The 144179-nt window shown below is 38.5% G+C and overlaps 1 long non-coding RNA gene across 1 annotated transcript; it reads left to right on the forward strand.

Moving 5' to 3' along the window:
- Window positions 1–45928: 45928 nt before the first annotated feature.
- Window positions 45929–121185, forward strand: LOC128864905 (uncharacterized). The gene is made up of 3 exons (XR_008454719.1): window positions 45929–46719; window positions 58232–59425; window positions 121144–121185. It is a non-coding gene; the product is annotated as an uncharacterized LOC128864905 (long non-coding RNA).
- Window positions 121186–144179: the final 22994 nt, after the last annotated feature.

Here is a 144179-nt window from a genome sequence, read left to right on the forward strand (position 1 = left end):
TAAGGATACGTACCAAATTCGATAGGTTTTGTTAGCCTCAGAAGAGCTCTCGACCACCCCCGATCCATCCGTGGCCAGAAAGATTTCGCAAGTTTGCACGTTTGTGCACTAGCCCAACGATCGCTGATATGACTCGCAGCCCATCTTTTCAGAAGCAGACCACAGGGTCCCAAGGGAACCCGAAATCTCGCATTCTGCGATGAAACCGTCTCGGTTGACGATGTTATATAACCCCAAAAATTTAAATTTTTCAGATTACACTTGTCCGAAGGTTTTCGATACGCTAAGCCGGATCTGACGTCTAGGCATGTTATATCAGCAAGCGTAGCAAAGAATCGAATTCCAAGAAGCCTACAACTTAGTCTAGAGGGAGCAAGATAGTTAAGAAGGAGGTGCAGAGATGACTTGAAGCAATGCCAACTCTCACAGCATACCTCGCGGGCAATGTCCGGTGAAGGAACACACAAAATTCTAGAGCTGAGCCGATTTATACCTTAGAAACTCCCTCGGGCACCTTCAATCCACGCGTGGCCAGTAGAGTGTCGCGACCTTGCAAGTTTGTGTACTTACCCAGCATTCAGTGAGTTGATACGAGGCCCCCCTTTCTAGTAGAAGCAGACCACGTGTAATCAGTTCTCTCAATTCGCGGTAAACCACATCACAGGCCCCTTGTCTAGCTGGCTGTTCCGTCCTGCAGTTTTTTGCAAGGTCTGTGTAACCTGGTACTCATATATGTACGCCCAATATTGAAGTATTTAGATGTAATCTAAAAGAAAGTTTAAAATTTCTCGACTAGCTTCGGGCTCACCAAAAATGAGTCCACGGCCCCTGTAGCTGTTTGGCTGTCGGAGTAAATATTTACTTCTCTAAGAGCAGTGACACATGTAAGCAAAAAGATGCAAATGCTCTCTGATTGCGACTACCACCTATTAAAACACTCTACTGTTGCACGGTGGCCTGAATTTGGGGTTGATGTGAGACCGTCAGCAAAATACTCGTACACCAACTTTTCCGGCCAACTTGGAGACTTCCTTGTACAGACTCACCTAGCACTGTCTCCAAATTCTACATCCCCCTCTTCACTTCAGAGAATATGGACGGAGAATGTCCGAACCCAGCGAGGGTGTGCAATAATCAGTTACCACCGGGAGTTATTGAAATCTCCCTAGGATATTGGAGCGTCCGCAGCTTAGGTCCAACTGGCCTTAAAATCTGATTGTAACACGTGCAGCCGTTGTCTTGCTTGCAACGACCATGGGTACTGCTTTCTGCATTGCTTTAAGCGCAAAAGAAGGAGTGGTCGGAAGTAGCACATTTTTGGAATCCCTCCAGCTTCTTCAACGACGTTGTTCTCTCCAGGAACTATTACCAGACGAGGACTCCAATCGACTAAATTGTCTTTATAATGTCACAATATGGCAAGAATGTAACTCTAGACCAGGGGTCTCAGCTTTTGCCTATGACGCCTTTGAGTTATATAAGGCTACTCTTACGAATTCTCTCCTCAATATTCCAGGTTAGCGTTCTGTCAAAGATTAGTTTCAGATGCTTCCCCTTATCAAACACCAGCAGCGAGGTACACCCTGCTGTGGAATACTAAGCACGAAGTATTTTTATCTCCTCCTGAATAGGACGACTTTTGCTTTGAGAGGATTCACTGATAGGCCGCAGTTCGACTTATTTGCGTTGAAGTAATCGCACTTCAATTTATAAAGAGTATCCAAAAACTTTGCTTTAACAATAAGCATCATCTATGCAAGCAATCACCCCATCTCACCAGCTTTTACAGTAAGTTATTAACGTCGGCAAGTCAAAATAATGGTAAGAGAACACCGCCTTGCGGTGAGCCACTAGTCACCTGCTGACAGAGAGAGACGCCACTCCTCTCAACCATGCCTCTACTGTCCTAAGCATTCTGCGATAAAGTCGCTGAAAAGTCTGATAAAGTCGCTCTCAAGCCCCAGTTTATCCAAAGACATGGTGATTGCCGCCGGGAGGACATTAATGAAATTCCCTCAATGCCGAGAAAGTTGCCTACCGCGATCTCTTTTTGATATAGGGACTTCTTTCTATCTTTAAGAATCGTTTGCAGGGCAAATTCTACTGATCTGCCTTTACAGTAAGTGTGCTGGGTGAGCGACAAATGCTCCCGAGGAATTTCACTTCTTATGTACAAAGAAATCAGCGTTTAATAGGCCTTCGGCAAGCAGGATGAAAGACTGATTTGCTTGAAATCCTTAGGGGAGGCGGGTGAGTTCTTGCCTTCTGTGGTTCTATTAAAAATAAGAAGAAAATATACTAAATAGCTTAGGATGATTAACTATTTATGTGAATGGCCCCTATGCGCTGTATTCAACTCATGGCTGTACTTGATAGGTACTGAAAGCTTGCAAGCTGCTCTCGACACAGAAAAAATTGCCATGCCAAAGACCCTGGGAGGAAAGAAACAAAGTTTATTGGTACGTTGAGTTACAAGATTTAAATTTTTTTTCTGACGAAGACTGAGCCGAGCTAATGTTCGTACTTACTTATACATTCATAAATTATACATTTATAAGATAAACTTCTGAATTCGTCAATGCGGGAACGTCGACAAAAGTTAAAATTACAGATAATTGATTTTGTCAGCTATCAAAATTTTACACAACAATCAGATTACATACATACATACATACATACATACATTCACAAACGTATTTATACTAGTCATATTTGTAGTGATTAATAAATAAATAGTTGTCAATGAGAAAATGAAAATTGGAAAACCAATTAAATTGGCTCGTGTATTAATTTCTTACTATGGTTCATAGATATCTGATATGACAAAACTTGCTAGTATTTACTTAAAGTAGGAAATTACCTTTTCTAATATGACAATCCCAACAAGGCTCTACAGAAAATTCACGTCATCAAATAAAGTCGAAATACTCGAATAGCTGAAACCCTCCAAACATTGTATGTAAATACAAATTGAACGCGTGAAGTATCTTGATTTCATGCTGAAAAGAGTTCAAAGTTGAGCTTTTTAACATGTGCGGTGTGTTTACAAAAAAACTGAGATTTTGTTGGTGATATACATACGAAATAATCAACTTCGTTTTCGTTCGATCAACGACTGATTGGACGAGTGTGTGAATATGAGAGAAATTATCGTGCAGATTTCGGCTGCCAATAAAATTCTGTTAGTGATATACGAAAACAAATCAACACAACCTTCACTCAATGTAATGCTAAATATGGTACCTGTAGACAATGCAGGCAAAGCTGCAATCAGAATGAGAGGCTTAGACTAAAGCTTGACCTCAATTGCCGACACTCAAGCATCCTTAGGAACTTTGGCGATTGATCAATGCGCACCCCAGCCTAGTCCGAGCGGAACATTCTTTCAAGGGAAGAGTGGGCGGAGTGCAGTATTTAGTGGAAGGGCCTGGTGAATCTAATTACGGATTGCTCAAATTTCGATGGAAAGGTTGGAGGAGAAGTATTCTGCATAGTATTTGACCTTTAGAAGCACAGAATCTTCAGAATATCGTTCTCCGGCTCTTCTGCGAACAAAATTAGCTTTTTTTGTGACCGCTTCCAATCGGCATTCATCGCTGAAGATGATCTGTAAGAAGAAAAACACAACTACGAAAAAGTGTGAATATTCACATCTTCTTACTGCTATTTGGCAAAGGAAAAAAATGTGTCTTTTTTAAACTTACTTTCCGCGTCGAAGTCTCTGTGAAGTTGTGCCCAAAGTTTCTGCCGATTTCACATACGGAGTGTCAGTACTTGGCTTTTTTGTTGGTCGTCTGCAAAAAAGTCCATTTTCGTATAAGCGTCGTCGTAACGTTCTTTCCGATATACAGGGTTTGATTGAAAAGTAATGAGCCTTATTTTTTTAAGCAATTTTATTAAACCTTTTGCCTTAAACAACTAATATTCTTCAAAATAGGACCCTTGACCGTCTATACACCGCTGGTAGCGGTCCTTCACCTGCAGGAAACATTTTTTAAACTCATCCGCCGGAATCGCGTTCAATTCGGCTGTCACAGTTTTTTCGATTGCCTCGATGGAGTCGAAACGCCTCCCCTTCAGCTTTCTTTTCAGGCGCGGGAACAAGAAAAGGTCCGAAGGGACAGGTCTGGGCTGTAGGGAGGGTAGGGAAACACCGGAACCCCCATCTTGGCCAATGCAGAGGTGCAGAGGAAGGCGGTGTGCGCCGGCGCATTGTCGTAATGGAGGGTCCAATTGTTGACGAGGTCCTTGAACGACTTGTGCCACCGTTTTACCTTGGCACTGGACAGAGATTGGTCCCCGTAAGCCTCCTTGAGTAGCCCAATGGTTTCGGTACTCCTTTTGTTTAGCTTTACGCAAAATTTAATCGAGTAACGTTGCTCGCACGATCGCTGCATTTTCGTCACTGCAAAATCCCAACACATTTTTAAAACAGCTTTCACGCGCTGTTGCCAGCGAACTGCGACCGGTTTCTAGTGGAGGGGGAAGGTCCAACGATCATTTTCCCCCACCAGCCGACTCGGTTGATCGCTTGGCGGACGCTCCGCGCGGGAAGGCTCATTACTTTTCAATCAAACCCTGTATTAACTCCAAATTCCTGAACCTCTCTTAAAATCATCCGACTTGAAGCATTTCTGTTCCAGAGAACTGTTTGCACGATTTTGCGATCCTGCCTGGTTGAGGTGTTGCGTTCTCGGCGACAATTTTGGCAATTGTTTGAAGTTGCCGCTAAAACGTTGTTGGTATTTTTCAACTTGTTGGCAACATTTACCACAGATGCCTTGGATATTCCAACGGTTCTTGCTATGTCTGTATAGTTCAGGTTCTTGGCTTTCAAAAGAACTGAAATTTGTTGATTTTGCCTCGATGTCAAATCCGACTTTCGGCCCATTTTCTAAAAACACTGGTTTAATTGAAAAAAAAAGGATAATCCACTTGACAAATTGAAAAGATATGTATATTTTGTACTTTTTTATAATAAAATATTTTGTACTTACTGTTGTTATATTTTAGATATATGCATATTCACTATTCAATTCTTTCACTTTTCAGACGATCTCAATTAGTTGTTTTATGCTCCTCACACAAGATCGAATTAATTCGCACTGGCACTTGCAACTTAACTTTTCACTTATAAGAAAAAAAAAATGATCCTTTTCTAATTGTCGCAGGCCAATTGACCGGAAATTCTTAAAAACATCTAAGAACAGGTTAAAACCCCCTTAATACCCTGAGTATTTTACCTGATATTTGAAGTTTTCAGAAAAAATGCCATCGGTCATAATTCAACGGCCAAGTACTATATATGCAAATATATATGCAAAACGCCTAAATGTATACTAATCACCTATACCTAAGGAAATTCGAAAATTGTATAAGTAAATATACTTTCCCAGATTTTGCTAAATCTCACCAAATGGAAAGATCCGAAAGGATTTGAAAAATTTCGTATATACAAACATATGTTAATGTGCATATATTACCAACACACGTACGTAGTACATACATACATATATAATGTTGCGTTTGTACTCGAACTTTTCCACTTCTCTGCATACAAATATTCACACACACACTCACATACCAGCAGTTAGCTATCACACACAAACAAATTTTCTTGCTATTTCCTTAGCAATTCCGCGTTTGATTGATGTATGCAGCATAGAAATACACACACATACACACACCTTTACATACATACATTTCCCGTTACTACAACCTTTCCTTCTTTATTTTGAATGATAAATTGCAAAATAAATTTGAGTTTCACGCACTCGATGGCGCACTGGTGTTGTTTGTTGTAGCTCGTTTGAGTGCATTTTCGTGCGTTTGCTGTGCAAATCGATTGATAACAAATGCATGCGTGTTTGTGTGTTCGCACGTGTGTATGTGCAGCAGCGCGCAATTTTGCGTGTAAGGAAAAAGTAACGTAAAAAAAGTTTTAAGTGTGCGTATGTTTTTGTTATTTTTATTATTCATTTTCCTATTTGTTGTCATTGCTGCGGTTGTTGTTATTGTTACACGCACGCTTTTATTTTGATTGCATTGCATTCGGGTGTACGTATGTATGTGTGTATGTCGCCGCCCATACCAAACAAAACTTTGCATTCACATTCAACCACTTGCCAATCTCCGTCTCATCTCTCGCTCTCTATCCACCCGAACCCCATCGATTTTGTTACTTTTATGCTGCTTTCCAATGTCTGTTTCAGGGAAGATAATGGAAAATATTTAATGTAAACAAATTGCAAGGGAAAATGTTTGCTATTAGCATCTGCATATCATTTGGTTGCGAGAAAACTATCTATTAATGTAATGGAAAAAAGAAAGTGATTGAATGTATTTTTTTTTTTTAGATCAGGGTGGAGTGCATTGCTCTTTGATACATATTTCATTCAGCCTGTTATTTTGCAAGTATGTGTGGTAGAGAGAACCGCGTACAAAAAAAATCCATGTATAATCTATCAAACTGTCGAGACACCCGGGAATCTCTTTAAGGCAACTAATCTACTCACCCTCAGTGAGCCCGAAAAAATGGCAAACCTATCGATTCAAAATTAATTCGAACAAGTTTTAGTTGGCGATATCTAACCGACCTCAGTATTTAGGGGCTTCTAGCAAAGTGGAGGGAAGAAAAGTGACCTTGAAAGTTATGACTATGAGATCAGTATTTAGGGGCTTCTAGCAAAGTGGAGGGAAGAAAAGTGACCTTGAAAGTTATGACTATGAGATCAAAGTTTAAGAGACATCGTACGCCACTCCTTTCAAGAGTTTATATTCAATAATTGAGAGGAGGCAGAGAAAGATAGAAGTAGAGATAGAGTTAGAGATAGAGACAGAGATAGAGATAGAGATAGAGATAGAGATAGAGATAGAGATAGAGATAGAGATAGAGATAGAGATAGAGATAGAGATAGAGATAGAGATAGAGATAGACATAGAGATAGAGATAGAGATAGAGATAGAGATAGAGATAGAGATAGAGATAGAGATAGAGATAGAGATAGAGATAGAGATAGAGATAGAGATAGAGATAGAGATAGAGATAGAGATAGAGATAATAGAGAAATAGAGGTAGAGATAGAGATACAGATAGAGATAGAGTTCGAGATGGAGGTAGAGATAGAGATAGAAATAGAGGTAGAGAGAAATAGATAGAGAGTAAATGGAAATGCTTCAAAACACTACGTGATAGCACGGAGGGGACCCCTGGGGTAAAGCATACAAGGCAGTGATGAAAACGGTCAAAGGGTACCACAGCCAACATGCCCAATGCTCATGAAAGATGTAGTCAATACTCTATTCCCTGTTGAAAAGGAACTGGTGTGTGTAACCTATACCACTGGTGGGCACGAAAGTTTAGTAAGTCGCATTCAGGACAATAAAGCCTCGGGACTGGATGGAGTTCCCAACATTGTCCTTGAAGGCGTATTCTCCTACGATTGGAAAGGGCAGCGATTAGTGCTCTTGCTAAGGCAGGGAAAGCTACCAAAGCAACCTGCTTCGTATCTTCCACTATGTATGTTAAATAGAAATGGCAAAATGTTGAAGCAAATAGTGCGCAACAGAATACAGCACTTCTTGAAAAAGCCTGATAGGCTCCCTCCCAATCAGTTTGGTTTTCGAAAAGCGCGCTCGACAGTGGAGGTCATAAGCATGGTAATAAGCGATGGTAGCACTAGACATAAAAAATTCATTCAACTCTGCGAACTGGAGTCAGATAATGATCGTTCCGGCGTACTTACAGCGCCTTATTGGAGACTATTTAAACAAGAGACACACAGCTACAGATGCTGTATAATCTAAATAATATGAAAGGCAGGGAACCATCAGAGTGTGGCAGCAACGCTGGGATCTTTCTGAAAACGGTCGTCGGATGCACCAACCCCTTTGGGTCAGTCTGCCATGCCGAACCATAGAGTTCATCGCATGTGCTTTTCCGGTGTCTGTGTTTGGACTCGGAAAGAAAATACCTTTGCAGGGTTTTTGGCGGGCATCCCACAGAGGGGATCCCACAATGCAAATATGCGATAAACCTGGAAAATCGCGAGCACTAAGTGGTGTATCAGAGCGTATAATGAAAGTGCTGCGTGATGAAGAATGAATCCAAAAGGCGAATCTGCGCCATATACAGCTTGATCTCTACGCTGATAGAAATGCTGAGAAGTCTTTGCAAGACGAACACCAGGCAGATTCTCGTACTGACAGAGACTGACTGATTTGAGTTAACATACTCTAGAACGACCTCCCGATGTATTACTTAACAGTAAGGTTCCGAGAGGAGCAAACGTTCGTGGTACTGACAGCCAATTGGCTATAGGCTTTCGACGCTTTCCTCCTACTAAAAAAAAGAGATAGAGATAGGGATAGAGAAGGATATAGAGGTAGAGATAAAGATGGGGATAGAGGTAGAAAAGGATATGAAGATAGAGAGGGATAAATGGGACCCAATACAGAGAGATTGGAACGAATTTGGTAATCGATTTCAAAGTGGGATTTCCTGTTGAATGATCAAGGAGCGCAAATAGATAAAGACAGCGATGCAATAGAAAAAGTGTTACTGTCGGTTTAGCGGCAGAAAATATGGCTACAAAGAGCTTATAAAGTATTATCAAATCTAGCCCCAATCCTGTTGCAGTCCTCTGTAGGGGAAAAAATCCGTTAACTAATCAACCAACTTGGCTTGTTCGCGGCTGAGCAGCTATTACGTCTTTGGCAAATATGTATATGTAGCAAAAATATGCTTTACAAAATTTCAGCCCTAGAATAAAGTTCAGAGTTATATCCATGGACTTAATAACGTCGTCAGACGAGAAACTTTATCAGTGTTTATTGTTCCACTCTAACATCGAGGAGCATTAGCTTGGGAGAGTGTGAATTAATATGAAGAGTGAAACAGTTCAGAGAAATAAATCGTTCTTATTAAAAATATAACCAAAAGAGGTGATATTTGTATCTGTATTCTTTGGCGGTAGGATGCAAACCTCAAGCAGGACTTTAAATACACTGGGCTTTCTGAGTTCCACAATAATTACATTCCACAAAATACATATATGGATCAGAAAGCCCTATTTGGAGCCCTGTACTAACTTGTCTCTTGATTGAAATTTTTTACATTTTACAACAATATTTTCTTCTCTCCTCATATCCATACAAGTAACTACAAACGCCTATGACGCTTCATTACAAGACTTCTCTTCCAACGGTTGTTGATTATTTGAAATCATTGAGCATTCGGAGAAACAACAGCCTCCACAAATAGCAAATAACATCAATGAATTCGATGATAAGAGAACAAGGAAGGAGTGAATTGTTTGCAAAGTTTTGTTGTTTCTTCTGCTACGGGACCTACATGGGATGGAACCTATGATTGTAAGTAAATATACATACATATATTTACACTTGGGGGCTCTAATCTGCGGACGACAAAAAGCTTCTGCTGAAAAACTATTTTACATATTTTATGAAATTTTTTTAGCAAATTAAAATGTTTTATTATAAATTTTTTTTAATTTTTTTATATTTATTTTATTATGCCTATAAGTACACTTGTCCTCTTATTATCAAGTCATTCTATCTTTTTACAATATTCGCAATATTTTTCATGCTACATTTTTTTGTAATTTTTTTCGTACTTTTTTTAAGTAATTCAGGGTAACAAAAACCTGACAAAACAAAGTTCCCAACTTTATTTGAAAGTCACAAAAACTTAATAACTTTCAAAAGATTGTCGTAAAAATTTTGAAGTTTTTAATCAGAATATTCAAAAAATTCCTCAGAATGCAATTTTATAGTCCATTTAATTTTTGTATAACAATGTAACTGTTTGACGTAGTGTTTTTGGGCTAACAGAGTCCGTAGTTCCCCGGAAATGATGCAGGGAATGCTGTAACGGTGAACCATCGGCTTTTACGTTATTTCTATCGCAGCTCAAAGAGTAATTAGGTTAAAGAAGGTTGGCCTCTCAAGCCAATTTCTCAAGCGCCACGGTAACATTTTTAGGCAGTTAAATTAAATTAAATTTCTCTGAACTTCGTACTCTACCCGCAAGCTGGAGTTTGAGGGTCGTGCTAGAGCAATCTATACAGATAAGCAGGAATGGATCGAGGGGAAAACATGCAGCGAGGCTGGCACATCTGTCTTCGCTGACAGCGCCAAGATGGAATCGGGAGTCGGAGCAGGGGTTTTCTTTAAATCAATCCATTTTATCGGTCTCCTTTAAACTGCCGAATACTGCTAGTGTTCTTCAGGCAGAAGTCTTTGCGATCCTGCAGGCATGCAAAATGTTTAGGGAAAGTGGGAGCGAGGGAGATATAACATTTGCTCCGATAGTCAAGCCGCGATCAAGGCTCTGTCAACGCCATGGCGCAGAACTAAACTAGTAAGCTCCTGTAAGGAGTTGATCAAATCTCTTTGGTGCGCAGATAACATTTATCTGATCTGATATCCAGGACATGGGAACATGGAGGGAAATGAACTTGCTGATGAGATTGCCAGGAAGAGGACTGAATTGGTCTCCCTACCTGGTCATCGGCATCCCCCTCACTATGGTTTAAGTGGAGTTGCACTACTTATTTCTCAGGAATGTACAGAAAATGCGGAACGCAATTTATTCATGCGCTATTTCGACAACTCTTTGGCTCCAGTACAGTAGAAGGAGGACTCAGGAACTCTTGAGGACTCCATGTCATTCAATTTGAACAGCTCTGACTGGCTGTAGATATCCGCCTGTTGGAGGTCTCATAAAGTTTTCAAAACGGCACTTTGGTGCTATATGGGGAGTGCCAGAGTGCTACTTCAACCATTTCACTAACCTCATCTACCTATAACCCGAATTAAATGGCATGGACTTGGACTGAAAATTATGAAATATGCCAATAACGAGGTCGTGCGCGTTAAAAATTGTATACAAAGTTCTGCCAAAATTTCTGTTCTAATCATGTTAGAATATAAGGCAACGAAAACACAGGAAAGTAAGGACAAATATATTGCTGAGAGAAATATGTGTAACGCCAAAATAAGAAACGTTAAAGAATCACATTGGGAAAAATTTACGAAAAATATGGAGTATGATCTATATGAAGCTCAAAAAAAGATGTGGAGACTGCTACGTAACAGAAAAATGAAAATACAAGAAACAGTAAAAATTAATCCTATTAGCAATGGCGAGTGGACCAACTACTTTCATCAAATATATCACGAAGCACCTGGCGTGCATATAAGTATACCACAAACTACAAATGCGTCCCGTACAGAGGTTAATATAGATGAAGTTAATGATGCTATCATTAAGATAAAAAAGAGAAAGGCACTAGGTGAAGACCTTATAACAAATGAAATTCTTAAATGTGGCGGTAAAAAATTACACCAGCAAATAACAAATTTATTCAATATCGTAATTAAAACCGCTGAAATCCCGCAAGGGTGGAAAACCAGCATTACGATACCCATATTTAAAAAAGGTGACAAAAAAGATCCACAAAATTATCGAGGTATATCATTGCAAAAACTATTCTCAAAGACATTATTAGGCAAACTATACTCGTACTTGGACACACAGGAGGAACAACAAGGTTTTCGAGTAAATAGATCCACTGTAGATGCAATATACAATATATCATTCAACAGCCCAATACTCTTCAATACAATAATGGACCAAATAATAAAAGAAGTCAAGTCATTAGATGGGTATCGTAGAAGACAATTTGCAAAGATTACTAAATAAGTTTGTAGTTACAGCCAAACAGTTTAATATGGAGGTCTCCAAAAAAAAACAAAAAGTTTAGTAGTTGCCAAGAATGCAATCTGATGCAAACTTGAAATAGAAAGGTAAAGGCCACATGAATTGATTTGTTACTATTTAATTTTATTCGCCAAATTTTCGTCCATTTTTCTACTGCTTCTATAGCGATTTGAAGTTTAGTGGCAGCTACATACTTCGGCGGGTTTTCCTGTTGCGAGGATTGCTGTGTCGTCAGCAAAGGTGGCGATCATAGTGCTTGGAGGTATTGGTATATCTTTCGTATATATAAGGTAAAGAAGGGGTCCACGAATACTTCCTTGCGGCACGCCAGCGTTTACTTTCTGCAATTTGGAATACTCATTCCCTTGTTTTACGCGAAAATACCGTTCAGTTATATCCGATTTCATAAATGCACTGTATTGAAGTGGCAGGCATAAGTTCAATTTGTTGATAAGGCCTTCATGCCAAACCTTGTCAAATGCTTGCGCGACGTTCAGGAAGACTGCTGAGCATATGTTTTTCTCTTCGAACGATTTTTCTATTTCAGCTGTAATTCTGTGCACCTGATCTATGGTGGAGTGTTTACAGCGGAATCCAAACTGGTGTGAAGGTATCAGATTGCGAAATTCAATTATTGGTTTTAAGCGATTTAGAATGAGCTTTTCTAGTAGTTTTGAAATTTGTGCCACAAGGAGATTGGGCGGTATGAAGAAACAATATGCGGATCCTTTCCTGGTTTGGCAATCATAATCATCTCTGCAACTTTCCACAGGCTTGGAACATACTGGAGTCGGATCGACGAATTGAATAGATTGGCTAATTTTACTAGACTTTTGTTGGGTAGTTGCTTTAATACTTCCGTTGTGATTAAATCAAATCCAGGTGCCTTTTTGACTTTTAGTTGCTTGATTTCTCTTTTCAGTTCGCTCTCAGTTATATGTGGGATTAGAGTTGTTTCTTGATCTAAGGAGAGATATACCTAAGTCATCGGATTGGCTTTCGTTCGGTTGAAAGGTGTTGGATAGATGATTTGCAAATGTAATAGCTTTATCTTTATCACTTCTCGTCCAGGTGTAATTTGAATTTTTTACTGGCGGAAAGTGACAGTTTGGTCTTTTTAAATATTTTATGCATTTCCAAAGAGAGTAGTCATTTCTTTTATCAGCTGTCAACTCAAATAAATATCGACTCATTGACTCATTTTTTAAATTATTTATTTCTCGTCTTAGTTCCTGAGAAGCTTTGTTAAGAGTGGCCTTATCTTCAGGGAATCGTGTGTGTTGCCATTTTCGCCGGAGTTGTCTTTTCCTTGCTATGAGTTGCTTTATTTCTTTGGGATAGTTGGATCCGATTACTTTCTTTTTTAAAAAAGGTGTGCTACTCCACGCGGCTTGTTGGATATCTTGTGTAAACTTGAAAACTTCTACTTCTAGTTGTTCCTCTGTTGCGATCGAGAAATTATTGCATGTATTGCCTTGGATGACTTTTTTAAAGAATTTCCAATTTGTGTGTTTATTGTATAGAGTTGGTGGTTGGTCTTTTTCGACAATTGCTTCGCTGATTGTTAGATATATTGGGGAATGATCTGAGTTAAGATCAGTCCCCTCACTGATTTGAACATAGTTGTGTGATATTTTTTTTACTATGAAAAAGTCGATCAACGACTTGACTGCATTAGAAACGAGGTCATTCGTAACGAAACTGGCGTTAATGGCGTAGTGAAGTTTATAAGAACACGAAGACGAGCTTGGAATGAGAGCTAGTGACGACAGAATCATCCGAATAGCGAGGGACTATATACCATAAGGAAAGCGCGGACCAAAGATGGACTTCGACATCAGCGGAAGGACAGTAACATTTCGTCATTTTGATTTTTTAAAATACTTTGTAATTTATAACTATGTAATTCTGTGAAGAAAAACAGGTGAAAACCTATAATAAAAGAATAAGAAGAAGAATTAAAAAAAAAAATTCGTTCGAAGTGGTCACCGTTTGCTTTTACAAAAGCCTTCAAACGATTAAACCATTCAGCTGCACGCACGATTTCCATGGATATTGACGTCGCCTCCCCGATTGTTTGAGACTCTCAAAATTTCTGTGAGGTCTTCGACAGTCCAAGTTCTCCAATTGTGTGCATTGTAAAATTTGTTACAGAATTTATGGCAAGACTAAGTACAGCTCGAACTAAGCCAAAAAGTCGTAGAAAATTTTGATATGCGCATTCAGTGTTGTCAGGAAAATTGTGCTAGGCATTTAATGGTTGTTGTGTCTCATAAATACTGTATAAATGCAACAGTTGGTTGTTCTTCGTTTTATTAACAATACATAAAAACTTTGAAGGTAAATGGAAACTTTAAGAAATGGTTTTATACGACATCTACGTCACCTGAAAAGCACAAATAACTATGGTACAGTGTTCTACGTGCAGTTACAATGAGAAAAAATAATAAAAAAATCTTCTCCATAGACGAAGCATTTAGTTTAGCAAGGGACTGGGATTGCTGGACCTAAGAAAAGCAAGAATAGGTTAAATTCATACTTCTTAAGGATATAAGAACATTTTTGGTAAGGCAATAAATTTGTAGTCCTCCGGTATTATTTAGGGATAAAACGTATGCCTGCTAGACGCTATAACCCTTTAAGTGCAAACTTACCACTTGTCCGAATATTTTCGTCCCCAACTGTACATACCATCTCCATGTATAAATGTGGAAATGTGCACTTTGGACTAAATTCAATATTTCCTTTAACACTACGATTTTCTTATTCTTTTCTAAGGTACTGATTGCATTGTTGTATTTGTTAGCATAAAACAAAGCAACAAGCCCACCGCTATGCATGACTATTGCCACTTATTGTTGTTGTTATATATTATTAAAAGCCAATCAAATGTCACATGCACAACACCAATGCTGCTGACAGCTGCTCAAAACAACGGACGACAACAGACGGTCGGACAGACGGACAGAGCGTGCCGAAAGGAATAAGGACGAATAATCAAGGTGCCAAAATTGTATTAGACGCCCGTCTGCCCGCTCCGTACACTCCTTTGTGCCACACTCCTTACGTAGTTCACCTTTACTAGTTGGACGTCAGTGCGCCAAGTTCGTCAGCTTACACTCGTCAGCGCGGGTGCTGTTTGGCAAGCAAGCATTTCGGTGTGGTTGGTGTTGTTGTTGTTGCTACTATTGTTACACTGCCAAAGCTTAGTAGCATTGAATTTGTTGTTGGCTTTTGTTTTTCTCATACATTTTTTTCTTGCTGCTGCTGCTGTTGCTGTTGCTGCTACCAGAGGTGGAGCTGGAGCTGTAGCTGGCGCTGAAGCCGTTGTTAGCTTAGTGGCTGTAGTGCGTGCTTGAGTTTGATGACTGGCGTTGTTGTTTTTGTTGCACAGCGCATTCGCTGTTGCCCGGATTAGAGTGAATTGGATTTGTAGTGGCGCTTCAAGTGGGCCTGAAGTGTTGCTATTGCTGCTCTGCTGTGCAATAGCGTGAAGTGTTTGTTGTTGCTGTTGTTGTTGTTGTTGCTCTATAGCAATTGTGCGCTTTGTACACCTTGAATGCCACTATATGCATGTGCATATGTGTGTGTGTGTGCATACAGGTGCCAGTAAGTGGGTGTTTATTTACCTTTTGTCTATACACTCTTGCATGTATGCTGCCGCGTCGTGTGTGTGTACGTGTGTATGTGTGCGTGTTTGCCAATATTTAGTTCTTCACTGGACATGTGTTGTTATAGCTATTTTTACTCCCCCTCTTCATACTCTCGCTTCCTTCCTTTGTCAAAGCTTCTATTCTCATCCGTCTCCTCCCTCGCCCCTCAATTGTTATTATTTATTAATCGTTGGTTATATTTGTTGTGCCATTAAGCATATTGCACTTGACTGCTCTATGCAATTGTTGTTATTGTCATTTATTGTATTGTAGCTCATACTAAATTGTTTAAACGTTCATTTTTGTGCTTTTTCTCAATACTTAAATATCTTACAGTTGTGCTCACATAATTAAGTCACTGTACCTTTTTTCAATGCTCGCAAGATTCCTCATACCAAATTTTTTTTGTTAATTTTTTATAAAAAATTAGTTTATTGTATGGCAAAAGCGTTGGAAATCAAAGTTTCAAACCTTGTACGAAATTCTTCAAAATTTAAGCACATTCTTGGTAGTCTTTTATATAGAAGAAAATGCCCAACATCTAACGAAATTTTATTTTTTACATCAACGCGAATTTCGAGCTACATGAAATTTCCACTCTGCTATACTTAAATTATTAGGTGCGCAACTAAGTTCTCGCTGTTTTTTTGATGAGAATACAACTTTATTCTGAAAAAATGGTTACAAGTGAATCATTGAAAGTATTGCCCATATCTGGGTATCGCTTTTTCCAATCTTTCTGGTAGATCTCGTATACCGTCACGGTAAGACAGTTCATCTCTTGAGGCTATCCACGGATCAAGCCATTTTTGGATGTCTTCATATGAATGGAACTGCTGGTCAGCTAGACCATATGCCATCGATCGGAACAGGTGATAATCGGACGGCGCAATATTTGGAGAATATGGCGGGTGGGGTAGGATTTTCCATTTCAGTGTGCCCAGGTAGGTTTTAACGGGTTTGGCAACTTGAGGCCGAGCGTTGTCATGCTGTAGAATCATCGGGCAGTCCTCATGACTTTCTTTTCTTTAGATTGCTGTAATGAATTCATTTTTCATCACCCGTCACGATGCGATGAAGAAAACCCTTCTTTTTTGCCACAGTAGCAATTGTTCACGGGTGTAAAAACGACGTTCAACATCCATTGGTTTTAACTCCTAAGGAACCCAAGTCTCCTGTTTCTGAATCATTCCCAAAGCATGCAATCGCTTGAAAATGGATTGGCGAGTAACTCCTAGTACTGAAGCAAGCTCTTCTTGCGTTTGACACGGATCCTCATTGAGCAATGCCTCCAATTCAGCGTCTTTGAAGGTTTTTGGCCTTCCTTCACGCGGCCGGTCGTCAACATTAAAATCACCGACTTTGTAGCGACGGAACCAATCTCGGCATGTTGTTTCACTTAAAGCAGCATCTCTATAAACTTATTGTAGCTCTCGATGCGTCTCAGCCGCCGTTTTTTCGAATGAATGGCGATTATTCGGCACAAAATCATACATTTTCACAAAACCAAAAGCAAATGATAACAAAACAAAATCACTAAAAAAATTTATTTCACATTGCTCTGAGCTACTAGCAGTAACGAAACGTAGTGTGGAGCAGAGCAAAACAGTTGATGAATACATCAAGCCGTGCAAAATGCCCAAGAAATAAAAGTCAACACAAACAAAGTCTTTGGGAATTTAAAAAACCGCTTTCTGTATAAAGAGTTGCGAATATACCTTGACGTGTAACTCTGATTTACCCTCAAAGCTAACGCAGCTGTTTTAATTAAAGTTGAGTTACACCAGAAACTTTATCAGAATTGAGAAGAATCTCGAAAATACGGTTGATACCAAACCACATTTCTTGGCAAACCGAAGGATTCCGGAGAGTAGAAGAACACTAAGTGGTAAGTTTCTACCAAAACAATGTATCGTACAATCTTTTGCTATTTCGACAACTTCATAGAAAGGCAATACGCCGATCCGTTTCCGCAAAGTATAAACCCAGCAGCAGTTTCGCGGAACAAGGACAACCGAGAAAAGGTGGGTTTTATTGTAGTCTCACATTTCCCGGCTTTCAAGGCTGTGTGCCCATCTACAATAATAACCAAAATTAAAAAAAAAATACAACAAACCTCCAGAAAGAGTTTAGTATTGGGGTAGTTTTCAGTGTGAACTATCTTTGCAACAACAAAAAAATGGACTCAAAGTCTATAGCGATTCACCTGAGCCGAGGCAAATTTAAAATCAGTATTTTACGAATAGTGAATTGAACGAATTGGTATATGTAGATGCAAAAATGTGTATTAGAAGATTTGATTTTGATGCAAAGATTGGTGCTACTGTATGGTAGATTAAGATCAAGCGAATCCAACAGTTTTGTAATCTACCGGATTTTTCCCAAAAATATGTTAGAGAAATAAATACTATAAGCCGTATCAACATTTTCCATTACGCCAGAGAAAATTTTCTTCTACAGGGTCTTTCTAGTTCGAGTTTCTTTTTTATTAGTATTTTTTTCTGAGAGATGTAGCTGTTCAATGTGTCCTTTTTTAGTAGATGTTAACTGAAAATCTACGATTTACTTAAGTTTGTTCGAGAACAACTCGATTAATATGCAATTAAGATGGCTTATTGTTCTTAGACGAAGCTGATTTTCATTGAACGGATTAGTAAATGAGCTAAATGGTTCAATTTAGTCACCGGAAAAGCTTTGGCAATATGTTGAATAGCCTTTGCATTCCTTTTGTGTTTCTCGCTGGTACTCAGATGGTGGGATTTGTAATCTGGAGGTTTTGTAGTTGTGAAATTTTTCACCGAGAATGTAGCTATAAATGCGGTTAAAGTCAAAACGGATTGCGAAATGGAGATAAGTTAAGAACGTTTCTTTCGACCTATGGTTAATGGTATCGTTATTGACGATATGTGATCTCAGCAAGACCATGCCACAAGCGCCGCAGCTAAGTTAATGCAAAAGATATTTCTTAAAGCAAGGTTTCAAAAATATTCGGAATCATGCTGGTTGTTATTGATCGATCGTTTAACCCATTCAAGAGCTTTGGCTCTAAACTTCGCTAGCGTAGAATTTAGAGACGAAATAGTATAGTTTCTGTGTACAATAGATTTTTTATAAGGCTTATGACTTGTCAGCGCGATTCAAAATGTCATATGCAGTAGGGCGAATGAAAAATATCAATCCAGGACAATATTTAGAAGTTAGATTGAAATTACGTTCAAATATAACCGTTATGGACAACTGAAAAAGGAGTAGTCTCCCAACTTTCTTTTGGAAGTGATACCTACAAGATCGTCTGCTTCTAATCTATGCTTGTATGTATTTTTAAATACATCACGTAATTTCCAATTTTGCAATTTATACCTGAGATTCGTGTTCGAAGATACCCGAAACTTTTGGAAACCAATTTTAAGAGGGGTCGCTAAACTCAAATCTAATTATAATTTTAGCGGAAGTTGATTCAATTTCAATAATCCCTTTCCCCCTTATTGTATAAGTCATTTTGAGGTTTCTAATTAAAATCCAATGGCGGCCATCGTAGCCGGATGGGTTGGTACGTGACTACCATTCGGTATTCACAGAGAGGTCGCAGGTTCGAATCTCGGTGAAACACCAAAATCAAAAGAAAAAGAAAAACATTTTTCTAATAGCGTTCGCCCCTCGGCGGGCAATGGCAAACCTCCGAGTGTATTTCTGTCATGAAAAAGCTCCTCATAAAAAGATCTGCCGTTCGGAGTCGGCTTAAAACTGTAGGTCCCTCCATTTGTGGAACAACATCAAGACCGACACCACAAATAGGAGGAGGAGCTCGGCCAAACACCCAAAAAAGGTGTACGCGCCAATTATATAATATATATATAATAATAATCCAACAAAATAGCATATTTCAATCTAAAATAATAGGACTATGAATAAGTTCGTGCGGTTTTTTTCGAAATTTGAAACTTTATTGACGTAAAATGGTTACAAATTTAATATTCAAAATATTGTCCATCGCTTACTACTACTTTTTCCCATCTTTCTGGCAATTCACGGATTCCCTTTGTGAAAAATTCGGTCGGTTTTACCGCAATCCACGAATCGATCCATTTTTTGACTTCATCGTAATTACGGAAGTGCTGGTCAGCCAGGCCATGTTGCATCGATCGGAAGAGATAGTAATCGGATGGCGCAAGGTCTGGACTATACGGCGGGTGGGGTAGGACATCCCATTTGAGCGTTTCTAAGTATGTTTTGACCACTTGTGCAACATGTGGCCGAGCATTGTCATGTTGCAAAATAACTTTGTCGTGTCTATCGGCGTATTGCGGCCGTTTTTCTCGCAGTGCTCGGCTCAAACGCATCAATTGTCGTCGGTAGACATCCCCCGTAATCGTTTCATTCGGTTTCAGTAGCTCATAATACACAACACCCAGCTGGTCCCACCAGATACACAGCATAACCTTCAGGCCATGAATATTCTGCGCCGACGTCGATGTTGAAGCATGGCCAGGGTATCCATACGTTGCCCGACGTTTTGGATTGTCGTAATGGACCCACTTTTCATCGCCAGTCACAATTCGATGCAAAAAACCCTTTCTTTTGTGCCGTTGAAGCAGTTGTTCGCATGCCATAAAACGGCGTTCAACGTCTCTTGGCTTCAATTCATACGGCACCCAATGGCCTACCTTTCGGATCATTCCCATGACTTTTAAACGTTTGGAAATGGTTGATTGATCAACTCCCAAAGTTTTTGCAACCTCTTCTTGCGTTTGAGCCGGATCTTGATCGAGCAATTCCTCCAATTCGGTATCCATGAACTTTGGCGGCGCACCCTCGCGTTCTTCGTCTTCCAAGCCAAAATCACCACTTTTAAAGCGTGCAAACCACTTCTGGCACGTTCGCTCAGATAGAGCATGCTCACCATAAACTTCCACCAAGATACGATGACTTTCGGCTGCTTTTTTCTTCATATTAAAATAATGAAGAAGAATTCCCCGCAAAAACACATTATTTGGCACGAAATTCGACATTTTCAAGTGTGGTAAAAATATTGTTGTTTACGCTTCAAATAAAAAACTTATACTGACGTTTGTGCCTTACGACAGTAGCTCTCCAATGAATGTTTGGAAATGTGGATCGATGGAATAATAATCAAGTTACGCCATCTGTTGTAAAACCGCACGAACTTATAAATAGACCTATTATAAAACACACTTCCGTCTCTTTCTGCGCATATTTTAATAATTGGAAGTCGGGAAGTTATGAGAATCCCATTACGAAACTTCCAGGGATTACTGCGCATAGTCTCAGCTATTAACGAAAAAATAAGAAAAGAATTTGATTGATTTTGTTTGACAATGACAAAAAAATTATTTTTTCCTAAAAATATTTTAGCAAAAAAAAAAAACAAAAAAATAAAAAATTAAACAGAATTTTTTTTTTAAATATTTCCAAAAACAAACACTAATTTTTTTTAATTTTATCCTTAAATATAAAAAAAACACAAAAAAAATGTTCCAAAGTTTTTTAGTTTTTTTAGTTCTCTCAGACAAACAATGCTTTTAAAAAAAAGTTAGTTGCGCTAAAGTTTTCCTTAAAAATTAATTTTTTTTGTTTGAATTTTTTTTTTAATATTTAGCGAAAATAATTTTTTGGGAAAAGCAATTTTTTAGTAATTTATAAAAAACCACATCTCTCTGATTTGAAAGAATTTTTCACAAAAAGTTTGAAAGTGAAACATTTTAACTTTTTGACATTTTTATAAATTTCCTTTTTTTCCTTCAGACAAAAAATGATTTTTAAAAAAATTTGCGTTAAATTTTAAAATAAGTTAAAAAATAAGTTTTTTTGTTTAAATCTTTTTTTTTTTTGAAATTTTTAGGAAAAATATTTTTTTGGGAAAAATAATTTTTTAACATTCTCTGATTTCAAAAAATGTTCCACAAAGTGCTTGAAAGTTAACAGTTTTCCGCCTTATTTAACATTTTTATAAATCTCTTTTTTTAATTCTTTCAGACAAAAAATTCTTTTTAAAAGAATTTACGTTAAAATTTTACTTAAAACTAAAATTTCTTTTGTTTGATTTTTTTTCGTTTGAATTTTTAGGGATAAAAATTTTTTGGGGAAAAATAATTTTTTAGTAACTTTTAAAAAACTCTTCCCTCTGATTTCTCCAAAAAAACTATATTACTATACTATTTTTTTAGTGTATTTTTAAAAGACTAGTGTAAATGAAAAGACACAAGAAAAAAACATTCTAAATTTTTAACAAAAGAAAGTGCGTTAGCGTAGCACACATAACGGAAGTGAAACTTTCAAGGCAGACAAAGAAAGAGGGAGGGGCCCGAAAAAGAATGAGAGGGGGAGAGAGAAAGTAAATTCACAACATTTGCAGAGAATACAAATAGATAAAATTTACAAAAAACGGGGAAGGGTCGACCGGTGTAGGTAAACGCCTGACACAAACCGTGGCAACAACGCGTACTACTCCGAGCGTTTATCACCCGCACAAACGTAGCGATTCCAGGACCGCAGCAACGGCACAAATTAGCTCAAGCCAATACCAATAAATCCGACGCCGGAATAGATAGCACTTTATAGTAGCCATAAGCACTAGCCAGAAAACGGAAATAAACGCCAAAAAGTAGGCACCAAACAAAAAACGCCAAAAAAATTGGGACTAAAAAACCGCCCCAAACAGTAGACACCAAGGAAATATAGCACCAAAAAGTAGGCACCACAAATATATTTCCTACAAGTTTGCATCAACAAAGAAACGCCGAAAAGTAGGCAATGCTATTTCTCACTAGAAATTAGCAACCACAAGGAAAAACTCAGGAAACATAGTCTAAAGTGTATCTAAGATATATATAAGGTGTATCTCTCTCTCTCTCCTTTTCCTCTACGTTATATCTTTTTTCTCTCTCGCGGAACGAAAATGCCCAAAACGTTGCATGGCCTTGAAATTTTGCTCTCCATTCTCGCTCGTTCATGGACGCCTAAGAAGTTTCACTTCAAAAATTAAAAATTAAAGAAAAATTCCCTTATACTTTTTGCCCTAAAAGACAAAAATGTATACACAATTATTTATAAATTTGTTCGACCAGGCACGCCAATAGGTGCAGAATAATATTTTTAAATTTTTATTCAATATAAATTTTTTCCAAATTTTGCCAGTTCACTTTTAATTATATATATATATAATTGGCGCGTACACCCTTTTTGGGTGTTTGGCCGAGCTCCTCCTCCTATTTGTGGTGTGCGTCTTGATGTTGTTCCACAAATGGAGAAACCTACAGTTTCAAGCCGACTCCGAACGGCAGATCTTTTTATGAGGAGCTTTTTCATGGCAAAAATACAATCGGAGGTTTGCCATTGCCTGCCGAGGAGCGACCGCTATTAGAAAAATGTTTTTCTTAATTTTGGTGTTTCATCGAGATTCGAACCGACGTTCTCTCTGTGAATTGCGGATGGTAGTCACGCACCAACCCATTCGGTTACGGCGGCCGCCAATTATACTTAAGCTTAAAATAACCCGCATTCTCATATTGGCATTACACTCCGAGCAATGGTCCACGTCTTCTCTTCAAAACGCTTCACTCTTCTCGACAGCTCTATGTTGTGAAAGTCTCATTTTTCGTATATCATAAAAAAACACCTAACTTTCAAAAACACAAAAACAAAAATGCATAGTGAAAAACATTTTGATCCAATATCTGAAATAGTTGGTCCAAATATTTGAATCACTTGACATGGAATCGCCAATACATTTAATATAAATTAAAAAAAAATTACTTAAATTCGCACTTGAAAGCCCCTTGTTTCTCTTAACACCAACGCAGCACTTTACTTATACGTGCACTTTCAACTACATCTGTCCATTACATGGAACAATTTTTCAAAGTATTTACTTAAGAAAATCCAACAATTAATCCTACACCTGTCCACAAGCGGTGATGCCGGGGGTTGGCGGTTGGGTGTGGAAGCTTACAATCGATACGCGCGTAATGCCACTTAACCTGTCCATCAGCGCATAGCCATGCAATACGAGTACGCGGGTGGACGTGCAACATCTCAATGTCGCTATGATAGAAGCCGGTGGAAAGCATGTGGAGAAAAAAGCAAAACCAAAAAAACCAGCATAAAACTTAGTGCAGAGAAAAAGTTGTTAATGTGCACACAATCAGAACAAAATGAGTTTCGGCATTTCCGACATCAAACGCATTACAAAAGTATTATCGACATTTTTTTGACAGTTGGATTGGGATTTTCTATGTACAATAACTATCTACCTACCCGGTTACAAGCACACACACACACACACACACACACACACACACACACAAACATGCATGCATACATGCACGAATATGAGTAAGTAAGTGATTGGCAAGCACTGGATTATTGGAACAATAAGTGGCATGCAACAGCACGCAATTGCCAAACAGTGCAAGAGTACATGTGTGTATGTGTGCGTGTGTGTGTTGTTGAGGGTCTTGCTGAGCTGAAAATCCAATTCTTTGCGAAGTAATGCAATTTAAGCCGTTCTGAGTAAATACGATTTATTGACGAATTTTGAGTGATTTTTCCATTTTTTGTTTTTGCTTGCTTTTCTTTACTATTCCGGCTGGGTTTCTTTCTACGTTACTGTCTCGCTTTCCTTTATTTCTTACTTCACATATTTTCTTACTTTTCATTTTCCAATAGTTTTACGAACGTTCATGTCATAATTCGCTTTCATTGATTTCAACGCAAATGTCTTCATTCAATTGCTTTGCAACTCAAAATTCACCCGGAGTCCTTTCGCTTGCCTGCTTCCGGACATGTTGCATGGTCACTGAAGTACTTAAATGCATATACGTACCTACCTACGTATGTATGTGTATACACGCACAAGTTGCATGCCACAAGCGTTAGGCAGCTCGTAATGACAGCTCACTGATTTGTGCTGTTCGCCTTTAGAATGCAGCTGTCATATTTATGGATACCTGCCTAGCATATCAAGATTGGTTTTTTTGCTTTTTTAAGCAGGCATTGCAGCTAAAGTACCTACGCCGCACAATGGGAGAAGTCAAACGTCTGTTATTTTCAGCACTTAAACACTTTAGAATATTTCATTGTTCTTTGTTTTTTTTTTTTTCTTACGCTCTTTTTTTCATGTCCTTCACAGGTCATTTTGTGGCTGCCATAAAATTGACATTTCAATTTCTATGCTCGCTTAAGCGACAGCCGGACAAGGTTCTTAATACACCCAAAATCAATTTATAGTTTTGAAGTTTTCGGATTTCAGATTTCTTAGAGTGGGCGTTGATAAAGGTTTTTATTTTCCCCATTTGGGAGAACTCTTTCAGTACTTGACTGTGGCTTGTTTGATAACACTAGGCAACATGGATTTTCAACCCGCACAGCCACTATTTGTTTGCTTATGTAGAAAACTTTGAAACCACAAATATAAAAAAAAAAATATAAATTTTTTTAATCCAATTTTTTATTTTTTATTTCAATAGTAAAGTTCTTGTGGTGGAATTCTTTTTTTTTAGTTTTTTAATGTTTTAGCAGGTAGCTTGATACACATACAGGCATACATATACATTAGGGCGGGTCGATTTAAAAATCGCTCATTGCTCTGGGAAAATTATATTCTAGGGATGAAAATAAGAAACTTTGCCGAAGGAAATATCACAAAATATCAATATTTTTGGCCTTTACATGAGAAAAGAAACTAAAAAGTTCGACCCAAACTGGGTCGATTTTTTTAACTTGTTAAAAAACAAAAATATTTGTTTTTTAGTTTTGTTTAGAGACTTAAAACGAATTAATAAAAAGAACTCTTAAAACAAAAAAGTCTAATTTTGGAAATAATTAACACTTTTTCGGGAAACATTATCTAAAAAAATATGTCTTTTTCTAATTTTTTATTTAGTTTTTAAATTTTGTTTTAATAATGTTTCCTGAAAGAAGTTCTTATTTGTTTCTAAAATTAAATTCTTTCGTTTAGTTTACTTTTTTATTTTTTTTAACGTTTCCTGAAAAATTGTTATTTGTTTCTAAAACTAAACTATTTGCTTTAACATTTCTTTTAATAATTCTTTTGTAACTCCGTACTATTTTTCGTCGCACAAAATAAGTAATACAAGCACGTAGGTTTGGTTTGGCAGCCGCATCGTACGTAGAGACAACGATGCCACTTAGACCACGAAATGAGTCCGTTGTGAGCAACGTAGTACGTAGAAGCTCAAGGATTGTTTAAACTTTCTTCTCAAAAATTTATTTATGTTTTCTATAACAATTTCGCTGGGTTCTTAACACAAATAAATTTGTTCTTTAATTTTTTATTTTATAACATTTTTTTAATATTTTTTTTTAATACTTATTTTAAGGTCCAATTTTTTTCGGTCCGAAAAAGTACATAAAAAAGTTTGTTTACGCCTGAACTACTCCACACGCACATCAACAATTTAGCTGTATTGACAGAAGCTCGGCAACTTTTAAGACTTTTTTCTAGAAATATAGTAAGTATCTGACAAAACTCAACTTTTTTCTCAAGAAATTATTTTCGAAATATTAATTTTAATTAATTAATTAATAATTTCCTAATAACAACACTTTAAATTCAATGACAGAAATTATGCGATTTTTTTTAATTTTTCCGAAAAATTATTGTTTTTTAATTTTTTTTTTTAAATAATGTTCCTTAAAAGTTTATTCTTCTTTTCTAAAATCGAATTTTCTTGTTTGAAGATTTTTGGTTTTTATATAATGGTTCTCTAAATCTCTCAGGTTTTTTTGTTTAAAAAATACGTAGGTCATCTACTGAATTTTAGGAATTTTAAATTTTTTTTTCTTAAAAAATAATTTTCTACACAACTTCCTTTTTTAACAAAAATACATTTTTTGTTTAAAATTTGTTTTAATAATTTGTTTTTAAATTATTATTTTTTTCTTTTACTTTCAAGCATTTTTTTTTTTTGAAAAAGTACATCAAGAAGTTTTTTCATGGTTAACTACTTTCCTTCCACGTTAAAAATTAACTTTTTTTCAAGAAAATAGTTAAAACATTAGTTCAGGACCGCACCACTTTTTTATTAATTTTCTTTTCTTTTTTTGCTGAATAAATAAAATAAAATTTTTTTGCCTTGAAATTTCGATAACCGAAATTTGGCGATTTTTCAAACTCTCTTATAAAAATAATTTTTAAAAATTGGTTTTTTAGTAATATATTTTATATAAAAATATTTTTTGTGATAAAATGTTAATCTTAATCCTTCTAAAAATTATTTTCAAAAATTAGTTTTTTAATAGTAATTTTTTCCTTTTGTTCTAAAAAATAAATTTAAAAAATTTTGGTTCAGTAAAACATTTTTTTTTTAAATAGGAGTCACATTTATTTTTTTCCTTTTTTTCTGAATTTTTTTTTTATTTTTTTGTTTGAAAAAGTACGTAAAAAATTTTCTTTCATTTTCACTTTTTCTTATCATCAATTATTTAGACGCAATGACTGAAATTTAGCGGTTCTTCAAACTCTTTTCTAAAAATAATTTTTAAAAATCTGTTTTTAGTAATATAAATATTTTAAAATTTACTTTTTTGTGAATAAAACAATATTAAAAATTTTTTGTCTCAAAAAATACGTAAACAATTTTCTATCACTTTCCCTCTTTCCTAAATCAATGGTTGAAGCTTGATGAATTTTTTTAATTTTATAAATTTAATTAAAAGAATTTTTTAATACTAAATTTTCTAAAGAATTATTTTCTATTTAAAAAGAAGCATTTTTTTGTTTCAAAAATATACGACATTGTTTAGTTGAGAATGCGAAAAAGTTCGGCGATTTTAAAAATGTGTTTCCAAAAGAAAGATAGTTAAAAAAATAGTCATTAATTTTGAAATAATAGATTTGGTCGTCTCGAAAAATAGGTAAAAATTTCAAGACAACAAATATATATACAATATATATTTTTTTTTATAAGCAAAGCCTTCACATACCTAAATTTTGTATATGTATGTACAAATGCAGATTATAAAACCTCTCTAGAGAAAAGAAGTTAACAAGTAAAAATGTTGTTGATTGATTTTCTCGCTTTGTAAGTTGAACTACTATTAAGGTGTAGAGGCAGTTCGGGTACGTTGTTTTTTTTTTTATTTTGTTGCCTAGTGTTATCTGCTTGCCGTATGCTGTAGCTACATTCTTTCAAACATTTTTAAATTTCCCACAATTTGTCATGCACACCGCATGCCTGCGATCGGTTCACAGCGTGCGCTGTACTTTTGCCCATTTCCCATTTTCCAGTCTTACGTCTTAATTGAAAGCAAAGAAAATTTGCAATATCATTTTAAAAATAGTTACAACACCAAAATGCATACATACATACATCCATACATACATACATAAGTACATGTTTGCATTCAAGTATACCCATGGCTATGAATTTCGGCATTCTCTTTCTTACTGCAGCATGCAATCAGAATGCTCAGCCTCCCCTACCTACGTTTGGATTGTTTTTATTCTTTCCATCGCTGTGACTTTGTATATTTTAAATCGTTAGAAGGCCACACGAATTCCTTAGCAACGATTTGATGTATATTTTCTTAAAAATTTTCCCAATGACTTTGCAATATCTTTTATTTATTTTTGATTTTTTTAATTTTTAATTTTTCTTATTTTTATTTCATGTTGCAACACTTGAAACATTTTGAGTGTCAGATTGAATGTTTCGTGTAAAATACAAATTTTTCATGGCCTTTTTAATCTCAAATTCAGCTTTGCTTTTGTTTCGCATAGCACGAATTCCGGTTTTTATATCATATTTATGACTTTAAGTGGTCACATGCAATACTCTGTAAGGCACGTTTAAATAAGCACAAAATTTGTTAAGAAGATCGTGAAGAAGTATTGTTCACTTGTCTGTTAGTACTAAAATCTGTGGACGACTTCTGATTTACTATCGTCACCGCCAAAAAATTTTATATGTACAAAGCCGGCCAAGCTGCCACTCCAGACTCCATTACGACCGCAAACAACTGTCGCAGAACGCTTAGTCTGATGGCCGAGATACTCGTCTTTCAGCTGCTTCAAATGCCGAGGAGCAGGAACATAGCCAGTTTCAAGAAACATACCAGACTGCAAGAAAGGCTACTTCCGTACAATTTTCACGAACCTCGAAGGAATTAGACATGACTATCACTTTCAACTGCTTCAGTAGTAAGAAATTTTTTTACCAAAGATGCCGAAAGCGGGCAGGAGATGAGAATACTTTAGTAATGGTCCCCAGCATTGGCTGTAATACAGCCAAGCTCATTTGGTGGATTAAATATATTAGAATAAAATATAATGGCAAAATATAATCATCTTAGGCGAAAGGGAGCTACGTGTAGCTATAAGCCACTTTAGAGATACACTCAAGGCGACTAGAGATACACCACAATGGTCTTTGTAGGAGCTGCTATAACAAAGAAGGGGCAGTTAGTACTGCACTTTGTAGGTGAAAGCAAAGAGTCTTTGTGTATCGAGCTCTGAGAAGATTTTTCTTAAGGGAACTGAGAACTTCGTCGGAATTGAAAATGTGGTAGCTGCTCGGGTTCGCCGAATCCAGACTTTGATTTAACTATAACCTTAATCTTTCTCGACTTGGTTTTTCCAACCCAGTACAGCCCTTATTATTATTAGGCTACTGCGCGGTGCGACCAAAGTAGCCTAAGTAGCCCTATATTTTGAGAATGTTTTAAAATTGTAGCACATTCTGGGGTTTATTGTTCCATAGTTTATACATGGAGGTATAGTAGTACCACCAAAGTGCTGTAGCCGTTTTCTGCCTAGTGCAGTACTTTCACAAATAATGCATTCTGATCTTTCAGTGTCCATTTCACAGAATCGGCAGATGATGGTCTCAGAGAGCCCAATTTTGCTTAAGTGATATCTCAGGCTACAGTGGCCTATGAAGTAATCAGTTGAAAGTCTTAAGCCTACTCTGCTAAGTGAAAGTAATATAACTTATCAGAAAATCTGGCGTTAGGAATTGTTCCGCTTGTCGCTGACCGCTAGAGTTTTGCCAGTGTTCAACAAACTTCTTCACCTCTCACCTTCCGGCGAATTTTGTTGATGTGGCTCTTTGTAAGACCACAGAAAGTTTCAGGACCAATTAGGGGCATGTTTGTCCCTTTTTTTGCTAGTTGGTCAGCTATTTCGTTTCCCTCGTGTCCTTCGTGTCCAAGAGCCCATTAATATTTTGAAGTTGCCTATCATATTAAGAAGGTTTAGCCATTTTTTAGGTGATTGTAGTTGATAAAAGGGCTTTCAAAGCCGCCTGAATGTCTGAAGTATGTAAATGTGAATTCTGCTCATTTTTCTACGGAGATATTCCCTCACACATATCTCAATGGCTCGTTTTTCTACCTGGAAGATAGTTGGGTAGAAACCCATTGGAATCGATTAACTGAATTTGGGCCCATTGATTCCCGCCCCTGTTCTACCATCTATTAATTTCGATCCATCAGTGCACCATATTTGGGATCCGGGTTTGAAGGTGATATAATTATTTTCCCAGCTCCTGAAGATAAAGCTCCTGAAGATAATGGGTTTGGGAGTTAATGCATCCACCCTGTGAAGAATAGGAGTGTGTCGAAAGTCTTCTAAGATCTTTAGATGACCTCTTATATCTTCACTAGGTCGGAGTTGCTTTTTAGTCTTAAGGCGCTCAAACGTGCTTCTTTCTCAATTAATATGGGAAGCGCTGTATGCATATTACCACACCCAGTGCATGCCTTTTGTTTCATCCTCTCATAATCCAGCCTCTGTACTTCATTTCGCCGTACTACCTATGTCTTTATTGCTGAAACTGATACAGCTCATCATTCGACATCTGCAAAATACATCTTCACCAATGCGCTAATCACAAATCTTCTGCACTTTCCCTCTGTCGAACGCTGCAAGAACTGCTTTATCCGCAGATTTTATCGCCCAAGCTTCTGTGCCGCACCACAGAATGGGCATGGTGAAAAGTTTTTAAAATGTGGGGTTTCTTCGTTGAGCAGCCCAATTGCCTTTTCAGTCCAAAGTAGCACTTGTTGAGCGGCATTAATGGTGGACTTCGCTTTCGAGGCACGTCTTTTACTGATCCAAACTTCTAGCTGTCCATAGTGACGTTGTTACTAATCTAATTTAATCTGGTCTAAGCCCATGCTAAGCACGTATCGAGTTCCAACGTGCCAATGATAAAAGAAGCCACAAAACAACATGGCTTTCCCCCGATAGCAATGTCTGCAAGATGTCAGAGTAAAGAGAAGTGTTGATATTGGCTCAGACCACCAACTAGTTAACGCATCCATCAAACTAAAGGCCGCGTAAGCAAAAAGGATCGTAACCTTGTCAGAAACGCTTCAAAACTGTGCAGACTGCCTGTAGACAAGACACACGCAATTAGATAAATGGGCTCGCGCACGAAATCGACAAGCAGCTCAAGCCCAGAAAACTCGCATGATATAGGAAATAACAAGAAAAATGACGGGCGTAATCAGTGCGAAAGATGGAAGTCTATTAACAAATGACGATGAGCAATTGCAAATATGGAGAAAACACTTTGGTGAAATTCTTAATCAACAAAATGACTGGGATCTTTAAACCATAATTCCTCTTCGTCGGCGAACATATCTTCTTCCCCACCATCCAAACAGCAGATACTCGCTGCAATGAAAGCCCTCAAAAACAATAAGTATGACCGTCTACCAGCTGAAATTTTTAAAACTTGCCCATAACAGACTGCAAATCTTCTTCAGCCTACTTTCAATGCAATCTGGGACGAAGAAGAGCTCCCCGATGACTGGTTACAAGGTATATTAGTCGTCCTGCCGAAGAAAGATAACCTATGGTTCTGCAACAACTATGGAGGAATTATAATAAACTCGCAAAACCTCTTTTAGAACTTCCTTTGAGTGCGCGTATATTCTATTTTTACAGCTTTCATTACGAATAATTTGTTTTGCTCAAAATGAATGTTTTTCTCGAAATTTTCTTAAAACAAAAAAAAATTATATATAGATACATATATGAAAAATGTACTAATTTAAAAAAATTATCAAAAATTTAAAAAAAAATACATACATATAAAAACTGGCCGAAGACTCGATTAAGTTAAGCTGTGGTAATATGTGAGGAACAAAGTTGCAAAAGGTGTGGTGGTTATGTTAACAAGGCCGCTGCTGTATATTTAATTTTAATTTATATCAGTAATTATATCAATAATTTGTATACACAATAAATATATAGGCGTTAATACTCCCCTTAAGTGCAAACTACCTTGCTTTGGCGCCTTTGTGTATGCAACGAAAAAAATTCGAGAAGGACATTTTACTTCAAAATTCATTAATTTACACACATATAAGGCGCATATATAAGATTTTTGATGTCCTCATTCCAAATAATTGCTCCAAGTAAATGCTTTTCACGAAAATTTCTTAGAAAAAAAAAAAAATATAATATAAGAAATATACATTTTAAAAAAATTAGAAATATACAATAATATATACAAAAATTAAAAAAAAAATATATAAACATAAAAACTCTCCGAAAATTCCATTAAGTCAATTTTAAAAGAAAAAGTTAAAAAAATTGATGTGGTTCTATTAACATGGCCGCTGCTGTATATTTAATACGCATTTATTTCATTAATTATATCAATAATTTCTATACACAATAAATATATAGGCGTTCACACTCCCCTTAAGTGCAAAATACCTTGCTTGGGCGCCTTTGTGTATGCAATGGAAAACATTTGAAAGTGACATATTGCTTACATATTCATTAATTTACGCACTCGTTTCAAATTTTGCATAATACCTTATTGTTGTGAAGCAATTTTGTTTTCTATGCCACTTTCACTGCCATGCCTGCCATCCACATACCCCCGCCTGGTTCTAATAAATTTTTTATTATTATTGAACGATACAGTTCGAGGTGGTGGTGTGGAAGTCTCATTGACGTTTAACTAAAAGCACTTTACCTCCATAAGTGTCTCCATCTTAATCAATTCAAACTTTCAAAGGCAATATCCTCCAGTTCGTGCACTCCTATAGGCGACCTATTTGTTTGGCGACATCTTTCCACACCTCGGCCCCCCGTTGCTCCTTCCTTCCTCTATCCTTTTCTGAAGTATCTACACAAACACATACTCACATACTCACTGTCACATCGCTGCGCTCAGTGTCTTCATTTTCTTGTCTGCAAAGTTTCACGCATCAATACATTTATTATTCCTATTTTTCTCTTCATTTTCACCTTTTGTTTTTTTCTTCTGCCATTTTATGTTTCAAACTTTTTTGGTTTTTTTTTTCAATTTGTTCTGCATTTGTACATTTTCTTTGAATGCGTATCAATAATATGAAATTGTATTTTCTATTTTCACTTTATTCCATTTTTTGCAATATTTACTTTTTGTTGTTGTTGTAGTTGCCATCTTGCGTTATTTAATTTACGAAATGTTATGTGTTTGAAAAGTGCCAAAAAGGTGTGCGCAGCAAAACTCGATCGATTTCGTTTATTTCGCTCGTATGACTGTTGAAATACGCGCACGTTTGTGTTTGTGCGTGTGTGTGTGTGCTGGCGTGTGTTTGTGTGTCATGAATAATTTAGCACGCCAGACATGTAAAGGGATACTTTGCACTTAAGTTTGACTTTTTAGGTGGGAGATGCCTTGTTGGCGAAACTTTTGGAGAAGGGTTTCTGCACGAAAAAATTACCTGCTTTCATCTCTGCAGAATTTTTAAAGAACTTATAAATTTCTATCAGTGATACACAAAACAAAAAAAACGAATTTTTTACCTGCTTCAACTTTTGCTGGTATAGCAGTTTTATTGATATAGCCGAGATAATCCCATCAGAGTACTTAACCTAACTTAAAGTTACTTTGGGTTGTAGTGGTGGTCCACAAGGGCACACACTCACACTATTATCCCATTGTGATGCAGCGTGCAGAACAGGTTCTTATCTCTCCTAAAACCAATGTGAACTTTTCAAGTTTTTTAGAAGATCCGTGATCTCCACAGTGCTGGGATCTTTCAATTAGAAAAAAATTGTCTACCTACAGTGATGAATCTACGTCTGGATAGAGCAGGACAATGACACGACGATTTCACACCTCCGTCTTTACCTTTTCGTCATTTAGACAGCTTCCACAGAAATTACGTGTTCCCACGTCCATCCTATTAGGCAGTGCCCGGTTATAACGAAAATCGAGGTGCTAAAACATTACTTATTTTGGCTTAGTAGAGATTCTGTATGTTTGGCATTGGGAGTTAGCCACAATTGTTGGACTTTTCTGCAGGTGGTTTCACTAAGCCATCTTTCATTCACTACTCTTACAATTTTTCTAAAACTAAGTAGCCTACAAGTCTCTGAGAGCGTGCCTATGTCATTATCTGTGTATTCATCAGCCTCGTTAGTTCCTCGGCCCTGCAGCTACCCTCAATGTCACTATGGTCAGGAACCCATGTTATCCTTTCAGTGAAATCAGTCAGCCATCTCGTCAAAAGATCTAAGGCATTTCATGGCTACCTTAAAGGTTGTCGACTGCTTTGTGAAGCATTTTACTGCCTCCTGGATATCAATGAAAATGTAGTTATCATCTCCCGATAGCGCATTTCACCGTACCAGTGTCATGCCTTTCTTATTACTATCAATTCAGTTTGAGAGACACCGCAGTAGTCGGGGTGTCGAGAGTTAAAGGAGATCCCCAGATGTTCGGAATATATACCTCCGCCCACTCTACTCTCGACCTTTGAACAATCTGTGTATACATGGAGGGACTCGCCCTGTCTTATATTAACCCGTTCCTACTCTTCCCTCGAGAGTAGGAGGGCCATTGGAATGGCAAGTGTAGGCGTGAGCGCATAGCCGACCCGTCTGAGAAGCTCTTGCCTTCAAATCTGCCTTCTGGAATCAGACAGGTGGTAAGGTAATCAAGCAATATCCAGCAAGAATAACGAATGCCCTGTTGAAAGTCGGCCTACAGGGTTTGATTGAAAAGTAATGAGCCTTATTTTTTTTAAGCAGTTTTATTAAACCTTTTGGCTTATACAACTAATATTCTTCAAAATAGGACCCTTGAGCGTCAATACGCCGCTGGTAGCGGTCCTTCCACTGCAGGAAACATTTTTTAAACTCATCCGCCGGAATCGCGTTCAATTCGGCTGTCACAGTTTTTTCGATTGCCTCGATGGAGTCGAAACGCCTCCCCTTCAGCTTTCTTTTCAGGCGCGGGAACAAGAAGAAGTCCGAAGGGGACAGGTCTGGGCTGTAGGGAGGGTGGGGAAGCACCGGAACTCCCATCTTGGCCAATGCAGAGGTGCAGAGGAAGGCGGTGTGCGCCGGCGCATTGTCGTGATGAAGGGTCCAATTGTTGACGAGGTCGGGCCGAACCCGGGCGACGCGGTTTTTCAGCCGAAGGAGCACTTTTTTGTAAAATGCCGCGTTTACAGTGCTTCCTGGAGGTACAAATTCCTTGTGGACGATGCCTCGAGAGTCGAAAAAGATGATCAGCATGGTTTTGATCTTGGATTTCGACATGTGCGCCTTTTTGGGTCGTTGTCCTCCCGGCCTTCCTTGAACGACTTGTGCCACCGTTTTACTTGGGCACTGGACAGAGATTGGTCCCCGTAAGCTTCCTTGAGTAGCCCAATGGTTTCGGTGCTCGTTTTGTTTAGCTTTACGCAAAATTTGATCGAGTAACGTTGCTCCAACGAGCGCTGCATTTTCGCCACTGCAAAATCCTAACACACTTTTAAAACAGCTTTCACGCGCGGAGCGATGTTGACTACACCGCTGTTGTCAGCGAACTGGGACCGGTTTCTAGTGGAAGGGGAAGGTCCAACGATCATTTTCCCCCACCAGCCGATTCGGTTCATCTCTTGGCAGATGCTCCGCGCGGGAAAGCTCATTACTTTTCAATCAAACCCTATAAGTTTTGTGCTCTAAACACTTACTGCCTGCCGAGGGTAATGCAATAACTCCTGCATTAGAGATCTCTAGAAATTTCAAGACACCGCTTTGGAAGCCAGGTATTCCATGCATTGAACTTGACTCGATAATCTGGCGCACAGATGAGTCGAAGCTTGCGGTTGTGAAAACTTCAACGGGCGGCTTTTGGTGAGCTTTCAAATATCGATACCAATGGGAGGTTATTGGACAATCGTTCAACCAGAGATTCGTGGCATAGAAATTTGTAAGACAGAAAATGTGCGAAGAGGTACAACTTCAAAGCGCATCTGCATTTCGCCTAATAACCAGACGGTCTTATGTCTACTAGATTCTCATATAATAACATCTAAATTTGTTGAGGAATTCTTAATTGCCCTCAATACCTCGGGTGTAGAAAGTATACCGTCTTGCGTGGCTGGGTAGCAGGCTATGGAAGTCATGAAAACATTACCGGATTTTCTAACGAAATTAGGATCTACAACACGCAATTCCATGCACCAACAGCCTTTTGCGTTTTTACCAATGCTCACATAAAGTAAATTATCAACCATTGGGAAGACAAGGAATTCATGCAACACTAAATTGAAAGTCCATGACAGATGTAAGCAAAACTGTTCATCTTTCTTCTGCAATTGCATCCAGTAGGCTCCTTAACCTGGTAAACCCTTTAGTAGCATAAAGAGGGCAGCCAAGCGCTCTACTATCAGTCTCGCAGTACGAAATTTACTTATGAGATGGAAGGCATTTCACAGTCACCTTTTAAGTCAGTGACGGCTTTTTCATAGAATTAATGGCGGTGTGGCTGTGGAAATATAGATTTTCTAGCATGGAATCACAACCTATTAACTAGTGGCTGGACTTTTGAAATAGCCATCGGGTCAGTCTGAAAGGTGCTACAGTGAGTAAATAGGAGAAAACAATAAGGTATACCTAGGCATTTCGTACAAACACTGCCTCATTCTTACTATCGAGCTCCGACCCATCGTTCTTCTTAAACGCACACAATCTCTCCTTACTTGCAGCTTCTAAAAGAACTAGGGTAGACTGAAAATTGGTAGTCTGTTTCTATAGGGAGGTCATTAAATGCAATCACGACTGCTATATGGCCTTACTGCAAGAGTATATGCATGATTTTTCTGCTTTGCGAACCAGTCGGATCGGTATTATCCCTTCGGTACTTACTTCAGGTGATGCTCTAAGTTCTTCGGCATCCTTCTTGGAATCTCATACATCCTTCTATGAGCTTTTTACAACCTCCTTAATCATTATATGTTCTTCACTTTACAATAAAGACTACAAGATATATGGTAACTGGTGACTAGACAGAAGGTTTGATCAAACTTCGTTTGAAATGTTCTAGAACACATTCTAGAACTTTATATAAACCTAATAAAACGTTCTATAAATTTCAGACAATATTCTTGAAATCTTATAAGATATCGAATACCCAGTTCTAAGTAGGGAAAACAGACCGATACAGCGATTTTCTCTACCCCTTTATCCTCTAATCGATACTTTATCTTGACAGCAACTAAGTCTGGACAACATATCGCAAAAAAAGGAAAAATGCAATCGAACGCTTTTGGCATAATAATACATATACGCGGACGGATCTCTCTCTCTTCGCACAGTATCGGAAGATGTTGTATTAGTCCTCGCGGGAATGCTACCAGTTAAGCTGACTGTAGTCGAATTCGCGCAAATAAAAAAACATCGAGCGAATCCAGCACAGCTGACTAACCGATGGACTGAACGGGAGCGAAGCATCCACGCTTGGCAGGAGGAATGGAGGAACTCCAAGAACGGACGATGGACATATCGATTGATTCCGAATATCAACAGATGGATAAATCGAAAGCATGGACAGATAGATTTCTACCTGACCCAAGTACTTAGTGGGCATGGATGCTTCAAGGCTTATCTGCATAGATTTAAGCACGAAGATGACTCGTATTGCACCTTTTGCGACAGTCTAATTGAAGATGCAGAGCATGTTTTCTTTGTTTGCCCTCGTTTTGAACTACATAGAAAGAGAAGATTTGAGTGATAGGGTCGGGAAGCCAATAATGGTTAGTAGCCTAGTGGGTATTAGGCTTGACTCAGAAGAACATTGGTCCGCTGTCAGTAACATGACAAGAATAGTCATAATTTTACGTTATTCATTACCCATAAGCGAATCGAGAACAGTAATGAGCAGCTTTCCAAGATGTAGATATAGGCTTTTCCATACATAGACCGTACGGCCGTCAACGATTCTGGGCCTACACCAAGACCCAGGTGGGAAGCGTTTCCATATTTACGATCCGTCTCCGATTTGGTATTAGAGTATGATCTCCAGTGCGTCATATCAGAAGGTCTTGACCTTCGCTCAAGGTATGGATCATGGAAATGATCGCATGCGGTTCCCATGGAGGCCCATGAATCAGCATATTCACCCTCGCCAGTTTTTCAATTTTGTTCGTTTGCTGAATGACAAACTTACACCCTTCATTCTGCTGGCCCCGCATCCTCAGTTTCTGTTAGCCATTCGAGCGATTGAGAGTTTGAGTATTGTAACTTCAAAATACCGTGCTCAGCTCTCATTCGCTCGAATCTAGGTACATCTTTCGATTTCCATATAGTTTCCCGTAGTTGACTGTCGACAAAGTCTAGTTGTTCTTGGGGCATTTGGATCTGCCCATCGTCACAGATCTCCACCATCAAACCGCTTGTAGCTGCTGCAGTATATTTGTCTCCCAAAGAAGTTAGTGGGTCAGTCGAGTCCGTCTACACGGCACTCATCCTTCCGGATTTCTTGTTACTACTACCAGATACATGATTGCTGCAAGAGGCTCCTCCTTGGGATTAAGGTTTGTTGTCCTTCCTCCTTTTCTTCTTCCTTTTACCAACCCGTGCGTTCGCCGTCTTCTCATCTGTCAAGTTGACTAGATCCGATAGATCATCACGAAATCTGTTCCTCTTGACAGCTCCGGCTACAAGGGTGGACTAAAGCAGAAGAGTCCGTCTACACGGCACTCATTCTTCTGGATTTCTTGTTACTTGTTATCAGGTACTTGATTGCTGCAAGAGGCTCTTCCTGCAGTCACTGCAACTTGTTGTCCAAGGTTAATTACTTGGGATTCAGGTTTGTTGTCCTTCCTGCTTTTCTTCTTCCTTTCACCAACCGGTGCGCTCGCCGTCGTCTCATCTGTCAAGTTCCGATAGATCATCCGTTAGATCAGATGGATCATCACCAGATCTGTTCTTCTTCACAGCTTCGGCTGCAAGGGTGGACGAAAGCAGAAGGGCCGCAGCTCCAGTTTGAGTCGCAGTCGGGATAGCTTCGTTTGCTGCAGCCATAGCTCTCACTTCTCGCGCCGTGTTCGCGCTCCTCTGCCTTTGTCCCTTTCTCTGCCTTTTGGACAGATTTACTTCTATATTTGGTACCTGTTGCGCTGAGGCAGAGTAGCCAAGTGCTTTTTGAAAGAACCAAACAGGGACTTAGCGGCGCTTTCTAGACTAATACGTAAGCTGTCGGGGTGCGTTGAACTGAGTAAGGATAAAGTTCATACGCTTCCTCGTTGGGATATCTTAAGATTCATCGATGAATCCTAAAGATTCGCGAAAGAGTGAACTCAAACCAATCTTTCCATCTTACCATCCACACTATATCTATTCTGTCCCTGATATCTTCGTTAACCGTTAATTTTGCATATCCGAATTCATCAAGAATTGTTTGCTTCCTTTGGTCCATACAATTACCTAGTTAATTGACCGAGCTTCTTATCCAGTTTTTGGTAAGCGGCTTGATATTGCCCTAAAAGTGGAGAGGCTGCAAGTTTTATGCCAACTCTAAGCGGCAGATGATTTGTATGAGAGCCATTTTCAGGACAAAAATACGCTAAGAGGCTTACCATTTTGCCTACTGAACAGCGAACACTATTAAAAAAATCAGTTTCTGTAACTTCCACTTACATGCACCTAACCACCTGCTTTCTACCTGCAGCACCTTAAAGTCTATTAACATCAAATATGTTTTTTTTGTCTGTTCTTCAAATTCACGCTACAACTTTGTTGATAGAAGTGCAACAACCTCGACTGTGTCCATAGAATTTCTTGTTAGAAATATTCCAGTAAAAATATTTCGATGCATGCGAGTTCCGGCTCATTTGTGGTTAGTAACCTTACACCACATGTAAAATACTTCATAAACTGTCACAAAATGTATGAAATATTTTTGTGCATATTTCAAGTTTCTCTCCATTCTGCTTCTACGGATTCATGCACATTAACTTACAAACTTACAAACATACAGACATACATACATCAATGTGTATGCATTTGTAAATGTCCTTGCACATAAACTCATATGCCTGGATGACTTGAGTTCGTTCGTTTTTTGCACCTTTGCTGAAGTAATGCAACCAGCTGCATACTATGTACCTACACTCATACATGCATATACAATTTTGCCCAGGTTGACACCGAAGTATAAACGAGAGGGTGGCTACCAGGAGCTGCTTTTGGAAGTAAAAATAAGCTCATAAACTTTTCAACCTACCACTTCATGCGTAACCTAACTCCGTAATTACATTAACGCTTATCAACAGGCGGCATTGAAAATGAAAGAAGTGTGTAAGAGTGTAAAAGAAAGATAGATGGAGAGAAACAGAGAGAGAGAGAGAGAGAGAGAGAGTCGGAGAAATAACGAAATATTTATCTGCAGACCAGCAAGCTAAAAGTAGGTGAGTAAAACCAATTAAATGAAGCAAGCACTGAGAGAGAATCCACTTAGATTACAAGGATTCTCGTGTGGTTCACTGTTTCATGTTGCCATGTTCCGTTTAGTGAAGCAACAATTACCACTTTATCTTTTACGCTCGCTTGCTCTCTCTCTCATTCACTTACTCACTCACTTGCTTGTGTTTTTGTTTTGCTGCTGCTGCTGCTGGTGCTTAATGGCGCCTAACCTGTAATAAAGGTGAATGAAGTAAGCAACAGCGGCGCCGAAGTTGCCGAAGGATATGCTACGAAGTTGCTGTTGCCGCTGAGTATAATTTCCGTTATTTATTTTTGTTTTTGTTTCTTTTTGCTGAGCAACAAAGTTGCGCATTACTCCTTTTACACGGTGAGGGCGGCAAGTGAATGAGGGACAGCTACATAGCTCTCGAATACAGATGTGTGTGTGCAGGTAGGTGTGTATGTCGTTTGGTTAGCGGCAGGCACCTCCCGTTGTAAAGGTGAGAAAAAAGTAGCAAAATGTAATCAATAATTTTAAATATTTAATGTGTAGGTGAAACGAAACGAAAACTGAAATGTTTCTCTTCTTAGCTGCTCTACGGAAAAAAGTGGAATATTTTTTTTTGTTTTTGTGCTTTTTTCACGTAGAACTGACAGTGAAGTATGAAGTAGATTAAGGAAAATGAGATTTATATGGCGAACATATTTTTATGTGAAGTATGTGAGATATAAAAGTAAAGTGATTTTCTTGTTTAAAGTAATTTAGTAGGTTAGAGCTACTACGCTAAGGCGCGCATATGAAATTGAAAAAATAAGAAAAAAAAAAAATCAATAAAATAAAAGGTATTCGAAGGACGAAAGCTCTGGTTGGATTGAAATAATATTTAACTATTCAATTCCCAAGCTCAAATTAGTCAGAGAAAGTTTTTTCTTTAGGATAAATTCCTTTTATGAGTAAAGTTGAAGACAAAACTAGGAAATATAAGAAATAGAAATAAAAATAATAAATATAAACTAAATTTGAAAAAATTTAAACAAAAAAAATTGAAGAAATGAGATATAAAAATACGTAAAAAGTTAAAAAAAAATGTTAACAAAAATAATAAAAGAATTTTTTTTTTAAATAGCTAGTGTAAATTTGAAGGCAAACATTGAAAAAATAAAAAATGGTGAAAATACGGAATTAAGAAAATTTAAACTAAATTTGAAAAATTGAAAAAAAGGCTGAAAAAAGAAGATATACAAAGATTTAAAAATACGAAATAAAAAACAAATTAAACCAAAAAATTTAAAATACATTTTTTTTTCTTTTTAAACTAAATTCTGTAGGGAAATTTTTTATAAAATAGCTAGAGTAAATTTGAAGGCGAAATTTAAAATTTCAAAATAAAAACTGTTAAAAATACGAGATTAAAAAAAATTAACTAAGTTTTAAAAAAATCAAAATAGTTCAAACAATAAGAAATTAAAAAATGGAACAAATTCGAAATTAAAAAGGAAAATGTAAGCCAAAAAATTAAAAATACATTTTTTAAGGAAATTTTTTATAAAGTAGCTAGAGTCAATTTGGAGTCGAAAATTGAAACAATTCAAAATAAAAAATTTTTAAAAATACGAGATTAAAAAAAATTAACTAAATTTTAAAAAATTCAAAGTAATTGAAACAGTACGAAATTAAAAAATGGAAAAAATACGAAATTAAAAAGAAAAAATTTAAGCCTAAATACTTAAAATACATTTTTTTAAGGACATTTTTATAAAATAGCAAATTTGGAAGCCGAAATTGAAAACTAAGAAATAAAAATTGGAGAAAATTCGAAATTAAAAAAAAAATTTAAATAAACTTGAAAAAATAAAAAAAATATTGGGAGGTTGAATTAGTTTTAAAGGTGACACACAGATGGCGCTATTTATCACTTTATCGCGTTGGCAATACTGAATATATATTCTTGACAAAGCCTCATCCCTAGGCTTTGTTTATCAATATCTGTCATTTCGCTGAAGTATAAACAACGCAGTATTTTCGTGCTCCGAGTATGTCAACTTTCGTGCCGTCGAAACGCAATTTGCGGGAAGCTTTGCTTTTCTGCTTCAATTTGAAAAAAAATACAGCCCAAACCCGTGAAGTGCTGCAGGAGGCCTACCCAGACCATACTCCGTCGATTTCAACATGTGAGTACTGGTTTCGACGATTCAAAAGTGGTGATTTTCACACCGAAGACAAGGAGCGTCTTGGCCAGCCCAAAAAGTTCGAGGACGCGGAATCGGGGGAATTGGTAAACGAGGACTCGTGCCAAACCAAAGAAGAGCTTGCTGAATCATTGGGCGTTGATAAATCAACCGTTTGCAAGCGTCTAAAAGCGATGAGAATGATCCAAAAGCAAGGACATTGGGTCCCGTACGAGTTGAAGCTGCGCGACGTCGAACGGCGATTTTTTACGTGCGAATTGCTGATCGAGCGACAAAATCGGAAGGGTTTTTTGCATCGGGTGGTGACTGGCGACGAAAAATGGATCCACTACGATAACCCAAAACGCAAAAAAGCATGGGGTTTGCCCGGCCACGCATCAACGTCGACGGCCAAGCAGAATATTCACGGCAAGAAAATCATGCTCTGCATTTGGTGGGATCAGGTCGGCGTCGTATATTTTGAGCTGCTCCAACCGGGCGAAACAATCACGGGGGATCGTTACCGACTGCAATTGATGCGTTTAAGCCGGGCATTGAAAGAAAAACGGCCGGAAACGGTAAAAAGGCACGACAAAAATAATTAGTTATAGTAAATTTGATTGCAAAAATTTAAAAAATAAGAAATAAAAAATAGAAAAAGTAAAATATGAAGAAAATACGAAATTATGAAAAATTTTAACTAAATGTGGGTCTTTCCGATGAAGTTAAATATGGAGGAGTAATCTTGGATAAGAAGCTGACTTTGGAGACACACGCTTCACTGAAGGTGAATCGCGCATTGAGGATTTTTCAGCAATGCCGTAGAGCCTTTGGTAAAACCTGGGGTCTGAAACCTACTGTGGTCTTATGGATATACACGGCACTTATCAGACCAACCATCACTTACGCTTCTGTGGTATGGTGGCGACGCTGCAGAACTGCAAAGTGTTTTGTGACAAGTCCGAACAGAAAACCGTCAAAATTTCTACTAAAACTTAGAAGAAAAGACGTTCGGTTGATGGTTGGTATTATTACAGGACACAAACGATAGGATCAGCATATGACCACCACTGGTATCATTGAGGACCCAATGTGCCTGTCATGCTTGGAGGAGGCGGATAGCACTGAGCACTTTCTCTGTGAGTTCCTGCCTTTGCTAGAGCGCGACTACGAGTATTGGGCTCCGATGTCATGAGAATGAGTAATATTCGTTCTCTAAAACTGGAGGATATTTACAGATTTGCCAAAGAATCTGGAAAATTCTCACAGGACTAACTATCTCTGTCTCTGTCTTTATTCTTTCCTGTCTCTTTCTATGTTACTTTTCTCCTTCCCTCCTTGACTATCTACGCCCTTTCCAGAGCTTTAAATACAATGGGCTTTTTAGCCTGAGTGTTATAGGAGCCACCAAATCTCGTGGTGCTCCTTGGATCGACCTTTTCAAATTTCAATTTCAAAAAGCTAAATGTGAAAAAAATTTAAAAAATAAGAAATAAGAACATTTTTAAAAATACGTAACTAAACAAAACTTTAACTAAAAAATTTAAAATACATTTTCTTAATAGAATATTTTAAAATAGCAAAACAATCGCAAACAAAAAAAATATTTACTGTGTATTCACCTTTTTTTGAATAATTGCACTCTTTCAAAGAAATTTTGGGCACCACTTTTTTTGATTTAAATATCCATTGATTTTACCTTTTGTAGGCGAAATTAATAGCTATTTTTGTATTAAAAATTAGATGTTAGACCAAGTAACAATGCCTTTGTTACTCTGGAATCACTTTGAATAAAAAAATTTGTTTTTTTTCAATTCTCCGCACCTGTGGGCGATCCTGGAGTATTAATTGTAAATATGTTTTTTTTGTTTTTTGTGAATTGTCTTTTAAATTTCACAAAACAAAAAAAAAAACTTTAAGTAAAAATTGTGCATTGCAGAAAGAAAAAAAGCTATCTTCTTTAGATGCTATTGAGGAATAGATAGCGAAAAGGATACCACCACCGATTTGATACGAAATCATTCGCTGTACAGAATATCTGAATCAAAAACCTACAGTTTCAGGCACGTTTTACAAAAGAAAAATATATTTATACTACTTATATACCATAAATATATCTGAAGTGTGCTTTACATTTGTAAATTCACGCTTCTTTTTCATCATCTCCTTACAAACCTAAATATGTGCTTTCAAGCGGCAGCTTAACATTAGCAGTTATCTTATAAATAAAGATTATTTTCCCTGGTCTTAGATATTTTTACAGCTATTGATTTAACAGTGCGTTGTATTAGCCTTCCACCAAATAATTTCAGCATCAATGAAATATTCTGTTATTAAGCAGTGTCTCCTAACATACAAATGTTAGCGCACTTAACAGAAAAGTTTCAACAAATGAGCTACTGCTAATTTGAATGTTAAGTCACACAAATGTAACATTTACATAGCCACTGTTACTCAACAAATAGTGACTTAACAACATTCGCTGACTTAACAGTGCTGCACTCTCAATACGGCATATTTTATTACAACACTTAATGCTGACACACATATACTCGAACATGTCAGTGAGTAAGCGCTAACATAAAAACATGCACAGTTAAGCGAGCAGATAACACGTACAGCATTAACACTTTAACATTACTGCTTAACATTACTCAAATGTTTACTATTCAAACGAGAAATTAACTTTATTTCAATGTTATTTAATATACACCAAATTTTTTATGTTGTGCTCTCTGTAAAAAATTACAACAGAAAATTTTTCTTTCAAAGTACTTTACAGCGTTACATCGATGTTAATGTTCATGAACACTCTCTGATTACTAACAGTCATGCAAGAGTTGTTGCATAGATGAATTAATAATTCTCTTATACGTTTGCTTATCTATAAATTTTAAACGAAGGAATAAACCATTTCGTTAAGTGTATCTTTGAAATGTGTTTACGTTCTCACTGCCATTTTTCAAATTCTCTTTTTCACGTCTTCTCTCAGCTATGCAGCTAACATTGCTAGCTTACAATGTTTATCTACTATACTGGCTCCCTGCAAAACCACCCAAAACAGAGCGTTTTTTTTGGCTAGCAGCAGAGCACGAGAGCGATACAACGGTAAACACCTATTGCCTTGCTCAATGCAACAGTCGATAGAGTTGTTTTTTTATTGCGTGCTTTATATCACCTTTACGTGTTGGCATATGCGGATTCTTGCAAGAGTGTGGCTGCTGCTGCTGTGTATAGCAAAAATAAATACAACAATACGAGTATGCACTACGTGAGCAACATTTATAGTATTAATGATGTATTTTCAGTTGTTATTATGCTGTAGTGTTATTGCTTTCGGCAACAAGAATTAGCAACAGTAACGGCAGGTACCATTTTTCACCTGCTTCGCAATTCAAACACACTCTCTCTCTCTCTTTCTCTCTCTCTCTCACCCACATTCATACACACATTGCCATTACATGCTGGCATTACTTTTAATGTTTTGTGTTTGCGAATAAAAGTAAATGGCAAAAACAAATATTTGCGCTCGCAATTTTGTTTCGTTGAATTCGCTCAGCTAACGTTGTAATTTATAATAGCAATCTCCAATCACTCTACAACTACTACACCCCTTTAAATAAGCAATAGTTACATGGAGATTCATGCACAGGAGTACACATTGTGCCATTTTTTGGCGCTCGCCTTTGCCAAAAGTTCGTACAACGTTTGGTTGCGTTGGTCGTTGGTCGTTGCTCGTTTCACTGTTTCGTTGTTTCGATTACATGGGAGCACATCGTTTTTACAGTTATGCCGTGTGGCGCTTAAGTAGGCTTCGTTGCCTCCGTTTGTTGTTGTTGTTGCTCCAAGGAAACGGAAATTGCACGCCAAAAAAGCCAGTCGAAGCGAAACTCTTGACAAAGTTGAACGCGTTTGTGGCCCTCGCGTCGGAGTGCGTTTTGTCGTCGGTTGCGGTATATTTGCGTTTTTTAGTTATTTTCGGGTAGAAAAATCGCGTTCGTACGTTCGTTTGCCGCCTTCTACCGGTCCCATGATGGCTGTGTGCGTGTTCATACGTGTTTGTGTGTACGTAATGTATATGCGCCGCTCTGCGAGCGTCTAGACGCAACCCACGTAAATGGAAATTTTCGGCTGCTGTTAGAATATTTGTGAAATTTGCATAAAAATTGCGGTGCTGAAAGAAAAATATTGAATGAACCGAAATGTTACAAATTTAATTGTTGGCGGTATTAGAGGAATTCTTTAAAAGGTTGCTCCCACATTTGAGTGAAGCATTAAAAGTCTAAGCAAAAACAAAAAAACTAAAGCATACAGTTTAGTGTAATGAAAGTCGTGAATCATATTTGCTTATGTTTAAATGTGTAACTTATTTGTGTGCTTGTGAAAAAAAATCAATAAATGCGGAAAAGTTCTCTGGCAAATGGGCAAAACTTCTGAAATAAATTCATTAAGGGCAAGCGGTGCGAATAGTGAAAGTGACTCATTTTGGGGTAAGTTTTAAACAATTCTTACAAGGGGAGCAGGTTTTGGAAATTTTAGTTGATAAGCGAAAATACTAATTTCCTTTGATAAAAATGCCTAATAGAGTTAAATGAAATTTTTTTTATTTTATTTTTTTTGTCGGGACAACTAGCAAATACAGCACTCAGTCAGCATCAAGTCCATTGTTCTGCACTCGGGTTCCCTTTCCAATTTTCTTTCAAACTAACCGACCTCCAACGAAAATTTAAATTTATTAAATTATTTTTTTAAATTAAATTACGTAATAAGAAATAAATAATAATCGAAAAAATGTTTGGTTATTATTTTGAGATTTTACGAATATTGGCCCGATGGATAAAATATCCCATGATCTACTGACAGCGACTGATTACAACTTCTTCAGCAGATTTTAAATTTTTAATTTTCGTATTCAATAGAATTTACTTCATTTTCTTATTATGCTTCTTATGCTAGATACAAATAATTTCCAAAGGGTGATCAATTTAGAGGTATCAGATATAAAATTGAAATAAAACAACGAAAAATCAAATTGATTGGGCCATTTTTTATTATTCTTGTGTAGAAGCATTCACGAATAACGAATGAGGAACCCATTCTTAGGCAAATCAAGCGCAGAAAGTGGCGATGGATAGAGCACACACTGAGAAAAGCACTAGATAGCATCACGAGGATGGCACTGGACTGGAACCCGCAAGAGAGCAAAACTGGCGATCGGTCAAAGCTCTCTTGGCGAAGGGTGATGCTGCGCGAACTAGCAGATGCCGACATCCAATGGGACGGTGCAAAAACAACAGCACAGAACCATGTACGATGGAAGGGTCTTGTCGAGGACTCCCTCTCGGGAGGAGTGAACAAGGAAAAAAAGAAGCATTCACGACATTTATTTTTTAAAGATAATCCCATTCAAATGTTGGCCGCAATTGCGCCGTAATTCGGCCATCCGCAAACACCAATTTTGAATTACTCGCTGGAAGACTACGGTCAGTATCTCGAAAATAGCTTTAGTAATGTTGGCTGCCAACGCCTCTATCGCCTCTTTACATACCCCCACAAACAGAAGTCCCTAGGTGTGATATCAGACGCTCTTGGTGGCCAATCTACTGGTCCGAGATGCGAGGTAAATTCCTCACCGAAACGACGATGCAGTAAATACATTGTTTCGCGGGCTTTGTGGCAAGTAGCACCATATTGTTGGAACCAACAAATGTTTTAAAGATTACGGGCTTCAATTTCCGGCATCAAAAAGTCGTTTATCATGGCATCACAGCGTTCGCCCTTCACTCTTACATTGGCGCCAGACTCGTCTTTGAGGAAATATGGGCCGATGACTCCTGCGGCTCATAGTCCGCACCAAACCGTTATTTTCGTTGAGTTTAATGGCTGTTCTTGAATGTCCTCGGGTTGCTCTTCATCCCGAATATGGCAGTTTTGCTTCTTGACGTAATCATTAAGCCAAAAATGGACCTCATCGCCACACACCATAAGTTGGCCTGAGCGTCACAAGAACACTTTTCATAGAGCTTTGAGTTTCGTAGTACCATTTACCAAATTGTAACGTTATTGAGGCGTAAATCTCTCCATGAGTAAACTTAATCAATCCAAAAAGCTGCTCCAATCATCTAAAATTGTTCCTTAGACCGACAGACAACTCAGATAGATTCGCGCTATATATCATTTTTAATACACATGAATTTGTTCTTCAGCTCTGGAATCGTCTCGCGCTTATTGCCTTATCCCATATTTTCGACGTAGCTCCAGCGAAAGAATCTCCATAGTATCAAATCGCAAGATCTCGGCGTCCATTCGACCTCGTTGTTTCGGGGGTTAGTGCAACCTAAGAACTTCGTTCGGAATTTGACTATAGCTGCATGCGTTGTGTGGCAAGTGGCACCGTCCTGTTAAAGTCGCATGTTACCCAAATCCATACCATCTGATTTGGGTGATAAAACGTTTATTGTCCTGTCACTATAGCGTTCACCGTTCACCGTAACAGCGTGACCGGCATCATTCATCCTCAAGAAATACGGTTCGAGGACTACGCCAGCCCAAAATCCCTACCAAACAGTGACTCGTTGTGGTGGCGAATTTTTCTCTTGACTGAGATGTGGATTGTGAACTCCAAATTCAGCTGTTTTTTTTTTTAACGTATCTGCTATGGTTGAAATCTACTCCACGGTGGAATTACGCAATTCGCCAATTACACTTTTTCTTGAACGATCATCTTCATAAAACCTGTGGATGACATTTACGCGTTTTTCAATTGAGTATCGCCCCATGACTAAGTTTGCCAAAGCTTGGAGTACTTGCTGTCTGAAAAACTATAAAAAAAGTTAACATATCACAATGTCCATGATCTGTATCATCCCTTAAGCACCCCATATCCAAGATGCTTATTCCCTTTATGGCACTCGTGCGAGATGTTAAGTGATGCCAATGAAGAAAGAGTTTATCATATCAATGTTGCAGTCGTGACCTCTCTGTCTAAACTGTCCGTTCCTAATGTGTCTTTGGCTTTATCATCATCGTTTGGTTCTACAGCATCTTATGAGCTTTGGCCTGCTGAACAGTACGCCTCCATGCTGCTCGCAAGTTTCCATTTCCTTCCAGTTTTGCAATTTGAGTTGTTCCAGATCTTTCTTCACTTCATCCATCTCGATCTTGGTCTTCCTCTTGCTTTATTTGTGTTTGCATTAGCCTCCAGTATTTTCCTTTACGCACTTGAACTGTCCATTCTCATAACCTGGCCTAGACATCGTATTCGTTGCGCTTTAATGTAATGTACTACATTGTCGCCTTTAATTAGTTGCTCCAGTTCAAAATTCTGTAAAGGAGTTTTGATTTGAAAAGCTCTATTCGTTTTCCGATTTGGAAAATTCTATGCGTCGTGGTCTGAAAAGAGATACAGTGTGGTGTTACCAGAGGTTCAATTGTGGTAAAACGCTGAAAATAAACCCAGCAAACACTGCTTTCGCATTTTCACGGATGGTTCCAGGACCGAGCACGGTTTCGGCTCTGGTGTCTACGTGGAACCCAGCGGAACAAACTACACTTTGAGCTTGGAGTGTACACATCTGGGTTTCAAGCGGAGGTGTTTGCTGTTCAAGAAGTAATGAACTTAGTTGTGGGAAACAGGTGGAGAGGCAGATCTGTATTTGGCTGCAGCGATGGCAAAGCTGAGCTCATGAGCCTTAGATAGTCATCCAACCACTTCAAAAGTAGTTGGGTTTTGTAAATCCAGGCTGAGCTATGTCGGTAGACATAATATCCTGATGCTAACATGGGTCCCGGGATACGTGGGTGACGCGGGTAACGAGATCTCTGACTCCTTAGCTGGGATGGGTTACCAACTTTTTTGGCCCGGAGCTCGTTCTGATACTCACTTCTGCAGCCATAAAAGTCACTGTTAGTAAATAGGTTACTTCAACCCACAAGCGAGCTTGGCAGGCTGAGAGAGGCTGCAGATGGACTAAACAGATGTTACCTGTCATGTCCGATCGTCGCATTACCTGTACCAGATCCTCCTGTTATTAGAAGGGACTGTATACAGCTGGTTGCAGTGATGACGGGCCACTTTCTTTGGAAAAGGTGGGCATCTCAAACAGTGCTCTTTGCCCGGCATGCGGAGAGAAGAAGAAGAAGACGGCGGACCACTTTCTGTGCGTCTGCCGGGCCTGCGCTCCAATCAGGTTTGAGATCTTTGGCGCTGATGTTTTAAGAAGCAACCATCTTGGGTCCTTGGCATCACATGATTACTTCGATTTCTTCGGAGGTCGAGTAGATTTAAAGACAATTTGAAAGAGAACCCGAGTGTATTAAATTGGACTTAATGTTGTTTGAGTGCTGTATTTCCTAGTTGTCGCGACAAAAAAAGGGGAAACATATACGAGTATTTCGTGGCCACCCCTGCATTTTCTACCTCGAGTTCATCTCTCCATTTTTCCACCGTGTTGATGGCGTTAAGTCTTCTCGTCACTATTTTACTCATCTTAATTCCGGTAGTCTGCTACAAGAAATCATTATATGAAGAAGTTTATATTCTTATTCATTTCTACACGAGTATTTAAAATACGCTTCATCATTGGTAAGGTCTCCAACCTAAGTCCTTTCGGAAAACACTCTTGCTAAATATTTTTCTGCTTTTTCATATATCCCCAGATAGACTAAATAATTTGTTTCTTTCCTTATAGTGAGCTCCTTTCAATAGACCAGCAAAAACCTCTAAAAAATTTGCAGATCTGAAAAACCGCTCATATTCACATGCAGCTGCATACCGTAATCTGAAGCCATGGGCTTGGCATAGGCGTTTCTAGCAGCCTTGTGACGTTTTTTCATTTCCTTATGAGTGTGAGCACATTTTCTATTTATATACTTACGTAGTAAGTAAGTAAGTAGCTCCCCTCCTATGCACCAAAGGTGCCTCATCGAAACGTCTTCCTCTACTTTCTTCACTCACAACTCAAACTGTTGGCACACGAATCGCTTACTCCACATTAGCCGCCTGCTGCCACTCATTGCTTTTACATACATTTCTCTTTCTTATACTTTTTCGTATATGTTTCCATTCAACTTCTGCTTTTGGCTAATTTGGCTTTAGTCCTCCTGGCTGTCTACTTCTTCTCGTGGCTGCCGTCTGCGACTTGCCTCAGCAGTCATATTATTTCCGCCATCAGCCAAATGCCAAAAGCAACACTTCGTTTCCGCTTTCTGCTCTATTTTCTTGTCGCTTCTGTTTTTTTCTTTTGCTGCAAGGTAAAGTAAACGTTGCCAATATTATTATGGAGTTAGACATTTCATGCAACCCTGGGCTTTGTTTGCCAATTCTATTTGAAATCATATATGAATTCTCACTTTTATAGTCACAATCGTTTTGTAGAACAACATGAAGACGCACACCATGAATGAGTTGAGTCGCTCGGCCAAAAACATTTAAAAAAGGATGTACGTGCCAACTCGCAATGCTTTGGCCCATAAATTATCATATTTGCAACCATAAACCCCATTCCTCTAGTATTCTTCCTCCCGTTTTTCTGCCTGAATTTCCTTCCCTTATTTGCCCTTGATGCTTACCTCTGGCGTCTTCTCTTTTTCTCTCACCAAACTCACCTGTATTCCTCATAGTTCTGAAATTTCTCTAAAGTTTTCCTGCTAGTCCGTGCGATGCTACAAAATTTAGTACAAATATTAATGTTCACTTTCTCCACATCTCCCTCTTTGCTTGCCCATTGCTTTCACTGTTTTTCGTTAGCGCAATCGTTCGCGCATTTATTTTAATTCCCTTTCTTGTGCACTTGACCTACCCTCCTGTTAGCGTAGCTCATTGCTGGATTTTTTTGTTTTGTGTACAAATAGTTTGTTTTGACTATTGTCGCCGGTATTTAGACAGTGCGAATTCCATTGCATTTTCTTGCTCCTCTTCATCCTCTTCATCGTTGTTGTTATAACCAAATTTGCAGTGCTTAAGCGAGCTTAGCATAGGGCTGTAATTCTCAACCAGCTAATGAAAAAATTTATAGTCATAGAGAGTACTTGATTTAAAGGTGCTTTTATGGATCAATTTCTGGTGTATGTCCGATCAGCCTAAGCTTAAGCGTGTTTTGTTTTCAACAGTTGTCAGAACTCTAAGGCTATAGTCCGATGTAGAGACTAGAGCCATTGCATACCGCTTGTGGGTAATAAGGACAGACTATGCATTTTTGCATCCAGAGGAATGAAGCTTTAGCACTAAGCGTATCTGGTATTTATCGTACAGTCCAAATTTAGATGCTCGTCTAGAATTCTGTTGCGTTTTTTCATCACTTCAGGCTATTTTCGTGCTCAATTATGGGGAATCTGCAGCTATCAGTTGTGATAGCTCTTAGGTTCTCTTTGGATAAGCTCAAGCGTGCCTTAAGCTTCAATTGGGTAAAGTCGTAAAATGCTTGATTCTCTAGAATTGCGTTTTCGAGGCAAAAAATGAGAATGAGAGTCAATATTCAACATCGTTCCAAGACAGTATTGTTTATTTTCATCTACCTAAATAATATGTTGCTGCAAGTATGCGGAATTTTTCCACTCTCTTTCCATCTCAGGAAGGGATTCTCATTAAAAAACTTCCACGCTGCAGTTTATTTAGATGGCTCTAAAATTCATTGTGGTGTTGCCGAAGGTAAATATTGTGATGGATTTAGAATTGAAAAGTCTGTATGTCTTTCTAATGCCTGCAGTGGCTTCCAGACGGAAGTACTGGCGGTTGGGGTACTTTCTAGATTACTAATCGCAGATTTCTCTTTTAAAGTCAATATCGCTATTCTTTCGGATAACCAAGTTGCAATCCTGATACTGAATTCGGTACAATAACCTCAAAACTTGTGGCTCTAAGTAGGAATATCCTTACCACCTTTAGTGAAAACCAAAAAGTTACTTTATCCGGGACCCAGACTTCGAAAGGAAACGAAAAAGCAGTTAAACTGCAAGAGAATTCCTGCCATGAATAATATCCTTGCAGAATCGATATTACACGATTAGGTGTAGTCAAGAATGCCATTTCTTCAAAACACGTCCGAATTGGGAATTGTCGATGGAGAGATCAAAATGTTAAGGCCCATTTACAACCTCAAACAAACGTCAGATACGTTGATAACCATGAAACGACGAGGCGCCTGTGTACTCACGGCCGTCATAACTGGCCTTCGGTCTTTCGGGGAAAAAGCAGCCAAAATGGATCCTCACAATACACACAACCACAGTAGTAAACAACTGCAAAAAAAGAAAGGACAGAATGTCAATCTTGGCCAAACCACTGTTCGAGAGTCTTAAACAACTGTCTGGCTTAGATGCCAACAACCTAATAAGATTCCTGAACCGCACAGACTGGATATAACCGTTCAACAAGTCGGTAGTAAGGATGTGGCAACGAAATGGTGCGGAAGCGCTAGTTGGATTCTTCACGAATCACCAACCAATGTGGATTTGTGGAAAACACACAACACACGAGGCTTAGGCACAACTACATAATAAAAACAATTCTAAGCAATAGAATATGTTTGACACAGGGCAACAAAGACTGGACGAATCGTACGTAGCAAAGTCAAATGGACACTAATTCCAACAAGAACGCGAATCTGGACGGTTCTACTTGAGTCCATCCATCCAGAACCAATCCATTCAGACATTTTGTTTAGCTAAAAATTCGCATCTCTTGCTTAGATATGATGAGGGTAAAGAACTACTAAGCTTATCTTAAATCGAATTAATTTTTGTAATGATTATTTAAAAAACAATTCTTATTCGTTGTAAAACATAACTAGAGACGACATTTTGAACAAATGACTTGTGTGCCCGTTTTCTTGTAATATTGGTACTATTTTTTTCCTTTTAATTCTTTCCTTAATTTAAATAGAAAAAGGATCTGGCCATTGAAGCATACTTCACCGACCAGCAGCTGTTATTCAAATCATTGAGATGTCAGCCTGTTACGATATCAAGCAATTCATACCTTGCACCGCTGATTGCTTCTATACCGGACCGTTTTTCTTTGGAAGGAACAAGCATTTCAAAACATTTTGCAACCACAATACATATATAATATGTATAATTGGCGCTTTCACCTTTTTTGGTGGATGTTCGGATGAGCTCCTCCTGCTCTCTGGTTCATCTCGATGTTTTACACAAATTTAGGGACGTACAGTTTTATGCCGCCTCCGAAGTGAAAATGGAGACAGAAATACACTCGGAAGTTTGTTTGCCAAGGGGCGAGCGCTATTAATTAGAAAAAGCTTGATCTATCATTTGGTATTTGATGTCATTGACCTCGAATCTGTACTTCCGAATGATAGTCAAGCACTAACACTTTTGTATATGTACGTATGCTAGCACAAAAGAGAGCTTTATGAACAGTGAGATGCAATTCTCGAATGGAAAAAACCTTGGCATTAGGAAAATCTAGGTCAAGTGGACTCGAGATACAATTTAACTCAAAATAGAGGCAATGCTATAGTAGTTTGATGTTTAAGGAATAGTAAAATTTTAAAGTGATGTGAGCAACATTGAAGCCAATCTATTCAAGAACTTCGGGACAATCCACAGAATTACAACTAACTTCAAATACAAGCTTCAAGGACTGATGATGGGTACGCCTGTTGGCAAGGGACCACAATTTTATTTTCATGAAGGGTGGAAAATATTACCAATACCAATAATAGCAAATATTTCTATACCAAAAACTTCACCGAGCACTAAAGGGTACTATTTTCATAATAGACCAGCTCTGGTCGCAGTGTGTAATGGCCTTCTAATAATAATAGGGTACTATCAGAAAAAGCAGAGGTTGCAAAGCGAATCGATTAAAATGTCGTTGCATCCTTCCAATTCTATTTTAATGATAGCCATAAATTGGATTCCAATCCAAAGGCGCATGTTCGAGCTTCGAACGAACTAGGGAGTTATATAAAACTTCTCTGGTATAGGGATTTCTTAAAATCTCCCGCATTTTGCCTTAGAAATGCTAAATTAGCTTAAGCCTTCGGCAATATATTTCTAATATGGTTTACGAATGTAAAACCAGCATCAAATGACACGTTTGGTCAGAAAACATTTAACCTTAAAAGGAAAAACATTTGGTAACGTACAAGAGGAAGGAATAAAATTTAGAGCATTTAAGAAGACGACGTGAAAATATTTGTTTATAGGGAAAAAATAATTGCATTATTTTAGCGTAAATTTTAGCCGAAATGTTTTAAAACTGTTTTATGGTCGACCTGTAGCTCCTGGTAAAGCTTAATTTTGCTGAGCATACCAAGAAAAAATTTAACAAAAAATCTGAAGTGGATTATTTTTCAAAAATGAAAAGAAATTTTTTTCGCTAAGATTTTTAATACAGAAATACTGTTTTTTTTCTCAAAAAGTGTATATCTACAGAGACTTAACTCTCATGGTTGAAAGATTTTTTACTAGGATTGGCTGAAAACGAGCGGCGAGTTGAAAACAAATTATACGTAGCTTTTTTTTCTTGCGACTAAATGTATTTATATGTTTCGATGTGAGTTGGATATAATTTTTTTTTTATTATTATTATTTAGTTGTTTTTAATTAATTTTTTTAATAAACTTTTTTTTGAATAATTGTTTTTTATAATCTCTATATTTTTTACATTAATAATAATTTTTTTTACATAATAATACCTTTTTTTATAATACATTTTTTTTGTAATACAGTTTTGTTAAATAAATTTTTTTAATAAAGGTTTTTTTGAATAAATGTTTCTTTGAATAAATTTTGTTTTTAATAAAATTTTGTTTGAACAATTTGTTGTTAAATTGTTTTTAATAAATTGTTTTTCTTAATAAGTTCTTGTTTAATGGATTTTTTTCCTAAAAAGTTTTTTTTAACTGGTTTCGTGAAAAAATTTTTTTTAATAATTTTTTTTTTAAGATTTTTATAAGAATTTGTGTTCAATAAATGGTTTTCAATAATGCTTTTATATACATTTTTTTAAATAATTTTTTTAATAATTTGTTTTTAATACTTTTTTTTTTAAAGATTTTTATAAGAATTTTTATTTAATAAATGGTGTTTAAGAATGTTTTTTTAATACATTTTTTTTGAAATTTTTGTTCTGAATAAATGCTTTTTAAGAAAGAAGTTTTCTTCTTAGTAAGTTTGTTTTTAATGCATTTTTTTCTTAAAAAGTTGTTTTTAATTGGTTTTTTGAAAGTTTTTTTCTAATAATTTTTTTGTAAGATAGTTGTTTTTTGTTTAGTAACTGCTGTTCAAGAAAGTTTTTTTAATAAATTTGAAAAAAAAATTTTTTAAATAAAATTGTTTTTGAAAAAGTTTTTTTAATAAATGTTTTTTAACACAGTTGTTTTTAATAAATTCTTTTTCTTAACAATTTTTTATTAATAATATTTTTTAAGAATTGTTTTAAGCATTTTTTTTAATAATTTTTTTTAAGAATTTTTTTTGAAGATTTTTATACGAACTTTTATTTAATAAATGGTTTTCAAGAAAGATTTTTGAATACATTTCTTTGAAAATTTTTTTTGAATAAATGATTTTTCAGAAAGTTTTTTTTCTTCTCAAAAAGTTTGTTTTTAATGAATTTTTTTCCTAAAAAGTTTTTTTTAATTGGTTTAGTGAAAAATTTTTTTTTTTTAAGCTTTTTGGTAAGATTTTGTTTTAGGATTTTTTTGTTTAATAAATGGTGTCTTATTAAATTTTTTTTTTTTTAATTATTTTGTTTTGTAATAAAATGGTTTTTGAAAAAGTTTTTTTAATAAATGTTTTTTAAGAAAGTTGTTTTTAATAAATTCGTTTTCTTAACAAGTTTTTTTATAATGTATTTTAAGCATTTTTATAATCATATTTTTTTTAATAATTTGGTTTGAAGATTTGTATAAAAATTGTTATTTAATAAATGGTGCTCAAGAAAGTTTTTTCAAAATAAATTCTTTTTAAATAGTTTTTTTTAATACTTTTTGTTTATTAAGAAAGTTGTTTTCTTCTTAATATGTTTGTTTTTAATGAGTTTTTTCTTTAAAAGTTTTTTTTAATTAGTTTAGTAAATAATTTTTTTTTTTAATTTTTTAGGTCAGATCCTTTTTTTAGAATTTGTTGTTTAATAAATGATGTTGTTAAAATTTTTTTGTAATAATTTTTTATTTTAACAAAATGGTTTTAGAAAAAGTTTTTTCTATAAATGTTTTAAAAATATATTTTCTTAACAATTTTGTTTTAATAATTTTTTTTAAGAATTTTTTTTAAACATTTTTTGAATAAATGGTGTTTAACAATTTTTTTTGAATAATTTTTTTTAGTAATTTTCGTTTAGATAATTTTTTTTAAATAATGTTTTTTATTAATTTTTTTAATAAAGTTTTTTTCATAAATTTTTTTTTCTAAGAAAGTTTTTTTGCAACATTGAACGTAATTTTAATGCCTTTTTTATTCACATATTAAGTTAGGTATATTTATATAAGTATTTTGAGGCCCTATGTTCGACTAAGGACCCACGGGAAAATATACATAGTAGTTATATGTATGTATCTTTATGTGTGCACATTTTTTTCCGACTTTTTTTAAAAAGGTATTTTCAGAAATCCTATAAAATTAGACATTGTATATATATTTATATTTATGAGAGGATTTTACACAAAACCCCCGGAAGGAAAAAATCTGGTTGCGCGCCTGATTTCATCGACCTTTTTCACACAGAAAATCTCTGTAGCAAGGAAAATTATATTTTTTATTATATTTTTTATTGCGCTCAGCTGAGTTAAAGACAAATAAACAATAAAAAAAATAGTACACCACAGTTTTGGGATCTTTTTCACATAGTTTAATTACATTTAAGCGATTTAGGAGCTTACAAACATGCTGACGGGCAAAGGTGTCTCGAAGGATTGGAAGGGTTGAGTATCCGTGTTGTAAATTTCCTTTTTAAAGCAATTTAAGAATATCATAAATATTTAATAATTAAAACTCTTCTAATTAGCTCTCTTTCGTATTTTTAAATAATTGCAGGTAAGCCACAATCAACTTGAAAAACAAATACAAGCCGAGGCTAAACAGAATTGAGAAAAATGTTGATGAAAAAAACCTCAGCAAAGTAAGCAAATCAGCAGACGTTGCATTAGTATGCAAGGCATGTGGATAAACAAGAAAGTAACGGTACTTGTAATTGTGTTTAATTACGCACCACAAATACGGGATAACCGAAATAATATTTAAACAAGTCCGGAAAAACAAAAACAAAAAAAAAAACAAATACAGAAATAAAGAAAAAAGTTGCGATAAGCGAATTTTGAGAAATGCAAAGAAAATTATGGAAATTAGTGCGGAAAAATATGAAAAATTAAAAGCAAGCTGAGTCAATAGAGGAACCCACAGCGCATCAAACAACAGACGGGCAAAACTTCTCTTAAAATAAACACAAAAAATTTGCAAAGCGCGCGCCAACAATTAGTGGCGCATAAGAAAAACGACAAACAAAAATTATCATAACAGAGCGAGTGTGTGTGAGTGCGTGAGATAGAGAGAGAGAAATATTAAGGAAAAAACAGTAATAATAATAAGTTGATGAAATAAGGAGTAGCAAATTAAACATAAACCGCTTATGAAAATAACGAACTTCAGTGGTGGCCGGGAAGAATAAAAAAAGAGCAGAAGCGAAAGGCAAGCAAAGAAGGAAGTTGCGCCAAGAACCTGCCGCGCCAAACAAAAAAGAAGAAAAAAAAAATCGACCAAAGTAGCAAAGTGAAAAAATGTGCGCTACTGCGTGCGAAACTTTTCCCCATGGATCCGCCTAGTCAGCGGAAAAATAAAAATTTGTAAGAGAAAATCAATTCCATAAGCAACAATAGCAACAACACAAACACTACCGAAAAAATATTATCAATCCCAAAGCAAGCAAATAATAAAGATCCCAACCAAGAACAAAAACAAAGACAAGAAAAGCGAAAAACAAGACTAAAAAGAACAAAAAAAAAAAACAAATCACGCGAAAAACGCGCGAAAGAGGCTAAAGTGCGGCTACAAACTTGGCTAAGCTACTTGGCTAACTTGACGTCGGACGCGACTAATAGCAATGGTCGCGCAGCCAAACCGCCAACAACAAAGCAAATGGACAAAAATGATAATCGAAAACTAAGCAGTCACTTTTACGCGGCATCAACAACAAAAGCCAGTCAGCCGTCTATCGATTTTTGTGTGCGACAAGTAAGTACAACAAAAGCAAACAAACTTTTTCACAACAACAATTATTCGTATGCATGTATGTATGTATGTATGTATGTATGTGTGGGCAAACAACTGCCGCGTGTGTGTGAAAAAGTGAAAGGGGAAGAGCAAACAAAAGTTTGATGTGCTCATTATTATTAAGCTTTCCTTACAAAACCGGCAATAACAACAACGAAAGAAGGTAGTATAAAGTTTTCATATCTAAAGATGCTGAAAACATTGAAGATCAGTAAAAACCAGTGCAGTTTGAAATTGATGAAGAGCAAGCGACCAATGATGCATCAGCTGTTGGCGGAAAACTTGGCACGTCGCACATTAAAACTTTTATTGGAACAAATTGCATTTTTATAGAGCTTGCAGAGAAATTTCTAGCGCTGGCGATTATTGGATTTTTCATTTGAAATGGGTTTGAAAAGGAATGAAGTCAATTTTTTATGCCTAAGTGGGTGAGGATATTAGGAGTGGAGGAAAGTTTAAAATCATTTAACTTTTTCATATTTACTTCTTTTTGGAGATAAATAGTGCATCACTTTAATTTATCACTTCCATCTTGGGTTAAGCCGAATAGATCGGAGAGATGTACTCTTTATAAAGTCAAGAAACTTGAGCTACAATTTTACACGCAGAGAGCTCGATTAGAGATAGGGTACAAAGTAATTTTTTTTTTTTTAATCTTTTTTTATTTTAGTACATAAAATCTGACCATATACTTGCCCTCAGCATTTTTAATTCGCACCTCTACATTGTGTTTTTAGCTTTATTTTAAAAATAAATTGTGATCTGTATGCTTGAGATAGTTATCTTCCTCTACTTAATTGGCGCGATACGCGATTTTGGCCGAGTTTAACAAAGCGCGCCAGTCGTTACTTTCTCGTGCTAACCGGCGCCAATTGGACACACAAAGTGAAGCCAAGTCCTTCTCCATCTGACCTTTCGAACGCACTGGAGCCCTTTCTCTTCCTCTGCTACCACCAGCTGGTACCGCATCGAATACTTTTAAAGCCGGAGCATTTGTATCCATTCGGACAACATCTTTATTCGCTGCGCTATGTCTATGTCGTCGTAAAGCTCATACATCTCATCGTTCCATCGCCTGCGATATTTGCCGTTGCCAACGTGCAAAGGTACGCAGAATCTTTCTCTCAAACACTCCAAGTGTCGCATCATCGAATGTTGTCATCGTCAAAGCTTCAGCCCTATATGTTAGGACAGGCATAATGAGACTCTTGTAGAGTGTCCTTGTCCTCGTTCACCACTAAACCAGACCAGACCAGACGTGCCAAGTTCAGACATCGCGGCATACAGGAAGCTCCTTTTCGTACTGTCGAATGCAGCCTTGAAGTCGACGAAACGATGGTGTGTGTCACCAGCTCCTTGCCGCCTTGTTTGAATAGCTCAGCCGGCAGTCCGTCGGCGCCCGAGGCTTTGTTGTTCTTTAGCCGCGTTATCGCTATTCTCACCTCGTCATGATCGGGTAGCGAAACGTCAATTCCGTTTACGATTGGGGTATCGGAATCTTCACATTCTCTGTAACATGCGCAGCTGTCACTATTTAACAGGTTCGACAAGTGTTCCCTCCATAATTTAAGTATGCTCTGGATGTCAGTCACCAGATCCCCGTCTTTGTTCTTACAGGAAAACGCCCCGGTCTTAAAACCTTCTGTAAGCCGCCGAACTTTCTGGTATAATTTTCGGGCGTTGTTCCTATTGGCCAGCAATTTAAGCTCCTCGCACTCACGTATTTCGGCCTCTCATTTCTTCTGTCTGATGATACGTCTCTCTTCCTTTCTTAGCTGTCGGTAGCGATCCCACATGGCTCGCATTGCGCTCGATCGCAGCGTGGCTCTATAGGCAGCATCTTTTCTTTCTGCGGCAGCATGACATTCCTCGTCGTACCAAGTATTTTTTCGGGCTCGCCGGAATACGATTTCTTCTTCGGTGGCGGTACGTAGAGAACGAGAAATATTGCTGCATTGCTCGTGCATGCCGGCTTGTTGAGGAGTACTCTCTGAGAGAGAGCAGGAGTGAGAGTTATCTTGCTGGAAGATAATAATGTCCCAAAAGCACAGGTTTATTAGCGCTCGCACTCAAACTCTTCTTTAATATTTGAATACTTATAAAGCCGATGGTCCATTCTACCACTAATAAATTGCAAGTTACCAGCACCGTTTGCACTCATGCATCCCGATAACATTACTTTGCCATTTATTATATCCTTGTTAATTCCGCTCGGTAGGATAGGGCCTCGACAAGACTCTTCCATCGTACACGGTTCTTGGCATCTGTTAGCTCGCGCCACATCGACCTTCTCCAAGTAATCTTTGGCCAACCGGGATCTCTGCTCCCTTGTCCGTTCCAGTCCATTGCCATTCTCGTGCACGTATTGTGTTATTACGCTGCATTTCGGAATTCACCTTTCGCTAAACTTTACGCGCCAATTATTTTTTTATTTATTTTATTTTTATTGCATTACAGGAAATTTTGAAAGGTAGTTTTTTAGGTAACACACAAAAGTGATAAACGACATCCCCGCACACCCATTTTTTCGAAAATCTATGTAGTACATTGGAAAAATGGATTCAATAGGCAGGAAAGTGGACGTTGTGTAGCCTGATGAAAAAGTCTAGAGCTCTGCAAAGACTAGCTCAACTAGATGCGAGTAATGTTAACCAGTGTTGGTGCATGTAATGATGACAGTGACGATGAAATTATACAATATTATTGTATATTTATAGTGCGGTAAGGTATGCCTGCGTAAGAGGCAACCAAAATCCAAACAAGGACCACCAGTCCTGAGTGGAAGCTGAACTGGTAGTAGTTTTGGGGCCGAGGTCTTACCGAAAATTTAAAAGCGGTACCGCGGCGAACAGGAGCTCGATCCAACCTGTTCTTGGGACGGCTCTACGAAGAGTTTCCTGCTACCGCAGCATTAGGTTCTACTTATATCGGGCCACGGACTGTGCCTCCAGCATAATTGTATGGGGAATGGTTATGCTGCTACAAGAACAAAACCCAAAACTGGCAGAGATAAGCTTCGTGCTCTAGCAAGGAGGCTAGTGTGTTTATGCCACAATACCATTTGGTATCTTAAATAGTTAGGGTGATGATGAACAGATTTGATTCTTTGAGGTTTGAAGCACTGTGGAGTTTCACACGTGGCCGGCAGGTACCCACATTAAGCACATTGAACGTTGTCTACGGGCCCTTTTGGCTATGTGAGCTAGTGCGTTCGTAGTTCTAGTATCAAATGGACAGAATGTTATGATCCATAGTTAAAGATCTCGTGAAATGTTGTATAAGTTAGCTTTTGGAGTCTATTGGCGCACAACTATGCGGTGTGAATAACTACACTTTCTTAATATACTGAGACTTATAGCTCGTGGCGCTTTGAAAAGGGTTCCTTTTATGGAAAAGGTAATCCATAAGCCATTTGAGAAGTGCAGAGACTTGCTGGACGAATGAAATAATAAACAAAAGACGCAAATTACTGCATAGTTACGGATGGGGAGAAGAAAAGCGGTATTTTCCCAAAAGGCTTGAGCTCAGTGAAGTGTTGGAAAAATATTCTATTATAAAGGGGTCTCAACCCAAGTAAAGCCTTAGATTTAAGCCCTCTAAACTGAATCATTTAGAAATCTGGAGCTCAGTGAAGTGTTGGCCGTATATTCAATTACAAAGGGATCTCAAACTGAGCAAAGCCTTCGATTCAGCCCGTAGTTAGAGACCTGAATCTTGTAAACATCTGGAGCTCAGTGAAGAGTTGCTCATATATTCAATTATAAAGTAGTTTCAAACCGAGCAAAGCCTTCGATTTAGACCCTCTACACTGAATTGTTTGAACTTCTGGAGCTCAGTGAAGTCTTGGCAGTATTATAAAGAGGTCTCGAACCGAACAAATTTTTGGATTTAGACCCTGTTTCAGGTACTCAAATAGTCGCACACTGGGTTCTTCTGTTCTAATTCCATAGAAGAAATATTATCCTTTTCCCACGAAATGCTAAGTCTCTCAGCATTAATTAAAAAATTATTTACCCGCAAGCGCCGTCTACGGCTCACAACGGTATTATGTTTGCTGGATTTCTGTTGAAGTTATGCCAACACGAGAGCACTTATCTAGACTTGCAGTTATATGTGTGTGTGTGTGTGTAGGAGTACTCATATAGAGGGACTTACATCCACAAATGTGTGAAAACTTGCAAGCTTGCATTGCGTGTGTGTGTGTGTGTACCATATCCGGTTCCGTGCGGGTGCGCGTGTGTGCGTGCGTGCTTGCTGCTTATCTACACCTACCAACTTTCCAAGTCAAGTCGGTTTTCTACTCGATTGCTGCTAACTGCCAACAGCCAACAGCGACAACAACAACAACAACACCTCCCTGTCCTTCTATCTAATCCAGCAATTTGTTCAACATCTTTCACTTTACTTGACTTAACTACTTACAAGTATGCATGCATGTGTGTGGGTGTGTGTGTGTATCCACACATGTATGTGTATATATATAAACTATGGTAACCCTGTTGTCTGGCATGTCTGCTTTCTGCTCGGATTTTCATTTAATTTCCACGCATGTGTTTAATGTGTTTTTAATTTACTTTTTGGTCGATGGGTAAATTGTTGGCGGCCAAAAGCGTTTGCCACTCTCAGTCTTCGGTAAGTAAGGCAACTCAAAAGCTAAGGCTGCAAAATATTTTTCCACTCGACTGTTGGGTGCTTAAAATAGTTAAATAAATACTCGTGCAATGTGAAATCAAATGTGTATATGTATGCGTATTTTCCCTATTCGTGTGTGCGTGTGTGTGTGTGTGTGTGTGCGTTGCCAGGCAATTGGGGGCAAAAGTTTATCTAAATTTTCGTTTTTGTTTACATTTAGCTCGAAACTGAAACATCGCTACTACTTACCCTCTGACCCTGTGCCATTTCCGCTCTCGCTGTTCTGCTTTTGTGCCTGCACCCTCGAAATATGTTCGGCACATACGCTTTGCGTTAACGACATTAGATAAGTTAACGGCATCTAATGTCAATTTAATTATGTGAACTTCTGCTGTGTATCCGTTTCCCATGTGGATTCTTCCTTGCCATATACAAATACATATAAATATATATATGTACATATATACATGCATACATACATACATGGCTGCATTTCAGTTGAAATCGCTCCGCACACCTACTACTACACTATCCATCCATTACTAATGTTTCTTGTTACTTTTCTGTAATTGCCGTTTGTTGTAGCTTGTTTATCTATTTATCGATATGATTGACGAAATTGGTTCAAATGCAATTTTGTTGGCGCAAACGTAAAACAAATCGCTTTCGTTAATCGAAAATTTATCCAGAAAAGGAAAAAAAATATGAGCGACAAGTCTGGGAGTGGTCGGTAACTAGTCGCAAAGGACCACTCCCAAACTAGGCGCAAAGGCAACAGGTGACTAATACCATTTTAAATATTTTTATATGCTATGAGCAGCACCTTTTTATTTCAGCATGCGATTAGTCCGGGTTGAGTCAGGGATTGATAGCAAACGAGCACTTCGTTGCATGTTCTTCCGTGCTTCATTTTTGACCTCTTTCCCTCTATATGGACATGCCCTATGAAAATACTAATTGTACGTTTTTATAATCGAACTCGAATAAAGGACCACTCCCAGACTAGTCGCAAACGAGAAACAGGCGACTAAGACCACTTTTAATATTTTTGTATAAAATGAGCAGCGCCTTTTTGTTTAACGATGCGATTAGTTCCAGTTGAGTCAAGCATTGATAGCAAAGGAGCATTTCGTTGCATGTTCTTACATGCTTTGTTTTTGACCTATTTCCCTATATATGGACATGTCCTATGAAGAAACTAATTGTACGTTTTTATACTCGAACGGGTACCAAAATAGGCTAGTCACTCTTTGCACTCATTGGGAACAGTCGCTTTTTCTGGAACATAAGGTGTCCAATGAGAATAGTTGCTTCGTGCCAATAGTGTCCAAGAAGTTTCACTGAAACTAGTTACCAACTAAAACTTATAACCAATTCCTCTTAAAAAAGTCCAAACGAGTTTGGCAAAAATGTGCACGAAATACGTGAGTGCGAGGAGCTTGAGATGCTGGCCAATAGGAACAACGCCCGAAAATTCTACCAGAAAGTTCGGCGGCTCACAGAAGGTTTTAAGACCGGGGCGTTTTCCTGTAAGAACAAAGACGGCGATCTGGTGACTGACGTACAGAGCAATCTTAAATTATGGAGGGAACACTTCTCGAACCTGTTAAACAGTGACAGCTGCGCATGTCATAGAGAATGTGAAGATCCCGATACCCTAATCGTTGACGACGGAATTATCGTTTCGTTACCCGACCATGTCGAGGTGAGAATAGCAATATCACGGCTAAAGAATAACAAAGCCGCGGGCGCCGACGGACTGCCGGCTGAGCTATTCAAACATGGCGGCGAGAAGCTGGTAAGGTGCATGCATCAGCTCCTATGCAAAATATGGTCGGATGAAAGCATGACTGCCGATTGGAATTTAAGTGTGCTCTGCCCAATCCATAAGAAGGGCGATCCTGCAATTTGTGCCAATTACCGCGGGATTAGTCTTCTAAATATCGCCTATGAGGTTCTAGCGAGCGTATTGTGTGAAAGGCTGAAGCCCACCGTCAACCAACTGATTGGACCTTATGGAAAAGACCCATGAAAGGAGAATCGACACACACCATCTTTTCGTCGACTTCAAAGCTGCTTTCGACAGTACGGAAAGGAGTTACCTGTATGCCGCTATGTCTGAATTTGGTATCCCCGCAAAACTAATACGGCTATGCAAGATGACGTTGCTCAACACCAGCAGCGCCATCAGAATTGGGAAGGAACTCTCCGAGCCGTCTGATACCAAACGAGGTTTCAGACAGGGTGACTCGCTGTCGTGTGACTTCTTTAACCTGATGTTGGAGAGCATCGTACGAGCCGCAGAACTTAATCGCTCAGGCACAATATTTTATAAGAGCGTACAATTGTTGGCGTATGCCGATGATATTGATATCATCGGCCTTAACAACTGCGCTGTTAGTTCTGCCTTCTCCAAACTGGATAAAGAGGCAAAGCGAATGGGTTTGGTGGTGAACGAGGACAAAACGAAGTACCTCCTGTCTTCAAACAAACAGTCGGCGCACTCGCGTATCGGCACTCACGTCACTGTTGACAGTTATAATTTCGAGGTTGTAAAAGACTTCTTTTATTTAGGAACCAGCATTAACACCGATAACAATGTCAGCCTTGAAATCCAACGTAGAATCTCTCTTGCCAACGAATGCTACTTTGGACTAAGTAGGCAACTGAGCAGTAAAGTCCTCTCTCGACGAACAAAACTAACACTCTACAAGACTCTCATCATGCCCGTCCTAACGTATGGCACAGAAGCGTGGACGATGACAGCATCCGATGAAGCGACGCTTGGAGTGTTCGAGAGAAAGATTCTGCGGAAGATTTTTGGACCTTTGCTCGTTGGCAACGGCGAATATCGCAGGCGATGGAACGATGAGCTGTATGAGCTTTACGGCGACATAGACATAGCGCAGCGAATAAAGATCCAGCGGCTCCGTTGGCTGGGTCATGTCATCCGAATGGATACAAACGCTCCGGCTTTGAAAGTATTCGATGCGGTACCAGCTGGTGGTAGCAGAGGAAGAGGAAGGCCTCCTCTGCGTTAGAAAGATCAGGTGGAGAAGGACTTGGCTTCACTTGGTGTGTCCAATTGGCGCCGGTTAGCACGAGAAAGAAACGACTGGCGCGCTTTGTTAAGCTCAGCCAAAATCGCGTAAGCGGTTATCGCGCCAATTAAGAAGAAGAAGTTTGGCAATAACTGCACTGCATTACCCGGTGTGTGCCCGCACTATTCCTATGAATGTTCAAAAAAAAATAATTTTAATTTTAATAAATTTTACCCATTTTCATTGCTTAAATATGAATACTTATTTGGTATTAAATATTCCTGCATATTTGTGTTTAAGAGGAAGAAACATTCCGATTAAAAGAAGAAGAACAAATATTTTTCTATATTTCTTGAAACTTTTGCTATCTATTGAACTAAAAATTGCAGCCACAAGCTGATTCAAATTACCATACCTTTTTTTACCCCTTTTATGACCACCACTATAATTAAATAAACTTGGAATATATAAATAAACTCGCTCCTGTATAAGCCACAAAATTAAATCCTTCTCCTTTTATAGTTTTTTGAACTCATAAACCTTGACCTTAACAAATTTTATACCCAACATAAATTTTATACTTTTACAAACCACTCATTAACCTCAACACTTGAGTTAACCGAATTGTTTTTGTTTTCAATTAAATGCGTGGTAGCTAATTATTTATTGAATAAATCAAGAAGCTATAAAAATTAACGAAATTCATAGGGCCAATTACTCGAATTCCCAACAAAATTAAAGATCGATGTCTGATGAGTGATTAAATTTTTATAGCTTTTTAATGCAATTAAATAACTATAAAAAGACAGTTTTAAATTAGTGAAAAGTAAAGCACACAACCCCAACACACTTTAAAGTCGATTTCAAACCAGCGGCTAAGAATTTCTGTCATGCAGCCACCCTGACACAAATGATTTGGCCTTCAGTCTGTTGATTGAGTTTGGGAAGAAATTAGAGCAATCGACAAATCAACCAGATAATGCAGCTGATATCAACATTGTATGTTAGTGTTGTGCATGTGAGTGTGTGTGTTTGTGTGCAATAACAATGCCTTTTAGAAGGGAATAGAATAGACTGGATTTTTTATATGGCACTTTTTTTTTATTTGTTATAAATAAGGGGTAGACAAAAGTTCGTATGTGATGTAGAAAATATAAAGGCGAAGCAGGCAAACAGGCGAGCATAGGAAGAAGTATAAAAACGACCTACAAATGCCATCGAACAACAACTAATGACCTGCATAGGACACATTCAAATGCCACATAGTAGTGTGCGCGCACGCACATACATGTAGATAAATGCCTTTAGCAACCTCACCACGTCACCCATCACCCCTTTCGCCGGTCGCCTTCAATATGTTCCCCGCGCGCGTGTGTGTGTGTGTGTGTGTGAGTAGTTTACGCTGCTTTATAACAATGTCCTTGCGTGCTTGCAGCAAATTTTCCTCTTTGGCATTTTCACGATTTGTTTTCTTCTGCTTCCTCCTCCACTTCTTCTTCCTCTTTATTATATGGCATTCTATTCAACTACATATGTGTGTGTGTGTGTATTTGATGCAAGTTGGCTTTTATAGACAAACATTTTCTTTTTTGTTATACATATCCAGGTATTTTTGTATATTTGTCTATAGAAATGTTCATTTTTATATTTGTGCCTTATTTTCGTAACCCTCTTTCAACGGCGCCATTTGCCCAAACCAACTTGTGCCACTTTACTATTTTTCTCTATAGTAAATTTTTTTTTTCTCTTCTTCTTGCTTTTTCTCATTTCACTTGCCTTTTATTTGCAGTATTGCAGAAAATTACGTTAACATTTCCCCAACAATGTTTGTGTGCGGGCGTGCGTGAGAGCAAAAATTGTATTTTATTGAAATCGAATTGCTATAAAATGTGAAATTGACATTTGGAAGCCGGCACGGTGTAGGTGAAACTGGCGATTTGCAACTATAGTAAAAGCCCTTTAGCAGGTGAAGGTAGATGTATTGCTTTAAAAAAGTATTGGTTTTGTAAAAAAATTCAATTTGAAATAATCTACTTTATCGTACTTGGGTATACAACGAGGTCTCTTTCAAGGTGTTTCTATCGCGTATCCTTATACAGCTCGTAGTACGAATTTTTTCACTCATAGATCTTTTGAATTCAACATTTTCTTGATAATAAGACCCGCTTTACAAATTTTTTCTTCCAATCATTAGATTAGCTTAAACCAACCGCTCTTAAATATTGCTTACCCAGTGCCCAGGAAGGCATTATGCTACGCTTTTGGAAAGATTTCGACGATGGATACCATTCCCCCTTGTTCTCTGTCTTTTGGTGCATCGAATCAGCCCTTCCAATGAGACGGTGCCCAAAGTAGACGATTATTTGCAGATGTTGTGGCTTTGTAATCTGACGCACAATCCTCGATGTGTGAGTTACCCTCATCTCTAGAGCTTCACCCAAAACAGTTGTGTGGCCCTGGGACCAGGTAGTCATACAAGCAATAATCCAGTGCCCCTTTATTATTCTCGTGGGAATCTTAATAGTCCTTTTTGAGAAGCTGAGTAAGTTCTCCATTATTCGTTGATCGAATCATGGCCAAAATGTAGGCAATACGTCATAAGGCTGAAATAATAATTCAGTCTTACTGAGTCAAATGTACTTTTCAATTCAATTCAAATAATCCAAAATGACGGCAATTAGTTAAAAATCTCAGAGCGTTGGGCTTGCCAACCCAAGCTAAACTTTTTTATTTAGCATCCGCCATTTAGAAATTTTGAAAATTGGCATCGGATTTTCAATGAGTGACCCCAAAAATCTCCGGGTAAGACTAAGAATTTAATAATAATTTACAAGTCGATCGTAATGACCTTGGAAGGTTAACCCCATTTCATTCATTTGTTTATATACATACGGGTTTATATTGTAAGATTCAAGCTTTGATTTAAAGTCTCGAGCACTTCAAGTTTTTGAAAAAAATCAGCGGTTAAGAGTATCTAAAAATAAATTTCTACGGGCTTGCACCCCCAATTTTGAACAAAACCGTGACGTGATGGAAACATATGGAGTTCAGCGCACAAAAAGATACCAGCAACTGGTTTCATATTAAAATAAAATAAAAAAAGCGTGTACACCTCTGAGGGAGTCATTTGAAAAGTCCGTGCACAGTCAGAGAGATGAGAGATGGTGCTTTTTGGCGCGGTATATCTAGTGTTTGGTAATCGTTAGAATCGAGGATGTCGAGTGATTTTCAAAAAATTACTTTTCCATCACGACAACGCACCAGCTCACGCCTTAGTAGCAGTTGTCGCAAAATTAATAGAAATAGAGTTCCAACACTTTTCACATCCCACACTTGGCTCATTCGGATTTCTCGGACTACTATTTGCCCCCCAATTTGTAGAAATGGCTAGCAAGAAAGAGATTTTATTCAATCGATTGCAATGGTTATTTTTCAGACTTTGACAAATCCTATTATTCATCCTATTATTCGGAAGCGTGAGACGAAGTGTATACGCCTAAAAGGGGACTACGTCGAATGATAAAAAAGGTATACGCTAAAAAATCAATTAGTTTTTATTTTTGCCCGGTTTTTTCAAACGACATATGTACCTTTTGTCTTGTGAATGAGTTCTTGCACCTTCAGTTGCTATTATTTGAGTTGCATTTTTGCATACGCAGAAAACTTTAGTTTGAAGAATGTAATAAAAATTACTTAATAGTTAATAGTCTCTGTAAACCGATTTCTAACCAGTTTCCAAGTACTTTCATTGAAACCAGTTGGCTACTAGTTACATTTAAACTAGTTACTTAAAATAATTTCAACTATTTTATAGCCAACTTTTCTTAAAAAAGATATGCAATTTTGTTTGACAATAATAACTTGATATTTGTCTTATATGTATCAAACGTTGTTAAAGCAATGACAGTAAACACTTTCAGCTACAAATATTAAAGGAATGGTCAGAAGCTGTTGAAAACTGTTTGTTTAGGTGTGCGCTAAAGTGATTTATGGGGTATAGAACTTTAAAGTTATTCAAGGAAACTAAAACAAAATAGGCTTTGGTTTTCCGAATTAAAAATCTGTTTATCGAAATGATGATTTTGCCACCTCTGCCTCTATATAATAATACAATATATAATATGATAATATATAATATATTATACCTATATTATATATAATATCTAGTATAATTGGCGCGCCAAAAAAAAAAACAAAACATGTGCAAAATTTTATGAAAATATAAATGCGGCTAAAAACCATACACTTAGCATTATTTGAACCAGTAAACTCACAACATCACTATTATTGCCGTCTCTCTCAATTTTAACCTCCCTTTTTCGGAGTACCCAGAAGTAGCAGGGTCTGCACTTTTGCGTATTTCTGCTTCTTGTTAATTATCTGCGTCTCTTGCTGCGTGAGTACCATTCGGAATTCACAGAGAGAACGTCGGTTCGAATCTCGGTGAAACACCAAAATTAAGAAAAAGTTTTTTCTTATAGCGTTCGCCCCTCGGCAGGCAATGGCTAACCTCCGAGTATATTTCTGTCATGAAAAAGCTTCTCTAAAGAAATATCTGTCGTTCGGAGCCGGCTGGAAACTGTAGATCCCTCCGTTCGTGGAACAACATCAAGACGCACGCCCCAAATAGGAGGAGGAGCTCGGCCAAACTCCCAAAAAGAGTGTACGCGCCAATTAAATTTGATAAATTTGTAATAGGAATAATAATAACGTCTTTTTGTATAAAAATGCTATTTTTCTTGCAAAACATTTAATATAAAAATTTTTCTACAAAAGAAAAATTTAAGAAAGTTTGAACTTTCAATGTTTTTTTATTATTATTTTGAGAATATATGCTATCTTACGGGTTTGTGGTCGAGGAATTGGATTTTTGATGATAATTTTTACTAGCAAAACAGAAGCTAGGTGGCGCTGTTGTACCATTTTTGCTATTTTTTATAATGTTTCATTGAAAAATTGTATTTTTGTTATTTTTTTATAAATTTATTTTTTTCGTATTTATTAAATATATTTATATAATAGCCGAAGGCCTTAGCAGCCAGTGCTTGCTCCCTTTTTTCTTACCTTTTAAGTGGAATAATTATTTATAATTATTACTCTTTTCAATAAATAAATAAATAAAAAAAAATTGTTTTTTATTCATATTTTATGTTTTCTTTTAATATAAATATATTAATTATTTTATTAAATATTATTATAATTACAAAATTTATTATAATTATTCCTTTGCGCTACCCTGTACCGCCTACTAAGGCTACACTAGAAATTTCAGACTTGAAATTTCAATCATCGCTCTCAGATACTAGTTAAAGTTTCATCGTTCCGCATATTTCTAATTAATTCCTTATTCATTTTGTTTGAATAAGATTTTTAAATAAGATTTAAATAAGATTTTTGTGAAAAAAAACTCAGTTCAAATACCCTACGAAAAATGAACCTCAACTACTTACAACCCAACTCACACATGGAACCTCCACCTTTGCTCACTAGCAGCCCTTTCCTCCTCTCTGTCACACTATCTCCCTATGCTCACTATCAGCCATCTCTTCCTCTCTGTATCACTCTCTCTCCCTATGTTGAGCACGCTTGCCATCTTCAAATTGTAACGGTTTAATGGCGCGCAAAAGTATTTGCAAGTGGAGGGTGTCGGCTATTGGATGATGACAATTGAACGTGACCCGCTTAACACGTTGTCGCGTGTAAAAGCCAAATACGCAAAAATGGAATTAAAAAAAGTTGCACATCCCTTTGGCTATGCTGCTGACCGTATGAGGGCATTTCACAACCTATTGGCAGGTATTTTTTGTTTTTTTTTTCCTTTATTAGTTTTTTTATATTTTTTTTAGTTTTTTTTTCATTTATTAGTTGGCCTTTTTTTTATTACCCATTCTTCGACTTTCGTGTCTCCTAACATTTTTTGTAGCACAAGGAAAAAAACAAAAAACAAAAGGCATTCCCTTGGCTACCTTCAATAGCATTTATTGATTTCACTCGTTGATTTTGCAGCAACACCAATGGTGGCCGTGATGAGAAACTTTTGCACAGGAAGTACGTGAAATGTTCGTGAAATTAAATTAGTGCATGCGTGCGCTATCTATCGAACGGAACAGGAAAGAGAAAAGTTTGAGGATAAAACAAAACTAGAGATAAAAACCAAAATTATTTGTTCGCCACCCCACCGCCCATGCACACCCGCCTCTAAACTACTTAATGGTCATCGTTGTGGACAATTTGCTATAAATTTAGTCCGTTTACCAATTTTATGTGGCAGTTTGGCCAACAAAAATAGAAATAAAGATACTAAAACTTTTACTACGGTTGTTGTTTTTTATTTTGCGTCAAATAAAAAGTAAATTATGAGCAAAGTATTTTCATGAATGGATAGCAAAAGATAGTGAAAAATGCGCACATTTTTTTTAATAAAAAAAAAAAAATACTAATAAAAAATAAAAATGAAAAAAGAAAAAATACAAATAAAAATGAGAACAAAAATAACTGAAAAAAAAAATAAATAACACTAAACTTTTCTAATAAAATTTGTACTAAAAAAACAAAAAAAAGATGATTGCCGCTGCTACAAAAATTATGTGCTTGTGCGTTTCTTGTCTCACATACCGACTTCACATATTTTTTATACGAATATGTATCGGCCCACATAGAAAACAATTATTACCCTCAGAGACCCACCCCTTCGGCTTTAATTTATGTCTTTCTTGCTTAAGTTTATTGCGTCAAGAATTTATTTATTTTAACAACACATCTCTTATCATCTTTTTCGTTGCTTCTTTATATTTCTGTTGCTTCCTCTTTTTACTTTAATTTACTATAGTTTGCTCTTTCAAAAACTGTCACGCTCATTTGCACCCGACATACAAATTGTTGATTGTATTTCCGTCTGTAAATTTTTATGTTGCAGGTCCGCAACTAACCACGCCTATCATATTTTTGAAGCTAATTGCATAGTTAGCATTTACTGAGCTACCCTCGTGAGGTAAAGCCACTTTGCTGGCGTATTTTTTTTATTTATTTCTTGCTGTCCCGTGGCCAGTTGCGCCTGAGAAAAAATGAATGAAGCGTGAAAGTTTCCGTGTAGCTGGACTTCTGTGACAGTTGAAGGCAGCCACAGTGTCGCCACGGAACGACAGATGAGTGACCGCTATGAGAAACAACAATTACATTTTCTCATCTTATGATGTTTCATCGCTCCAGTGACGATCTGTACGAAGGGAGCAAAATTCAACAGATAGCTGACTTCCTAAAGCTAAGAAAGTGGAAGTGAATCGGCCATACGCTGCGCAAAGACGCAAGTGAAAATTGTCGCCAAGTCATGGACTGGAACCCACAAGGTGCTCGCAAGGTTGGCCGCCTAAAAATGTCATGGCGGAGCATAGTTCAGAGGGAAGTCGAAGAGTCTGGAAAGACGTGGAACGAAATTAAGCTACTGGCTAAGAACAGAACCAGACGGATATGTTTTATGGAGACTCTATGCTCCAATGGGAGAACCAGAAACTGCTAATGAAGATCAACGAACTCGAACAGCGTTGGACGAGGTGTATAAGCCTAAACGAAGACTATGTTGAAAAATAAAAAAAAGTTTACGCCAAATAATTTAGGCACGAATTTTTCAAACGACCCTCGTAATTGGGATTAATCGATTGAGATTAAATATTTCTGGATACCTTTTGTTCATTTTGAAAACAATTTTATAATGCCGCCAATGAGGAAGTCTCCATACTTCTCGTTTTTTAAATACTTGACCACCTCATTTTCACAAGTCCCTCTTGAGGTCAGTTCTTTAGTACCAAGTAAATTCTTGAAGTCTTTTGAAAAGCAAATAAATACTTGTTACCAAGACTTAACTAAACTAAGCATGCGTTAGAACATTTCCACCCAAAGTCTTGGAGTTTATTACGCGTCGCTAAAGATGTGTGTTCCTCCTGGTGTTGGCTTGACATGGAACTCAATACCTTTCCAACCTGCAAATTACGGACATATCTGGTCGATCGTCGGCTTAAATCTGTACGAGCTGCCTCCTTTTAATCCCAATAAAACTACAGCAAAGCTGTCTTAGCTGTAAATCTGAGCCTGGCTAGTGTTACGGCTACCTCACTCCGGTGTTTCGGCCGCTGTTTTAGGATTAGACCTATTTTCTTTTGCTTTCTAAACGGGTTAATTTCTTTACGTTAAAGCAAAGAATCACAGACGTCAATTCGGTTATTTAGCGACAATCCATCGCTCATCCATACATCGGATATCTTCATGAGACCAGTGTAGGCAAATGGTTCCAAATGGGTTTCTCGTTAATCTTCCGTCCCAGGACCATATAAGCAGTTCTCATTTGCCAGTCAAACTCGATGATTTTCAATCATCAGTTTCCACAATTAATCTACTAGAGAGTTAACTTCGGCAGCCAAATTACCAGAATGGTTGAATTTTCTACGGTATTAGACCTATAAATAGCATACATTTGCTTCTTTTTTGACATCAGCACTGTCTTCAAGGTCAGTTCTATATGAGTTCCGGGACATAGAGGTATTGAAGGAAATTGCAAGGCCGATGAGCTCGCCTGAAATGGTACTAATTTTTCATTTCTTGAAAGCAGAGCTAATATTGGAATCCTTATGGCAACTTGCAAATTAAGAATAAAAAATAAGATTCTCCAGCAGGCCGATAGGTCGCGGAGAGAAGAAAATACTTGTGTTACAACCAGGCGATTTTGGCGGCAAATAGATAAGAAAAGGTCAGAAGAATTGCTCAACCACTCAAGAGAGAACATCTCGAAAGTCGTAGCTTGTGTCGCCGGTTATTGGCTCCTATGTAGGGACTCTTCGAGGCTGGAAGTATTTTCTCTGAATACTGAAGAAGTTGTAGAGACGAGGAAGAGGAAAAAACAGTAGAATACTTCTTAAATTAACTAGGAGTAGAGCAGGGTTGTTAGGAAAATACTCTTTTGACTCTCTTACGAAACCATTTGGTGTCGCGATAAAACCCATCCCCCGCTTCGTAAGAGCATCTAAATGGTTTCATGACGAATAAACACTGAGGTTCCCTATTGGGACCTCAACGGACCTACTTGGTCTAAGTGAGCTGGCTATTCTAAGCCGATTGCCACAAAAACCTTACCTAACGTAACTTCTTTTTTGAAACGCTGTAACACACAACTGGCTTCCCCGAACACAAAATTCTCCAGTAATTATTTTTGACTCATTATTTTTGACAATTGATGACCCGAGAGTGTGGCCCGATGCGATATAAAATGTGAGATATGTCTCTCCAAAAGCTAAACACCCAATTGGGAGCGAACTAATTTGCGTGAGAAAGGGACTGTTTGATGAAGTTGCTTCGGCATATTCGGATTAGGGATCTAGCAGGGTCTTCAATGTCTACTCAGAAGTGACTATAAACAGGCGTCTGCCTCTATTCTCTGTTAAGCGGCACAGAGTGTCGGCCTTACACTGTGCTTGGAACTCGCCATATGAATATCAGTTAATTGTTTCAAAAAGCTGTTGAGAATTTGCGACGCGACCCACTTAAATAGCCTTCGGCATGTGAATATCTTTCCGACTAATTTCTTAGTATGCAATTTTTGCTAAACAAGCTAAGAATAAATATTGAAATTTTATTTTTCCTACTTGTAATTGAGTCTCGCAAATAATTTTCTAAGCCAAAACTGCTCAGAATTGCTTTTAAGGCGGCTGATGAAAACCTCATACCCTGTTTTTGTTGGAACTTTACTTTATTTTATTCAACTTTTTCGCCAAAAATAATACAAACCAAGGCTGCTGAGCACAATTCTGTGTTTTTTCGGTTTAAAAAAATTGTATCGCTTAACCAATGAAAAATAGCAGTTTGCTTAGATTTCTTTTCCAATGCAATTTAATTCTCAAATGAACATCAATATCCCATTTAGGTCAATTTACCGCTTCAAATTTTCACCTCTCACATCGCCAAGCAATCAGCATTTAATTCTCCTATTGCAGCACGTAACCTTCAAATTCCCCCAATTCCAATTAGATAGAAAGAAAAGCAAAAACAAATACGTATTTTTATAACCAAAATTACTGCTTTTTTTATATATTGAGTAGATTTGGAAACATACGGTTGCTCACATATATATATATAAGTACATACCATACATACTTTTCTCCCTACAGTATCTGCGCAACGAATTAGGAACGATTGTAAAATATCAGAACTTTTAATTTTTTTCGATTTTTTCCCCCATTCCTTGCTGCACTGCTAATAATTCCGTATTGGTTCAGTCTGGCGAGTTCCTTGAAAAATTGTATTTTATTTTAGATAGGTGGCAACACTATTTCAAAATATATCTAAGTCAAATTACTTTCGGCTCATATCCATATTGTAATATTTTACCTTGATTTAATTTACTCATTTCATTTATATCAACATTTTAGGTGGCAGCCTTTTCCAAATTATGTTTTAATTTTTTTTTATATATTTATTCACTCCGCTCGGCAGCATAGGGTCTCGACAAGACTTTTCAATCGTACACGGGCGGGTGCTGTTATTTTTGCCCATGTGAAATGGGCATCTGCTAGCTCGCGCACTATCAAGTAATCTTTGGCCGACCGCGAGCTCTGCTCCCTTGCTGGCTCCAGTCCAGTGGCAATCTCGTGATACTAACTGGTGGTTTTCTAAGCGTGTGACCTATTCTTCGCCACCTTCAGCGTTTGATTTGCCATAGAATGGGCTCCTCATTCGTTGATCTCCACAGCGCATCGTTGCAAATGGTGTTCGGCCAGAATATTCGACAGACGATGCAGAATTGTTCGTTGAGGAAAAATTGTGATAGTGTTATAGACCTTTCACTTCCGCACTACCGTACGGACTGCCCAAATGAACTGAATATTCGCAGTTTAGCGCGCCTAAAGATTTGCGAACTCGCCCATACTGTGTGCATTCACCCGAACGCCGCCCACTTGCTTTGTTTAGGCTGCAGTTGACATCTTTATCTGCTCCACCGTCTGCCGTAATAGAGAAGCCGAGGCAGCAGAAGCTTTCGACAAATTCCACCAGGCATCGGTCAACCATTATAGGTTTTGATCTTAACGATGTTGACCTCCAGTCCGACAGTCCATGCCGGCATGACTAGTCTGCCCGCCTTCGTTTGCATGTCAGTGAGTTTGTGAGAGAGGAGGCAGATGACATGGGCGAAGTCCAGATTCTCAAGATGTCTGGTCAAACTCCATACGATGCCTCTTTTGTGTAGGGTCAATTGGGTCATAATGTCGTCTCGGACGATGGCGAAGAGCAGGGGCGATAGGGCACATCCTTGCCTTACTCCTGCGTTGGTGATAAATGACTCGTTGATGTTGCCGTTGTGCAATACTGCCAGCTCGGAGTTCTCGTTTGATGGTGTCGAATGCCTTCTTAAAGTTAACAAACATCAAGCAAAGCGGGGAGCGCCACTCAACTGATAGTTCTACTATGATGTGTTGAGTGTTGGCTAGGTCAACGCAGCTTCGGTGAGGACCAAATCCAGCTTGTTCGTCTCTTAAGAAGCGTTCGATAAATTTGAGTCTGCTTTGTATGATCGTGGCTAGAATTTTGTATAGAGCAGGGTTATTCCTCGCCAGTTGCCGCAGTCCCGCAAAGCGTCTTCCTTGGGCAGCTTCGCGATGTTTTTTTTGTACAGGACGGAGGTAGCTTTTCATTGTCCCAGGCGGCGGTGATGTGGGGATGAAGAATTTCTGCGGAAAGTTGCGGGTCGGCGATTAATAGTTCTGGCTGTATGCCATCTTCGTCCGCGGCTTTGTTGAGTTTCAGCTTCTGGATTGAATCCTTGATCTCCGCTAGACTAAGGCAAAATGTTGTTATTTTGGTGCTGGTTGGTGATAGATGGCAGCCTCACTGAAAATGCGTCTTAATCAAGGCTTCCTCAATTACCTTTTGCTTAATTTTTTTAGAAAGGTGGCAGCCTTGTTCAAAAATATGTTTGAATTAAAACTTCCTCCATCACCTTTGGTTTGTTACCAATCCTGTAAAATTTTACTTGAGCTTTAAATATCTAATAAAATTTGGTTTTTAGATAGGTGGCAGCTCTATTCAAAATTATATATCAAATAAATCATTCTCGAGTAGATTTCGTTTGATATCAATCCTGTAAAATTTTATTACACAATTAAATAGATAGGTGGCAGCCCTACTTCCTGAAGCACCTTTTGTTCGGTAACAATATTGTAATATTTTACTAATTTGTTAAATATTTAATAAAATTCGACTTTTATTTGATACCAATCCTGTAAAATTTTTATAAGCCTATTAAATATCTAATAAAATTTGAATGTTTAGATAGGTGGCAGCTCAATTCAATAATGTGTTTGAATTAAAACTTCTTCAAGCACTTTTCGTTTGTTATCAATTTTTTAAGTACATATTTATTACCCAATTAAGTATCTAATAAAATTTTATTTTTTAGAGAGGTGGCAACCATGTTCAAAAATATTTGTTAATTAAAATTTCCACATCACCTTTCGTTTTATACTAATCTTGTAATATTTGATTTTATTTATTAAAAAAAAAATTCATAGGTGGCAACCCTATTGCAAATATTTCTTAAAACCTTGCATTTGATACTCATTTTATAATATTTGACCAAATATGAATATCCAATTAATTAATTAATAAATTTTTTTATCTTCTTATATATATATTATGTGGCAACCCTTTTATTTTATGGCTGAAACTCTTATCAAATTCGACTTTTGTTTGATACAAAACCTGTAAAATTTTTATTGGCCTATTAAATATTTGATAAAATTTGATTGTTTAGATAGGTGGCAGCTCAATTTAAAAATGTGTTTGAATTAAAACTTCTTCAAGCACCTTTCGTTTCAAACCAATCCTGTAAAATTTTTATTACCCTATTAAGTACCTAATAAAATTTTATTTTTTAGAGAGGTGGCAACCCTATTGAAAAATATTTGTGAATTAAAATTTCCCCATCATCTTTCGTTTGATACTAATCTTGTAATATTTTATTTATTAAAAAAATTTAATAGGTGGCAACCCTATTGAAAATATTTCTTAAATCCTTGCATTCGATACTCTTGTAATATTTTACCAAATATGCATATCCAATTAATTTATTTATTTTTTATCTACTTCATCACTACTATATATGTGGCAACCCTTTTATTTTATGGTTGGCAAAACATTCCTGAACATCTTATCAAAACTGATTCAACGATTTCGTAGTCGTACGCACATAACCTCCTGTCATTCTTAATTCATTGGAAAGCTACTGTACTGGCATATGAACGAACGTACAACACTTGCAACCACTGCTTCAGCTATCTCTTCATGAATACATTGTGGCGTCGACTAATTGTTATTTTATTAGTAATTCAATGCCGTTGAGTGCGCAAGCCCCAATAAAATACCATTTACTAGCTGTACATAAATCTATTCTCATATATATTTTAGTCATTCTTGAGTCTTTCAACTAAATGTGCCACATGCAATCGGCAACTATCAGCTGAAGCTTACACAACACTGCCAATAGATTTTTATATATTCATTTTTTATAGTACTCGTACAGCTAGCAGCGTGTTTACTGTGTGCTAGTGAAGTGCATTGTTTATTGGGAGCAGCGGCACGTTTTCAATTTCTTCCGTCATTTGGCTCTTTAAGTGTTCCTGCGCAGCACAAGAAATCGCTGAATAAGGAATCGATTTGGTGTCACCCCTACGCCTTGTCTACACATTTGCTCCACCTACAGTTCAGTGTACGATTGGTATTTAGTGTAAACAAATGATCGTCCATATGGGAGCAAAACACACACATTTCGCTCGCTCGCATCCCCCCTTCAACCAAATTGCAGACCTTCCTCAATACTGCTCCGATGTTTGTGTATGTTGCTGCATAGTTCATAGTTTCACGAGCTTCACAGTTGATACGCTCGTATCATTTCACATTTCGTTCACATCTTGTTTACATACATATTTTATCGTCTTTAGTTACAAAAACGTTTTGTTTTAATTTTATCCGCATTGCATGAAAAACATGCACGTTTACCGTGCTCGTACATGTGTTCGCATGTATGTATGTGTGAGTAGGTGTACTCCTATTAGTCGCATATGTGAGCGTACATGTTTTGTCAGCCATCATTCCATGGTCCTCTGACACTCTGTTGTCAAATGTATCGCACACATTTGCACACAGCTGATACATTTGTTGCTTCTTGGAGGACGCTCTGAGTCTAGGATCGCAGCTCCTACTGCTTCCGCTTGCTTTCTTATCCAATCAATTGTGTATGTATTTTAAGTTTTGTTTGTATTGTGGGTTATACTCCAACTCGCTTCCTTTTTCTCACACAAAGATTTAGTTACTTGGCGTGTTGTTTTAATATTTCTTCCCTTGGAATTTTTGGTAAAGGAATTTGCGGGCAGATACCCAGTGAACAAAGTGGCGGTACTGAAATTTCGTGGAATATTTCGGAATATTTCCGTTCCTTTGACTGCGTTGTGAGGGCAAGAAAAATGTAAAGATGTTTCTTATTAATATTAATTTTTAATAATGTTAAACACGGAAGTGCCCTAAGAGCTCTGTGGGCCAAAAAACTCAGAGTACTCGTTTAATATCATTAAACTAGAAGTGTTTCTATTCGAAATGAAGGAATGAGAGCTTTATCCTACCTGTTACCATACATACTTCTGAAATACTCGTAATAAGACCGATGTAGCCAAATGTGTTGGTGCTTGACTACATTCGAAAGTACTATATGTATATTAGCTTCGAGTCTCCGTGAATGAATTACCAAAAATGATAGAAAAGATTTTTTTTAATAGCGGTCACCCCTCGACAGGCAATGATAAACCTCCGAGTGCATTTCTGCCATGAAAAAGCTCCCCATAAAAAGCCATCTGCCGTTCGGAGTCGGCTTGAAACTGTATTTAGGCCCCTACGTTTGTGGAACAACATCAAGGCCTATACAAAGGGTATTCGAATAAATGAAATTTGTTTCCACACTTTAATCACTTTATCACTTTCTAGACAGTCAAGTTTGTAGGCACGGCCGCCTTAAAGATTATGGAGCTTTATCTTTATTAAAATGAATGCTCAAGCTGAGAGATATGCAGAGTGAGATATGCACGCGAGCAAGCGTAGAAAAAGCTTCAAGATAGTTGGCGTGTCCTATAAAAAGCGATGAGTTAAAATTTTGGGATTAACTGAAAAAAAGCTCACACTGATGAAAGCATGCGTGAAAGTTCAAGTATTTTATTGTTACGTGAATGAAGTAATTTGAAGAAAACTGGCGATTAAAGCCAATTAATTGTGACACCCAGCTAAACACCTAACAGAAGTGTACGCGCCAATTATTTATTTATACATAATATAATTATAAATTTATTAATGATATAATGCATTGAGTCTTAGAAATACGCTCCGCTAGTTATTTCTGTAATCGCATTTATGGAACCCTGGAAATTCACCCCTATATAGTTAATTTATATGACTTGAAAAACATCTTCTTCGTAGCGCGTCGGAGTGGATGGAGTAATATATTCTACCTCGGATGGTTTCCTCGATTGCTTCAATCAGCTTCAAATCTTTATTTTCACATCATATAAAGGGCAGGCATGAAAATAAATTTTTATAACGAAGTTTTCATTCACCGAAAGAGTGTGCAGCATTTCAATTGCATTTCGTCACCAATGTAGAATAAGTTTAGCCAGTTGTTGTTATTGTTATTGTAGAAACAACAAACATTCTCCATACTTGTAAGCCTATGGAACGTTGCTGGAGTGACAATCTTTGGCCGGAGATAAATCCTGGTTGGTCCGATAACATATAATCGGATGCGAATGCAGTTCGGCAAGAATTATGCCTTGCTTGATCTCAAAGCTGGCACTTCTGGTGATTTTTGTGCTGGATTAATACTTCGAACTTATAACTTCCAACGGTGGGGCTCTCTCCTCTTAGCAAAAGGAAGCCGCACTGATATTAGGCTCATTTGGATTCCCCGGTCTCAGGGGCATGGAAAGAAACTGCAGGGCCGATGAACTGGCTAGACAAGGGACCCTGGAGACGGTTTCGTCGCAGCATGAGAGGATTGAAGGTCCCTTGGGAACCTGTGGCCTGCTACGAGAACCTGTGGTCTGACGATTGGCCTCGCGTCAACTCAGCGAGCGCTGGGGTAGTGCGCAAACATGAAAAGTCGCGAGATCCTTCTGGCCACGGGTAGATCGGAGAAACTAAAAAAGCAGCATCTATCGAATTTGGTAGGTGTCCTTACCGGGCATTGTTTGTTAAGTGTCTATACGATGAGGCTTGGGATCGCTTCAAATTCTTTGTCTGGAGGACTTCTCGTCAGCTATCAGCTCCATAAACATCTATGGCGAAGATACTGGGGTGTGGGGTATAGTATATAGCTGGAAGAGAATTATATAAGCAAGTAATGAGCGCACATAGATTTGGCTAGTTGCTTGATCGAAATCCTTCTCCAATTGGTGGTAAGCGTCTTGATGTTGTTCCCGGCAAAATGCCATATAATTTTTAATGACAACCTTTTGTATGGTAAAAATACACTCGTAGATTTGTCATTACTTGCCGAGGTGCTACCGGTATTAGAAAAACCTATCCCATCTTATGGTGTTTCCCACCCACAGTTGGTTCCGAATCTGGGCGCTTCCAAATCGGTGGCACGGAGGCCACTGAATTACGAGTACTGTATGAATACGGAAGATAGCAGGTAGGACAAAGCGAACACTTCTTCATTTCACGACGTCAAAGTTGTAACAGGAGTTTTGCCGGGCTACCTCAGAGTAGTAAATCTCTTGTCAAATTTGGTCATAGCTCATCTTAACTAGTACGGGTGTATCGAAAGATTATAATATATGGAATTGTTAGACTCTTTCTCAGGTACAGGTTTCAGCGAGAGTACGGCGTTGGCTCAGTAATGCAGGTCCAAAGCTGGCAGCCCAAAAAACGGAGGCAGCGCTGATAAGTGCGCGAAGGAATAAGATAACTATGAAACTCTCAGTTTCAGTGGTTACGAAATACGGACAAAGGAGGCAATAAAATACCTAGGAGTCATGATTGACACGACATTGACCATTAAGTAACACTAAACAACAGTCAATAATAAAGCGGTGGCTGTAATTGGCGCTCTCACAAAAATACTACCCAATATTTGAGGCCCGCAAGGGTTAAGAAGGCGATTATTAGCAACAGTTGTGGACTCAATCATGCTTTACGCTGCGCCGGTATGGGATGAAGCCAAGAATATCCACATGCGTAAAGTGGTGCGTACACACAGGCGGAGCGCATTAGAGCTTCGTCACCTCTATAGCGAGCAAGGAGCAAAACCAACGGCCATAGAAAAAGCCAACGAGAGAGAACGATCAATGTACGAGTCACAAAGAAAATGAGAAGAGTCATTGTCAATTGTGTGATGGACGTACAAGCTAATATCACATATCGAAGATTGGATGAAAATAAAGCCTGGTGATATTGATTATTACCTACGCAGATACTCACCGGTGACGGCTGCTTTATGGAATATTTCCACAGCTTTCAGCTGGCAGATAGTTTACCCGTTCAGTGGTAAGTGGGAGGCGGTTCGAGCGCTTCCTGGAAAAATAATACTACGACCTCAATTCATTGAAAGGGAGCTCAAGACCCAGCAGCAGCAGTTATAGTTGGAAGTATGACATGGTGATGAACTGTTTCTTGACAAGACGACAACCAACTCAGACATTTGAGTCAATCAATCGCAATAACATCAGACAGAAGTACGCAGACGATAGTGCGCAAATATTGCGTTATCACCAATTGTCCGATGTTCCATTTCCTCCAGAACTACTTAAAAAACAATGGGAGCAGTGGATACTATCGCTGGCGTAAAAACTCCTTACTTCCAGAGGCCCATAGACCTGGACGCAGGTAACTGATTGTGTCAATAGACATAAATGCAGCATCGCCTTGATGAAATGCTTACAGCGGTCCGAGTGTGGTAATCAGCCGAGGAGGAGGATCATGCTTTCCATAGATTTCATCGAGGCGGCCGCCGAAGCCGAATGGGCCGGTGCGTGACTACCATTCGGAGTTCAGAGAGAACGTAAGTTCGAATCTCGGTGAAAGACCAAAATGAAGAAAAAGTTTTTTCTAATAGCGCTCGCCCCTGGACAGGCAATGGCAATATACTCGGAGGTATTTCTGCTATGAAAAATCTCCTCGTAAAAGTTATCTGCCGCTCGGAATCGGCTTGAAACTGTAGGTCCACTCATGTTCTTGTATGCCCTACATGCCCCATATACTCGTACCACAGGTGATTTTAATTTCCAACCCAAAAACAAAAAGGTAGAGGTTTCACTTCCTTGATTGACTCCATGTGGTAACACACAACTGAAAAAACATCTCGATAGAGGTCCATTTTTTGAAGACTTGTGATCGAATAGAGATTTACTGCATCAGATTAGTTATGATCACAGTGACTAGTGGACTGGTTCGCTCTTCCAAGACTAATATAGTCAGATCGGATAACGGATCTCTGATCTCAAGACTAATTTATTACTGTACAAATACTATTTGAATTTTATGAGTTTTGGTCAGCTAGAATAGCCTTCTCTTAGGGGTAGAGATACCAGTTTAACCTTTTTATGATGCGCTATAACCGTAGAAAATAAAACTCGCATCACTTTTCATTATAAATTTTGCATTCATTTGTTTTTTTTTAACTAATTTTCAACAGAAACATAGTTCATATTTTAAAGACAGACATTTCAGACAGGCAGTTCTAGACTTAGTCCTGTGACTTTTTCAACCTCTTACTGGAAAAAATCTGCCGAGCTATTTTCCGTAAGAGTACCATTCTGCTAGATGCTGTGCCGATGAAATCGACATAATCGGCGAAACCAACCTCGCCGTATGCTTGGCATACGCCAGCTTAAAGAGAGAGCTTCGCAATGCGGGTCTTGCCGTGAATGAGGGTAAAACAAAGTACTTGCTGTCAACATACAAGGAGTCTTTGCGTCTTGGACAATATGTCAGTGTTGACAACCAGCAATGTGAAGTTGTGAAGGACTTTGTCTACCATAACATCAGCTTCAGCTATCAAAACGACGTGAGCCTGGAGCTCAAGTGAAAAATAACTTTGGCTAGCAGGTGTTACTTTAAGCTCAGAAGGCAATTGAGAAGTAGAGCTCTCTCACTCTCCAGTGGCCAAACTGACACTCTACAAAACGCTCCAGATTCCCGTCCTGCTATATGACGCAGAAGCATTGCCCAACAGCATATGAGAAAGTTTTGGGAACTTTCGAGAGAAAAATTCGCCGTAAGATATTTGGTCTCCTGCACGTTGGTGAAGAGTATTGTATACGGTGGAACAGGGAGCTGTATAAACAAAATACGGACATGGATATAGTTAAGCGTGTAACTAGTAACTGGCAGGCTGAGAGAGGCTGCAGATCGACTCAACTGATGTAACCTGTCATGTCCGCTCGACTGTCGCAAACTCTTCTGTCATTAAGCAGAGGCGAGTGCAGAAGGCTGGTTGGACTGATGACGGACCACTTTCCGCCCTTGCTCGAATCAGATTTAAGGTCTTTGGCACTGATCTGTTAAGAAGCGACCATCTTGGCTCCTTGGTCCCACAAGATCTACTCAGATTTCCTCGAAGATCAGGTAGATTTAAAGAAAATTAAAAGGGAATCCAAGTGTAGTACAATGGACTTAATTAATGCCTGAGTGCTGCACTTGCTAGTTCCCCGACAAAAAAAGTGTAAGAATAACGCGGTTACGCCAGCTTGGCCATGGCACACGTATGAAAGAACACGCTTCACGAACCTATGAAACGGTAAACGGAAAAAGGAGATAGGGCAAGACCATATCTTCGTTGGAAGTATCAAATGCAGCTGGATCTGTCAGCGCTCGGGATTTCTAACTGGCAGCACAGAAACCGCTGGTGGGCTATTTTAGGTTTGGCCAAGAGCAACATAGCGCCACCTACATAAGTAAGTGCGTAAACTTGGTACGAAATTCAGAAAAATTAATAAATATTTCGAACTTTTTAACCAGAATATTTAGAACACTTTTGACTAGGCAGTTTTAAAGCCCAACAAATTTAAGTGAAGTGCAACTTGGAGATGACCCAAAATCGCGCAAATTTTTAATACTTTTTTATAGTATTATGCTTTTTTTTATTCATATAAAACACATTTTTTATGTGTAGGAAAAGTTCAACACCGTAAACCAAAAAATTATTCAAAATCAAGGCGAGTTTTTTGGTACTCCAAGCTTGGATTTTATTACACTATAATTTTATGGGCCATAAAACTGCGCACCCAAAGGATGCGTTTGATGTACAAGAAAAAGATTTAAGTGGAAATTAAATTGCTTTCCTCGAAAATACACACAATCCTGAGAGCAGCTAAGATTCTCCGGTTTCTCTTCAATCTCAGCTCGGTGCTCCACTTGGCTAATTAATCATCGAGCATTGCCTGCTGGGTTTTCTCAGCGCCTACTTAATTTCCACCACTAACTATCAAGCCATGTGCCAGCTATGTATCTTTGCAGCAAAATGAAGCGGGTGTCTTTTGCCACATTATTTCAGCGTTTTGTTGTTGCAAGTGTTTACACACAGTTCATGTTACAAATTTCACGAAAATTTCAACTTTTAAATGCCCTTACCAAATACACATCCTATGTACATGTGTGTGTGTGTGTATGTGTATGGGAGTGTATGTGTTCGGTTTGCTCGCTTGTTGTTTTTCCTGTGCCTATCTGTTATTTTTAGAATTTCCTTAATTTTATTACTTCTGACTTTGTGCCATTATTGCCGACGGCAGTGCATACTCTGGCTCTCATATAATAAGTATTATTGTTATTACTATTCTTCTTCTTCTCCGTAGTTGTGCTTTGTTGTTGTTGATGTTGTTGTTTTCGTTTTTTCTTGTCTTTTATTACAGTTGTTAGAATAGTTGTTTACAAGTTTACCGCAAATCAGTGAAGCCGCATCATGTTTTTGTGAGCTGCCATATGTATGTGTGAATGTATGTGTAGTGGATATGTGAGTGCATACATACACATTTATACAATTACATAGAAAAGTACATATTGTTTTTTAATGTAGTGTAAAAGCATTTTGTGGTTAACACTTGCAAGGCATAACTTCCGCAACTTCCGTGAAATTCTACCAGAAGAAATAAATCTGAAGTTTGCCTTTGCCTAATCGCAAGAAATCGTCATGGATTAAAGTTCTAATTTAAACTGTTTGGTAATGTAATTAAATAAAACCATTAAATGTGCTACACGAGTGCTAAGCGCGCTTGTAAAGGGTGTTTCATTTACAACTAAACTGTTTTCCTTTAAGAAAATATCCACTAATTGAGTTATGAGATATTCGGTGAGATAAAAAATTGTAATACCAGGTGTATACCTATGAAATGAGACTTTTTTTTTCAATTTCAAACGTTTATTAACAAAAAATGTTTACAAATTTAATCTTCAAAATAATAGCCATGGCTAGCGACACATTTTTCCCATCTCTCAGGCAAATTGTGGATGCCGCGCCAAAAAAAAATTGGCCGTCTTTGACCCCAAACCAATCATCGAGCCATTTTTTGGCTTCATCGTGATAATTGAATCGCTGCTCGGAAAGTGCGTGGCCTATCGATGCAAACAAATGATAATCGGAAGGCGCCAAGTCTGATGAGTAAGCCGCATGCACCAGCGGTTCCCAATCGTACGTCTCCGCCAATTCCCGGGTCGCTCTTGCTCGATGTGGCGGTGCATTGTCATCAAGAAAAATTACTTTGTGACGCCGATCGGCATATTCTGGGGGTTTTCAGTGTATAGCGCTGTTCAAATCGGCCAATTGTCGTTGGTAGCGTGCACCGTCAACTGTTTCACCTGGTTTTAATAGCTCGTAGCAAATCATACCACGCTGATCCTAGAAAATAAACAGCATTGCCTTGCGCCGTAGCGATTTGGTTTGGCCGTTGTTTTTGGCTTGTGGCCGGGCGGACCATACGAACGTTTACGCATGGGATTGGAGAAATACACCCATTTTTCATCACCCGTAACGATTCGATGCAAAAAAGACTTCCTTTTGAACCGGGAGAGCAGCATTTCACAAGTGGTTTCACGATGTCCGCAAATCGTAGTTTAAAGGCACGAAATTCAACATTTTTAAGAGCGAAAAAAATGCATTGTTGTATGAAACGTAACAAAAATTAACTGAATATTGTTGACAGATGACATACGAAAAACACAAGACATTTGGAAAGGTTTAAAAATACTCCTACTCCATCTATGCACTAATAGCTGAAAATCTCACTTCATAGGTATATATACCTGGTAATTTCTCACTAGATGGCTTTAACGAGCCATATCTCAGGAAGTATACGTCACCTCGGGTTCTATATACTATACGGCAATTTAAAGATGATATTGCGCTTAAGAAAAAATTCTTTGACCGTTTTATGTTTGATGAAGCCAATTCTGTGTTGCAGCGCTCCAAAGTGAAAGGAGAAAAAAATAAAATTTTATAAATTTTTCAGTACCATTACGACCAATGGAAGAGCCAGAGCAGTAGGCCAAAAAACTGGGTGCTGTTTTTTTTATTACTTAATACTTTTTTCTTTTGGACCTTTGCACGTTAGCAACGCGATTACCGCAGGCGATGGAACAATGAGCTATATGAGCTTTACGACGACATAGACATAGCGCAGCGAATAAAGATCCAGAGGCTACGTTGGCTGGCTCATATCGTCCGAATGGATACAAATGCTCCGGCCCTCAAAGTATTTGATACGATACCAGCTGATGATAGCAGAGAAATAGGAAGGTCTCCACTGCGTTGGAAAGATCAGGTGGAGAAGGACATGGTGAGTTTGGAGTTTCCAACTATCGCCGGTTAGCACAAGTAAAAAAAAGGCTGGAGCGCTTTGTTAAACACAGCCAAAATCCCGTAAGCGGTTATCGCACCAAATAAGAAGAATCACTCCACTTACGAGCACAGGGCCTCAACAAAGCTTCTCCATTTGATGTGATTCGTTTCTGTAGTTTTTGCGCCATCCTACGCAATGTTGGCTGCGACTAACTTACGCAAGGTGGATCTTCTTCAGGTGGTTTTGGGTCGAACTCGCGCGCTACTTCCCCGGAGATTCCTGTCTAGAGTAATTCGAGTGAAATGATTTGGTGGTCTTCTGAAGTTGCGAACTATCTATTGCCATTTTCTGCCTTTTAACTGCCGCTTTGGCAGTAAAATTCCACATCGCGACATTACTGATTATTTTTGGCGGGAATATTCTGCAAATGATGCGTAAGAAATTTTTTATGAATATCAGAGGCTTTAGTGTGATGTTGTTTGAAACCAGTCATGTTTCACTTCCGTACAGCAAAGTCGACTTCACACATGAACTGAATATTCAAAGCTTCGTTCGCCTGCCAATGTGCTTGCTTGTCCCAACTGAGTCAACTCGAACGAACACCGTCCTGGTTTAACTCAGTTTGCAGTTCAAGTCTTCTTCAGCACCACCGTTTGCAGCCACTGCTTGGATGACGCTCACGGCCTTGGTCTTCGCAATATTAAACTCCTCGATGAAATCATGAAAATCGTCGAATAGTACTCGCATGGAAGCACTTCTTTTATTACCCAGAAACTGTGGATTAGGATAGGTTAGGCTGTAGTGGTTGTCCACTATGGAACACACTCAGGCTTTTAGTTCGCTTTAATGCTGCGTGTGGAGCTTATCCGCATCTTTCCTAAAACCAATGTAAACTTTTAAAAAGTTTTAGGAGATCCCTGATTTCAACAGTGCTGAGATCTCCGTGTGAATAGAGCACGATAGTGGCACAAAAGGTGCGAGAACATTTTTTCCTCTTTTAGACAGTTTCTAGAGAAGTTGTGTAACTGCACGCTTAGCCTCTGAACATGGCGGCCTACTAGACGGTGCCACGATATAATGGAACTCATTGTGCATATTTGCCTTAGCAGAGATTCTGTGCGTTTGGCATTGAGAGTTGGTCACAATTGTTGAGCGCTTCTGCCAGTGGGTTCATTACTTCATCTTTCATTCGGTCCTTTTAAAAAAATAAGTAGCTTTCAAGTATGTCATTGTCTCTGTACTTATTAGACAACTAGGTGCCTAGCCTTACTAGTTCAAGAGCCCTGCAGTTCTCTTCAATGTCGCCATGATCAGGAATCCATGTTACTTTTTGGTGAGATGACTTAGTCATCTCGTTAGTAGCTGTGCAGTATTTCATGGCTACCTTGGAGGTCGTCGACTACTTTGTGAGGGATTTTATCACCGGCTGGCTAAAAGTGAAAATATAGCTATTATCTCCAAGTATTGCATCATACTGGACCAGTCGCATAGAACTGAGTATTAGCCGGGATAAAAAGAATCCGAATCGTTTAGTCTTAGCTATATCAATTTCAAGATAAAAGAATTTGAGTATTTTACTCCACTCAATTATAGGAATATGACTAACAAAACCCGCAAAGAATTCCTTTTCCCACCCAATCTACTCAAGAAGCGAGTTCCGCATGGCGTACGGATCGTTTTTGTTGTGAAATGGTTGCTTGGCGCCAACTTTTTCATAGTGAGAAGAGTATCTTAAAGCGTATGTTGCCTTGAAGCTGGTTATCGCTTGCCTCTTAACAGTGATATTTAGTCCAGAGATGCGCCTAATCGCGAAATATAATTTTCATTCATAGGAGAGAGTTCCTTGAGAATAACGCGCTTTTTTGTTTCTTAAAAAAAATTTAAGGACGATGTCCCGAGTGCTGTACAATATACAAAGTTTAGAGAACGTTAGTTATTTAACCGATTGGACTTTATAGGGACTGAGGGCGAGCTCCTTGACCAAATCTATCTTTTTTTTTGTGAGAAAATAAAAAAAACTACTTCAAATATATCCTGAGCCCCTGCTGTAAGCTATACAATGTTAGAATGATCTTAGTTTTTTAACCGATTGGATTTTAAAAGTGCTGAGGGCGAGCTCCTTGAGCCAAATCCATGTTTTCCTCTTTTTGAGGAAATAAAAGAACGGCTTCAAACATGGGTCGAGCTCAAGCTGTAAGGCTTACAATGTTTCGAGGATCTCGATTCCTTAGTCGATTGGATTTATGAGGCTGAGGGCGAGCACGTTGAACCAAATCCACATTTTTTTTTTTTTTTTGAGCAAATAAAAGAACGCCTTTAAACGAATGGATTTTAAGAGTGCTGAGAGCGAGCTCCTTGAGCGAAATCCATGTCTTCTTCTTTTTGAGGAAATAAATGAACGACTTCAAACATGGGTCGAGCTCAAGCTGTAAGGCTTACAATGTTTCGAGGATCTCGATTCCTCAGTCGATTGGATTTATGGGGCTGAGGGCGAGCTCGTTGAACCAAATTCACATTTTTTGTTTTTTGAGGAAATAAAAGAACGACTTCAAACATGGGTCGAGCTCAAGCTGTAAGGCTTACAATGTTTCGAGGATCTCGATTCCTTAGTCGATTGGATTTATGGGGCTGAGGGCGAGCACGTTGAACCAAATCCACATTTTTTTTTTTTTTTTGAGCAAATAAAAGAACGCCTTTAAACGAATGGATTTTAAGAGTGCTGAGAGCGAGCTCCTTGAGCGAAATCCATGTCTTCTTCTTTTTGAGGAAATAAATGAACGACTTCAAACATGGGTCGAGCTCAAGCTGTAAGGCTTACAATGTTTCGAGGATCTCGATTCCTCAGTCGATTGAATTTATGGGGCTGAGGGCGAGCTCGTTGAACCAAATTCACATTTTTTGTTTTTTGAGGAAATAAAAGAACGACTTCAAACATGGGTCGAGCTCAAGCTGTAAGGCTTACAATGTTTCGAGGATCTCGATTCCTTAGTCGATTGGATTTATGGGGCTGAGGGCGAGCACGTTGAACCAAATCCACATTTTTTTTTTTTTTGAGCAAATAAAAGAACGCCTTTAAACGAATGGATTTTAAGAGTGCTGAAGGCGAGCTCCTTGAGCGAAATCCATGTCTTCTTCTTTTTGAGGAAATAAAAGAACGACTTCAAACATGGGTCGAGCTCAAGCTGTACGGCTTACAATGCTTCGAGGATCTCGATTCCTCAGTCGATTGGATTTATGGGCCTGAGGGCGAGCTCCTTGAACCAAATTCACATTTTTTTTTTTTTGATGAAATAAAAGAAGAAATTGAAACGATTGGATTTTAAGAGTGCTGAGGGTGAGCTCCTTGAGCGAAATCCATGTTTTCTTCTTTTTGAAGAAATAGAAGAACGACCTCAAGCATTTTCAGAGCTCGGTCTGCTAATTCTAGGTATTCAAGTGACTTTAATTCTGCAGACGATTGAGTTTTATAAGGTTTTAGATGCGAAACTTGATCAAAATGCGTTGTTTTCAATAGAGTTACCATCTTTTCAATGCATCGTGTGCTTGTTGCTTTGACTCAGTGTCAATGAAATATGTTTTAGCATAAACCATGAAAGCTAGCTTTGAAGGCAATTTGAGAAGGATGTCTCTTCTTCTTAATTGATTCTTTCAACGTTTGCTAGGTTGAGCGGAGACTAAGCTACTTCGTTAGTTACTTTCTATATTACCAAGGTAGCGGAATTTTATTGCCATGTGGGTTCGAATTTTACATTTTTAGGGACGTTATAGCTTTCGCTGTCTACTTATGAGTGCCATATTGGAGCAATCTTCCTCTGAAACATCTTGCCTATGCCTATTGGCCGGTTCGCATAGTTTATCTCTTCTCTGGTATCAGTTGCCGAAGAGCAACTTAGGTAGAAAGTAGTGTAGGTTGGGTTAGGTTAGTTCAGGTTGGGTTAGGTTAGTTTAGGTTGGGTTAGGTCAGATTAGGTTGGGTTAGGTTAGCCAGGTTGCTTGTCTAGGACAAGAAACTCGATGGCCTTAAGACCCATTGTGATACCTGCATTGGATTTGCATTCCCTAACTAAGTTGCTTAAACTACTTTGATCTTCTTACGAAGGTGACTAGTCTCCCCAGTTGTGTAGGATAGAATGGAATGAAAGGTAGGGTGAGGGATACATTAAGTAGTAGAGCATAGTTTGGAATAGTGGGGTGTATTCTCTCTTGAAATTATTCTCATCTTCGTTAGAAATAATCCATCTCTATGCCATGCATACATGAAATCTTTAGTCATGAAGACGAGAACTAAAACCACCGAAAATTTAGTTTTTACTTTAAGATTCATTAAACAAATTGAATAGCTCACATCTGAAAAAAAGGGATACAGCACACTAAAAACAATTTAATAGTAATTTCAAGTCTTAAATCAGTGCACGCCAAATAAGCAAAGTTATCAACAAGATAATAAATTCCGAGTGAACACTGAAAATATATAGCATATTGTGAATGGCAGAGTTTATTTAATTTACTAAAATGATTTATTTGTCTGCAAAGTAAATCTCGTGCATGCCAGGCGCGCAAGGTGGGTAAACCAAAAATAAAAACTTGAAAAAAAATTAAATTTTATTTCTTTCGCGCAGTTTCCACTTCCAGTTTCGCTCAGCAACCATGCAATGCATGCGTGTATATGTGTATGTGTGTATAAATGTATGGATGTTTGCATGTATGTAATATATGTAGGTATGCATGTATCTATGCATTTATGTGCGTGTGTGCATCGAAAAGAATTCATCATAAATTAAGTTGGACCCTTCATTGCACCTCATCATTTACAGTTTTAATTTCAGCTGCTACTTCGAACAAGTAAAACGCAATAAAAAGCAATAAAGCAAAAAATAAAGGGGAATTAAAAGAAAAAACTACTTCAACTGGCGCCGCAACAGGTATTATCCTGTCTGTAAAGGCTACTAAATGTGCTGAAGGATGCGCTATAAAGGGGAAATTGCAACACAAACATTAAAGTGAAGATCTCTTTAACAAGAAAATAAAAAATATGAACACACAACCATGCGCACACACATACATACATATACATATATATGAAGTACGCTCCGCAAATGTGAATCTTTAAAAAGCCAATTTCCTTTTGCTTGACCAGCAATTTTCTCATTCTTACGGACCATTGTCTTATGACGAGCTCAAGCATGAACGTGCGCACACCCGCAACCACACAACCTTCATCATCACTACATACATACGTAAGTGAGTGCATTGTTTGTAGAGTCCAACGTCGAGTGTTTGTCGCTTGGCATGACAAATGGTGATTTATTGACCAACTCAAGTGGTCGCGTTATTGGGGTTGTCATCACTGCAGCGGCGACGGTGGTGGTGGCAGGCAGCAAGTTGTGGAAGAAGAAGTGCACGAATACATACATATATACATACACATATACATATATATACTATAAGAACATACATACACACATACATACATATATACGTACGAGTATATTGCATAATTGTAGTTAGTTCGCTGCTCTGCTGTTGTTTATGATATTTTATGTGAGCAAGTGTTGTTGCTTTAATAGCAATTATATTGTTGTTGTTGCTGTTGTTATTCTCATGTTTGGTTTTGGCATTACTCTTATAAATATTTTCATTCAGCAGATTCGTAGTATAGAATATCTTGTATACAATTACATATTTATGCATATAGTCGGTATTTTTCAAGGGACCCGGTGGACTAGAAATTTCAAAAAATCGACTTTTTGTTTTTTTCGATATTTCGAAAGCATAGTGCCTTAAGAATACACTATGAAATGCTGAAATTCCCAATATTATAGCTTCTACAGCACATTGACTAAGTAGAGAGCGGTCCGCGCGCCACTGTACCTCAAATTTAAACTCATTTATCTCTTTTAATGCTGCTTGACTATCCACGTGTGTATATATTTATTGTTGAGTTCTTTCTTGCTCTAGTGTAGGCTACCTCCGCGACTTTCCCCACAGCCAAAACTTCCGCTTGGAAATTACTGCTGTGGTCTGGCAGCTTGGCAGGCTGCCTTATACCTAGTTTTGAGCAGTAAATACCCGCTCCCACTCCGTCTACAGTTTTAGAGCCGTCTGTACAGATGTAAAAAGTTCTATGGCCAGCCTTCATGCCTTTGTGCCATCCCTCCTCTTCAATTGTAGTGCGAAACCTTCTCCCCCAACTAAAGTACGGAGTCATGTAGTCTGTGCAACCTGAGCTCCACTTTCCTATTGAGTTGTGACCGAAGGTTCTGCATGTGAATACTTCAGCAGCCACTAACCTCCTCGCGGATTTCGCTGCCAGGTTTTCCACCATAAGGTTAATAGGTGGCATGCTAAGAATCATTTCCAGCGCCACCGTTGGAGTGGCTTTCACCGCTCTTGCTATGCACTGGGCAGCGAGTCGCTGAATCTTTTCTAGTGGCATTACGTGTGCCAGTTTTCTTGTCGCAGTCCACCATACTAAGGCCCCATACAGCAATATCGGTCTAACTACTGCCGCGTAGCACCAATGCATCAGAGAGGGTGATAGACCCCAAGTAACGCCCAAAATTCTTTTACATGCGTAAAACGCGTTACTGGCCTTTTTCACCCTTTCCTCAATATTGTGCTTCCACAGCAATTTACTGTCTAGTATGCCTAGCTTCGGGAGCTTCCACGTCAGGACCATGTACTTCCTGGTAAAAAGTACCATCTCCGTTTTTCCCGCGTCCAGGTCCTTTCCCGTAACTACTATAGCTACTTATGTCATCTGCATATGCCACTAGTTTTGGTACCCCTCCGCAAATTTCTAGAGCAGTTCATTTGCTACAAGTAATAATAATAGCAGCGGTAGTACCCCATCCTGCGGAGTGCCTCTGCATGCATATTTGGTGACGCTCGTATCGTTCCATTCCGCTTTCATCTTCCTGCTAACTAATAGCTGCCTTATCCATAGATAAATTGCGGGTTGCACATTAAGTGACTCTATGCTATTTAAAATAGCATCTTTCGTCACGTTGTTAAAGGCCCCTGATATATCTAGAAATACTCCTAGAGCATACTCCTTATATTCTAACGCCTTTTGTATGTTTAGTACAAGTGAGTGAAGTGCAGTTTCAGTAAATCTGCCTTTAGTGTAGGCGTGCTGCGCTTTGGATAATACGTCCGGCGCAATTGTATCGCTAATGTATGTGCCTAGAATCTTTTTTCACGTTTCCAGGAGAAATGTATCCTTGCGGAAAACATGACCCAACCAACGTAAAGCTCATACAGCTCATCGTTCCATCGCCTGCGATATTCGCCGCTGCCAACGTGCAAAGGTCCAAAAATCTTGCGCAGAATCTTTCTCTCAAGCACTCCAAGCGTCGCTTCATCGGATGTTGTCATCTTCCAAGCTTCTGCACTCATGGCTCACGTTGTGCCCGATCGCAGCGTGGCTCTATAGGCGGCATCCTTTCTTTCTGCGGCAGCATGACATCCTTTGTCGCACCAACTTTTTTTTCGGGCTCGCCGGAATCCGATTTCTTTTTTTGCGACGCTACGTAGAGAACGGGAAATGTTGCTCCATTGCTCGTGCATGCCGGTTTGTTGGGCAGTGGTCTCCGAGAGCAGGAGTGAGAGTCGAGTGGCGAATCTTCTGGCTGTCTGTTGTGATTGCAGCATTTCGATGATGAACATTCTTTGCGTAGGTAGATGTACGTTTTTTGCTGCACAGAGGCAGGTGCGCAGTTTGGCTGCAACAAGGTAATGATCCGAGTCGATGTTAGGTCTTCGGATCGTACATACATCTAATACACTAGAAGCGTGTCTTCCATCTATCACACCATGATCGATCTGGTTTCGTGTTTTTCGGTCAGGAGACAACCAGGTGGCTTGGAGAATCTTCTTATGCTGGAATTTGGTGCTGCAGATTACCATGTTTCGGGCCCCGGCGAAGTCGATCAGCCTCTGCCCGTTACCGGATGTTTCGTTGTGCAGGCTGAATTTTCCGACTGTGGGACCAAAAATTCCCTCCTTGCCAGTCACCAAGCACGACTATTATGTCGTGGCGGTAGCAGCGCTCATAGGAACGTTCCAAGCGCTCATAGAAGGAATCTTTGGTCGCATCGTTCTTATCTTCCGTCGGGCCGTGGGCGCAAATTAGCGATATGGTAAAAGACGGGATTTGATGCGGATTGTTGCGAGACGCTCCGCCATCAAAGTGAGCGAAAGTACTTGGCGACGAAGTCTCTCTCCCACAACAAATCCGACACCGAATTTGCGCACCTTTACATGGCAGCTGTAGTAGACGTCACAAGGTCTTACGCTTTTCTTGCCTTGTCCCGTCCATCGCATCTCTTGAATGGCAGTGATGTCAGCCTTTACTCTCACGAGGACATCAACCAGCCGGCAAGAGCACCTTCCTCATTAAGGGACCGGACATTCCAAGTGCATGCCCTCAAATCGTAATCCTTATTTCGTTTGCAGTGGTCGTCATCAGTATAGAGCGGTCTCATCCAAGGCTTTTTTAATCTTTTAATTTCATTGGGGGGTGAGATTTTTAAGTGACAGGTCCCAAACCCAGCGCACAACCAGCTATCCTGGAATGTTTCACCTTCTCACGTTAGTTCCCTCCCGAGCGGGTGTTCGGAAGCTACCCAGAGGATACGTGGGCCAATCCCGGACGTTGTGAGCTGCTTGAACCATATACAGAAGAACCGTCCTGGCCACTCCCAAGTGAATGGCGATCAGTGGCTTTCCACACTTGCGTGGACTTCTACATATGGAACCATCCTCCCATAAGCACCCTTTATTTATAGTTAATAATAGCCAAGATCTTCCTACTACCAGCCAGTTGGTCACGATATCTTTACCCACTACGGACATGAAACCTCAAATGATAGGAAAAGTGTTTTCTAATAGCCATCGCCGCGCTTAGTCAAATATCTGGGTAAAAGTTGTATTTTAAACTTAAACTTTCTACCGATTAAAGTTCATTTAACAACTAAGCTAAGGTTTTTTTTTTTGTGTTTTTTTTCGAAACGTCATGAGGCAATACTGCATTACGAGATTACTATCTCTTGCTACCAAAATCAAAGTGCATTATATGGACGCATCAGAGCGTTAAGTGCTGCGCTGATATTTCAGAAAAATGCTTCAACTGCATAGATGACATACTAGCACAGGTATATATTGATACATATATTCATATATAACTATTATCTGAGCATTAACATATTATATTTGTGCCTACCTACACACAGATATGAATTTCATGCATTGTGCCCAGCAACAAAACAGCAGCAGCTATTAACAAATTAAAACAAACATTTTTCTCCAACTACCAGGCACAGCAGCCAACTTAAATAAATATTCATGAGAAAGTATTTTCCCATGCTCCCAACAATACATACATACATAAACTGCTATATTTCAAATCGACGTCATTTGTTTGTTTATCCGTTACGCTTTTGGTGTAGGCTGCATCGCCTTCCGACACGGCAACTAAATCATATTTAATATATGCAGATTTTACTTATTTAGAGGCATCTAACGCGCCTCAGCCAACGCTTCGTTAGCCGCTTTGCTCTTCTGCACAGTTTGTTGTTGGTAGTAGCTTCAGCTTGGTTTCTTTTTTTCAGGTATATTAAAAAAGTAATTTGCTGCAAAACAAAACAACCAGGCGGCAACATTTGAAATCTTTGATTTTTCTGCGTAAAAAGATAAGCAAAGCGGCAGATCAAAATAAAGAAAAAATATTAAAAACAAAATTTTAAACTGATTTTACGCAACAATTTTAACGAGAAAAAAAATGAAAAAAGAGGTTGGAAATTGAAATTAAAAAAAGGTTGATTACCACTCATACGCGCGTAGCTCTTCAACATTACATACCCATTTTTGTTCGTTCAATGCAATCAGCGACGATACGAAATTAATTTATTAACTAAATAATTACCTTCATTTGTTAGAGAGTATGTGTGCGTGTGCATGTGTATGACAGTGAGTTAGATGGGCCGCAGCAAAAAAATTGGGAAAGCTTTCTAAAGAACTAGTTGCATATTAGGCATTCCGTGCCTAGTCTCGAACTAGTTTGTAAAAACACAAAGGAATCGATACATTTCTAAAAATGGTATTTGCAGCCCAATATTCTTTATATTTGTGCTGCTATTACAAAATAAGCTGTTGCATACTAGTCATTCTGGGACTAGTTCCAAACTAGTATGTAGTGGAACAGTGCACTATTTTTTAGAAGGTAAACTTTCGTTTTATTAAACAGAGTATACGAAGAACTCGTTTCATAGTACTCTTTTCATGACTAGTCTCCAACTAGTATATAGTGGATTAGTGCACTATTTGTATTAGTACAAACTAGTAACGTATTAGTCATTTTGTGACTTGTCTAGAACTAGTATATAGTAAAACATTGCGCTATTTTTGCAAGTAATTTGAAAAATCGTATTTACTGCCTAATTTTTTCATGTTTGGATTATTAATATAAAACCTGCTGTTGCGTACTAGGCATTTCGTGACTAGTTCTGAACTGGTATGTAGTGGTCCAGTACACTATGTTTTACAAGTATACGTTCGCTTTTCTTAAAACGCAAATACGATAAATGGCGCTGGAGTTGATATATTTTGAAAAATCGTGTTTATATACTGGCCAATTTTCCACCCGAAATGGGGCTGGATCGGTCATGCACTGTGTAGGAAAGAGGCAAGGCAATAAAATCCGCGATTGACTGGAACCCTAAGGAAGCCACCAGCTTAACCAACTGCTTAACAAAAAACATATAAATCGTTTTTTCAAACTTCGTGTTAAAATTAAGGAAATTTTGCGAATGTAGACGCAAAATTTCAAACTTTTTAAGGAGAATATTCAGAATAAATTTTGTTATCTAATTTTAGTATACAAAGCTCAGGTTGCAAGCCGATAGAAAATGCTGTTGATTTTTGACAATTTTTTTTACTGACGGTCCTAGCCATTTTTCTCCATATAAAAATATACCGGACCTACTTTGCTTGGAAGAAAATGTGTAAAAATATAAAAGAAAAAAATTTATAAAAAATAAGCGATAATTTTGATTTACCTGAAACTCGCACTTTGTTTTAATAATTAAAATTTATTTTGCCATAAAACTACTTAATTCTGATTAAAAAAATGAAATTTCGGTTATAATTTAGTTTAATTTGAGAACGCAAAGCGACAAAAGTAAAAGCAATTGGGGCCAGTACCGGCTCCTCAGGAGCACTTGTCGGTTTAGTTCTCCACCAGCTCAATTTACTACAGGGTACGTACATACCAGTATTTGATGCTGTAGAAAGAATGATGAAGAAGCAAAAAGCAACAGTAAACAACAATTAACGCACAATCAAAGCCATTCGATCGAATTCAATTTCAATTCTGAGGCAATTTTTCATTCATTGAGATCGTTTTGAAAGATATGATTATGATTTAATTAAGAGAGCAAATGAAGATTTAATTAAACTGATTACAAAGGGGAAACATTTTAGTGTAGTGAGCAATAAAAATTCTTCGTGCCGCTGTGGGGAGCCAGATGTGAAAGGTTCAGGTTATTTAAAACTGTGTGAGGAGCAACAGCTATTTGACTCTTCGGCCTCCTACTGATCTACGCCATACCTTTGTATGCGATGTTGGGCATAAACAAAGTCGCTTGTGGGCTCTCATTGGAATTGAAGTTATGTTTTTCTCCACTTGATCCATTCAATGTAGTGCATGACTTTATTCTCCTTGCTCTTTTTCTACCAGAAAGTTACATTTTACCCAGTTTTTGTGTGTGGTGCTTTTGAAAGCTCAATCAGCAGGTACCCTCAGCTCTGAAATGACCCAACCAGCGGAGCCGTTGGATTTTTATTGCCTCCAGTGTGTCTTTGTCGTTGTAGGTTCTAATAATACATATATCACAATCTTTCAACCCTTTCCAAGACCCCTAAGTTTCTGATACTAATTGACGAAAGCTTTCGATGTTCGATTTGTAGCGTTTCTCCTAAAAAACTCCAATGGGCTTAAATTGCAATTCCAATTTTGAATTGATAGCGTCAGTGGTGCTGATAACACTATTACTGAACATAGCGCACCAAAAGTGAATTGCTTGATGGGCTGTGTGGTATTCTCTTACTACTAAAAAGTTTGTACCGCCATCGACCTGAGGCTAGAGACCAGCAACAAGAGACAAGAAACCAGACATCACATACAAAAATCAAGCAATAAAAGCCAAAAACCAACACCTAGAAATCATAAATCATCAATCATAAACTAGAAGCTAGAGCAGAGAGGCTGAGAATAGAGAAAGGATGTCAGGAACCAAAAACCAGAAACTATGAATCATTAGAAAACAGAAGCCAGAGACCTGAGAACAGGGAACAGATACTAAAACTAGAGTCTAGAGACCTGAGACAAGAGGCCGGAAGCCAGACAAAACCGAGACTAGATACTAAAAATTAGACACCAGAGGCCAGAGATTAAGGACAGAGGCTTCGGACTTTGACCAGAGGTAAAGATGATATGGGGATTTAGTTGTTAGGTGGTAGTTGGTAGTAGTTCCACACCACGACTTCGGCCACAGATACCAGACAGAAATGCTAGAGACGAGAAACTAGTCTTCAGAGATAAGAAATCAGAACCTATGAAAGGAAATAGAGGTAAAGATCAAATACCACAAAGTGGAGACCAGGCACAAAGGATATATACTAGAAACTAGAAATCAGAGACCTGATATGAGAACAAAAAAACAGAGACCAGACAGAAAGGCTAGAGACTAGAGATCAGGAAACAGAAACTAGATACCAGAGACCAAAGACCACAAACCAGAGACCTGAAATGGGCACAGAATCTGCCTAGAGACCACATGCCTGAGATGGGAACTAGGTTCTGACCAGAGACCAAAGACAGGAAATTAGCTTTCTGACACAAGGGCTGGAGGCCATAGATGGAGATCAACTGCAAAGATCAGAGATCAGAAACAAGACAACAGACACCAGACTCAGAGGGTAGTGACTAAATACCCAAAGACAACAGACCACAAATCAGAGACCTGAGATGAGACCAGAGTCTGATCAGAGACCAGAAATCAGAAAACAGATTCTAGACATACAGGCTAGAGGCCAGGAAGTAGATACCAGGGATCAGAAACCAGAGACCAGAGATGAAGTCCAAGGACAAATATCAGAGACCAGAAACTAGAAAACAGAGATCAGACACAAAGGTTAGAAACTGGAAACTAGATACTAGAGATCACAAACCAGAGACCTGAGATGGGAACTAGAGTATGATCAGAAACCAGAAACTATTATAGAAAATGGAGACCAGAGGAAAATGCTAGAGACTGGAAACTTAATACTGGAGATCAGAAAACAGAGACTTACGATAGGGACCAAAGGAAAATATCAAATACCAGAAATCAGAAATTAGACAGCAGATAGCAGATACAAAGGCTAGAAACAGCAACTAGATACCAGTGATCTAAAATTGGGACTGAGCGTATGCTCCGAGACCAGACACCAGAAAACGGATGCCAGACATGAAGGCTAGAGATTAGAAATCAGAAAACAGAGACCTCGAATAGGGACCCAAGGTAGAGGTCAGAGAGCAAAAGCAATACAATACAGACCAGACTCAGAGGTTAGAGTCTAGAAACAAGAAACTAAATACTAGAGACCTAAAAAGCCAGAAAACAGGCACAAAGGACAGAAACTAGATACCAGAGACCAAGAAACGCTGATGAGAAATCAGAGGCCTGAAATGCGGAACAGAAGCAAAGAGCTAAGATCTGAGCCCAGAAACTCACCCTGGCTAATGTAGAAAACGGCTCACTGTCGAAATTTTAAAGAGTCAGGCCACTGCAGCGATGGAAAAATTAGCATAGCTTGCGAATTTTTCAGCGAGACCATGAAATAAATCAATCAGTTCTGAAAAGGTTTCCTTATCTACTATAAAAATTAATTTTCTTAAAAGTAAAATAAATGAAGTATTTCTGATTATCTGTCTTTGCAAAAATTTTTTTGGAAAAAAATCTTTTGGCATTTAAAAAAAAATTAACTATAAAAAAACGCTTATTAAATTGTTTTTACAAACTAAAAAATGCTTAAATTGTTCCGTACTTCCATGCGGGTAATATTTGTTCGAGGTATGAGTCCACTATTTTTATTTAATTCCAAGTAAAAAATGTGTGAAAATAATACAAAATTAAGAATCAATTTACTTTCGTTGGGTATGACCAACTTTTGCCTTGACTATGGTCTTGAGACGTTCCAGAAACGAATCACAAGCAGCTCGAATGCTGGACTTGCAGGTATTTTAGCCCACTCGCGGACAATAACTTTTCTCAGCGCCTCGAGACTGGTGAATCTTTTAGTTCGGACCTTGCTCTACAAAAGGCCATCCATCGGAATCGCGTCTGGTGAATTTGAGAGTCATTGTGTGGACTTTATGAATTACAGAACGTTGTTTTGTAGCCATTTTTGTTCACTCGAGCTTTGTGAGACGGTGCCGAGTCGTGTTGAAACGTCCATGGTCTGCCACCGAAATGTTTGTCTGCCCACGGCTTCAAAGCAACCTCCAGAATACTTTCCCCATAATATTTCCCATTTTTGCATTTGCCTTGACGCCAGACTTGATGAAAACGATTGAAGAGTGTCCATCTGCGGTTACAACGGCCCAAACCATTGCCTATGACGGGTGCTGCCTCCTGGTGGCCAATCGATGACTCAAATTCTCGTATGAGCGGTCGGTCAAATAAACCCTATCGTTTTGGCAGTTTACGAATTGCTCAATTTGAAAAATATTTTCGTCAGCAAACACAATGTTCGGAAATTGACCGCTTTCGGCCAAGCGAAGCAACTCCTTCACTCTCTCAAATCTGATTTGTTGCTGCTTTGGTGTGAGATCACTCGCCTTTTGGATCTTGTAAAGCTTGACTTTAAGATCATTTTTGGATATGCGGTGGATGGTACGGTCAGATATTTTCAGTTCTTTAGCATTTTGATTGGCACTTCGTCGGGGATTTCGCTCAAGTCGCTTCTTCACTTTTAGAACCATTTCACGTGACGTTGCAGTCTTTTGATGACCACCTCCACAACGTTTCGCGATGCTACCAATATCATTGTAACGAGTAAAGGTGCGATAAAGAAAAACTTTATTTACTTGAAGTTGCTCGAGCCCACGAACATTCGCTGGTTGTGATATTGATTTTCTTTTTTCACATTTACTCTCGGCAAAATGCTCCCGCATCAGCTGCGCGAGCAGTCGGAAATTGGTTACACTTCGAGTGACGCATCCTATAGACAAATGTAGTCTACAGAAAAACGCGTTGAAATGTTTGGTACGATACACATCTGGCAAAGAAAAAAGAGAAGGAAATTCATAATAGGCATTTATCATTAATTAGTTATAAATTTTTTGCCTTCCTCATACTTCGATTATGGTATTTTTAGGGTTTCAAGGCATCTTTTCAGAAAAAACCAATAAATTTCTGCAATTTCTAGAAAGAAAGTCTTAGTAAGGAAAACTTGATCGTGTTTAAATAACACATGCTGCAAAAAACACCCCTTATGGTCCACACAAAAAGATGCGAAGAACGCTGAAGGTGGCAATTGAAAAAATATTTATAATATTTTGTAATATTAAATGAATCTTCATTAGTAGAAAATGTTACTAAAACCCAAGCACCCACACTTCTCTAAGCAAAAGGCTGCCGTTTACTACTGTCGGCCCTTGCATTGCTGAAAATTTCTCAATTTATTTACTTAAGTTTTTTTTTCTCGTTTGTTTTAACTCTCTGCCACCACTCGTGATTATTTTGTAATTTTCCTTCTTTATTTTTCTTTGCTCTCTAGGCTTAGTGCCTGAAAAGCGGTTTAGGCCGCGTGTGTGAGCCGTAATTTGCCTTAATGACCGGTGGACGAGATCCATTGATTACCGTAAATTCTTACTTTTCCCAGCAGTGCCTTTTTGTTGCTACTTTTATACATTTTGTTTTTGTATTTTACTTTTGTTTTCCAAATTTATGGTTATTTTTGTTGTTTTTTGTATTTTCTTAGTTTTTTCAGTTACCTTTCTTCCCTTTTTCAAAATTTCCCGCCCATCTTGCCATCGTTTGGCTGATAAAGTTATGAATTGTTGTGCCACATATCATCGTGCGCGCCTCAAAATACCTACCGCGTTGTATGTTTGTATGTATGTACATATATGCAAGAACAATTGTACACACTTCTACCCTCCTATATCCCTCCTATATCACTCGTAAAAGCAAGCAACTGCCGCTTAAATTATTATAATGCAATCAAGTAAGCGCCAGCAGGTTGGAAGCAGTGAGAAAATACGCTGAAATGTGAATAAATGGTTTTTTGTTTCTCTACCTTGGAAAATGCACACATTTTTCATAGTAAAGTAGCTATCTTCAAAGGTGAAGATGGTAATAGTCGTATATATCCACAGATACATACTTACATGCATGTAAATACTGTAATGGCCATCTATTTTGTTAATGAAGCAACAAATATTTTCTTGCAGTTACTTCTTGCATCGAATGCGGAAAAAGGCGATGTGGGACACTAATTAACTGCAGCATTTGAATCTGTTTGAAAAGGCATTTTGAGTAGTTTTATGGGAGAGTGCGTGTGGTCGGTCGGTTGATTTTAATTTAATTGCTCATCCAAAAGAGATTATTTTTAGTTCGAATTGAAAATCAAATGCTTACATCATTTTTAAATCCGAGATAAAATAAAAATATTCACATTTTTTAATTGTGTATCTAATGTAATTTTATTTTTATGTAATGTGATTTTAAGTAACGTCTTCTGGCCTTATTGCGCTGTAAAGCCACTGTAGAAATAAAAAGATAATCATATTTTTTGCTTAGAAGATGCGCTAGTACCTGCAAAATTACATGCTCAAAGCATGAAAGTATGGAAAAAATTCCTAAATACTTTTTTATTGAAATTCGGCGCATCTCCTTGCACTCTGATGGGTATTTTACCGAAAATTTTTAAAAGTGTATTTCCTGAAACTAGAGTTTTGAAGTTTTGAGGACAAATCTTGACCGAAGTTTGAAGTTTTAATATTCGAAATTATAATCTGAATGGAAAAGTGGATGGACTTTTTCAATTAATTTAATTTTATAATATATAAAAAAAATTTTTTTTGAAACATTTTTTTTTTGAGAAAATTTCGTTTGACAAATTTTTTTGCGAAAACTTTTTTTTTAAAATCTGTTGAGAATTTCTAACTTTTTTATTTTCAGAATTTTTTTGAGAAAATTTTTTTTTAGAAAATTTTTTGTGAGAAAATTTCTTTTGGCATAAATTTTTTTGAGAAACAATTTTTTCAAGAATTTGTTGAGAATTTTTACCGTTTTTTTTTGAGTATTTTTTTTACGAATTTTTTGTTGCGAATTTTTACCTTTTTTTGAGAAATATTTTTTAAAAAGCATCTGTTTTGCGAAAATCGATATATCACTTTGTACATTTTTTTGAGAAAATATTTTTTAAGAATCTTTTTTTTTGTTTTTTGTTGCGAATTTTAACCTTTTTTTTTGAGAAATATTTTTTAAAAAGCATCTGTTTTGTGAAAATCGATATACCAAAAAAAATTTAGTTTGACAGTTTTTAAGCATGTTTGTTTTTTGTTTTGTGTTGAGAATTTTTAACTCTTTTTTGAGAAAATTTTTTTTTAGAATTTTTTGTTTGTTTTGTGTTGAGAATTTTTAACATTTTTTTCAAAAAAAAAATCTTTTAAAGTATCTTTTTTGGGAAAATGGAAATAACAAAAAAATTTTTTTTTTTAGAACTTTTTTAAGCAGTTTTTGTTTGTTGTTTGTTGAGAATTTTTTATTTTTTTTTTTTGAGAAAAATTTTTTAAAAAGCTTCTGTTCTGCGAAAATCGATATAACAAAAATAAGTTTTTTTTCAGAATTTTTGTTTTGTTTTTTGTTGAATATTTTTGACTTTTTTAGTTGAGTAAAATTTTTTTTGAGAATTTTTTATTTGTTTTGAAAAATGTTTGTTTGAGAAAATTTTTATAAAACATCTGTTTTGCGAAAATCGAAATAACAAAGAACTATTTTTTTTGAGAATTTTTTTTAAGAATTGTTTATTTATTTTTTGTTGAGAATTTTTAATATTTTTTTTGAGAAAAATTTTTTTGAGAATATTTTTAAGAATTTTTTATTGTTTTTTGTTCTGAGAACTTTTAACTGTTTTTTTTTGGAGAAAAATTTTTGTTGAGAATTTATAATTTTTTTTGAGAAACAATTTTTAAAAAGCATCTGTTTTGCGAAAATCGATATAACAAAAAAATTATTTTTTTCAGAATTTTTTTTTAAGAATTTTTGGCTTGTTTTTTGTTGAGAATTTTTAACTCGTTTTGAGAAAAATTTTTGTGAAATTTTATTGTCAGAATTTTTTGTTGAGCATTTTTAACTTTGTTTTTTCAATTTTTTTAAAATACATCTTTTTTGCGAAAATCAAAATAACAAAAAACTGTTTTTTTTTTAGAATTTTTTAAAGAATTTTTTGTTTTGAGAATTTTTAACTCTCTTTTTCTTTAGAAAAATTTTTGTTGAGAATTTTTAACTTTGTTTTGGTGAGAAGTGTTTTCTTAAGAATTTTTTGTTGCAAATTTTTAACTTTTATTTTGAGAAACAATTTAAAAAAACAACTGTTTTGCGAAAATCGAAATAACAAAAAATAATTTTTTTCAGAATTTTTTTTAAACATTGTTTGATTGTTTTTTTTCTGCGAATTTTGAACTTTTTTTGAGAAAATTTTTTTTCAGAATTTTGTGTTTGTTTTTTGTTGAGAATTTTTAAATTTTATTTTAAGAAAAATGTTTTAAACGGCATCTGTTTTGCGAAAATGAAAAAACAAAAAAAAAATTGTTTGAGAATTGTTTTCAAGCACTTTTAATTTGTTTTTTGTTAACTTTCTTTTAAAATCATCTGTTTTTTGAAAATCAATATATCAACAAAAAAAGAAGAAATTATGCCGTACTTCCATTATTCACATGCATAATTAAATACGTTTCAGTTTTCCATCGAAAATTTATATTTCCAGGTTCTGTTCGTCTAGCCTTGTGCGCTGCACAAAGTAAACTTCGTCGAAGAAACGCTGTTTCTTTTATTAAGTGCGCAACTAAGTTCTCGCTGATGAAAATACAACTTTATTGTGAAAAAAAAAATGGTTACAAGTGAATCACTGAAAGTATTGCCCATCGCTGGCTAATACCAAGCCATTTTTTGATGTCTTCATATGAATGGAACTGCTGGTCAGCTAGACCATGTGCCATCGATCGGAATAGGTCGGGAAGGATTTCCCATTTCAGTGTTTCCAGGTAGGGATTGGGCAACGTGAGGCCGAGGGGTTTGGCAACGTCAGGCCGAGCGCGGTCATGCTATAGAATCACTTTTTCATGCCTCTCCGCGTATTGCGGCCGCTTCTCGCGCAGTGCTCGGCTCAATTGCATCAATTGAAGTCGATACCGATCCCCAGTAATGGTTTCGCTTGGTTTTAACAGTTCATAAGAAATAACACAAACTTGGTCCCACCAAATACATAGCATAACCTTCGCAGCGTGAATATTCGGCCGAGGCGACGACGTAGAAGCACAACCGGACAGTCCCCATGACTTTCTTTGCTTTGGATTGCTGTAATTAATCCATTTTTCATCATCCGTCACGATGCGATGAAGAAAACCCTTCCTTTTTTGCCGCTGGAGCAGATGTTCACAGGCGAAAACGCGACGTTCAACATCCCTTGGTTTTAATTCATAAGGAACCCAATTCCCCTGTTTCTGAATCATTGCCAAAGCATGTAATCGCTTGGAAATGGATTGGCGGGTAACTCCTAATACTGAATCCACGGATTCTCATTAAGCAACGCCTCCAATTCAACGTCTTCGAAGGGTTTTGGCCTTCCTTGACGCGGATGGTCGTGAACATTAAAATCACCGTCTTTGAAGCGACGGAACCAATCCCGGCACGTTGTTTCACTTAAAGCAGCATCTCCATACACTTTCTGTAGTTCTCGATCCGCCGTTTTTTTCGAATGAAAGAGGAAAATCAACACTTCCCGCAAATGACGATTATTCGGCACAAAATCAGACATTTTCACAAAACCAAAAGTATATGATACGAAAACAAAATCACTAATGTGTCGAGGCAGTTTGTTTACCATATGTCTAAGTTTTGCTTATGACGTTTAAGTTATGTTGGAATCGATTAGCACACACTGCTGGCGGCATCTGTTGACAAACAGTGGGAACTTAGTTGCGCACCTAATAGTATTGGTAGAAGGTTGATAGGGCGATAGGATTTCACTTTATCGCCTGGTTTTTCCGTCTTGAGCAACATTTCAATTCCTGCTTTCCCATTGGCTGGGAATATTTTTCTGGTTAAGCAAGCACTGTTTAAATGAGTAATGAAATTATCGGGTTCAGGAGGACTTTTTTTTTTAATTACGGCCGTGATGCGGTCATACCCTGGCGTCTTGTGAGCGTTTAGCTTTTTAATAGTGGTTCACTTTGAGTGAACTTTTTCAGCGACAGCTTCATTTAGTAGGGTTCGTTTAAAAAAACAACAAAAGTGATGTCAAAACAAGGATCAACTTCAGTATCGGTTGGTGTAAAAATATTTTTTATCTCTGATTTATCTATTGCAGCTTTTGGCCATGAACAATTGAAGAGGCCTGGGTGGGTGGTACTCTATTGCGGTTCTTACTTTCTTGCTGACCTTCCATAAGGAATATAGAGTAAATTTGTATAAGAAAGTAAAAAATTAAAAAAAGAAGGAATAGTCAAAACTTTGCAATATGTCGCGCTGCTATTAATTTGAATACCGGTAATAGTGTAAGATCACTCCAGTTTTTATTTTTAATTTTTTTTTTAATTATATTTAAGCACTAAGAGTCTAAACCCAGACGCCACTTCTTTACGTAACCCTGTAGCCCAGCGAAAAATACCACGCTTACGAAACTGTAACATGGCGAGGGTCCGCAAGAAATGAATTTTCATAGTCACATCAACGATTCCCACAGAAATAATATTTACGCTTCGTAAATGAGCAAACAAAAAAAAATTGTATTAAATATTTAATTCCGATGGTCACTTCCGTGCGCGCACCCACTGCCATACAAGCGTAGATATATCAACTATTCGCCAACTTCGTAAGCATAAAATATTTTGCGTATATCCGCGGCTGACAAACGCAGCGAACAATGCCGTGAACTACATACACATTTATGCATATGTATGTAGATGTAAGCATAAAACATGCAGCACATTCCGGCAGAGTGACAGCGAATTGCTATGGTTTTCGCAACAGAAATATAAATTTCCATCAACGATACATGGCGCCAGCGATGCATGAACATATGTGGGTGTATAAGTGTGTGTGGGATGTATATGTGTATGTGTAAGTGTATGTATAAGTGTATGTAAAGGGTGGTTAAATTCCAAGGGCCGGTGTTGAATGAGAACCACACGTAAACCTCAAGCTTTTTCCGCATTTCATTTCAAATTTTTTTAATGTCAAACTAACTCAATTTGATCCATCGAAAGATACACAATCGAGCAACGCGTTAAAGTTATTCAGGCTTATTATGAAAACGGGCGTTCAAATCAAAATGCATATCGCGCACTTCGTGAAGAAAATCATCTTCAGTGATTCCATTTTTTCCACATTTTCACCTCAGTGGATTCGTCAATTAGCAGAATTGCCGCATTTGGGCGAATGATAATCCAAGAGTGATTGCCGAAAAACCAAGGCACCCAGAAAGAGTGACTCTTTGGTGCGGCGGCATCATTTGTTATGGGCCGGCGGCATCATTGGGCCGTATTTTTTTCCAAAATGAGGCCGGTCAGGCAGTTACTGTGAATAGTGTTCGCTATCGAGGGATGATAACGAACTTTTTATGACCCGAATCATGGATATGGATATGGATGTGGACGATATGTGGTTTCAACAGGAAGGTGCCTTTTGTCACACTGCTAACGAAACAATGGCTCTTTTGCGCGAAAAATTTGATGACCGAATAATCTCACATCGCGGCGATGTCAATTGGCCGCCAAGATCATGTGATTTGACACCGTTGGACTTCTTTCTTTGGCGTTATTTGAAAGAAAAGGTGTACATCGATAAGCCAGCAACAATTCAAGAGCTAAATGATGAGATAATTCGGCACATTAATGGCATAGAACCTCCATTATGCCTCACCGTCATCGAAAATTTGGACTATCGGATGGAGGTGTGCCGCCGAGGCCGCAGCGGCTATTTGGCCGATATTTTATTTTATACGTAATTGAGCCATACCAATATTATCATAATAAAGAGAAATGAAAATAATTTCTTAAAAAAATTGTATTTTATTCAAAATCTACACCGGCCCTTGAAACTTAACCACCCTTTATATGTATGTAGATATGTGTATGTATGTGTAAGTGTCTGCATATGTGCTTGTATGTGCGTATGTATGCGTTAGCGGTCGGTAAATTGCGTGGTGGCGACATGCGTCAGCATTGTTGATAATAAATTCACGCTTACGCGCCAAAAAATATGCAACACTCAAACAACAACTCATACACATATGCTTGTATGCGTGTATGTATGTGCTTGGTTAGGCAATTAAATTTATGCATGTCACAGCAAATATGGGCGACAGCTGACGCGCCAGTGTTTGTGGCATTTGCTGCGCATTTTGTTTTTGCTTTTGTTTTTTGCTTTCATTCCGTGAGAGATACTCGTATGCCCTCAATTCGCACTTCAGCGCTATCGGTCAAGTACACACACACACACACACGCACACACTTACACACATGGCGGCGACGGCAACAAACCAACAACTAATGAACCAACTAACAACAGCAACAACCAAAAAGGAATACATCAAGTTGACCATTCAACCGCCAATCGCACGTTGACGCTTGCTTTGTGTGCGATTGCATAATTTTGGGCTGATAAATTGAGTGAATTATGCGTACCGCAAAATGTTGTAGAATGTCATAGTGTTGTGATTTCCATTTTGATGCAAAAACAATATGTTTTTTGTTTTGTAAATTCTTCACATTCTCACATACACACATTCATACGCGCATGCATACACACACATGCATACATGCATCCATTCGCACATTCCAAAGTGCATCAATATAAATGAACTTGTCAATTTGGCGCAAATAATCCACTTGCCGCGCTAAAGCTATTGCCCCTAGCATATGCCCACACACACATCTCTGCAGAACTCTACTTTTGTAGCACTCAATTAATCTAAATAGGCGCTTAAATCATGTCTGATTGCCAGCAAACAACATTTGTAGCATTCGCAGCATTCAGCATTCATTTGCTCCAAGTGATACTCTCCATTCACTTGGTAGATACATGCAAACACACACACACACACACGCACACGTATTCGTTTATTTTTAGTTAGTATATAATAGTAAAAGGAGAAATCTCGTCTCGAAATTGAGTTGAATTGCAATTGAATTGAATTGAATTAATAAAACCCAATGGACGTAAAACGAGCGCGAAGTTGTTGCTTGGCTAGCTGGGAAAAGTAGGGTATTATACTCGTAGAAAAGATAGCAAAAGAAAGGCGCGCAGAGGCGTAGAAGAAAGAACTTGAAGGGTTGAATAATCAGCAACTTATTCTTATGGACAAACACGAAAGTTCAAGAAGGCTTCAAGAGACAGTAGAAACCAACTTAACATCACTTTGGATGGAGAGGATAGACGATCTGCAAAGTGTTTGAGGCACTTCTTCTTCTTCTTCTTCATAGTTGCCGCCTACCCGATTTTGGCCGAGTTTAACAAAGCGCGCCAGTCGTTTCTTTTTCATGCTAACCGGTGGCAGTTGGATACATCAAGTGAAGCCAAGTTCTTCTGCACCTTATCTTTCCAACGCAGAGGAGACATTCCTCTTCTTCTGTTACCACCAGCTGGTACCGCATCGAATACTTTCAGAGCCGGAGCGTTTGTATCCATTCGGACGGCATGACCCAGCCAACGTAGCCGCTGGATCTTTATTCGCTGCGCTATGTCTATGTCATCGTAAAGCTCATACAGCTCATTGTTCCATCGCCTGCGACATTCGCCGTCCCAAACGTCAAAAGGTCCAAAAATCTTGCGCAAAATCTTTCTCTCAAACACTCCAAGTGTCGCTTCATCGGATGTTGTCATCGTCCAAGCTTCTGCGCCATACGTTAGGACCGGTATGATGAGAGCCTTGTAGAGTGTTAGTTTTGTTCGTCAAGAGAGAACTTTACGACTCAGTTGCCTACTTAGTCCAAAGTAGCACTTGTTGGCAAGAAAGATTCTACGTTGGATTTTAAGGCTGACATTGCTATCGGTGTTATTACTGGTTCCTAGATGTACGAAGAGTCCTACAACCTTAAAATCATAATTGTCAACAGCGACGTGGGTGCCGATACGTGAGTGCGCCGACTGTTTGTTTGATGACAGGAGGTACTTCGTTTTGACCTCATTCACTACGAGACCCATTCACTTTACTTCTTTATCCAGTTAGGAAAAGACGGAACTAACAGTGTGAGTCTCAGCCTGCGCAAAATATCCGTACTTCGTTTCTTTATCAAGTCACATCGTACCAAGGTCGCATCCCAAGCTGTAATGCACTGCCGGATAACCAGTAAGAATTCAAAAGCTCTATCGGTTAATCTCTAGGGGACGCCTGCTTCTTGTTTGGAGAAGAAGCCATTTTTATTCCCCTTTTTCTCTTGACTTGTATCAGTGAAGAAGCCACTTAAGTTCTTTGCGTTCAAGAAGAGGTTAAGACCCATTTTCATTGCTCTTTTACCCTTTACTTGTATCAGTGATGGAACCAATTAAGTTCTGTCGCTTGGAGAAGAAGCCAGGCTTCATTTTCATTGTCCTTTCGCTCCTGACTTGTTTAAGTGAAGAAGCCAGTTAAGTTCTCTCCCTTCGAGAAGAATCCAGGCCTCATTTTCATTGCCATTTCTCGCCTGAATTGTATCAGTGAAGGGCCAGTTAAGTTCCCTCCCTTCAAGATGGAGCCTGGATCCATTTTCATTACTCTTTTCCCCTGACTTCCTCCATTATCTTAATTTTTAGTTTGGCAGCATAGCTCTTTCGTGCTTTACAAAAAGGTTCTGAGCTGTAGGATGAGATCATAAAAACATTCCTCTTTTAAGCCCTTCATGTGATGCAATATTATTTCACAGTATATTTCCACTTGGCTCAGGAGAGTTTTTCAGCCTTGCACAATCCCCGATGTATTTAGTTTTACATGAGCCTAAGGCCATTAGTACAGCTAGACTAAAGACCCATTGGGAGCAATCGGGAGATCTCATGTAAGGCTGGTAAGAACTTTCTACACTGATGGGTCTAAGACTGAAAACCGTACTGGAACGAGTTGGCATTTTGACAGTAACTTGCAATACTTTACTGCTTTAGGTATGATGACAGATCTTTCAATCAGAAGTCCTTGCAATACTTGAAGTAGCAGCAAATAAAATGGTAGCACCGCTAAAAGTGGCGCGGACAGCCTGCAAATCTAAAGACATGAGGAACCGTTCGCAGCTCTTCGAAAACTGGAGAAGAGGCTGATCTCCGTTGCAAGTTAGAAGGAGTTTGAACTTATGTGGCTGCTGGGATCCGTGCATCCATTACCTTCGATGAACTGGCTGATGAGTTCTTGACCTGCAGTTCTTTGTAGCGTCCGAATAGACTGAAAGCACTTTTAAAGCTTAGTATAGTGGCCGACGTAGCCAAATGAGTTGATCCATGACAATCGTTGGAAGCATCCAGGTTCGAACCTTCGGGCATGAAACGTCAAATGATAGAAACAGTTTTTTCTAATAACGGCTGCCCCTCGATAGGTAAAAGCAAAGGGTGTATTTCTGCCAAGCAAAGTTTCTCATAAAAACCATTTGTCACACAGAGGCGGCTTAAAACTGCAGGTCTCTTCATTTGCAGAAAAACATCAAGACGTACGCCACAAATTGCAAGAAGAGCTCGACCAAACACCCGATAAAAGAGAGCTACTGGCGCAGTACTGATACTTGCAAAACCACCAAATGGTTTTTAGAAAGGCATCAACGAATGGTAAACGAATTCCTTTTTATGCAGAGTAGGAGTGAGTTACAAACTGCAAGACCTGCCATCGCACCTGTCTATCTCTATCCCTTAAATCCTCTCTCTAAGTCTTGAGCGCAATAGGAAATTCTGCCTGAGCGGATGCACAAGTCCGGCCATCCAAAATTACATACCACGCGCTTGACTATGGCTTACAATCTTGCACATTTGATCCTTCTACCCAGGCATTTAGCAATACATATGTGTAAGCCCAAAGCATGCCAGACTTAGATAGTACATTTCGGGCCAAACTTATTGAGAATGGCCACTCTACAATTTGTTTCCCGCCACACATTGCAAAGAATCATAAATGAGCCTGGGAAGTTTGCTGATGACCATGAATTCCCAACCGGTCTGACTTTCCCCATCCTCTATCTACGACTTAAGTTCGATGAGAAATATTGCCCAAGTGCTCCCAACCATCTAACCAATTTAACTATCCGACATGAAGACTAATCTGGCACATTTGGTCTGTGAAAACATTCCAATTTGACTATCCTACATGAAGTCTAATCTGGCATATTTGGTGTTTCAATGAAAATATTTCAATTTGACTATCCGACATGAAGTCAAATCTGGCTCATTTGGTCCTTCTATGACAAGATTCGCCGACTGGCGTCTAAAGCTTGAAATTTAAGTTATAGGCTCCTACTTTCATTACGGCCATCTGGGGTCTAATCAAGGATGTGTGCGTGCCGAGTTAGCTCAGCGAGCGCTAAGCGACAAGACGTGAATTCTATCTCGTGGGACTCTTCTGTCCACGAATAGATTGAAGGAATTCAGGAGAGCCGCTGAATCTAACAAAGTCGGGAGGAGTCGAGTTGTAACCCAGTCATTGTTCGATGACTGCTAATGTTTCAGCTCCCTTTTCGGTAGCCGTCGGGCGGATGATGAATTGGCATGACGGAGTGACATATCAGCTACTGTGCTTTCTTGAGGCTGAAATTCAGTATTTTCGGCTGTCGCTCTTTAGTTACGCTTGCAGAGCTTTGAAGATTGGATGTCAGCCGCTGATGTAATTTTTTATTAGTGGGCATAGCTTTTCTCTCCAACATTTTTAATAATCCTTGCTCGATCCTTCCTTCTTCCGCTTTTTATCTCTAACTTGTGGCACCACGATCGACTATTTTGTATTGTATTTTGTATATCGGAGTTTGTCGTCTTCTTTGGAAATAATTATCTAACTTAAACTAAATTAATTGTAAAGCTTAGGTCAACTAGGATCTTTAAGGGTTTGAATACCTGACGAAGTTGATGTGGAATCAAGTCAACTTTGATACTTTTCCGCCCAAACGAGCTAAGCAGAAAATCGAATTCGGGTTCACCTTTCTGCTATTAGACTTTAGTAGAGGAAATCAATTTTATTGATCTACCAGCTCCTGTACCTCTCCAATTTTTGTCATGCTCCTCCACTGCCCGTTTAGTTTTAGCAGCTGCACAAGAAAAAAGGAGAAGAAAAAATTTAATCACTGTGCGAATAGTAAATGAGCGAATTGGCGAATCGGTGAATCAGATTGGAAGCACAAAGAATGATTGTAAAGAATTTCGTATTTAGAAAATTAACTGATTGTACAAAAGATACTTGGATTTGATTTAATGGAGCAGAATTGTTTTCAAGTCTGGTTGCCTAACTCACAATTGAGTCACGCACTGAAAAAAGAAAACGCTGATATAGAGAATAGTGAATTAATTTAATTTTTCTACAACGGGTGTGAAGTACATAGTTTTTATACTTATAAATTTAAGGAATGAAGTAGCGAACGCGCGGCTAGAAAGACAGCGGACTTATTATGAATAAGACCCGAGTTCTTCCTTGCTAAGCGATCACACACCATCAAAGAGAAGTTTAGGAGCGAAGAGCTAAGGCTAAAGGAGGTTAACTGGCACCAAAACTATGGAGCTACACTAGGCTAAGTCCTTACTGGGGGTGGGTACAATCCAAGAGGTTTAGGAAACTCATAACCCTGCCTAAGGATAAAATGGGAAATTCTCACGGGATTCTCTCAGGTAATTACAGATTCCCTTGTCCTCTGTACTGGATTTGAATATGGTTCACTCACTCTTGTCGTTTTTGCGACCAATCCCCGGAGACTCCCATACATCTTCTCCGTAATGTGGCGCTATAGCGGCCAATTGCAGCCAGATGAAAGACATATACGTTCAGCCCAACCCAGTAAAGGAACTGGGCTTGGGTGAGTTACTCTTACGAGTAGTGCGCACAAAACACGATGAGGTCGCAGTAGAAACCTGAAATCTATCTTTTCTTTGTTTCTTTAAGTTTAAGTTCTTTGATTAGTTTAAGTTCGATGAAGAACTAAAATTCAAAAAAATTAAAGAGCTTCAAAAGAATAGGAAAGCAGCAGAAATATGCGGCTTATATGGCTGATCCGCCTAGCATACAACGCTCATAGACAGCACAAACGTACACTGTTCGCGACTGTTGTTGCTGAATGGGCTTGGGTATGGTTACCATTCTTCGTCTTCTTGATTGGCGCGTTAACCGTTTACGCGATTTTGGCCGAGTTTAACAACACGCTTTCTTTCTCGTTTCTTTTTCATTTTCCTCTTGCTAACCGATGACAGTTGGACACATCAAGCAAAGTCATGTCCTTCTCCCCCTCATCTTTGCAACGCAGAGGAGGCTTTCCTCTTCTCCTTCTACCACCAGCTTACTACTAAAAGATTGTTCCGTGTGTAGAAGTTCTCGCACGTGGAGAAGGTTCCTGATTATCATTCACTTGGGATTGGCTAGGGCGATCCTTCTGCATACAGTCCAAGCAGCTCACAACTTCCGGGCTTCGCCCAAGTATTCTCTGGGTAGCTTCCGAACTTCGGTTTGAGTGCGAGCTAATGTGAGAAGGCGCAGCATTCCAGGATATCTAGTTGTGTGTGTTTGGGACTCGCCACGTAAAAATCCTTCCCCAATGAAAACAACGCGGGTACCATTCCGAAGAGTAAAAACAGCACACCTTAGGAATAAATGCTCAGACGATTCCTCCTCACCGTACTTTCACACAAGCTATACCAAAATTGATTGCTTCTAAATATATGTATTGCCATTGGACAGTATCTGGTCAAGACTCCTACGACTAACGACGGTTGTGACTTTATAGCCCTAGCAACTGCAGATCGCCGCTCCGTCAACAGTCACTCCCCGCTCGATCGCCCAAAATTGAGGGAGCTCAAGTTTTTGCCCAGCACTCGCTAAGATGTCCCGAGACCCTTCTGCTCAAAAGGAGACCTCAGGTAAATATTGGAATCAACACCCTTTTTGTTCATAACGAAATTACCCCAAGGGTACGCTGTTTTGTCAGCTCATCGGTTACGCATTTTTCTGCTGTAAATACCAGAAAATGTGGAGTTCCAGCTCATCTTGTCAAAGTTGTTGGTGACTCCACAGTCGTGAAGTTGTTGTGATAAAAAAATATTATATGACTGCAAATACTAGACCCTGTCCATAAGCCTTTTTTGTCTTCTTAGGCTAATGTAGGTCAGGTTACGACGGTTGCCACACAAGAGTCCCTTTAGGCACCGTGGCTCATTGTGATACCACTCAAGTAATGCGATCAAGTCCCCATCTCTAAGTCTCGATGTGGTAGAACTATTTTGTCTGTCTGAAAAGCAATGAAATATTGTGGTTGTATACAGATTGCAAGTCTGCTAAGCATCTACAGATGTAAGAGGTTAGACAGCGATGTTGCGTTCTGGCAAAAGTGGGACAGTGATAAAAAAGTGAACATACCCAGTTCCTCCTCGCTTCTGTAGATCTCCTTAGAAGGAACTTAGGGATACCAACCACTTTACTTATGGACTGTCGATCTAGTCTGATGAGGAACCCAGTTCTGCGCTCATTACCACTAGGCCAGAGCTCTCTAGTAAAAGAGCTTTGAACCCCATCTACTGTTGGCTTCCGCGATATGGGCAGAGCTGATCCAGAGCTTGCTCGGGAATAAAGGGTTGCACATATACTGGGCAGAGTTGACTTGATTTGGAAAGGGTGTCTTCCTTGTCAACTCGTTCAGTATGCAAATTCAGGGAAAGTTTCTATGCCGAGGAAGTTAGACTTCATTCGTGGTAGTCTGACTGTCAGAGTAGATATTAATCGGTTGTGCGCAACGGGCGAGTCTCTGACTCACAATGCAGCCTCTTGTATGAGCTCCGCTTGATAGACCCCGCAGTAGTTTTGAGTGGATGCCACTGCCGATCCTATCACTGTAGTTTGCACGAAATAAGCCACGATATCCGTGAAAGGTTACTTTTATTTGTTTTTCCGGACCTTTATTTCGTATGCAAAAAACCTGGAGAATAGATTTCTTGCAAGTATCTCGAAAACGCTTTTTAGGAAGGTAATTATATAAAACTCATTTTCATGTTCAGCGACCCAAAATTAGAAACATTTTGCTGACGAGGTACCACTTTTGAAACAAATATTTCTTCACTGCTCTTGAGCCGTTTATGTCTTTCTACATAAAAAAAAAAAAAACAAAAAATAATCTGGAAATTTTGTAAATTTTTCCACAGCAAAGAATGCAAAAAAACGGAAAATTCCCAACCAACCCTTGGACACGCCTCCAGTCCGAGCATTTAATAAAATATTTAACAAAAATACAAAGACATTTATTTCGACATTGACTAAGCCTCCAGACTGTCATTCTTCGTCAGCTCACACAACTACCTAACAGCTCATTGTTTATGCAAAATTCCGAAAGTCTGGTCGAAAAGCCGACTTAATGCCAAGCCAGTGCCAGTAACAGCAACAACTAAGCTATAACATAATTTACATGCATACGCAAAACGACAACTTGAATCCTGCTCGGCTACTGCCATTGCGGAAAAGCAGCAAGCAGAAGGAAATTGCGGGGTTTTATAGTTCACAGCCCAACCGGCAGACGACATGAGCGAGTGGAAGAGTGTGTATGAGCATGTGAGAGAGAGATGGGCTGGGCATGTAAGTGAGAGTGTGAGTGTGTGAGTATGAATGCATACTAAACATAAATAAACAAATAAAAAAACCATGCATGTCTGCTGGCTCGTATGTATTTGTGTACAATTGCATACGTTTTCAGTTCAGACATCAGCAACCAAAAATAACAACAGCAGCGGCAGCAGCGGCAACAAAACTGACAGTCAATATTCGTAAGTGGCTGGCTGGACCGTAGGGAGCAATATAGTACAACAACATATGTAGAGGACTAAGTACAACTGTAAAGGAAGTAGCGGTACAAACCAAAATACTACTTCAGTTGCGTCGTCTAAGTGCAGGTACACTTGAGCTCACATAAATAAGTCAGTTTAACTTTTTGCAAAATTCGTAATATTTTTCATCACATTTTTTTTTAATCTAACTAAATAAATATTAGGAAGCAAATATATGGAAGGCTCTGCTCAAAAGTTATAAGCCAAAAAAAAAATGTCAAAAATCAAGGCGATTTTTGAGTGACTTAAAACTTGCACCTTGTTATTGACATCTAAGCCAGACAGTTGAGACTCTCGAACAGCTACCTGCCCAGCGTTAACATTCTGTCCTTCCATAGGGCAGGGCATTCACAGAGGAAGTGGAAAATTGTTTCCTTTTTCTCCGGTTGTTTACAACTAAGAGAGTATGTGTTGTGAGGGATGCCCATTTTGGCTGCTTGTTCTCCGACAGACCAAAAGCCAGTTATGACTGCCGTTAGTCACCAGGCATTCCTTCGTTTCATGTTTATCAGTGTCGACAATTGCTTGAGGTTGTAGGTGGACCATAACGTTCTGCTAATTGTGCATTTCGTCTGGTCTTTCCATCTACAATGCGCGATTCGAAGATATTTTTGGGAAGTTGCATTCTTGACTGCACCTAATGGTGTGAATACCGATTCGACAAGAGCGTTATTCATGGCAGATCCCTCACTTGCCAGTTCATCGGCTTTTTCGTTACCTTCAGTGTTTCAATGTCCCGGGACCAAGATTAAGGTAACTTTATGGTTTTCACTCAAGGGGTGAGGCTGGTGTGAGAGGTTGTTGTAGCCAAGTCCAGTCCTGGGATTGCAGCTTGGCTATCCGAAAGAATAGCTATATTGCCCTTAAAAGAGAAATCCGTGATTAGTAGCGTACAAGCTTCCCCAATTGCTCGTGCTTCCGCCTGGAAGACACTTCTGGTATTAGAGAGACGCACAGATTTTTCAATTCCAAGTCTATGAGAATATATACCAGCTCCAACACCACAATCCATTTTAGCACCATCTGTATAGACTGTAGTGTCGAAGTTGTTTAGTGAGAATCCCTTATTGCATTCCTCCTTAGATGGAAAAAGAGTGGCAAAATTCCTATTAAATGTTACCGTCGGGACGATGTAGTCAGTCCTCACCGAGGTTAACAAACTCAGTTAAGCTTAAGTGACTTAATTATGTTTTATTTTTGTTTTTTCTGAAACCAGGCAGAGCCTGTTAATTTCCACCACCTCTCGCTGCGGCACAACCGTCAAATATTACGCCGCTGCTGTGTCGCAGTCTTTCCAAACGTCTCATTTCTTTCATAATCTCGGCCACTAAGTCGCATGCCGCATTCCACTTTTCCCTCGAGTGTAGCATATGATGCGCGAATGCTTCCAGGAGGCTCTCCAAAGGTTCTATAAAGTTTGTTTTTTGCAGAACGGAAGCACGAGCATGTGAAGAATATGTGATGAGCGTTCTCTATCATGTTTTGGTCGCAATAGGGACTGCCATCGTCGTTACACCTGTGAAAATATGCCTTGAAGAATCCATGTTCACTCAAAAACTGGATCAGGTAAAAGTCTCCATGTGACCTCGTTGGCCCAAGCTTTAGGTTCCATTTGCTAATACGCCTAGCGGGCACATGCCAGATATTACTAAGGCTGCATCTTCGGCCACCATTTAAAATGCGTAGTGCGCACAATCGGCAGTTAGACTGTAGACTTCGAAAATATGATACATGATCCGTTTTATTCGCCCAAGTTGGTGTACCATACAAAATTTGGTTTTTCACGATATTAGCCAGAAGCTGACGGCGATTTTGTTTCGGTTCAGCCTCGACAGCGCCGCCGTAGTGGTGGCAGCATTTTCGTTGGTTTACTCGAGGTGAGCTTTGAAAGCCAGCCTTTAACCTATCATTATTCCCACGGTTTTATTGCGGCAACGGTCGATATGTTGAAGTTTCCGATTCTAAAAGAGGCCTCTTCTGTTTTTTTTCGGTTGGCGGAGCGGCCGCCGTAGCCGAATGGGTTGGTGCGTGATTACCATTCGGAATTCACAGAGAGGTCGTTGGTTCGAATCTCGGTGAAAGCAAAATTAATAAAAACATTTTTCTAATAGCGGTCGCCCCTCGGCAGGCAATGGCAAACCTCCGAGTGTATTTCTGCCTTGAAAAAGCTCCTCATAAAAATATCTGCCGTTCGGAATCGGCTTGAAACTGTAGGTCCCTCCATTTGTGGAACAACATCAAGACGCACACCACAAATAGGAGGAGGAGCTCGGCCAAACACCTAACAGAAGTGTACGCGCCAATTATTTATTTATTTTTTTTTTTTTATATAAGAACCGGATTATTTTGTGCTAGCCAAGAGTTCACGCTTAAGACTTCATAGATCGCTTTGTTGCGGATATCACCAGAATTTTTAGTCGTTACCACAACCGTGAAGTCATCGGCGGAGCCAATTACCTTGGTTCCCTCTGGAGTCTTGACACGGAGAACACCGGCGTACATTATATTCCACATGAATGACTCGAGAACCGAGCCCTGTAACTAGAACGCCATTCGTTATGTCAACCTTTTTTCGTCCTTTTGATGTACTCTAACATAGAATTCGACCATCAAAGTAACTGCGCAATATTCTAACGAACGTTAGATCGCTGACAGAGCCAAAGCCCTTGTGGCTAAAGGTGTGCTGCGTACAAGTTTTGAGTAGGGCTACGCCTAAGCATGGTAGGCTTTCGAGAACGGGTTTACCTCTACGGCTTGATCTAGGGCATTCCCATTCTTACACTAGGGCATTAAAGTCGACAGCAATAAGGAATTTATTCCAATGGTACTTTCGGTGTCGATAACCAACGGCGTCTTCAAAACAGTCTCCGTGTACGTGTCAATCGGAGCACTGGGTGCTATATAGACACTATAGATGGGCAGGTCGTTTACTTTGACGCAGATAAATCCCGTTTCCCTAATCTCGCAGTTGATGGTGTTTGTCTGGTTCTTGAAGCACCAGATAGCTGATGTTCCGCGGGTGTCTTGCAGCTTCGCAATGATTTAAGTTTAGTTATAAAACTCTCATTATTTCCTAAGTCTCCGATCTCGTCCTGTGAGTCCAGTATTTTGGCCCTGTTTGCGGTGTTGAATGCATTTCTTACATCCAAGGTTACTATTAGGAAAAGGAAAAAATTATGTGCGCTCTAGTGTATGCGTGCGTGTGTGTGTGTGTGATATTTTCAGCATCCTGCTATATCCCTTACCGCTGCCGCTCGGTGAAGGGTGATGGAGGCGGAAATGAAAGCTTGTTCAGTTTTGTTTATGTATTTGTACACAAACTCTAATGTTTATGTGATTGTTTCATTTGCCTTGTTTTTGGCTACTTCCAACTCAATTGCCAAGCCAAATGTATTGAGTGGATAAGCGCGCGTATGTATGTGTGTGTGTGTCAGTGACAAGGTCTGGGCCAGTGACACAGGACAGTCGTACACTTGTCGGCCATTCCAAATATTGCTGCCGACATTTGACCTGTGCGGCAGTTTGCTTCACCGGTTCTTTGCACTTCAGTGCTCTTGTTATTGTTGTTGTTGCTCTTGTACGAGTCCTGCCGGATACCGGTTTACTTGTCGCTTTTGTTGTTTATTATGTCTATCAATATTTTTCCAAGTTTACTTTTCTCACCTCCACTTTTAACATATTCCCGCTCTCTTATCTCATCCCCCCGCTTGTTGCAATACCTCCTGCAGGAGCTTTTCATGCATTCAAAGGCGTGGAAAAATAAACATTACATCTACATAGAAGTTTCAGTTGTGTTTTTCATGTTTTTATATTGTTGCCGGGCAACATGAAAACATGCTTCTGTTTGGTTTCTTTATTTCTGCAAACTTCAGTTGCAGGGTTTGCTGACAAAGAGCTTTGAAAGTATTGTTCCACAAGAAGTAGTAGACTCATGATGGGATTAGGCTCTTATTGTATAGTTCAGAGTGATCAGAGTAATCAAGAAACTCGAACTTAAGCTCTTTGCCTTGTTTCACCTATTCAAACTCTAAGTGCACGAGTCGAAGCCACATTTCTGAAGCTCTGGGTAACGTTAGGTTACCTTAGGCCTATGGAAGAGACCACTTGGGCTGGAACACAAACATCTCCTGATAACACGCCTTGGGATACCATCCGCCCAGCAGCTTTCCACAATGTCACTGTGGCCAGAAATCCAAATGAAGCTGGCGTCGGAGAGTGTTGGGTGTCGTGCAAGATTTTCACGTTTTTTATGCAGTTAACACCGCATTTCCCTAAACTTCTTACAAATCTCTCTATCCGCAAGCTGAAGTATGAGGGTCGTACAAAGGCGATCTTTCCAAGTAGGCAGAATTGGAATGAGAGCAAAATCTGTGCCGAAGCTGGCACCTCTGTCTACATTGACAGGCCCAACATTGAATCGGGAGTCGGAGCAGAGGGTTTCTCTAAATCAGCAAATTTATGTATTTCCTTTCTATGCCGAAAACTGCTAGTGTCTTTGCGATCCTGCTTGCATGAAGAAGGCTAAGGGAACGTGGGATCGGAGGGAGATATGAACATTTTCGCTGTTAGTCAAGCCGCGGATAAGACACTGAGGAGTCCGTGGTGCTGATCCAAACCGTCCACATCCAGTAAGGAGAAGATCAAGTCTCTTGGGTGTGCATTTAACATTTCTCCGGTTTTCTGGTTTCCAGGACACAGGAACATAGAGAGAAATGATATTGTTAATGAGCTTGCCAGGAATGGGACTGAATTGGCCTCAGAGACCTTCTACTCGGTCATCGGCATCCCCCTGACTGTTGTTAAAAGGGAATTTCACAACGTATTTCTCAAAAAAAGCGCAGAACAGATGGATTTGCACTTCTTCATGTGCTAGTTCGAGAACCCTTTGGCCACAGTACAAAAGCAGTAGAACGCAAAAATCTCTGGGGTCTCCATGCCATTGAATTCCCAAACTAGTACCTAAGCTGACCAGTCATTAGACGTTCGGCACACTCACATCAATGCTAAGTTCACCATTTACTTCCCTATTGCAGAAGTTGTGGGAACCTTTCAGAGAAGAAGATTGTTGAGCACTTTCTCTGTAAATGTCCGGGTTTGGCAGCTAGATGTTTAAGGTCACAGAGTGCTCCTTGTTCGACAGTGTCTCAACCTAACTCCCATCAACTTTCTCCACTATATCAAGAGATCTTGTTTGCTGCAGATATCTGCCCGTAAAATGGTATCAAAACAGTGATTTACTACTACATACTTAGGGAGTGCCAGACTGGTACTCTAACCATTTCACCTACCTACTTAAAGATGCAGATTTCTCAGAATCATACAAGCACTGACACTCCATTCCTAATAGTCAATCAACCTTTTACTATTTTCTTTGACAGAATTCGATTTTCGTGAACCTGTATAAAAGAGAAAGGAGTCCTTCACTCAGAGATAACAATCCTCTGCTACAGGTTTAACTTTCAAAGCTCTATTCTAATGACGGGGCGGTCTTTAAAACACTTGAAATCAACGAGCACATGAAAAAATCGACGTAGAAGGATTAGGTACCCGCAAAACTGCAAAAAAAAAAATGTAAAGAAGGAAGTTGTAAGCCCGGAACCCTCAGAACACCAAATTAGAGCTATTCTCAAGAAATATTAAATTGATCAATTTGTGGGGCCATCATCAAATGGTATAAGGCCAGAAGTAGGAGATAATGCCAAATATTTAGGTATAATTCTCGACAAGAAACTGAATTGGAGCGTTAGTGTAGAGGCCGGGGTGAGGCAAGCCACCGTAGCTCTATTTTCATGCAAAGGGTCATGTGATGCAAGGTAGGGTTTTCGTCCGTAGAACGGTATAGGCTGTAAAGAACCGTTATCAGAGCTATCCTCCTTTACGGAGTTATAGTCTGGTGGTCGGCTTTCCACAAGACAACAATTAGAAACAGGCTTCGGAGGATTCAACGTATGGCACTCTTAGAACCGCACCCTCTGATGCTCTTAATACTCTTTACTTCTTACCTCTCCTAGACTTGGTTGGTAAACAGAATGCAGAATACACTGCTGCTCGGCTTTCCACAACTAATCAATGGCGCGATTTAGGTGTTGGGACACTCAGCCATAACAATCGACCTGGGTCTAACTTATAGTTTCCGATGGTCGATTGTTTGGATGAACTATATTTTAGTAAGTTATTCAGTTCTATAATTCCAGCTAGATGTTAGTGGGTTGACAAAATACCTGGTGGGAAAAACTACTTAAGGTTTATTACTTATAGGCCAAAGCGTGACGAGATAGTTGAGTTTGACCTCCACTGTAAGACGCCAAAAGTAAGCGCTTCGGCTCGTCTTCCTAATTTTCTTCTACTTAATTGGCGCGATAAACGCTTACGCGATTTTTCTCATGCTAACCGGCGCCAGTTGGACACACCAAGTGAAGTCAAGTCCTTCTCCACCTGACCTTTCCAACGCAAAGGAGGCCTTCCTCTTCCTCTGCTACCACCAGCTAGCACCGTATCGAATACTTTCAGAGCCGGAGCGTTTGTCGTCCGAATGGATACAAAGGTCTTCTTCCTTCGTATTTCAGGCTGAAATTCTAGCCATTAATGAGAAAGCTGGCTAATTAGGCAACTCCGCCTCCATTTGATGTGGGTGCACAGTGACATACCAGGGGTTGTAAGGCAGACAAATTAGCGACAGAGGGCATTGCCACTCGCCTCTCTCTTGATATGGAGATTGTTGGTATACCCCTCTCCACCTACCGAACTGTGTGGTCCAAGTAGCAATGGCACTTCAGCCAACCCTAGTTGGGTTTATAATCTGACATGTTACGCTACGAAAAGAATTTGGCCAGTACGGGGCGTTAGACTCTTAAATGTATCTCTTTTAGTTGCTTTGATCGATATGCTCCTATAGAGATTGAACGTACTTCATTTCGGCTATTACAGAAGCTGCAAGAATGAAGAGGACGAAGAGTCTATCAGTCATCTTCTTGTCTCTGTCTCGCGTGGAACACTAAGTCTAGACTCCTGGGCTTATCATAATCGAACGACACTGATGACCTTAGACACATAAGTCTCAGCCATATCAATGGGCTTGTACGTGAAACAAAATAACTTTACGAAGACCAGCACGTAAACTGCTGCCAAAGTGATAGTTAGGTGCTTGGCGACCTCTTAATTTGAGATGCTAAATGAACTATTAGGAGTTGAGTGAAAGTCCTGTTAAAATTTGCGGCTGAACTCATACAAAATTGGATCTGACTTCATCTTTTATCACTAGAGACCAATCGGCCCATGTGTAGAAAAAACATAAACTACCTTAATTTTCTATGAGTGAAACCCCTGGAATAGCCCCTCAGAGCTTGGCACCTACGTTTTATAAAGAAAGGTACACCTATTGTATTTTCCAAAATGTCCATTTATTTAAAATCTTACTTCTCCTACAAAACTTTAAGGAGACTTTAACTATTCCACAAAGTTTAGTTTCTTCCACATACATCCAACATACACACACGTACAGGCCCACCACTCGCACACTCCTCCTTTGACAACGAGCAATTTGTAAAGTGTAATCCAATATGCGCGCTGACCAAGCAAACAGGGCAAGAGCAGCAGAAACAGAACTACAAATTAGAGGCAACATGTAGCAAATTCAATACATCAAGGATTCGGGGCAAAGGGTGCTGCGCTCGTGCATTTGTATGTGTGATTGAAGTTGAAGTTTCATGTATATGGGCAAAAATCAATAACTCAACGGGAAATGCCTAAACTATTTAGTGAGACAAATTTTGCTGTCGTCGTATGCCATTGTAGGCGCAATGGGTGTGTAATTTCAATTGAAAAATTAAAAAAAAAAATGCGCACTTTTGTATATAAAATTTTGGAATTTAGATATACAGGATTTTGTCTTTTACGGTATACGAATCGGTTTTCTTAGATGAGAGGTATGCAATTCTAAAGGTCTTTCATTGTGGCGCACAGGCGAAGATACTAAAGTTAGACAGTCAAGCTGCTTCAAAAGGCAAAAAGCAGCCATCTGATCCATAGAAAACTACTTCCACAGTGCAAATCCCTTTTTAGCTACACTTTCTGACGACAGAAATAGCTTGTTTTCTTTGAAAAAGAAACCACAGCGGACTACCAAAGTAGATAAATCTTTATATAATATTTCCCGGAAAAGGTCTCTATCTACTCCAAAGCTTGACCTGATGCCAATAAAGTATACGTCTTTCGGCCAATTAAGCTTTCTTCAGAAAGTGCGTGCATTTTTCAGTCAGTTTTTATAGTGAGGCCATAAAGAGCTTTTGAGTATAAGCATCCACTCACTTTAACTTGCCAAGGCACAGCTAAATAGGTAGCGGGAAGTGTTGAAAAAACGGCGGCTGAAGCGCATCGAAAGCTACAAAAAGTGTATGGAGATGCTGATTTAATTGAAACAACGTGCCGAGATTGGTTTCGTCACTTCAAAGACGGTGATTTGAATGTTGACTACCGTCCGGGTGAAGGAAGACCAAAAATCTTCGAAGACGCTGAATTGGAGGCATTGCTCAATGAGGACCCGTGTCAAACGCAAGGCTTCAGTTGGTTGCTTCAGTATTAGAAGTTTCCCGCCAATCCATTTCCAAGCGATTGCATGCTTTGGCAATGATTCAGAAACAGAGGAATTGGGTTCCTTACTAGTTAAAACCATGTTTTTTCACCTGTAAACAACTGCTCCAGCGGCAAAAAAGGAAGGGTTTTCTTCATCGCATCGTGAAGGGTGATGAAAAATGGACTCACTACAGCAATCCAAAGAAAAGTAAATCATGGGGATTGCCCGGTCGTGCTTCTACGTCGTCGCCTCGTCCGAATATTCACGCTGCGAAGGTTACGCTATGTTTTTGGTGGGGCCAAGTTGGTGTTATTTATTATGAACTGTTAAAACCAAGCGAAACTATCACTGGGGATCGGTATCGACTTCAATTGATGCGATTGAGCCGAGAACTGCACGAGAAGCGGCCGCAATACGCGGAGAGGCAAGAAAAAGAGATTCTACAGCTTGACAACTCTCGGTCTCACGTTGCCAAACCCGTGCATACCTACCTGGAAACACTGTAATGGGAAATCCTACCCCACCCGCCATACTTTCCAGATATTGCGCCGTCCGATTATCACCTGTTCCGATCGATTTCTGATATCATTTCTAGCAAACCTGCTTCGTCACTTTCTTCTTTCATCAATATTTCTAGGATATCTTGTACAGCCATATCGCCAAAACCTTCTTCTCCTAGAAATTTAGAAACTTCATTATTGCATCCATTCTGGTTTCTGTTGCATCGATCAAATTTTCACTTTGAATTGAATTTTTTTTTCGAACAACCATTTAATGTCCTCGACATTATTTCTCTGATAGATGAGTTTATTAGATTAGTGCAGTCCAAAATTGTGAAGAGTTTCCATGCCTCCTTGAAGTCCATAGACTCATCATCGGTTTTGTGCAAAATCCATTGTAATGATCTTTTAACGTAGTTGGCTTTAAATGTAGCTTCAATTCCTTTATCTAACGGTTGAGTAAAGCTGGTTGTATTTGGAGGTAAAAAAAATATTTTGACATTTGGGTTGTTTAAATCTTGCGGTTGGCAGGATGCATTATCTAATATAAACTTTTTTATTTGCGGCCCAGTACACCGGTAAATGACTCTTATTTAGGGTTTTCAATGCTCGAATAAAATCAGCATAAAATCACCAGGTAGATTTCCTGAAGCATGACTGCGATCTTTTGGTACCTTGAAACCTGGCGCAACTTTTTCGTCTTTAGAAATATACGTCCTCCTGGGCATTTTTTTTTCCACCAATGAGCAGTCTCTTGGACATTAAAGACCTGGTGTATTGAATACTCACCCTATTCAATAATTCTTTTCAATTCCATTGGTTAAATTTCGGGAGCTTCTTTATCGGCTGATGCACTTTCACGTTCTATTTTTGATAATCGTTTTCTCTTACGGCCGCCGTAGCCGAATGGGTTGGTGCGTGATTACCATTCGGAATTCACTGAGAGGTCGTTGGTTCGAATCTCGGTGAAAGCAAAATTAATAAAAACATTTTTCTAATAGCGGCCGCCCCTCGGCAGCCAATGGCAAACCTCCGAGTGTATTTCTGCCATGAAAAAGCTCCTCATAAAAATATCTGCCGTTCGGAGTCGGCTTGAAACTGTAGGTCCCTCGATTTGTGGAACAACATCAAGACGCGCACCACAAATAGGAGGAGGAGCTCGGCCAAACACCTAACAGAAGTGTACGCGCCAATTATTTTTTTTTTTTTTTTCTCATACTATCAAACCGCCCTTTGCTGGCTACAAAATGTGGATTAGTAGTAGTTTCTCCATTTTCCTTCAAGTAGCCGTAAATTTTCAAGGTGCTCTGTGAAATCCGTTTTTTTGTTTTGAGTATTCAATCCAGATGCTAAGGGCTTTTTCCATCTGCTCAATTATTGCTACCAGAGGACGAGTTGTCATGTTTGAGGAGATAGAATTGCCTGTAGCAAAGGAATCACCAATTTTCTGTTCATTTTTCCTTATAGTGTCTATTGTCGCTTCATTGAATTCCAATGACTTGATATCTTTTCGCCCTTTTTGAGCCGAACTAAAATTGGTAATCTTGTTTTCACGAAGATTAAATGTTTATTAAAAGATTTTTTTTTTTATTTTCGCCGGACATAGCTTAGAGCTACAAATTAATTCATAAAAATAAAAACATATCGTAATTTTTATTATTTCTTTAAAAAAGGTTGAGTACTACTTACTTAAAAATGTTTACTTTACGCAGCTAAAAGAGAGATACAATTAAAGTCTTAAAGTGTACTTAGGTATTAATAGTACACGATTTTTCTCCAGGAAAATCTGATAATATGTTCATACGTGCTTGAGTGAAAAACGTCCAAAGAATTATCTTTGACACTTAAGAGCTATATCAAATTTATTGAGCAGTTGTACGGGGATTCCGCTAATTTCAAATTAGACAAAGTTCGCTTTTAATGGCTTTTATTTCATATTTTATTAGGGTTTTGCCCAATTCTCGAACTGTGTTAGAGTGAATCCGTTTTATACGGGGGTTACCTGCATAAAAATGCAGCCGTTTTTCTGTGCGTGTTTGTGACCTGTGAATCTATAATAAGTAATCAGCTGATTGAGTTCAAACTCACAACATAAATTTGTCTTCGATCCAGTTAGAAGAAAATCACAGGAATTTCCAACAAGTGGCACAGTGGTCGCGGTATCTCTAAAAAACTTATTTATGGTACAATTTAGCACAAGTCCGAAACTCATATTACCTACATGAAGGGGAAGTATTTTGCTCCAAAATTTACTCTAAAGGTGGCGCTGTATATGAGAAAACTCTAAACATCGTATTAATGGACCGATTTGGCTGAAATTTGAAACGTGTTTTTGATACACCGAGATATTTTATCGCGAAATTGCTTGAGCCACAGCGAAGCGGTGTTGGATTTACTAATTTTCACATAAAACGACACAGGTTACTATTCATTTTGTGTGCTATGAAGATCTAAATGTGACCGCTTTGATGGCGAAACATTATTTGTGAGTCTAGTTCGTCGTGGTACAACAAAGGGGCCCAACAATGTAAACTTATTTATTAAAAAATGGGGTTGGCTTACAATAAAACTAATAAAGAAATTCAGAGGTGGTTCGGAGGTTTATTTAAATAAATGAAATTTTTGCCATAGAACAACCGTTCGAAATAAAAATGCGAGATAGATTTTGTGCAACCTACTTATCCTAGACTAGGTTAAATTGAAGCGATTGTGCACTGTGGGGCATCGAGAGTCGGGCACATTTATTCGGCAATTCTGCATATGGTTTCCTTACAATATCTTTAATTCGCTGCTCTTAAAATTTCCTCAAAGATAAGTCGCTTTCAAGTCTGTAAGGGTATGCCATTGTATGTGCAGTCAGCGGTCACTTTGGTGCCGAGCCTTGCTAATTAATTGGCTCTGCAGTTACTTTTAATTTCACAGTGGCCAGGAACGCATGTTACCTTTAGATGAAATGACTCAGCCATCTATTTCTTGACTACCGTGGAGGTTTTCGACTGTTTTGTGAGCGATTTTAACGCTGCCTGGCTATGAGCGGAAATGTAGATATTATCTCCGGGTGTCTCATCACGCTGTATCAGTGTCACGGCTTTCATTATTGCTCTCTCTTGTTCACTCCTCTCGGAAGCATAGGGCCTCGAAAAGACTCAGTTTTGCATTGGTTTTGTTAATCTGTTTTTGATTTCTGACAGGGTAGCTGATTAGCCTGCCGCTAGCAGTCCTAAGTAGTGGGAATGTTTAACTGTCGTTGCTTGAGAACAACGCCTTCTTACTGCTTGGAGCGTCATTTGTGTCTCACATTTTTCTGGCAGAAGGATCGCACAGATGGTTGAGGACTTCACTAAATTTGGTGTGTCTGCACTATTATCGCGATTGCCCGCTTCCTCTTGCTGGCGCCACTGATGCAACGTGTAACTGCGTGTTTTTCTTTATTTTTGTTTTAGCAGCCACAATGCAAAGAATGCGCTGACTATTGTGCGGGAGTAAGGATGTAAAGTATAAGGTTTTGGGGTTGAGGAATGAGAACCACTTCTAATGCTCCTTTGAAGTTGTCAAGCGATTGCTCTGCTCGTCATTTGTAAACCTTACTTTAGCGATCTACTGGACAGGTTCTCATACCGAAATTTATTTACTAAACGGAAATCACCGATCCCGGTAGTCTCTGCAAAATCGCCAAGCCTCACTCGCTGTTCTTGCAATATCATACAACGGGTTTTATTAAACATTTCCTGTATGGTGAGCTCCATTGCTTGACCAGACTGTTTGGCGTTATTTGTCTTGGTACGATCCTTATAAAATTGGCTAAGTCAGGAGTGGAAGGCCAATTAGAACTGAAGGTGCTTCATAATGGGTTTCTTTCAACTATTTCTTTTTTTTTATTTTTTGCTTTTAGCGGTAACTGTTTAATGAACCCACGATCACATAATTTTTACTAAAAAACTAATAGATGCCTATTGCAATAGCTTACCATAACAAAACTATTTGACAAAGCAGTCAGAAAATTAAGATATGCGCTCCTGAAAAATCCTTTGGGACAAATAAAGTGCCGGATTTCAGATGGCAATGCTATCAGTGCTAGTCTCCATGTATTCAGTGATCCATTGTCAGGCCATATATCATATTTATTACGATAAGCTAAATTTTAGAAAATCTATTTATTCTAGGCGACTTGAATTTGTGTTGTGTGGCTTAATGTTCTCTCTCCAAGAGAGGAGTCTTTCGAACTATAGTCTCCTCTGAGTATCAGCTGGTTTTCATGAGAAACTTTTTTGTAGCAAAAATTCACTCTGCGATTTGCTAACGCTTGTCGAGCGAACACCGCTTTTACAAGTAGAGCAAAATTAAAAAAAAGCACTTCATTATCATTTAGTGTTTCATGTCCGTGGCGGACCTCGAAACCAGGTCTAAAAAGTGTTATAGACGCGGCATTCCACTTATGTACCTAAAAAATAATTTTGTTTAATAATTTCGTGTACTTAAATTTTAACTAGTCCGTTTGCAACTAGTTGCCAACTAGTACTCAAAGGGTTAATTGGCCTATGTCCAACAAAATAGCGCCAGTTGTATGTCTTCCATTTTTACAAGTTTTATCTTCTGGCATAACTGGAGCTCAGGAATAGCCACTGCGGGCAATGATTACATGTGTGTGTGTGTGTATGTGACTAGTTTCTATGAAATGTGCACACCTGGGCGTATGAGCAACTTTCGCATGTACGCTACTACATTCACACATTCATACCTGTGTATTATTTAAGGTATTGTATTGCAGGCTACTTCTTTAGTGTGCATTTGTATGTGTGCGTATGTATGTGTGCACATTAACTGCTCTTGCTTTAGTGTTTACACCTGTTCTTGGCAAGTTTTGTGTTAGCTGTCATTTTGTCTCTTTTTTTTTTGTTCCCCCTTTCAGCTTCCCTCCTCGCTGCTACACGATTTTTACTTCACATCCCTTAACGCCGGCGGTGATATGGCAGCAAATACCTTGTTTTCTTTTTTCTCAGTCCTCTTCCGCTACAACCATTGCATATCCTTGAAGTCTCTTGCGTGCAGCTTGTACAATTTTCAATACCAGCGGCAAAAATGGATTTCCGTTTTATTTGATTTTTTTTCTATTTCCTTTTACTCGTCATACTTCATTGCCGCTTTGGCTTGCCTGCTACAATGTTTTTGTTTTTTAGTTTTCGTGCGCGATTTTTCGTTTTTTTCCTTCAATTTTTTGCAGGAAGTTTGAAATTTGACATGTTCCAGCAGCGTTATCCTTCAAATGCTATGTTCATCTTGTTGCTGTTGGTGTTACTGAATTTCGAATTTATGCTCTTTCCAACGGGCTCACACACGCGCCTCTTTGGTCCATCCATTGGCCTGCTGGCTGTTTTGTCTTACCTAAGTTTATTGCGCTTTGCAAACGTTGCTTCGTCGAGCAGCTGCTGAGGGTTTCTATGCATTCAACAGCGCCTTGGGTCGTTGCTGGCCGGCAGGAAGCTTTTGTTTTTGTGTTCTTATGTTCTTTTCAAATTTATCTCTTTTTCGTTTTTTCCGTTTTTCGCTTCTTTTTTTCGTTTGTAAAGCAAAAGATTTCATAAATTGATGGATTGATGCAGCTAAACAACCAGGATATGTACAGATGTATGTGTATATAATTTGTAGGTACTTCGAAGCTTTCTGAACTTACATTAATAGATTTGCTACAGACACAATAACGTGTACGTATGTAAAGGGTGACTCATTGAACAGGAACTTTCAGAACGCTGTCTCTCAATTATTGACATTTTTAGTCACAAAAAAATTCTTGAAAAACAATGAAATTTTTTTAATATATTTGAGATTTTCTATAACATGACAGGAGTCGCACACTGCACAAAGTAAGTCATGCGAAATCTTTTTTCAATCATGAAGCAAATATGCAAAACACCGCTACAGAGAAGTGCACTGGCACTACCTCTGGTAACCATGGAAAGCATTGTAGGCTCGAAATGAAGTGTGGAACCATGTCGACGTTCACTCTTCGCAGCGAAGTATGTGGATGTCTAAGGCTGTAATGAATTGCGCTGGGCTACGACACTCCACTGTCCAAAAACAGTAAAAACCGACCTTTGTAATATAACAGTTGCCTAAACTGTAACGAAGGGAGGAGCTTGTGAGGCTTTACACTTCACGTATAACTAATTATCCATTTGGGATTTTTTTTTAAGAAAATGCACTATTTAAAAAGTGCAGCCTATGACTAAAAATGCGAATACCTAAACGAGTGTGAATATGAATATGAATATGAATATGAATATGAATATGAATATGAATATGAATATGAATATGAATATGAATATGAATATGAATATGAATATGAATATGAATATGAATATGAATATGAATATGAATATGAATATGAATATGAATATGAATATGAATATGAATATGAACATGAATATGAATATGAATATGAATATGAATATGAATATGAATATGAATATGAAAATGGAAATGAATATGAATATGAATATGAATATGAATATGAATATGAATATGAATATGAATATGAATGGATATGGATATGAATATGAATATGAATATGAATATGAATATGAATATGAATATGAATATGAATATGAATATGAATATGAATATGAATATGAATATGAATATGAATATGAACATGAATATGAATATGAATATGAATATGAATATGAATATGAATATGAATATGAATATGAATATGAATATGAATACGAATACCCATACCAGTATGAATATGAATATGAATATGAAAATGGAAATGAATATGAATATGAATATGAATATGAATATGAATATGAATACGAATATGAATATGAATATGAATACGAATATGAATATGAATATGAATATGAAAACGAATACACATACCAGTATGAATACGAGAACGAATATGAATATAAAAACGAGTATGAGTACAAATATGAGTACGAATACAAATTCCAATACGAATATGAAAGCGAATGCGAGTACGAATATAAACACGAGTACAAATACAAATATCAATGCCAGTCTCTACAATATATAAATACGAATACAAAGACGAATGTGAATACAATTTGGAATTGGAATACGCATTTGAAATGAACGAATAAAGCGAAAAAGTAAATACATACTAGTAAGAAAGCAAATACGCATGCGAATATAAATACTTATATGGATTAGGATGCGAGTATGAACTCGAATAAGAACGCCAGTATACGCGGTATGACATTTAAGTTTAAGGAAGCTAGTTATAACTCAGGAACTGGACTCACTGCGGTGCTCGCAAATATTCGACTGAAAAAGGAACCGCCTTTTAGCTTCAACCAAGGTTTGAAGTCGATACTTCAACGCGATACTTCAATTAATTGTAATAAAATTCAGCGCAGAACTAATCAGGAATATGAAAGATGAGAATGCAAGGGAAAGGGCGACAGGGTACAATTTTGTCTTACGCAGGCGTTAGTAGTAAATGGGTCGTTGGTGTTGCCGTTCTGGATGATCGTGGCCGGGATTTTCTAATCGGAATGGAGTAGAGTTATTCCTCGCCAGTTGCCACAGTCCCGCAAATCCCCTTTCTTGAGCAGCTTCACATAATGCCTTTTGCCCAGGACGAAGGCAGCTTTTCATTGCCTCAGACGGCGGTGACGTTAGGATGCAGCATTTCTCCTGAAATGCGGGTCGGCGATCAGTAGTTCAGCTTCCTAATTACATCTTCATCTCCACTTGACTAGGGCAGGATGTTGGGCTGCCCACTAGGGAAGCTAGACTCGTTACTAAGAGCGATGCTGCTAATTGCTTTTACGGGTCTGATCGTCGTTGAAGGTCAGTAAAGCACCATTTAGACTTCTGATTAGTTTTTAACTAGACTAGGTTAGGCGGCCAACTACGATACAGTTGTCTCTATTGTTTGCTCCTGTTTCCTCGACATCGCTAGCCAGATCTTCAATGAACTTTCTCTTATCATTTCTGACCGATTTCTTTACTTGCTTCGCCGCCTCTCTGTAGGCTGATCCCCGAAGGAAGCCACCGCTGATGAGTTGCCTTTTGAGTTAATTTTGCGCTGAGTGATGCCCCAAGTAGTATCAGAGATCTATGATCTTGATCTTGACGTCGCTGTCTATGTCGGCTTCCCGTTTATTCCTGACATCAAGTGGCGAGGCTCTTAACTTTCGTTATTTGGTTCCACTCATTAACCAACTTTTAAACAAAGCACCATGCCACTTATCGCGTAACAATTCATTACAGAAAAAATAGTTTCCAAAAGCAGTTTAGAAATATCTACAGTTGCAATAGGGCACCCTGTACACAACTCAGAAATATACAGATGTGCACATCAACAAATTTTATTTATTTTTGTTCTGTTATAGTTTTGCTAGTTGCTGTAATTGCTTTCATCATAGTTTGTGCCCCTGCCTTTGCTTTTTTTCAGTTTGCGCCTCGGGCCTACAACAGTCACAGCGAATGTGAGCCTGCACACATGCTTACGTTCTATTTCACAAATGGCATATTGCCAAAACGACAACCAGGTTCACATACTCGTACGTATAAAAGTACATTTACAAAGAGTGGATTAGATATTCTTGAAACAAACAAATGGCCAAATACATTTCAAAGCAGCAAATTGAGATATAAAAAATGGATGAAAACTTCAGCGCTAACTTCAAAAGAATTTCAATATTTATTTATCCCTGACTAGGTGCTTTCATAGAACTTGGTTAATCTTAATTTCGCTCATTTATAATCTTTAAGTTTTAATTTAAAGAAATTCTACTTAACTCGTTCTCTTTCTAATAGTTCCTGTAGTTTTTCTTATGTATGTAAGCTGATTAATTATTATTATTTCTTTTTTCATTAGATATTAACGAGCTGGCTAATTTCCTCGCTTAGAAGTTCCTATTCACAGCTCGGTCTCTTTTTTCCTTTGTTGCCCTCAGCCGTGTATCATCACCAAGGCTGGATTAATATAATTCATTTAGACGAAAAGGCCTAGTTAGGGAGCTGCTGGGCCAAAAAGAATTTCCATACAGCCCTAGCTGAGGTCCTATGTTCGACCTAGAAGCTACGGGAAAATATGTATATATGTGTTGTTGGAAAATCTGTATTTTTGCGTTACTGAAGGTGTCCATCAAAACCTTAATACTTAATACTTAAGTCAAACGTGATTTCATTAATGTATGCTATTTTTTTTTCAGAAAAAATATATTTTTGCCAGAATATTTATAATTTATATGCGTCTTTGGACACAAAAAAAATTCGAAAGAAGTAGCTGAAAACAAGCAAACTCTCTTCCAAAGAACTTAAAAATGCAATTAACGCTAAAGATCATGTGCTACCTGTAGATCACTTCCCTGTGAAATAATGAATAAAAAGTGTTGCATACTTAAGGGAGACTTAGCTCGCCAGTCTTTGCTATTTTGGTCTGTGTACACTTGTACGTGCTCTTTACGCAGATTTGGTCTGAGAAAACCCCTAGTGAAATTTTCCAAGAAATATTTCTTTAGAATATCTTAACGCTCTGGTGACCTTACAAATACATTATTTTTAAACTTTTCCAGAAAAGGGTTAAAATAGCACTTGTTTGATGGAGCTAATGGGTTGAAATATTCTAAAAAAATATTCCTTGTGAAATTCTACTACATACATTGTGTAAAATAAGTACCCGGAATTTAAAAAAAAAAACACATTTTTTCATATTATTCATCATTATTTGTTGGATCGCCTTCAAAATAGGCTCCTTTTGAGCCGATACAAATATTCCAACGAACAACCCAGTCATCCATGGCCCGCTGGTAGGCCGGCGCCGGGATGGCCTTCAGCTCCTTTAGAGAATTTTTTTTAATGTCTTCAATCGACTCAAAACGCCTTCCCCGAAGTGGCAATTTTAGTTTTGGGAAGAGAAAAAAGTCACAGGGTGCGAGATCTGGCGAATACGTTGGCTGTTCGATAGTATTTATTAAGTTTTTGGTCTTGTATTCGCGTACAATCAAGGCTCGGTGCGATGGCGCGTTGTCGTCGTGCAGAATCCACGAATTGTCCTTCCACAATTCGGGCCGTTTATGGCGAATGGCTTCACGTAAACGCCTTAAAACGGATAAATAATATTCCTTATTAACCGTTTGGCCATCTGGAAGGAACTCAGAGTGCACCACGCCTTGGTAATCAAAGAAAACCGTGAGCATAACCTTCACTTTTGACCGGCTTTGGCGTGTTTTTTTTTGGATACGGCTCGTTCTCGAAGCGCCATTCAGACGATTGCTGACTGGTTTGTATATCGTACTCGTAGACCCATGTCTCATCACCAGTTATTATGCGTTTCATGAATGTAGGGTCCGTATTAGCTCGGGAAACCATGTCTTCAGAGACCTCCTTCCGATGCTCTTTTTGCAAAAATCCATAGTAAAATTCGCCAAGTAAACAAAAAATCAACTCACTTTGACCGCAGAATAAAACACACTAAGTAATAGATCCCGTTCTAATAAGGCTTGTGCATTCAAGGACATGTGTACCAACATGAAAAAACCAAATTTGAAGTGTCAGGTATTCCCGGGAGAGTTTAAATTATAAATTCCGGGTACTTATTTTACACAATGTATGTCCAGACAAAGTGTTTCGCTCATTTAAGTATTTTAACCATTTCTTTCACTTTTTTCGAAATGCGCTCAGGTACTTAGTTAATTGAAAAATGCATTATGCTTTAAAAAACAGTACTACATGGAAACTCAAATATCTCTGGGCATTTTACAAATGGTGTTGTACAAATGGCGAATCTTACCCGATAAAAGGAAGGTCTTCGCACCTTCTCACCACATCTATTATTATTCTAAAAATTTAGTTTGTGATTCATTTTCTCATATACTCTATACTATTTGGTGATTTCATTCCTATGAGTTGCTTTTTCTGACGTCATGTAAATTCATTAGCCTACGTCAATTAGCCCAATGAGTTTGTATTAGCAGATAGTGTCGATGTAATATCTTCTCAGAGAAAATGGTTCACACGCTGGCCCTAGCTCTCAATTAAGTTTCATAGCTTCAGCTGTAAAAGTTAATTCTCAAGTAATGGCATCCTTTACTATCTCGAGGGAAATCCCATTGGTATGGCTCAGTAGTTTCTTAATTAACCACAGTACTATCGATTTGACTTCATAAACAATGCAACGCAGGTTTATCCCTCGTGTGGTTGGCGCAAATGGCAAGCTCAAGAGTGACGATAGCTGGAAGAGAGAGATAAGACACGTGGCTGTCAATAAAAGCATCAGCTCTAACCAAATTAAATGTGAACCTTCTCCCAATGTTACGAAAAGAAGAATACAGCAAATTTTGAGTGAAGATTCGAATTTAAAATATCAAAATAGAGTAGCTGAACCGAGGCTTACATCAGGCCACAAAGAGCTAGACTTGAATTCGCCTATACTCATAAGTTCTGGTATGATGAATGCAATCCATCATTTTTAGCGAAGAAAAAAAATTTAACCACATTGGGCCTGATGGCTGTCAGGAATGTTGGAGAGATATTCGAGAGCTACGACAAACGCGTCACTCCCGAAACCTCCAAGGTGGCTCTCTTATGACCTGTACTGTTTTAGCTACCTTGGCAATACCCTTTGCTTAATTCCACATAAGACGAATGCAGAAAATTACGTATAGGTCTTAGATAATATTTCATTGAACTTTGCCAAAAAATTTGACGTTGAGTCTTAGACGTATCAACAGGACAAGGTTCCAATCCTCAACACTAAGGGTACAAAGGAGTTTTTCGTGTCGAAAAATATTCCTATGCTGCAGTGGCCCGCAGTTAGTCGCCATCTAAACTCAGTGAAGATCGTTTGGAGCATTTTAGTAAGCAAGATTATGAAGGTGGACGCAAAGTTATTCGACTATCCCACCTTAAAAAAGCTATTCCAAAGGTATGGTCAAACATCACCCTTCATGCCCTTCAGTCACTCGTAAATTCGATGCCACAACGACTAGTATGAGTTACAATAAATAACAAAGGACATACAAGCCATTAAATATTATTATATATTGTTTTCTTAAGATTTATTTGCTTTATGCCTTATGCCGAAAGGTAAAAATATATAACCTCCGATCATTTTATTATGCTGTGCGAATGGGCAAACCTTATCAAGACTGGTATTGTCCTCTTTACCAGAAGAAGGAAGCTTGACGAACTCGTTCTGCCAAAGCTATTGTAAAGGTAGTCACAATCCAACTATCCAAAGAAACAAAATATCTTAGAGTAATCCTCGATAGTAAACTCCTTCGGAAGTCACACGTTGAAACAAAGACATTCAAAGCATTGATAGCCTTCTGGCAGTCCTTGGGAAAATGTGAGATATTTTCCCTAGCAAGATTCTATAGATATACCCAGCTTTGATAAGACCTATTATCAACTATGCATCAGTAGTCTGGATGAGTAGAAACTCTCGTGGGAGTCAGGAGGACTTTATCGAGACTACAACACACACAGTGGCACTAGAGCTTTTCTGACTATTTCAGGCCGGGCAACTCTTGATATTTTCATCCAAGGAGAGACCTTGAAGGCTATCTGCAGGCTGAAACACAGTGGGAATTGGAACGGCCACAGTCTGGCATTGGACAACAGAGAAGTCATGAACTTCGATCCAGTGATCCTCTCTGTGCCTTTCGGCTACATGCCATCAGGAGTCGTACTTGAAAAGGAATTAGGTGTGGCGCTGCCAAAGGCTCAATTGGGGACAAACTCTGAAAATAAGCCCGGCAAACATTGTTTTCGAATTTTCACGGATGGCTTCCGGAGTGAGCACGGTTTCGGCTCTGGTGTATACGTGGAATCCGGCGTGGAAAAACTACACTTTGCACTTGGAATGTACGCATCCGTGTTTCAAGCGGAGGTGCAATGAACTTTGTTGTGGAAAACAGGTGGAGAGGCAGATCTGTATGTGTCTGAAGCGAAAGCAAAGCTGCGCTCATGGCCTTAGAAAGTCCTCAACCACTTCAAGGGTATTTAAGTCCTGTAAAGCCAGGCTGAACTATGTCGGTAGGCATAATATCTTGATGCTAACATGGCTCCCGGGACACGTGGGTATCGTGAGTATCGTGAGTAACGAAATCTCTGACTCATTAGGTAGGATGGGCGCTGAGGCCAACTTTTTTTGTCCGGAGCTCGCTCTGTCACTCTCTTCCTCGTCCATCAAAGCCACCGTTAGCAAATGTGTTACTCCAACCAACAAGCGAGCTTGGTAGGCTGAAAGAGGCTGCAGATGGACAAAACTGATGTTGCCTATCATGTCCGACCAACTGTCGCAGATCTCCTTGTCATTAAGCAGAAGGGACTGTAAGCAACACTTTGGACTGATGTCGGGCCACTTTCTATGGGCGAATCACATAGAAAAGGTAGGCAATGCTCTGTGTTCAACATGTGGAGAGGAGGTTGAGATGGCGGACCACTTTCTATGCGTCTGCCCGGGATTCGTTCGAATCAGGATTGAGGTTTGAAGAACTAAAAAAAATTAAAAAGGAAACGCGTGTGCAGTACAATGGACTTAATGTTGACTGAGTGCTGTACTTGCTAGTTTGTCCCGATAAAAAAAAGAAAAAAATGTTATACAAAAATTTTTTGTTCGGTGTTTCATATAGCTATTTCACTTAGTGTACTTAGACTAGAACAGCACGATGCCATGGGCGTTTAAGAGCTCAGCTGGCTGGTATACCGATAGTCCCCCGGCTTCTTGAACCTGGCTTGAGTAGCCAGATATGTACAAAATTCGTTCCCAGGTACTATAAGTAGTGCAGGTTCTTCATCTTCAAAATCATCTCTGATGTCACCTTTAAATTGTGTTGAGCACTATTCCCACCACATT

The sequence above is a fragment of the Anastrepha ludens genome, chromosome 5 (assembly GCF_028408465.1).
Source record: "Anastrepha ludens isolate Willacy chromosome 5, idAnaLude1.1, whole genome shotgun sequence".
Taxonomy (NCBI): Eukaryota; Metazoa; Arthropoda; class Insecta; order Diptera; family Tephritidae; genus Anastrepha; species Anastrepha ludens.